Below are 121,896 nucleotides of genomic sequence, written 5' to 3'. Positions count from 1 at the left end.
TGCTTCCTCCCAGCTTCCCTCCTCCCTGGCAGAGCATGAGACTCACAAAGTCCTTGGCCAAACCAAAACATCATTTTTTTCAGCTCTGTTCCCAGCCCGAAAGTCAAAACACAGCACTGCAGCAGCTACCAAGAAAGAGAAAAATGACTGCTACTGCTGAACCCAGGACAATGCAAATAAAACCAGTGATGATAGGCCATTTTTTTATGACTGCATAGGTCAAATTCAGGTTCCTGAAAGCTGTGCTCTCACTAATAAGTACAACAGACTGTGCAAAAGAATGCATTAAGCCATGGATATTTTTTCCTACTATCATATTGATAGTGATATTGCTTAGCTTTTTTTTTTTTTTTCTGTTTTCTTTTTTCCTTTTTTTTTTTTTTTTTCACCTGCTAACAGCAAACTACATAAATTGATGGCTTCTGGTAGGCTGGAACTGCTGCACAACTCTGCTCCTGGAATGGACCTCCCCAGTCCCAGTGCTGAGTGTGAGTACTGTTTCTCGAACTCTCTCCAGCAATGGGTATCTGTAAGAATGTTAGTAAGGCAAAGCGCTATCACTCTTAGGCATACAACTGAAATATAAGAAAAGGTTACTGGCTGTCTTTGTGCCAACACAGCACAAACTACTGTAGTACTTCAAGATGTTTTTAAGGAAGCTGTATTTTTCTAGCTGATTTTGAAAGCAGAATGTTTGAAGGAGCTTAAGGCTCATTGGGGCAAACTTTTTATTGGCTACACTCCTAGCGTAACCCAGGAAAAACTCAACTGAAGAAAATAGGGCCATAATAGGAAGTACTTCAAGTTTTGTTTTTGCAATATCATATGTGCTAATATACAACACATACTTAAAAATAAATTTTACAGTAGCTTTAATTCTATTAAGAAGTATTAGAACATGAATTCTCCATGGTTTCTTTTTTTTTTTTTTTTTTTGAGTACTTTACTGTGGGGCAATCCATAAAGTTTATCAAACAGCAAAAGTGCTCAGGGAATTCTAACAAGCCCCACTGGATGGCTATACCAGTGTGCTGGGGAAGGAGTAAGAGCACTTGCATTTGAGGTAAACATTTATGACATCAGGAAATGTTAGTTGAAAATTTTGTCAAGTTATTTAAACTGCATGGCCTCATGAACTAAATGTAGTTGAAGAAATGAGAACTAAATAGAAGAATACAGTGTTCTGGGGAAAATACTGATAGGCATTTGGGTTTTTTAACACTGGATCAAGATACTCCCTTTTCGCTGTCACTGGTGAGTCCAGACCCTGGAATGCTATTGTCTCAGCAGTGGGCTTCAGAAAAATGCTAGTAATTCAAAAGGAAATGCAGGCAAAAGCAATACGTTTTATTTCAAAAGGAAAGTCCTCCTCTTGTAAATGCAATAGGAAGTCTGTATTAATAGTTCGGCTAAAACACAGTTAATGCTTTCCAGGTATCTGTGTGCATGTATATGTATCAGGGAGAGTGACTGATATTTTGCCTTGTTCGTAATTATTTCCCTTTACATTCTCCCAGACAGAGGATGGTTTCTGCCAACTATCAAGAAACTGATATTAAAGGTTCTTTCTTAGGATGGTGTCTCCTCATAGATTTAGCTATGGTCAGTCTCGTGTTCCTTGCAGTTCTTGCAGTTCCTGAGACAGTTGTTAGGCAAACGTTGCCCTCCACTGGGAGATGGATAGATGACTTTAGCAAAAAGCTCTTCAGTCCTCTGCTCTGCATGTCCTAAAGCAGTTCCTCCCTTATGAGGAATTTTGGGAAGCCTAGGGTTCTTGACACCCCTCTGGAGAGCAACCCTCCAGGTTGTCCCTAGGAGGTTTTGTCCTTGTTTGGTACAAAAGGGGCCATAAATCTGTTCTTAAAAACAAAGCAAGCTCGCAATCGCTGCATGCAACTTGTTGGCAAATCGCTATGCCACCAGGACAAATTTGCTTCAATCAGTGTGCAAAGCTCCATGGCAAATCTCCAGACTTACTGAAACTTTCCTTCTCATGTAATTCACAGCAATTCTTGAAATCTTCCCTACTTTTTCCTATGTTGCTATTTTTATTTTGAATGGTAAGGAGGAAAAGAGCATATGAACAGTACCAGGTGTAGACACCTTTAATGTAAAATTATACTCTGCTCTTTTAAGGGCACACAGAGCTGGATTCATGATATGCGCTGGCATGGATACATGATCTGCATTCACAAGCACTTTGTGAAATCGATTCCAAAGCAAACATTGCTATTTCATCTGGGAGAAAATGCCTTAGCTAACTGCCTATGTACAGACTGCATTTTTAGAATAATGATGGCATTGCCTTGCCTGGCGTGTTCACTTCCAAAAACTAAGATCAGTTCCTATGTTTCTTAAGCCCATTTTGGGAAGCAGCAGTTCTTGGGTCTTCAAGAATTCACACTAGCAGGGAACTTCTTTGCCTCATTAGAAAGACTAATTTGTCAAATCAGATAATAATGTTTTATTTTAGCTTTACAGTTTAATTTAATTCAGAGTAATTTTCAAGACACTTGGGTTGCCAGCTATGAGCAAGGGTGTTGTGAATGGCAGCTCCAGATGTGCTGGGGAGCTGGCTGCAGCACAAGCAGGGGTTTGAGGACACTTCCTCTGTTGTGCATGGAACAGCAACTGGAGTCCAGAGGCTGGTGGATAAGGCCTTCTCCAGAGAAAGACTTCAGTAGCAAAGTATGCAACTCCTTTACGATAGCTGGATACAAGGGCTCTCCAAATAGCATGGTAACACCTGAAACAAATGAAGGTGATTGCTTAATTGTTCACATGTTGACACAAATGCTCTCCTTTCCCTTTACAGCTCACCCTGAGTTGAGACTGGGTGTTTTGTAATTTAAATCGTAGGTATTTACTGACTATAACTGCACCACCCTTTGAGAACTGTACAGTGAACCCTGTTGTTTCAGACACTTACAACTATCAGTTTCTAAACCATTTAAAATAACTAGATTGAGACTTCAGTGTTTGTCATGGACAGTGGAGTTGCATTTAATGAGTATACCTGGCTTGAGTGGTTTCCAAATATGCCATTTAGCTTATATGCTACTGTATTCATCACTTACCATCACTTACCTAAATTGTAACTACTTTTGTACCTGTTACATTTACACACATGCACACATATGCACACACCGTATGAGTCATTCTCTGTTGTGTAAGCCAAGTGTTTCTTATCTTGTGTGTTTCTTCTTGTGTGTTTCTATCTGTTCCAAACTCACAGGAGTCTAAAGCACTTGCTAGTTAAAAGATACTTAGAAATTCTTGACTCTTAGTATCTATGTCTCTTTCTCCCCCTGTTTTCTTGGAGGGATATTTCTACATTACCTGTCATGTTGGCCCAGGAGTGCTCCAGTGACATAAATGATGTGGAAAGTCTGTTTCAAAGTAAATCTATTATAGCTTAGTTAATATTGGAGTTTTAGTAACAGGCAAGTTAACAAAAGAATGGTGGCCACGTAAAGCAAAAGAAATGATTTTATTTTATTTAATTTTATTTTTTTTCTTGAGTAAAAAGTTTCGAAACCAGAGCTGGCAGCTTAAGAGCAGGAGCTGCAAAGCCTGAGCTTGCAAAACTGGTGGTGTCCTTTATGGCCACACATACCCTGTCCAGAAGACTATGCTGTGAATACTTGTTTCCCTCTTGGGATGATGGGAGGAGGAAGACACACTCCACCTCAGCTTTTCCACGCATAGGAACACATGATGCAGGTGTGTGTCATTTTTCCAGTCCTAGTTTCTCACTTGATGGTGATGCCACCTTCCCACTGTGGGCTTTGCTGCATTTGCAAAGCATGAGAAGTGATTCCCAAGAATAGAGTATTTTTCTAATTAGAAGACATATATCCACATGGCTTTTCAACTAATTCCTATTCAGTCATGTGGTTCTTAAGAGCTTTTCTTGACTTACTACATGATAACTCCCATGTGAGCAAGCTCAGTCTGCAATGGTACAATACAGTATCACAATGACCCTTTTATATTGTCAAAACCAAACATAGGCATTGGCAATTATGTTGCTACTGATTTAACAAAGGAGCTAGACATAAAAAAGCACATAATTCAGCTTTATGAGGGGAGAGGGGAACAGAGCAGGCTCCATTTAGTACCTGGCCATTGTAATGCATCTAGATCCTGGTTGCACAGATTATATATGACATATTTGCTCTAATCAGCACAGGATTTTGGGGGAGTTTAGGTCTACATGCGCTCAAGGCATTTGGTTTTCTTCTATAAGCCGGATAACAATCTCCAATGGGGGGGCACTGAGTTTCAGCAAAAGAAAAGCAGGCCATCTGAGATGCAGGATCACTCAGACAGAGGGAGATGGAGTGCCAGCACTACAGAGCCCTGGGCAGGTGTCATCAATCAGAAAGTTTACACCAACATGGAGGAGGAGACATTCTCTCCTGAAGTTCTTCAGTACCTGTATTAGAAAGAATGTAGGAAGATCTGAGGAAAATGGTGAGTGGTGTGAGCATGGCAAGTTTGTGGCTTGATACTGGGTCCTGCCTAAGGTCAATATTTAATTAGGTGAATAGAGCATTTGTATATATGCAGCTTCTTCATCCCACATGCTAAATCTATTTGTAAAGAACTGGGAAAGGATATTTAAAGTACTTAGAGTTATTCAGTGACACAAGTCCCTACAATAACAAGTTGTTTGCATCTACAATTGCCACGTGGAGTTGAACCAAAGACTAAGCAAGGCTTTCCTCACCTGTAAAGGTCTGTGATTGTACTTCCTTCTTATTTTAACAGGATTTTATATAGTAGATGATGTGTGCACTGTGTATTTTAGAAAAAGCTATGCTTTAATAAATATTCAGCAGAGTGTGATTGCTTCAGCCGACCTGCAGCTGATTATTTTAAAACCATAACAGAAGCAGTTAAAAAAATACCCTAATCACCTGCAGGAAGAGCAAAACAAACAAAGACCCAGCAGGAAAAGCCTATGTCTAATTAAGCCCATGGAATGTCTAATTAAGCCCATGGAACTAAGACTAGCCAAAGAAGGCTGCGTGATGTAACAGAAATGGGAAGGCCCAATGCTAGGTTAGCCTCAGGAAAGTTACTGGAGTTTACAAGTTAATTTAGATCCAATATGCTCTTTGTTAACAACCTGTTCCAGGATTCTCAGGGGTAAGAAAAGTAGCCTCCTAATTACATATGGGACTAGATGCCATGCTGTTTCATTAACCCTGTGTTGAGTGGAGTCAGGATTTCAGCCTTTTAACAATATGCAGCTCCCAGAATTTTAGCCATTTTGATCTCACCACATCTTCTCTTTTCTCTTTCTATAGTATTGTGACTTTGAAACAACTTATGTGTCTCTAAAGTAATGGCTTGTGCAGCAGCCTCTGAAATAGGTGACTGTGTGGCCCCATACAAATCGAGAAACTCTGCAATTTGCCTGCTCTGTAACATTTCCTGGCTAAAGAAGGAACACCTCAAACAGCTTGGGAAGTTTGTCTGTATTGTTTTTGCCCATCTATGTGTTTCTTCAGAATTTACTTTTGCATCTCACTACATAGATCTACAATGGTACCCACCATGCTGCTAATGATGGCATTTCCCTTTAGGACTATGTGATTAACTTGTTGCATAAAATAGTGTTGCTAGGGCAGTCTGAGACATACTCATAGCTAGCAAAAGCCTTACCTTACTCTTCCTATGTGGTTTTAGTTCTTCTTTAAATCATGTTTCAATTTCCTTGTCTTTTCACTGCGATGTTGCCAAAGCTTAGAATAGGTATTTACACACTCATTTAGTCTGTTCTTGCAAAAAGTCTGCAATTAACTTTGATTCAGCATTTGTTAGTTTTATGCACGCTATTGTCTACACATCCCTAAAGCTACCCTAAAGTTTAAATGAGTTTAAATTTAAGAAGAATTTTACAGGGCATGTCCAGTTTGTACAAAATAGGAGCTTGGTATTAGCTAGCCTTTCTTACTAACAAACAGCTAGTTCGAATATGATTTGAAGTCATAAAGCAAAATTTATTCATTATATTCTGAATGGTAGTTGCCTACTCAAACAATGTGTGCTTATAGTCAGTAGTCTCTTATCTGGAAACATAGGTTGCTGTCTTGCTCATGAAGACTATAGAGCACCTCTTCAAGCTTCATGACCTAACTAGCAGTGTTGCCATATTTTTCTTAGAGTTTGTCTGCTGTTTTGTTGCTCTGTTAAACATGTGGGAAGCTCTTGTGCTTCTTCCTTTTCAGACTGCTCAAACATGCTGCAGTGCAACCTCCCTTGCTGGAACAGCAGCTCAGAGGTCCAGAAGACCTATGTATTCCTACACTGTTATTGCCATGTGGTCATACACAAGGAACAATATTGTTCCTGCATGGTGCTCAATGATTTCTGAAAGAAGAAGGAAGTCCTTTTTCCTGTGGTGTCTTTACTTCCACTATCTCTTGGACAATATAGTTGAACTGGAAGCCTTATTTGTATATCTACGTGCAGGGAGAGACACTTCCCTTCCTATAAGCAGGCAGAGCAGTCAATGTTCGAGAGCCATGCTGCTCAGGTGGTAAGCCAGGCACAGACCAAAACTGTCCTAAGTCACAGGAAGCCGAACGACAGGCTGAGGCTGGCACCCCAAAACTTTTTGGCTTTCTTTGTTTTCTCTCACATGGCTTGCAAAAGCCACTGTGTTAGCATGTTCCATTCAAAATCCAAAGTACCGAGTCACCGCTTTCTAAGTGGCGGCATCCCTTAGCATCTCCATTCTAGCCACAAGCATAAAATTGAGACCCCTGGTATATTGCAGTACTTGATCACATGACTCAGTAAGCTGCCAAATCAAGACATAATGTGTGTATGATCCATCAAATCATTGTCTCCCAGTGCCCGACATGCTACATAAACTGCTGATCACTTTATTACTAAAGCAAGGGCTTCAGCAAAAAATGGGAAGCCGTAACTGCATAGGGTCATAAAAAAAGACTTCAGGATGGACCAAAAACCATGTTTTTCTTGGAGCATCTTAGGTCTGTGGGTATTTGCTCATCAGATCTGAGAGTGGGAGTTGGGGCCTTTTGCCCTCTCTGATCTGGAGGAAAAATTTTACATGAGCCTGGATTTGGTGCTCAATAAAGCCTTGTACTGTGCTGTAGAACACACTATTTACTGGTTGTGTGTATTTTAAGCAAAAAAATACTGAGCTTATTTAACAAGCAAGAAGGGGTTAATACTTAATAGCACACATTCTTTGGGTAAAAAAATGTAGGGAGGAGAGTCCTGGTACCTGATTTGTTTATTTTTGCAGCTGAGGTTTTTTCCTCTTAGGATGCCAGCGTGTTGGAGCACTGCTCCATATACAGAAGGCTCATTTACGGTGGCAGGCAGGCAGCTGCTCAAAGCTCTATTTAGTTTATGTTGTGATGGATGACTTGAGTGGGAGATGTGAAGAGTGAATTAACAGCTTTAGTAAAAACACATTGTTTGTTTTCCCGTTGACTTTCCACTTCGCATTACCTTGCTGTCTTCCCTCCTTTGGGTTGCTGTTCTTGTCTGTCTTGCTCACTCCTTGTGTCTCCTGTTTTTCAGGACTGCTTTCCTGCCTTGGTTTTGTTGCTGGGTTTGTTTCTCTTTTTTTTTCTTTCCTTTTCTTCTCCCAGGCTAGTTTGCTGAAGAAATTATAAATCACTGCTTCTGCTGCTTGCGGTCTGGGTGGAGGCCTGCTTCCCAGCCAGGACGCTGTTCTCAGTGTGAAGACCTCAGGAATCCAGTAATGCCCTGTTGATGAATAATTCATATCTGGAGCGAAAGATGCCTGCAAACACCTTTTCCAGCTGTGTTTGTCCTAAAAGGTGGCTGAAGGAGGTTGCCAGTTGCTGCTTTTTGCTTTCCAGTAAGAACTGGTTTAGCTCACTGGTCTCAGAAATCGTTTAGGATGTCCTTACCGAGCTCCACTCCAGCTTACAGCCAGTCACCAAAATATGCCAGTGGAGTTGAGGCAAGGCAGACCTGTCTCTGTAGGAGATAGTTTTGGAGGGGAGTTGAGGTAATCAAGCTGTTAGGATTGTCTCCAGGAATTTGAGGGGCCGATGTGACGACTTTTTATTCTTTTTGTGGTGCCTTACCACTGCAACAGAAAAATGTCACTGTTCTGCAAAGAAATGTCCTGTTGGTTTTTGTATCTTCCTTTTTTTTCCTTGTGTACCTAGACATGCACTATCCAACTCAGTGCATAAGAAAGTGAATTATATTACCCCTAACTTGAGATTTATAGATCTAGAAGTTTTGAGTTCTTGTTTTGTCTTTGGTTTGTTTTGGGTTTTTTGTTCAAATGTTGAATGCCAGAGAAAGACAAGGCTAAATGGGACCATGAGAGATCCTGTAATTTCTTCCCCAGTGCAAGGCCAGACAGTCCATATTTATGAAAGTCCCACAGATGTTTTCCTGCTTATCCTCAGACATCTGCAATGATTAACAGTGTAGTCTGATACATTCTTGACTTCTACTGTCCCAAATATGAGACTTTTCTTAATTTTCTTAATTCTTGAGTTTTCTGTGATGAAATATATTCCCCATGACTTTCATTCATCACACATCTTGAGAATAGATTTCCTTTCCTTCCTGAAGCATCCTTTATTTAGTATTTTACCCACTTCCTGCACTCTCATCTACAGGCTAAGCAGTCCAAGTTATGCCCCCATTTTCATCCAGCTTTCATCCAGTTCCAGTAACTCCTCTTCTTTGCTGAAATGCAGCACCCTGAAATTAGGCATTAAGCTCCAAGTAGGCTGGAAGTGACACTTCTGACCTGAGCCCAATGGATTGTATGCTGATTATACATCCCAGTGTGACATTCACCTCTCCCAGGGGATGGCCTGCTGACTCAGGCTGATGGCGTTACTGTGTCCCTTTATCCAGCCCATGGTTTGTATTAGTAAAGCCATTTATTCCCATGGACAGATAGCACCTTGCACTTGTACTTATGGAGCAGCATCCTCTTCTTTACAGTCTGCCCTCCAGCTTTTTGGTTGACCCTCCTTATCTTCATGTCATTTATCAGTTAATAACCTCATTCTTCCACTGTCCTGACTCTTGGCTATGTGCTCCTAGTCATATAATCATATGTATAGCAATCCCTGGCAGAATCCTAGCTTACACTTACATTAAACTTTGAGAAGTAATCTCTTTTCCTACCAGTTTGTACCTGACGTATTACATTTTAATCTAGGAAAGACATGGTTGATTGGTGTAATTACAAGAAAATACTAAAAGCAGTACTACAGTACAACTGTGTGATTATACTCTTGTGTGTACCCACAAGACCTAGTACAATACCAGATTAGAATATTTTGGTATTATTTGCTCTTAGCAGTTTCATGCTGACTGCCACTCATGCAGCTCTTTTCAGTGCTTGCAAATAATTGTTTAATTATACGTGCCATTTTTTTTTTTTTTGGTAAATGAAGTATTCTGTCAGGCCTGCAAATTATCAGCTGCTGAGGTTTTTTGATCCTTTGTAAGAATAATCACCATTTTCACCCTTCTGGAGTTTTCTGGTATGTTATTAATCTTTCTTAGATTTCCATAGATAAACAATTGCTAGGGGACTCTGAGATTTTTCGAGTCTTCCTCAGGTTTCTGTGTATCTTTATCCTGAGTTAAAAGTGTTTAACTTGCCTAAGTGCTCTCTAAGCTGTTCTTTCCATGTTCTTGCCTCTTAGTATTATCTACAATTGCTATTTAATTGTGTTTTTTCTTTTGAATTTTAGTGTATAAAAAAGCTTTAAATACTTTGGTCTTCTCTCAACATATCTTTATTGGCTTAGTAGAAAAACATCTTTCTTTTAATTTCTCAGGCTACTTTTGTACTTAATGTGATGTGTGATGCTGCTTTATAGTGACTCCTTTGCATCCTTTAGAATAGGAAAATATTGCTTTTTCTTATTGAAAGTTGAATTAATAATGTATTTAGGAGTCAAGCCTTAAAATATCAAATATCAATATGCATGAGGAAAAGAAAAAGATAGTTTTAGCATCTTCCACATGATATGGGAAGGTAGCTAAATATGTGTAGGCCAACTTAATATCTGGGAAACTAATGTGTAGTGGCACACTATTTGCTTATTGTCCTTCATTCAGTGATTGTGGGTGACTGTGTCAAATGGTATTACTTAGAAAATCTGTATGATGAGCCAGTTTTGAAATGTAGTGGGGTTCAATTCCCCTAAGTCAGATTTAGGCTGAAGCAGAGGTGGACTTTGATATTGTTAGTTCGTTGGGTAGATGTCGACTTGCAGTACAGAATACTAGAAGATGAGAATAGCAGTGAATCACATCCTTTGCCACCAGGCATAAGAGTGTATCTGAGATTACAGCAAATGAAACATTGGTTAAATTTTATTCTTGCCTAGTGGGGCTTTGGTGTCAATTTAATAATGAAGCACTGAACTAAATAGAAGCTACCAGTAATATCTGTGGGGGAAAAGTAGTACAGCCACTGAATGTTCCCATTAGTGACATGACTACTCTTGTGTTTTATTGAATCATTTTTGCTTCAGTTAAGTGATGTGCCTCTACACGCACATGAAGTTAGGCTGGAAAGAGAGCAAATACATCATTAACAGACCTGAACTGAGATTACTTTTGGGAGTAGCTTGTGGAGTGACCAATTCTGATGATGGTGTCACCTTGCATATGCAAGATGAGTCAAAATAGTAGTTGAAATGTATGTATATTAGGAATGAACTGTTTTTCTTTGCTTTTTTTTATGATAAATCTCATGTGAGACAATAGTCAAATTAATTCAAAGTTAGTTCTACCATTTTCAAATTAACTGAAGTTAAGGCAAAAAGATATTTAGAGATGAAGTTTCGGGTCATGCTTTTTTTTTCAGTTTTTAAGAAGCAGAATAGATAGATGGTTTATATTTATAACAGATTACATGGCTGATTTGTGCTCAACTGGTGATCTGTTACAACCTCCAAGATCTGTTTGAAAAATAGTAGGTCTAATCCCAGCTGAGCACCCCCTGTTTTGAATTTGTGTAGCTGATGAATTCTACCTAAGTGCAGTACCTTTGCTCTGCTGAGAGAGACTTTGGGTGCATTTTCCAGCCTGGCAGAGGGTTGAGGTAGGGAAGAATGAAATCACTTAGACAAGATCACACAGGGAGTTTGGGGAAGAGCCAGGAATCATTTCTGACTGACCTCTGGAGGCCTCATCTGCAGCCTCTCCTCCCTGGTTTTAGTGGAAAACTGTTGAACTGAACACTGAAAACATGGCAGGCTGTAATATATTTTCAGTCTGACTTATTTTCCCTCACTGTCTTTATGGCTGTCACTAATGAGACCCAACAAGACGAATCTTTGCTAGCTGTCTATCAGAAATTCCTGCATGTTCACTCTACACATGGCGTTATTTATAACTTCATGCTAACACAAAAATTGTTAATGTTGCAACATGTAAATGATGTATGAATTAGTAGCTTTTGCAGGCAGAGAGACTACCAGCCTATTGGACAGCAGCAGCTTTGTTTTTCATCTTCTCCTCAGAATAAGAGCTGTTCCACTCTATTTTTCTTAATGAGAAAATCAGACAAGCATGTAGAGCCAGCCATTGGTATTCATCATGCTCCCCTCCAGCTACATACTGAAGAAAAGAGAATAAAGGTGGGAATGTCCTCCTTCCCCTCTACTCTGCCCTGGTGAGACCGCATCTGGAATATTGTGTTCAGTTCTGGGCCCCTCAGTTTAAGAAGGACAGGGACCTGCTGGAGAGAGTCCAGTGCAGGGCAACTAAGATGATTAAGGGAGTGGAGCATCTCCCTTATGAGGAAAGACTGAGGGAGCTGGGTCTCTATAGTTTGGAGAAGAGGAGACTGAGGGGTGACCTTATTAGTGTATATAAATATATAAAGGGGGAGTGTCACGAGGATGGAGCCAGGCTCTTCTCAGTGACAAACAATGATAGGACAAGGGGCAATGGGTACAAACTGGAACACAAGAGGTTCCACTTAAGCTTGAGAAGAAAATTCTTCTCAGTGAGGGTGACAGAACACTGGAACAGGCTGCCCAGGGGGGTTGTGGAGTCTCCTTCTCTGGAGACATTCAAACCCGCCTGGACACGTTCCTGTGTAACCTTATCTAGGTGTTCCTGCTCCGGCAGGGGGATTGGACTAGATGATCTTTTGAGGTCCCTTCCAATCTCTAACATACTGTGATACTGTGAAATAGTTAAATTGCCTCTTCTTTAACAGAGCTGATTAGGCATAGAATTTTCAGATTTAATTTCCTCAAATGATATTTCAGAAGGAGTTATCTGAAATTAAGCACTTCAGAAGAACTGGCTGTTTCACTGAGTACTCTAATAAGAGCAAAATCCTTTAGGTAATCTGAGCAGTTATCTAAATGTGAGTTGCTGAGTGATTTTAAAAATAGTGTTTAAAACAAAAGTTTTAAACAAGTAGAAGATGCTGGTAACAAGTAAGAAAGTTGGTGTGGTAACTGACAAGGTGGGCATAAAGCAATAATACAGTCTGCTGGGCAGGACGCATTAGCATTTACAATTTTATTGTCTTTGATGGTGTGGTTTGAAATGTTTGGTTTGACTCTGATGCTGGTGATTAGAAACATGCTGTTTGTTATAAAGAGAACCAAACGCATTCTATTGTAATCCATTTTGGTTTTTAAACTGCACCCATCATTGTGGTCACCAACGTCTTTAAACATTTAGATATTTTTCCAGCACAATGTTTTTCTAAATGTTTCCTAGCTGTATGTACAGTTACAAGTGGTTCAAGTTATACCTTCTGTCATATTGCTGCTGTCTTTTCCCAGAGTGCATAGATACTGGGTTTACAAGGTTTTATTTGGGTTTTGGTCTGGGAAAGAGTTTCTTTTGCAAGTAAGCCATTATTTTAAATGCTGCTTGGGTTGCATATGGCCTTTTGGGATTGGTGTGCTTCCTCGGCTCAGCTACAGGCAAAGGTCTGTGTTAGGATTAGAGGGCAAGAGAAAATGGCTCTGAAGGCACATTGCAGTTTCATTTCTTCTATGCTGAGATAAGGCTTAGCCTTGGCTCTTGTTACAAGTTCATGTTTCTTTTTGGGATGCTAAAAAATGTCCCTGGTGTATTATATGCAATTGGGCAAATGAGCAGATCTACCCCAGAATTAGAAGGATGAATCTTCACATTGTTCCATTCTTCTAGTAAAAAAGAATATATGTTTGTGCTGTATTTGTTCTCACTGACCATCACAATTCTTGCTAGACATTATTCTCTCCACCCTTTCTCAGCTGTAGCACTTCCATTACTGTGGCTGCCCTAGCTTATGGGTCAGGCAGTGGTTGTGTCCCGCTCACCTTCCTATGTTGCTTCTGTGCCTTTTGACTAGGGAGCTTCCACAATGCCCTTGAAACAAGCAAAAAGAAGGAGAAAAGAGACATCCATTTAACTGATTTATGTGCTACTTAATGACACTTGCATTGTTCCTGTATTCTGCAACTCATGTATAGTAATTAAATACCCCAGTGTGCTTATGTGATTTAATCTTGGAGTCTATGAGGAAAATTCTGTTGATTTTTAGCGGTCTCAAAATATAGCTCACTGAGTAACAAAAGCCTGATGTTCCCGTTCACAGTATGGCTGTAAAACTTGGATAAAAAAGAGACAGAACCTCCAACTGCAACATGCCCTTCTAATTATCTGTTTTTCAGAACCCATTTAATCCCCTCCTAGCTGAGCACTAGATGGTAATCTCAGCACTAGAAAATAATTTTAGCACTACAAAATTATTTTTTTTGCCTCCAATTAGAGGTCACATTTAGAAGACAAAAAAAACCCCAAACCAACCCCAAACAAAAAAACCAAACAAAAACCTGCAATCTGCTGGAGAGTGCAAATAACAATTTAGATTCCTATGTTCTTGACAATGCAGTCATACTCTCCTTTTGATAACTCAAGATATACTGCTAAAATAACCGTGGAGATAATGAGAGGCATGCTTTGGTGCCAATGCTTTTGTTTATTAACAAGGAAGGAGTTGCACTTTAGTCAGTTTCCAGTTTTCTAGTTTGTCCTTGTCCTTGGCAATTGAAGCAGATAAGTGAAGCAGATGAAGCCTTGACATCCCCTGTGCTGCTGTATCTCTGGGCTATGCATACCATACAGCCCTAGAGCTTCTTGATCCCTCTTCTTTCTGCTTCCTGCTTCCACAGTTTTCACATCTGCCACAGTCTGGAGGGTCTGGGTGATGTTTATTTTCTTCTCCTTTGTTCTCTTTCTCCATTTTCCCTTCTTTCCCCTCCTGAATACCAAGCTATGAACCTTCATTTTCTACCTCACCTTGACTTCACCTCCCTCTTCTCCATGTCCAGCAGTATCTCTGACTGTTCCTTCTTTCCTCACATTAGGGCCTGCTGTAGCCTTCTCTAAAAGGCAGCTGTGTGAACCTTTTCCTCCCTTACTCGCTCACCTCTGTTTTCTTACTGTCTGCCAAACAATTCGTTCAGTATGTCAGAAAGTTATTCCTGTGTTAGAAGGAAAGGACAACCATACATGGTAGATGAGACTAAGATGGAAGTAATTAGTGGCTGACAGTTTTTAGATCCATTGGGTGCTTAATAGAGAGGTAGTTGACAGTATTGGAGGTGTACTTGTTTAGACTCACTGAGCTGATTTTCTCCTTAGTGTTTTCTGAATTGTACTTTCTTGTTGGTTATGAGCATACCCTGATATTTTGACATGGAACCTATGCCATGTTCAAAAACAAAGACCGGATTGCTGACTGCAAGGCTGAAACTTGGCTGGTAGGAACGAATGTTCACGACCATTAGCAGACTGCTGAATTGCTGTTGATATAGCTTTAGAAGTGTAATTTTAATCCAAGTAAATTCTTCTGCACATTTTGACCTAGAACTAGAACCTTCCCTGGATTTTTCAATTTGATGTTTTCAAGAGAAGCAAAGAAAGATAAATTTTAAATGTTGGCTTGCTTGGCCAGTTCCTAAACTGTAGAGACAATATGCACCCGACTTTCAGAATATTAGTTAAAAAAGAAAGTAAAAGTAACGCTGCAAAAACTAAAACCTTGCAGTCGTCTTAAGCTAATCCTGTGTTCTCTATATAAAGACATATAAACTTCTGACCTCTCTAATATTTTTTTCCTTCAACCGCACACTCAAATTTCCAAACATGATCAAAACTTACAAAAGTTTATACTCATACTTGGCTCTAAAAGAGTCAAAGCTTAAAATAAATGTTAAAGGTTGATCCACTGGAAATCGGTAAAACCCCTACATGCATTTGCATTTTTATGTTGAAGGCATTAGTATGTGTCTTATTGATGGGTATGCCTTTCATCATGCTGATAACAAAAGAAGGCAGTACAATGATACCTTGCTATACTGTAATAATAAGCACTTCAAAACAGCTTAACAGGTTGTGATGGCTGTAAATGAGGAGAGTTGTCTAACAGAGCACCCTGTAGCAGACCTGGTCTCATGAAGAGACCAGGGTCTGACCCTAGGGGCTGCAGAATGTGGTTTGCAAGACTTCAGACCTCCTCCTTATTGGGGAATACAAGCACAGCAGTTCTGCTGGGCAGAGCAAGGTATGGCGCTCTCTTGGTCATGGAGAGAGGATGAAGTGTGGCCTGTTTCTCACTTTCTGCTACTTTACTCCTAAAGCAGAGAGGCTATCGAGGTAACCCTGCACACTATCCTAGGGAGAAAGGGCAGTGGAAGTTAGTGGTGAGGCTGCTCAGACAGGATGGGGCACAGGTTGGCACTGCAAATACTGTATTTCCTGAGGGTACTGGAGCTGGCTGTTTCACTAGTGCTGAGTGTCTTGCACATGTGTTGTTGCAATCACACTGCAGCACCATTATTCTGCCCTTTGGTAGCATGTTTGTGTGTATGTAAAGAGTAGAGAGAAAATTGTTTGGAAACATGTTAGTGTTAGGGACCTTCCCAGATTCAGATCTAAGCTGTTGCTATCAGACTCTGAAGCTAGAAGTGTGGAAACTAGCTAAATCTGCTAAAAATTCTGCTATCTTCACTAGAAGTCCAGTGAGACCACCTAATCTTGAGAGCCTGCCATCACCCTGTGATTATATCTTACATATTTGGCTGCTTCTACGTGGAAGAAATACCTCCTGTCAGATTTGACTTCGGTTCAGCTCCTGGCTCTCACAAGGGCTAAATTTACATTTGGGTTAGAACATGCATGCAATGGGACAGAACCCCTGCCCATCCTTAATGCTTTCACCTCTGCATGGAGTGAGGAGGACAGGGGTCTCTTTCCTCTTCCTCCTGTTTTTAATTCCCTGGCTGCTCACTCTGTTAGGAAGTGGATCACAGGCATTTGGTGGATCCTTGGCTTTCACTGTGTGACTTGCAGTTGGCTCTCATCCAGGGTGACTGCACAGCCTGGCCAAGCTGTTTAAAGGCTGATAACAAAGCACCTCCAGAAATCAGCCTTAGTCATGCCATAGTGTTATAGATGCAATTTTCCCATGTGTAAGCACCACGAAATATTTCTGCCAACAGCAACAAGGAGAAAGCCGATTCAAAAGCAGACTGCAAATCTTATGGCTTCGAGAGACCTCATGGCCAGCAAGAAGAAAGGGATAGCAATAAGGAGCAAAATACTAGTAAAAGAATAAAGCAAGCCATTTCCACCTTGGAGTACAGCTGGTGATTATAATGAGGACTGAAGTGGTGGTGGTGAGAAGATCAGTTGCACCTCCTGGTGGCAAATTAAAGAATAAATAAATAACAAAACGTCCAGCTCAGATGTTCATGCATTTACTGTGCTATAATGAGTCTGGTCAGAATGACCTATAATAAGACAGCAGGAAATTCCTGAAACCTGTATCTTGGAGGAAAGAAAAATAAATACAACAAAAGCAAAATATTCAAGTCTTAGAGCTCTGCACATAACTTCTGAATCAATGATAGAGCCACCAGAAGTGGGAAATTCCTTTTAAAAGCCACATTTCTAATTAAACCATCTGAATACTCATATTTTCAATGCATATATTGCAAACCAAACCAGGAAAATGCTTATAGAAATGTGCTACACAATGGGCAGTATATGTTGTCCACTGTTTCAGTCATGCTGAGGCATGTGCAAATATACCTGGAAATGTTTAAGGCCAAGTTGGATGGAACTTGAAGCAACCTGGTCTAGTGGAAGGTGTCCCTGCCTGTGACAAGGGGTGGAACTAAATGAGCTTTACAGTCTCTTCGAACCCAAACCATTCTAAGAAATAGAAGAGAGCAGGAAAACACTGGTTGAATTAAAAAATAATATGGCCTAGCAGTCATGACATCCAAATTCCATGGATGGTGTTTAGCTCTCTATTAGCTCCAGGCTTCCCATTTGTTTCTGGCTTCTGTGACTCAGTTTTACCAGGCACTTTTTGAAGCTACAAGATGCCATTGTATGAAGTATCACATATGGTAATAGGTACCTCTGGAGCAACTCTAGGGACTCGTTGGAGTGTGTAGTCATATTCCTCTCACTGTGGGTGGCTTGAATACTAACATGAAAGGACTTCCCTAATTTTGAAGTAATCAGCTCAAAATGAAATATGTGACTTGATTTTTTACAGACACTGCAGTCACTGTAAGAGCTGCACTGTTGAAACTCCCCTTGGTGACAGTTCTACTGAAAAATGTTCTAATAAAATACCCTCCTCCCACACTGTTTTGGTCTTCTTAAACTTTTATGGGTCTCCAAGAAGTCAGAATGGGCTGCTAACTGTAATTTGGAAGTGTGACTTGGAAAATGTTCAACCCTAATTGCATAAAGCTTGCGTAGAGTGTGAAGGAATAGGCATAAGTTTTTCAGTTGGATCATAGCTCATCAGTCAACTCGGTAGTGACCTTGCAAGCTCTGTAAGAAACTGTCTTACAGGATGCAAGCCTTTGTTAATGTAAATGAGACAAATGATTATGTAGATTTCTGTCTGGGTTTCACAGCTTGGGCTCACAAGTGTGATCAACTCTGAAATGTTAGTTGAATTATGCTGGTCCAGGGGTTTGATTCTTGGGATGTTTTAACCATGCTTGTAAACATGGTTACATTGGTAAGAGAAAAAGGGTTTTCCTGTTATAACTTTATTTTGGGCACTGCCCTAAGCTCCACCTTATATACAGCATGGTTTTATAAGCATATCTTTCAAGTAGAGACAAGGTCTTAAAGTCACTAACAAAGGAAAAGGGCGAGGTGGTTGACTCACATGGGCAAAATCTTACTTCTTATCTAATCCTGCCTGGAGAGTGTTGCTAAGGACTCCAGCAGTGGCACACACATGATGCTGGGCAGGGGCCTGGGAGAGTCTGTAAGTGCTTGGTAAAAGCCTGCTTAACTTGTGAACATCAAAGGGACAACTGAGTTCAAATTCCAGTTCAGTGCGAGGTCAGTTGGAATTTACTGAGAAGCAATAGGTCAACAAGTGTGCGATGTAGCTCAAAACTGGCTGGAGCATGCAGCTTGTTTTAAGCTTGATAACAAACCTTGGTTTCTGGAAGGTAAGTACAGCTTCTGCAAGCTTCTGGAAGCTGGGATACACAGGAGATATTCTCATAGGGAGGGAACATGCATGCTTTAGGGAAAAGAAAAAGGGTCATGAGCCTCCTCTGTGTGGAACATTCCAAGCTGTGTTCAAAGCCTTTGCGCCTGGTCCCTTGACCCCAGTGCAGCTGCCCTGACCACTGTCTGCTGTGCCCAGTCCTGGGGTCGTGCGCATACTGAGCACCACACACCCCAGCAGGCAGAGCTCGGCTTTCTTCAGCATAATGCAGGAAGGCTGTGCTAGTCCAACGCCATCCTAGTTAGCACTATCCATGACTTTTACATTGGAAACTCCAGATACAAAATATGAAGACTTGCAGTGAGGATTTGGAGTCTCTCTCGTCCTTTGCTTGATGCCGTGTGTACTCAGGACAACCCCTGCCCAGAAGCAGCACCAGTGCCGGAGTGACCTGTGTCAGAACGCTTTCAAAATCTTGGTCTGTGATCTTATGATGAATACACACCAGAAATATCCTTGAGGAAATTAATAATATTTTTCACCCATGATTTGTACTGTGTGCAGTGTAAAAATTGAACGAAAAAATTGTTGCATTCAACAGCTCCAGAAATGTCCACCATGAAATGGAGAGATGTTCTGCAGGAAAAAAAAAAGACTGTTTGCTTTTATTATGTATGAGCACAAGGGCACCTTCTCTAGTCTTCCCAGACAAACTTCGTGCAGTTTATAGCTTCCAAGTGCCTGATTTTATAACATTTATATTATTTTAGAGTAGATTTTGGGAATGCACCGTATTTAGAAAGTAGAAAACATATCTATATAGCTATATACTCTAGAACGTATATACAGAAATTCATCTGTTATGTTCTGGTAGTGGGAACTTGCATTTGTAATAGCACCCATGGCGGTCATAACAAATTAGGCAGTTTTGATTCAGCCAGGATATTGATACTAACATGCAGCCAGCATGTCCCACGTTCACTATCCTAAGAAGGACTGCTCTCTCTACACCATGCTCTTTACAGAGCATGGTGGTCTATGAAGCACCATGTGAGCACACATGGTGTACTCACCGTGCTGTTTGTAGAGCATTGTGAGTACAAGGTCATGTAGGGACAGTACAAGGGGGACTGGCTTTAAACTGGAAGAGGGAAGACTGAGATTAGACATTAGGCAGAAGTTGTTCCATGGTGAGGGTGTTAAGGCACTGGCACAGGTTGCCCAGAGAAGCTGTGACTGCCCCATCCCTGGCAGTGCTCAAGGCCAGGTTGTACAAGGCTTGAACCAGCCTGGTCTAGTGGAAGGTGTCCCTGCCTGTGGTAGGGGGTTGGAACTGGATGAGCTTTAAGGTCACTTCCAACCCAAACCAGTCTGGGATTCTATGTTTTGCATACTTCGTGCCATCCACTGCAAGCACAGTTACTGATAATGTGAATGTCAGTCTTAAATACAGCATATGATGAAACAAAATAACTCTTTGCAGACTAATTAGCAGGAGAATTGAATAGCAAGGCTTTTGCAGTAAAAATCAGTTTGTGTTTACAGCTGATAATCAGATTTGCCAAATTAAGAGTGATAATTACATGTATCTAGCATCCTGCTAATTTCCCAAATACTCTAAGTGAGCTTCTCTGAAACCTTACAAGCCAATCATGCTTATAAAACAGCAAGACTGGCTGATGCCCTATATAGTCTATTTAAGGTCATTATGATGCTCCAATGCTTTTGTTTTGTTGTTTTTGAACAAATTGCACAGGCTGAAAGGAAACCTAGGGGCTCATTTCTATAATTGGTGACTGTTCTCTTCAACAGCATCGCACTGACAGATGAGCAAGCTCTACAGGAGCTAAATCTTCTTAAATAATCAGTCAATTGGAAGTTACTAATTAAGATCTGAAGAGATCCTGTCAAAGAAAGATTGCTTTATGAGGTGGGCAGTCAGGATAAGTGGGACATAAAAAGGAAGGAGGGAACTCAGCATGTTGGGAAAGGTTTTCTCCTGGGAATTGAATGAGTCAACAAAGTCACAATCTTATGAAAAAGATGGAGTGCAATGCTGAATACCAAAATGCATGAGGAAGAATGTAGCCCTCTTGATATATACAGTAATCTTTTTGCTATTTTTAGCATGGAAAAACCTCAGCTGGACATCTCTGGCATTGCAGTTCAAGAGGATGTGGACCAGTTGGAAAGAGCCCAAAGAGGAACATTGAGCATAATTAGAGGCCTTGAATATGACCAAGGAGGTAAGAGCTAAGTGAGTTACATGGTTCAGCTTTTAGAAGAGAAAACTTAGGGCAATGCAGGGATAATCTTCAAGTATGCAGGGGATAGAAACAAGCTATAAAAAGGACAGAAATAGTCTTTCTGAAGAGCCCATGTTTTATTTGATAGGATGTTTTGGTCTTGCACTACAGGAAGAAAGATGTAGGTTAAACAGTGGGGAAAAGCTTTCTAACAGTGCAGAGAGTGAAATATAGGAGTTTCTGTCTTTGAAGGTCTTTAAAAACACGTTAGATATACATGTATCACAAATGAAATAGGTATAGGTCATCCTGCCTGGAGCAGGTGGGTAAACCAGATCATTGAGGTATTTTCTTTCCCTGTTTTTCCATGATTCCACATTGAGGGTACGCTCCCTTATGTATGTTTGGATCTGATCCAATAGTCTAATCTGAGAGTCAAATTCCAAGATAAGATTTTAAAATAAGGTTTGAAAAAAATCGGTGTGATTTGGATTCCTACCTCCTTTTTTTGCCTTTTAGGAAGCCTGTCCTGTAAAAGTATTCTTCATTCAGACAAAGCCAGATGATTTTCTGTATGTTTATATTTAAATCCTCTGGTTAAATCTGTGTTTCCCTGAAATGCTTCTGCCTGCTCCAACGTGCCCTTGTGCATTAAATTGCTATTTTACTGAATGAATCATGCTGAGAACATTCAACATACCAAGCTGGGTATAAAAAAAGCCCAGTCAGAATGTTAACTAATCAACAGCAGCTTTTGCATTTCTTCTTTACAAGCAAAAAGGATTATTTCCAGGTCTCTCCACTGGCTATGGGTAACCCAGATATCTGAGTGAACAATAAACTGACCCAGCTAGCAGACAGCACGATGGGAAGCAGAGGTTTGGCAAAGACTGGCTGATGTAGCATGAAAATGACAGAACATATCTTAAATGAATAAAGTAAACAACATTGTAAATTCTGTTGATTCTTTCTTATGAGCTGTGCATAGTGTCTCTTCTGTTTATTTCATCCATGCTCTCTGTTGCCTACACGTTTGGACCTCCCTGTTGGCTACTTCAACTGTTTCTCTGGTGGCCTTTTATGTCTCATCAGTACTTGTGCCCTATTGCTCCACTGGTTTCTTCAAAGAGTCTTTTCCATCTTTCCTCTTGTTTTACCTCAAGAACAAGGAGCAAGTTAAACTGGGGTTAGGAAGTCAAGAACTACACTTGAATGTGAGCCAAAAGTCTCCACAACTGAAATGTGCTTGTCCTCTGTGTAGCAGCCAAGGGAGCAGCGCATTAACTCAGGAGCCTGTTGTACTACTACTTAGTCTAAAGGACTGAATTTCACATTACTTGGAAGTGTACCTTCTGCACAAGAAAAGAAAGGGAGCAGAGTTTTCCCCCTTGCCCTTCTTCAAGAGAATTTAATTGCGGGTGTCTTGATTCACTGTGTAAAGGACATTTGGGGAATGCCTTGAGACCATGTAGCCCTGGAGGCAGGCGTGCTTTGCTAAGACCCACCGTGTAGAAGTCCATCTGCAAATGTTTGCCCAAACAGTCACTTTCAGAGCTCTCTAGAATTCCATAAAGCTGATTTGCTTGCTTTTATTCTGTGCTTTGCAGACATCCTATATAAAGGATAAATGCTTCCCTTTCCTCTTTTATCATTCTATACTCCTTGCTTGCAACAGCTTTTCATTTCCTTATCTGTTATTATTCCAGTTCGTGAAATCCCCTTTTTCCTGTTAGCGGTTGCCTTGTATATTCCTCCTGTGGGGTGTTCTGGTGACACACACCTCAAAGCTGAGAGATGTACCTATCAGCACCCGTGTGGTGTTCAGGTATCTCCTTTGGCTTTTGCATCCAGGGAGCATGGAGCATACCTCTCACTCTTTCAGGGCTTGGGACAAGGCATTCTTCCATCCCTTGCCTGCTGATTCCTTCACACATGTGTGCTTGTTTTCTGATCACTTAAGAATCTGCACTCTCAGGGTGGTATGTCAGTGCTGCTGCTATCTGTGACTAAGAGGCAGGCCCCGTCTGGTCACGGCAAGTCAAGCAGATAGAGCTAGCTGCCTGACCACAGCCACTCTGCCTAAACAGAGCCTAAACGGGCCTGTGAGCCCGTCTGACTGCCTGTCACTGACTGACTAGAACCTCACCAGCTGCTTGGGGCTATTGGGTGGTGCTGTGAACCCTCACTGTGGAGGACTGCCCAGGTCCTGCTTCCTGATGGTTCTTGCTCCAGCTTGTCCTACACCTATAGCACAGGATTCCTGGCTTCAGAGAGTACTTCTGCCCTCCGTCAGCCTGCTGTCCCTCCAGCCATAGCCTGTTCTGATCTTAATAGATCTGGGTTCTGTACAGGGATGGCACCCAACTACCTACAGTGTGGTTAAGTTCTCCTGATGTTCAGCAGGGAGACATCAGTTTAAAGAGTGAACTTCCTTGGCACTGTGACATGTCAGAAAAAACACTGGGGTGTGCTCCTCCTCTGCCAGCAATGCAGACACAAAGCCCCTCAGGAGCTGTGACTGTCTTCATTCTTGCAGCGCTCAGTATCGACATTAGCAGTATGACCTACGCTAAAGTTGGCATGAAAAATATTTGTCTGTCTTTTCAAATTAAGTGTCTCTGGCCTGTTTTCTGTTGCAGCAGTGACACATGACATTGGCACAGCCAGTTCTGCCACTTTCCTGTGGGACTGGAGCCTCTGCCAGCATCCCAAAAGCAGCCACCACACTGCTAGTGCTTCAACCTGCATGGCCTCCAGAGCACAGTGAAGGGACTGCCTGGCTCTGTGCAAGGTTGTCAGTGTTCCCCAGGACAGTCTCCTGGTAGTTAGAGGAAAGATGAGGACACCTTGGAAAAGTGACTGGGATGTCTCCTCAAGACAATGTCTCCAAGTTCTGAAGTCCAGGTTGCTGTTTGGCTCCAGGGCAGTACTGAATTGCCACACGTGGGTCCTGGAAATCCCTATCTCATCCTTTAGCCTCAGTTCTCACTAATGAAATATCTATTTAACCCACTATTAGATATTCCATTATCAGTATTATTTTATTTCTTTTAAAAAGTCTCTTTCTGCTTTGTAATTAAAATCCATTCAAAACAGCATTTTCAGTATGAAATATCCTGACTTTTCAGGACAAATGTTTTGACTTCTGTGGTAAAATTATTTCTTGAAAATTTGTGAAGGATTTTCCTTGTGCAAAACTTGCTGTTGAACATCCTTTCTGAACAGTTCTCCCTCTCTACTGCTGGACAAACAAACTGGACATGGTCAAGCTTTAAGTCTGGGTGGGTTCTAGTGTCTTGACTTCTGCAGATGTTTGCCTAAAGCTGTAAGTGATTCAAGAAAAGCATCTGTCTTTGTGAGGCACACTGTCTTCATCTGCTTATTGACTCACAGTCTTCCAGAATATAGCTGCTTTCTCATTTTTCTTTAGGTGCCTTCCAGCCCCACTGTGTTTTCCATTTCATCTCCTTCAACAGTGTGACTAAGGATATCTTGAGGGTTAGTCTGTGACATGGCCAGTTCATTTGAGTTGATTATTTCTGGGAATCATACAGCTGGCCTCATATTTTGAAGTTTCCCTTTACCCCATAATATTTTTCCCTTCAAATGGCTTAAGGAAATGCACACAAACTAAAATCTGCATGTGATTTTACTTGGAAGGCTTAGCAAATGACATTGATTGTTTCTAGTCTGTTTCTACAACAAGAATGTTATTCTGAATTCTGTATGTAACTTCACTTATGCAGAAGGGAAGATATAGGAAAATTAATATTTCAGCTAGAAAGCAATATGTTCTAAGCAGAACAACACATTCATGGATTTTTCTCTTGCTTCTATCCAGATCCTCCTTTAATGAAGGAATGGCCTTGCTGGTCACTGCTTCAGCTTGGGCTGTGCAGTTCAGGCAACTCTAACTTTGATCTTAGACTCCCATGGTTGCTCAACTTTACTCACATACTGATGTCAATAGGATTATATATGAGGTTAAATTAGATTAATAAGTGTTTGCTAAATTTAGCTTTGGATTATGCACACTACTGGAAAGTACATGAACAATATTGTTGTGGGTAGCTGGAGTCACAACTGAGTCACCCCACTAGATGAAATAGGAAGAGCATCTGTTAATAGAAGGTGCTCTAACTTTGAATAAGATAAAACATAAAAGTCTAGTTTTTCATCTCTTCAGCGTATCCAGGCCCACTTGTTTCTAATTAAACTTAATTTTATTCACACAGCTGCAGGTATCAATCACAGTTCTGTGGCACCTGGGTGTTAACGCTCATCATATGTGCTGGCCTCTACCTGACAGATCATAGGGGAGTCATGTGCCTGTTTGCTGACTCCCAGCTCTGCAGCCAGGGAAATTGAAGCTTTCCTTTCATCAGGAAGTAAGTGTACTTTGCTTATCCGTATCTATAAATCTAAGAATTTTAAGTAGTTGCTCCATGTGTTTCTTAGTTAATCAGGTTTGTGCTGCTCTGTGAATCTGAACCAAGACTTGCGACTGCTTTTTGTTTTCATCCACAAAGACACTCAGAGAGCTTGGCTATTCCTCTTACAAGTAACAGAGAAAAACTCTGCCTATTTAAAGTCAGCATTAAAGTCTTGTTGGCTTCAGTGAATCAAGAAAGTTTGTGTATTAAAGGATTTTCCAGGCTGTTCAGAGCCTTCAGAAGTGTTTTTAGTTATCACGTAAACAAGTTGGCTTTTAATGTAGGCTGTTGTAAGATGAGGGAGGAGGTTGAGCAATGTGTGAAATGTGGTTTATTTGTACTCTCAGAAAGGCCTCAAAATAGCAATCTGTGGCGTGGATGTGAAGTGTGAAGAGGTTATCTGGCTGACCTGGGATAACACAGGGTATCTGCAGCACGACTAAGAAACAGCCCACTGTTTTCCTGTGCAATGCTGCCCCTAGTGAAACCGCAGTGAACTCTTAAGTGATCTTTGTTAAAACACCATTTTTTTATGTACCTTTCTCTCCTTTTTTCTGAGTTCTTGCAGGCTACTGTCACCTTATTCAAGGGGTATTCACTGCCTCTTAACCAGTGATTTATTAAGGTGGCATTAACTAATCCAAGAGCTACAGAGAACTGCTCAAACTAGCAACTACTTTCTTTTTGAATGTAAGTTAATTGGAGTCATGCAAGACTATGGTAACAATGTGTGGGTCTATGGCTTAACCATGTAGATATTGTGCCTCTACTATCTTTTTCTAGGTTTGCTATGCCTTATTGCTTGAAGGACTGGTAGGAAGGTGAGTTCCCAAAATGAATTGAAATGGCAGGGATTGTTGTTGCACACAGATCTGAATGTGCCCTATAGGCAATATCATTTTGTACCTGAGAATGTAGACAGCAAGGCTTGTGGAAAGGAAACTGTAGGACAGAGAGAAAATGGATAATTTTCATCTGAGCAAACAAAATACATGTCTGGGATACAAACTCAAATTTCTTTCGTCTTTCATTGTGAACTTTTATTGTAATGTGGCCTGAGAAACTTGGCTGATGGCTTTGTCATGGACCGTATCGGTCATCTTGCCTTTCTATTGCTCTTTATTAGTCTTCCAAGTGGGTGCTGTAGCACCCTGAAATATGATCTCCACATGGTAGGACAGAAATTAATGGTAAAAATGAGTCTCCAAGTGATTTGCACCATTTTGTATTTTTTTTTTTCTCCATAGGAATTCATACACTCAGAAATGATGCATTTGATTTTAAATGCTTATTAATGCAAAAAAAACCCAGACTCTGAATCTCAGGTGTAAAAGGTATCCAAGTGAGTATATTCAACAAGAACTTTACCACCTTTTTCCTCAGTATGGTTTCAGAATAGCCTTAAATCGAAAGGGAGGCTCTGTAACTTGCCTACAGAAGTCTCACGAGGAGGCAGCCACAGCAGGGATGGAGGTGCGAGCCCTGGGATGGTCTGTAATATAGTTGACAGATTCTGGTTTCCCTCATTAACCTTTGAGCTCCAAATAGCCGGGTTGCAAGTCCCTCTGAGACATGACAACATTGTTTGATAACAGAAGACAGCACAAGGGAGGTTAAAACTGCGCTCTCAGTTGTCACCACCTCTTTTGCCAAAGGCATGTGATGATGGTCAAGGGGCAGGTATTGAAAACACTACGGGGTATTTTTCCCAAGGAAAAGCTAAGCATGAGAAGAAGAGGAATGTGTCTGAAGATCAGTTTTGTTTTGCACGTTAGTGGTGTGCTAGAGAGGACAGAAGTTGAAAATGAGACTGGCTCTCTAAATATCTGAGGAAATACAAGATTCACTATTTTCTGACCTATATTTTGGTAAGATGTGTTTTTGTGAGCAAAATGAGACCTTTTTATTGTTGTTAGTGAAAGCAGTGAAATGCACACCAAGTTGCTGTCATGATAAATCAGCAGAGTAGCAGTATCTCCATCACTAATCTCAGTTCTTCAATAGTGGTATATTTATAGCTTTCCCTCTACCTTCCCCTCTTCCCCTTCATATATGGGGATGTGGTTATCCCTTATCTCTGCATTACCAGTTTTCACCTGCTGCACTGAGGCAGCTGGATGGGGCGATTCAACTTATTTTGTTGCCTACTAGGATAACTGTCTCAAGTCAGGCAGTCCCCAGGCAGGATGGAGCAAACATGGCAGCTCCATGGTCTATGGCTCTTGGTCACTTATTTTGGATAATGGGTATGTCCAATACTCTGCTTATTTTGGCTAACTGTAGAGTTCCCTTGGGCCCTATGAAACATGGTGCAGTGTAGATTACTCTGTAGACTGCTCATTTTCATGCCAGCTGCTGGATCAGTGCCTGAAAGCAAATCAAGACTGGGCATCACAGTTGAAATTCAGCATTTGGGTATTTCGGAGATACTTTCTTCTGACTTTTATCAGCTTTGTTTGATAATTCTCATCCTTGTGACCTGAGTGAGGTGCGAACACAGATCTGGGTAGTTTATTTTCCAGGATTTTTCTTAAGTAATCAGCACTGAAGTGATACTCTTCAGAAAACATTAATGCTCTGTAGTGGCTGTTTTGGAGAGGACGTGTCAGGCAAAAATCTTGGGAACTTCTTTCATGTTACTACTCTTTCATCAAAGCTTCTCATTATCCTAGCACTCAGATTAACATACTGTCAACCTAATTTTCTTCTGGTGTTTTTAATGCTGATGCTTTTCATCCTGGAACTAATGCCAGTAGAACTCTTAATTTATGTTACATTTGACAGGGGAGCCCTGAGTTTTGGATGGAGATGTTCTTGCAGTTATGTCAAAGTCTGTAAAGGGTTTACAGCAATCACAAAAGCAGAGACATTTGACAAGCCAGACACCTCAGAAGATGCAGTGAAAACTTATTGAAGTTTAAGGGAGGGTTTCTGGTGACATATTTATCTCTTCATCTGCCCCAGTGTACATGGGAGTTTGGGGTCTGCAGAATGGTGCCCTGTGTCAGGAATGAATAGCATGAGGTCTTGACAATGTGTTTATCCTCCTCCACATGAAGGACTGAGAGCAGAAGTACCTTGTCACTTATCTTAGGTTTTTGTCCCTTACTTGTCACTGTGTCAATTTTCAGCACTGCTGGTCTGGCTCATATTTTAGATGGCCTCTTGACATTTGACATCTGCAAATACAATGATTTTGGTAGAGTTCCGCATACTTAGGATCTGAAACAGAAGAAGAACTTGGGGACTGAATGAAAGGTACTGAAATTTTTTTCTTAATCAAAAGTTCTTCTTATATTACATGAAAATGAGTAAAATTATATATTTAAGCTTTAGCTCTTGGAAAAACCTGCCCAAGAAACCTGTAATAAAGATTTCATCAGAATAAGTTGAACTTTTGTTCTCTTGATCTTTCTTTAAGCACTGAACTAATTTTTGGGGTTTTATTTCTCTGTGTGAGGAATGATAGTTGCTTTAGTTTAGAGTTAGGTGTGAGCATTGCCTTTCAAGTGTAACCAGATCTGCACCTCCGGAGTAGCACATACTTCTCCAAGTCACAGAACCATAGAATAGTTAGCGTTGGAAAGGACCTTAAGGCCATCAAGTTCCAACCCCCCTCCCATAGGCAGGAACACCTCCCACTAGACCATGCCACCCAAGGCCCTGTCCAACCTGGCCTTGAACACTGGCCAGCAATGGAGCATTCACAGCTTCCCTGGGCAATGCATTCCAGGGCGTCACCACCCTAACAGGAAATAATTTCTTCCTTATATCCAATCTAAACTTCCCCTGTTTAAGTTTTAACCCATTACCCCTTGTCCTATCACTACAGTCCCTAATGAAGAGTCCCTCCCCAGCATCCCTATAGGCCCCCTTCAGATACTGGAAGGCTGCTATGAGGTCTCCACGCAGCCTTCTCTTCTCCAGGCTGAACAGCCCCAACTTTCTCAGCCTCTCTTCATACAGGAGGTGCTCCAGTCCCTTGATCATCCTTATGGCCCTCCTCTGGACTTGTTCCAACAGTTCCATGTCCTTTTTATGTTGAGGACACCAGAACTGCACACAATACTCCAAGTGAGGTCTCATGAGAGCAGAGTAGAGGGGCAGGATCGCCTCCTTTGACCTGCTGGTCACACTCCTTTTGATGCAGCCCAGGATATGGTTGGTTTTCTGGGCTGTGAGCGCACACTGAAGCCGGCTCATGTTCATTTTCTCATCGACCAACACCCCCAAATCCTTCTCCACAGGGCTGCTCTGAATCTCTTCTCTCTCCAGCCTGTAGCTGTGCCTGGGATTGCTCCAACCCAGGTGTAGGACCTTGCACTTGGCATGGTTAAACTTCATGAGGTTGGCATCAGCCCAGCTCACAAGCATGTCAAGGTCCCTCTGGATGGCATCCCTTCCCTCCTATGCTTAGCCAAACAAATAGAGCTGAACAAAATCTTTCTAGGAAATAAGTAACATAGTGTCATAGAATAGTTAGGGTTGGAAAGGACCTCAAGATCATCTAGTTCCAACCCCCCTGCCATGGGCAGGGACACTTCACACTAAACCATCTCACCCAAGGCTCTGTCCAACCTGGCCTTGAACACTGCCAGCAATGGAGCATTTATCATTTCTCTGGGCAGCCTGTTCTAATGTCCCACCACGCCCACAGTAAAAAACTTCCTCCTTATATCTAACCTGAACTGCCCCTGTCTTAGTTTGAACCCATTATCTCTTGCCTTATCAGTACAGTCTCTAAGGAAGAGTCCCTCCCCAGCCTCCTTGTATGGCCTCTTCAGATACTGGAAGGCTGTTATGAGGTCTCCACACAGCTTCTCCAGGCTGAACTGAACATGATGAACTAATATACAGTTCACAGTTAGTTTGCAGAGTCATTGAAGTCTGGGAATGAGACAGAAAAGTGAGAAAAAACACAAGCCACAATGTCTTTCTGCCAGCTGTTGTGCTTCTTGCTTTCCAGGTTAGTTCAGTGCTTTGCAAGCTGCAGCCCTTAGCTTTTTCTGGGACTTTCTAGTCTAATGTAACATTTGGAGTTCCACATTCATGAGCTTCCTCATCTACACCCAAAATCTGAGGATAACATGGATTGTTTGTTCTTTTTTCGTCTGACTATTGATGAAAGGCTGTCTTCTATGCTTCTGTGCGTTGCTCTTCAGTTAAGGGAAAAAGAGTTTGCACTTGAGTCCAAGTAAGGTTTTTTGAATTTATTCTTTGGTTGAAAAAAAGAATTATTATAATTTGTGAACCTGTTAATGCCCCAACTGGTTGGGGTTTTGTTTGCTTGTTTATTTGTTTTATAAGAAAACAGTATGCAATTTATCAAGCAGAAAATTTCATTTAAAGAAAATGCAATAAGAAAGAAAATCCCTTCTGCTATGATGAAGACTGTCGCTTGATGCCAACATGATTTTCCAGTGATCATTGAATACAAAGAGTGAGGGAGCACTGAGCAGGAGACTGTCTCAACAAATGCTCATGAAATATCCCCTGCCCAGTCAAAAGCTCGCACTATCCACACACCCTTTGGGCAATTAATTGAAAGGATACTTGGCTCTCCCTGTAATCCTCATCAGTGCATGTGTCTGTAGCTGGGGCACTTGTGGGAAGGGTGCAGCAATGCTGACAGTGACTTGCTTTAAGTTTTATGTCCTCCTAGGGTGAGAAAAGACATGCCAGAACAATATATGTTAAGCATCTGCAGTGGTCAGTGTAATGAGAGAGCTGTTTATTATGAGAGGACTATTCCGTGACAAATACGGAAATATGCTGCAGCCTATTTGGTGCCCTCTAAAGGGCATATATGCATGAAAGCCAGCGCAGTGATGAGAAGCTGTACTGGTCATTTCACACTTCCTCACTCTCATGCCTACCTGCAGAAACTCCAGGCCTGTCCAAGATGCCAACACACCTGGTTTATATCTTGAACTGATACACTGGTGTCTTCCTTCAGCATATACACTGGGTGGAAATCACTAAGCTTATTTATAGTTGGATCACCCCCACCCCAATTGTTTTACCCTTACCAAGACTTCACCCTGGAGACTAGAAGCCTTTCATGAACCTAAGAAAGTAAAAGCTTTCCCTTGAAACTCATGGTGTTACCGGTAAGCTTACTTTGCTCCTGGCAAGAACCTTGGTGTAGGGAAAGTCTCAATTTTCGGCAGTGCTGAAGCCTAGTGCTTCTGTTACACTAAATGTAATCCTGGTATGTTAAAGGGCCAGCTTCTCTGCTTTGAGTCTGAGGGAATTATGATAAAGAACTCAGAGAGGTGACACTGGCCTGAGTAACTTGGAGAGAAACTGGGTTTCTGCTGCTCCCTTCAGTGTGGGAACACTGGCACTCATCCACCTTGGTGATGTCAGCTGTGCAGAGGCTTATCTGAGCTTTGCTCAGTGGAAAAAATTCTCTTCTTTGCTCCCACTTAATCAAATGTATGATGTGAGATGTTCAACAGCACTGTTGACTTGGGTTAAATCCAAGCGAAATAATGCCATCTATGGGTGATAAGGTTGTGCAGCTGCCGGGCTAGAGCTTTGGAAACACAAGTGCCAAGAGACTGACCCTATCTCCTCCCAGGACAGCGTCCCACCACTGCTGCCGAACCACACCGCACCATGCCTCTTGAGCTTGTGTCTGTTTTTAAACTGTTGAATAAGCCTCCTGACTCCAGTGAGATGCAGATGAAATGCATGCTCATACACGCTGATGCAGAATAGTCCCAATTTCCTTTGGAGCTCCCACTGGGGAAATGCTGGAGAACATGTGCACTACATAGGCTAAGGTAGAACAACACAGACCCACGTGTTCCTTTCGGCAGCGGCTCGGCTGCTTGCAAACTGCAGTAGGGAAGTTTATAAGGGCAGTGAATGCCCTCCAGTGGCAGAAAACAGGGAAAATGATTGGCTCCGTTTGTTTTCTACAGTTGTTACAGAACGGGTGTATGTAGTTCAATTTCAGTTGGTACATGTGTCCAGTTATGGTGTAGGGGTGCAGTATTAAGTGGGCATCCTTGTCTCTGGTCTTGCAGTTCACAACAGTGCACAGCAAAGAGCTAAACCTTTGTCAAAATCTTTGGCAGCAGTTACTTTTATATAAAGTAATGGACCTCATGATGCTCTGAGAAACTTGTGTCTGACTGTCCAGCTTCATCAGCTGCCTGTTGATACAGTTGTGTTTGCTGGAAGCTATAGCAGAGAGGGGACATCCAGCATGCTGCAACCACCAGGGAGAGATGGGGAGAAAGGCAAATGTGGGGCCTGAGTGTGTGAACCTCTTGCACAGTGAGGTTTTATGCAAGTGGTGGGTTTTTTCTCTGTTGTTCTTGGTTTTTAAACAATGCTGTCATAATATGGCCAAGCATATTTGTGGGTCAGAGAGATTAAGGTGATTATTGCTGATTTATAATGTGAAAACGTCCTTTAGAGGGCACCAAATAGGCTGCAGCGTATTTCCGTATTTGTCACGGAATAGTCCTCTCATAATAAAGAGGTGAGGTGGGATGGAAATGTGCTTGATCAACGCTGCTTTCCAAATTCAGAAAAGGTTTATATATAGTTAAGAAACTTTTATAACTTTCATAACCAAAACCCCAACAAGGGCTCAAATACCATCCCAGCGTGCCAGTTTGCTGAAGTGGCTTCTCCAGCTTGCAGAAACCTTCTGATGTCCCAGCACTGAGGAACTGCAGGGCAGGTGCAGCAGGGCCAAACAGCCACGTCTGTGTCAAAAAGTCTGTAAGTGTTTCCTTAAGACAAACAGTTATCTATGGGTTCATTAGAGAAGTGGACCTGCCAGCTGTTAGCTCCATTGTTCCCGCATCCTAGGATCACCATCTGATCATTCTGCTTGTTGCTGGGGGCTTTTTCCTGTTCCATGTTTTAGCTTGTTTTTCTAGTTAGGCATGGAGTGCCCTGCCTACTCTTAGTATAGGCCCGTAGCCTGGAAATTAAAAACTGGCATCAAAGACAGCGTCCTGCCCAACATATTTTCACCCTGAGTTGCCCCAGAGTTTAAATAACTGGAAATTACATTGCCATGAGCATCTTTAAAAATGAAATTAAGCACTACTTTTTTTTTCTTTTTTTTTTTTTTTTATATTTTTCTCTGTAATTTTTTGCCATATAAAGCACAGCCCTTAAAATACTCTGGAAATATTCACCTCAGGGTTGATGCTGATTTGTCTGTTCTCTCCAGTTGCCCTCTGCCATGCCCAAACTGGCCCTGTCTTTGATTTCTCTGTGGCAGGAAGACAGTGGTCTTGACCAAGACTTTTTCAGTTGTCTTTGCTAACATTACCTTGATATTTGCAACACTTAAAGTAAGTCTTCCTTCCAAACAGAAAGGTGCCCTGAGCTCTAAAGTGAGCTCTGAAGTGTATTTTTGGGTGATACAGAGGCTGCCCTCTTGGAAAAGAGATCCAGCTGTGCTGCACATGCTTTGTGAATATAGACACAGGTCAAAGAAGTAATTTGTAAGTTAAATGACTCTGGATGTTGTCTCTGGAAATACTGCTTTTCCAGAAAGAATTTTCTGGGTTCATCATCATTTGGTGATGACCCAGACAGAAACTGATGGAAGCATTAGCATGTGTCTTTTGTAAGCTGTGGCTGGTTTGTTATATAAGTTTAGGTACAAGTTATTTAGCATTTCTGTCATTTCTTCAGGTGTCTCCTACATATATATATAACCAACTGCTCAGAGGGTTGCTATTTAACAATTCTTTGCTCATGAGGGATACGCTTGAAGTTGCTATAGAAAAGGGACTAATAGTGCTCCTATTATTTATGTTAGCTCTCAAGTGTGCTAAGAGATCTGCTTTCCTTCCTGATCTCGGCAGATCATTGGGTTTACACTTCTTCAGATAGTTTCCTCAGTTCAGCAAGAAAATGTAAAAAGATATTTTGTATTTTATTATAGGAAATGCAATAATCTATGGGATTAAATACAAGAGTTACCACAGATATTCATTAAAAGCACCGATTATCCTTCTTTTGTTTTAAATAGCTCAGTAAAGTTGATAAAAGTACTAAGAGTTGTATAGCTCTAATCAGAGCCAAAAAAAATTTGTTTGGTGTTTTTTGTGTTTAAATCGTTTATTGTTACTTTGCCATTTTTCTTTGAGTTTGGCATTATGAACACTTACAACACACAAAAATGTAGATGAAGACAATATTATTAGTGATTCAAGAGCAAAAAAGATCCTCAGTTAAAGAAAAACATATTTTTCTGCTTTCCTCAGATTGGTTTCCAAAGGCATTTTTCACCTTGATCCAAATGAGGTTTTCTGCTGTTGAAGGCTATTACATTGGAAGCAAAAATGGTCTTCAAAGGATGTTCTGATGGAGCTGATTCCATGCTTATAGATTGCAGGTGAACATTAAGTTTTCAAACATGAGTTATAACAGCATGTTCATTCTGCACAACTCAAATAATACAAGTGTCCAAAAAGTAATTCCTGTTGACTTTCCTGTTGAAAACTCATGTTCTCAAACTCCATCAGTCAATATTGCCTTGTGTGCTTTTGTGTGTATTGGTAGGGTGTGGGGCTCAGAGGAAAATGAGAGCTTGTGTTGACACAGTGTTACTTGGAGGAAAACGTACATATTTACTGGGAGAGTCATGTTTAACCAGCCAAGTGGCGTTCAGCACCATTACTCAGTTGAAATCAAGCACCACAGTTAATGTGTTCAAACAAGGATTTGGATCTGCTGCTTGAAGTCTTAGAATCATAGAATGGTTACGGTTGAAGAGGACCTTAAGATCATCTAGTTCCAACCCCCCTGCCATGGGCAGGGACACCTCGCTCTAAACCATGTCACCCAAGTCCTTGTCCAACCTGGGCTGGAACACTGCCAGGGATGGAGCATTCACAGCCTCCTTGGGCAACCCATTCCAGTGCCTCACCAGCCTAACAGGAAAGAATTTCTTCCTTATATCCAATCTAAACTTACCCTGTTTCAGTTTTAACCCATTACCCCTTGTTCTATCACTACAGTCCCTAATGAAGAGTCCCTCCCCAGCATCCCTATAGCCCCCCTTCAGATACTGGAAGGCTGCTATGAGGTCTCCATGCAGCCTTCTCTTCTCCAGGCTGAACAGCCCCAACTTTCTCAGCCTCTCTTCATACAGGAGGTGCTCCAGTCCTCTGATCATCCTTGTGGCCCTTCTCTGGACTTGTTCCAACAGTTCCATGTCCTTTTTATGTTGAGGACACTAGAACTGCACACAGTACTCCAAGTGAGGTCTCACGAGAGCAGAGGGGCAGGATCGCCTCCTTTGACCTGCTGGTCACTCTCCTTTTGATGCAGCCTAGGATATGGTTGGTTTTCTGGGCTGTGAGCGCACACTGAAGCCAGCTCATGTTCATTTTCTCATCGTCTTGCTGTGCTGTCAGCCCTGATCTGCTGGGCTGGGTGAAATAGTAAAACCAGAAGTCTCTGCCTTGTTTGATCCTAACAGCCCTGTGCAGGGCCTGGCTTGGTGGAGGCATAGTGCAAAGCTTTCAGATGTTGGCACCCTTGGAGGTTGCTTTGTTTATCCTTAGTACTGCTGTCTCTGCTCCCTGCAGCCAGAGAGGGAGGATGTGAGCTCTGAGCATTGACTGGCACAAGGGCAAACTGCCCTTTGGCTTTAGCCCTCCTGAGGCCCTGTTCCTGGAGTTAAAGGGTCCTCTGTGGCATTGACCTCCTGGTGGGAGGGATGTCCTCTCACAGATGTGCCTATTACTCAAACAGCAACAGAGCAGCTACGGCTGCCCTGTCCTCAAATATGTCGTACACTTGTGTTCCCTGCAGTGGTGATCACTGGAATTAGTGAAGTCTAAGAAAGTTTTAATTAGCCCTTCTCTGCATATCAAGCCAGCTTCAGTCTGTGGTGGTACCCTGATACCAAAGGTTATTTTGACCCAGAAAGGAACTGGAGTTCACTCAAGCTCCTCCATGCTCAGATCAACAATATATTCACATTAATGGAGCAGTTGCAGCAGTGCTGGGTTTTCAACATGGTGTTTTTCATTCCTGGTTTGATATCTGTGCTTAGCACTGTGGTAGCCGTCTCTCACACACGTTTGTGGTTTATGACGTTTCCCTTGCTCTTAGCTGAGCAGAGTGGTGGCCCTTGCACAAGTCCTTGGGTCAGTGTCCTTAGGTCTTGCTCTTGTGGGCAGGGGCACTCGGGGGATAACAAGTGGCAAGAGGAGGCCTTGCTGTTTCACTTTTTTCTTGTCCTTTTATTTTTATTTTTTCCATTTTTCTGAATGTTGCCCTGTGAAGGAAAGGAACCTGTGAGCTCATGCCACTTGTATGCTCAACAACCCTTCTTGAGAGATCATTTTTCCCTCTCCACAAGGAGCAGTGAGGGATGTGCTTATGAGTGAGGATGGTTGTTCATGGCCGCCGAAAATCTGAGCTCATCCCATCTTTCTTTTCCTAAACAAGAGCCTAAAAATACTGCCAAAATCGCTAGCTACAAAGCATAGAATATGGCTCCTTGGTCACATAAAGCTGACTGGAGCTATGCCTCTGTCCAAAACACTGTCAGATTTATAGGCCATGTGGACTAAACAAAAATGCTTGGAAGGAAAAAAGGGTCTTCCAAGGGTTATTGATTCTTCACTTTATTCTGGACAAATAAACCTCTGAGTAAAAAATAGAATGGAAATGTGTTTACTCAGATGGGACATTTGATCTGACAAGGAGAGGCAGTTGTAGAGCCAAGCTTGCCCTATGTGCTGTTTAACTTCCAGGAGATCTGGACTGCAGATCAGACCCATTAGTCCATAACCCTGGCAAAACCTCCCGTACAAAGTAACAAATGTCAGAGAAGACTGTGGCAATGCTTACTAATCCTTAGCCTGCACTATGGTGATTTTTTCAAGTTGGATCCATGACTTGGAAACCTAATTTCTATCCTATGTAAGACAATGTACATATCACGTCTTCACCGTCTTCAGCAGCTCTGGGGTTTTATGTGCCCTGCAGTGGGGATTTGAGCTTTGCACGATTGAAAGTCATCAAGAGCAGAGCAATGCAGAGGCCCCCCCCTCTTTTAATGAGAGACTGTTAGTGCCTAACATGGGTTTCTTCTGCTTGGTGGGCAGGTAGCAGCAGGTGTGGATGGTGCTTGGAACATCTGCATGGGTGTCTGGTGCTGCACCTGAGCTGCTGGCGAGGTGTCCTCTGGTTTTGGTCCCTGGGGTCGTGCTGGTACTGCTCTGCTCAGCTCAGGTGAGTCAGGCGGGATGTGCTGCCACGGGTGCAAGCATGCTGGGAGCTGAACTGAGCCTTGGACCTCTGAAGTCGGAGTGGGATGGCTGTGTGCTGAGTCTCGGTAGGCTCACCTCCTGGATAGACAGAGTGAGGCGGCTTAACCAAAGCTCTGGAGTGAGGTGCTGAAAGTGTCTAGTGCGTCCCCTGGTGTGTGTGTCCTGCAACTTCATATACGCGAGTCTCTGCCACTCCGGGCGCTGGGCTGCAGCCCTCTGGCACTTCTAACTGCGCTGCATAAAGTCATGTTTCCAGCCACTGAACCAGGACTGCTGTGTTAGGCACCAGGCTGTTTGAATTTATACCTCACTTTGACAGCATAAATAATGTTAAAAGTGGATAGTCTGATGAGGGAAATGTACATCCATAATGTAGAAGATAATTCCTGGGGTACCTAGCATTAGGTTTCAAAGGGAATATTCATAGAAGACACCTTATATCAGCCTTCCAATACTTAAAGGGGGCCTACAAAAAATATGGAGAGGGCTTTTTTCAAGGGCATGTAGGGGTAGGACAAGGGGTAATGGCTTTAAGCTCACAGAGGGGGAGTTTATATTAGATACAGGAAAAAAATTCTTCCCTGTGAGGATGGTGAGGCACACTGACACTGGTGGTGAGTTTGCCCAGAGAAGCTGTGGCTGCCTCATCCCTGACAGTGTTCATGGCCAGGTTGGACAGGGATTGGAGCAACATGTTCTACTGGAAGATGTCCCTGCCCATGGCAGGGGGTGGAACTGGATGAGCTTTAGGGTCCCTTCCAACCCAAACCAGCCTGGGATTCTATGTACCCATGTAGTTATAGCATTACCTATGTGGTATATTTCTTAGTGGCTACATGCTTTTCATTCTTTAGTTATTTTTAAGTGTTTTTCCATGAGGTCATCAATAGCACTTGTTATTAATTTCTGCAGTAGGTACTAGAGGCTTGTCCTTGGTAGGCAGCTCCGGTTTCCCTGTGGATTGAGGGAGTGCTCCTGCTGCCCAAGAAGCTGCTGGGAGCCGCAGCCTCTCCCCAGGCCTTCCTGTTCAGTGAGTGATCATGTGAAGAGCTGTTGGTACTAATCTGCTTAAATACCACAGTGCCATGACCCTGTCTCTTCCTAACTTGGGCATCTACCATTTCTGGGCTCTCTTCACTGTCGCATTATGCCCTGCACTGGGGACCAGAGCTCTGCATGGTTGAAAGTCACAAAGAGCAGAGCAATGCAGAGGTGGATGCAGAGCTCCCCACATTTTAATGAGACACTGTTAGTACCTAACATGGGTTTCTTCTCCTTGGTGGGTAGCACTGCTGGCAAGCCAGGGGACCATGGAATTTCCCTCCCTGCTCCAAGAACTGCTTTGAACAGTAATGTAGAAAATGTCAGGGAGGATCACATTAGTATTAAATGGAAAACTTTCAGGGGGCTTTTCAGCTCTATTGGCACAGTAATGTGATAAATCATCTGCAAAGTGCTTTTCCAACACATGTGGCTGGGCTGTACAGAGTGTGATGCATCTGACACCAAACATCTGTCTGGGCTGCAGCAACGTGCTCTGTTTTTCTTATCATGTTGATTTACCTTACTCATGTGGTGGAGATTAAATTCCCCTGAGCCTCGGCATCCCCTTGGCTGCTGTGCTTCCCAGCTGTGTGCCCTCCATCCTGTACATCAGAGCAGGGATGGTGAGCAGGCTGAGGGCTGGGGGAAGGCAGGGCTGGTGCAAGGCTTTCAGCTATGCCAAGGTTTGAGGGTTAAACTTCACTTAGGCGAATTTAACACAGATTGGCTTGTATTAGGTTGCAGGTTGCATCCAGAAATGGAACAGGACTTAACTGTCTTCCTCTGGCGAGGGTAAGGCTGTAACTTCACCAGCCACACTTATTCTCACTGGCCCTTAATGGCCTATCTCCCACAAGATGTTGATCTCATTATGTTTCCACAAATTTCATCTGAATTCCCAGAAAAGTGACTGAACACCCAATACCCAAGGTCCTAGTTTAACCACAGGCATAATCCTGAACATTAGCTTTTGGCCTTCACTTAGTTCCCATACAAAGAAGATGGCTTTGTGCTGCAGCTTGTGTTTGTATTGCTGCTGCTATGAGGCTGTGAACACTGAGTCCAGGGAAAGAAAGTCAAATAACCAAGTGGAAATCTGCTAGACTGGTTAAATCCCACAGAGTGGGAAAGGAGCTTTTCCCGCAGCACATGTAGCCAGAAGCAGACTCTGAAGTACCCCAGAGGTTACACCTTTGCTGCAGCTTCTTACTCAAGAAGAATTAACCTGACTGGGAAAAAAAGTTGTAAGTAAATGCTTAGCTCTGGAGGTGAGTGAAGCACATTAGAAGAGACAATGTTTTGCCCTCTGACACTGATGGCTCCTTTAGCTTTGATAGTTACTCATTATGAGAAACCAATTAAATTATGCTTTTTCAATTAATAATTACGAAAATAATGGCGATGGATGAAAACTGAGAGTTAAACCAGCTCCTCCATCACAAGCAGCGTTTCAGAGCTATGCTACTGCAGAGCTTGCTGCAACAGCCTACTTCTCACCGGCTTCCTTTCAAGGGCATTATATGGAACACTTTCCTAATGACAATCCAGTTTGATTAAAGAAAAAACAGCAGGCCAAGATTTCAGAATCTGAGTATGACATACTCTGAGAATTTCTGTGTCTTCTCCATGTCTGTTGCTCTGTGTTCTTTGCTGCTTTTGATGCTTACAGAAATAACTTGAGATGCATGGCTTGATTACTGCCAACATGAATAGTTATTGATCTAAATGACTGTTTGGAGGGAAAAGATGATAAACCACACTCTGCTATCCACATGTTAGACCTCCTGCCTTATTTTGCTTGAGCAAATGACAAAAAGACATGTATCATGGCATGGCAACAAAGAAAATCCTCTGCCTGCTTTAAAGTTACTGGTCACAGACACGTATTAAAAAATGCCATTAAAAATACATGAAACATTTGACTTTAAATATGTTCTGCTAACTAAATCAGCTCATATCCTACCAAAGATCCCAAAAGCAGCTCCTAACCCTTTCACTGACCAGATGCCCTTGACAAAATGAGGAGCAGCCTTGTGGCCACTGAATTGCCATGGCTCTGCTGAAGATCCTTATAAGTAGCCAGAGAAAACAGTAACATGTTTTTGCTCCAGGTGTGTTTTCTGTTCCGCAGCACCATCCTGCAGGAGATGTTGAAGGAGACTGGGAGATAACCTCTCTTCTCCCTGTTCCTCCAGGAGGAGTGGTACCACCATCCTGCCCACACCTTGGTCCTCACAGCACTAGCACCAGGGCAGAAAGGGTGGCTGTAAAATGCCCTCACACACTTCTCTTAGATCTCATCCTGTGTTCAATAATGAGAATGGTTTTAGTTAGAAACATCCCATATAGCTGCTATGTCTGTGCTATAGTTAAAGTCTAATACTATGGCTATTTTCTACAGCTGATGTAGTTAGTTCCCTGGCTTTGATAATTTCCTTTCCTAGAATTTAATCAGATGTTGCATAGACAAATAGGTTTTGTATGGCAGTTGTGATTTATCTTCCTTTTTGTTTATATGTGGGGTGGACTTTTTGTTTGTATTTGTTTTTTTAAAGGGGATTTTGTGCTGTTTCTATGTTTCTGTCTGTTGTGTGCTACTGGACTGGCATAACAGGGTGGGGGGATTTTTGATGACAATTTAAAATGTGTGTATAAATATATTTATTATGTTAGCTTTTACTAAAAGTGATTTCAGATTTCCAGCATGAATCTTTCAAATACGAACTTGCCCTGAGGTGACAGTTAGCTTCATGAATGCGTAGATAGAATAAAAACTCATTTGCCTTAGGGAAAATTTGAGACAAGATTGCAAAGCACTTTCTCTGATTTGTTTCAGAGGAAAACACAGTGCAGAATAAATACATATTTTCAAGCCAAAATCAGCACACAGAAGTAATATATTTGCATTTGTGATAAAAGGCTGCATTTAATTTGCTGTGAAATTACAGAAGTGTGAATTTTAAGCAGCAGCATGTGCTCTTGTAAAAGTAACTTAGAAGCTGATGGTATTTTGGAGTAAGGAAGAATCAGTCACAAAGTGATCATTATTTTAATGACTATAACTACTTCTCCAACCTACAGTAAAAATGAATAAAGCAAATGAACCTGAAAGTACCAAAGGAGTGGGAGCTTAATTGCCAGATGTCTTTTTACATACCTGAAGAGCATTAAGGAGCAGCTAGTGCCTGCTGTACATACATGGTGTACATATATATACAAATAACATTTTAAATAACTGGACTTATATGTAGCAATGTATTTCAACTTGCAAAGCTGAGCAGCTAGTCCAGTTTTCTTCCCACAGCAAGTGCTTGGAAATCTCTCTGCACTCAGGTTTACTGTCCACCCAGCCAAAACAAGTTGGCACATGCTGCGGGTAGCTCAGCAGTGGCTAAAGCAGAGCTGTGCTGAAGTAAGCCATGGAGGTGTGAGCGTACTGATATGCCCCAAACACTACTTGCTTTCCTCAAGCTTCAAAAACTACCTGGAAACTTGATATGTAAAAATATATTTAAAAAATTGTACATGGAAACAGTGCCATGGGTTGGATCCAACTTCCATTGCTACAAAATGTAATGGAAGGAGAAGAAAGCTAAGATAAAAGAGAACAAGCATCTGCAAATAGCAAAATGGATACGTGCTTTTTTTGTTTCTCCACCCGTGCTGTGAGCCCACTAGATGCACTGTCTGACCACAGGCTAGATAGCTGATGTATCATGACCGGCACAAGGGTAACAAGACATTCTGGTTCCTGGACTACTGGCTAAGTGAAATCATGTCCATTAGAACCCTCTATAGATAGCCCCAAGCTTCTTCAGAATTGTCTTGCAAACACCTAAAACCAACTAATTTTTTTTGCTGCTGTAAAATGGTAGAGAATGTTGGGCCTGGTAACCATGCTGGGTGACCTGCACGTCAGTATTGCAGAAGCTAGACCTGTCTGAAAGCTTTGCAGTCACATTCTTCAGTGTGGATTTGGAGAGGAAGGGGAAATAAGCCCATATGGGGCTTCCTCCATTACTTAGCCTGACTAGGAATTAGTAAACTCAGTAAGAGATCTACTTTGCAGACAGTTACAGAAATATTCTCTTTTGTAGTATGACTATGGTAATATGCAAAGATGTTTAGGTTTAAAAGTTGTGATGTAGATTGTGGCTGGATCCTAGAAGTTGAGCACCAGGTTTGCAGCCAGAAACCTGTGTTTCGGTTGTGCACCAGGTTAGTATGTGTAGTCCGACCCTTCCCCAGTTACACTGTGCACAGTGCCCCACAGTGGTGTAGCAGAGGTTAGATTTGGTTTGTGCAGGACTCCACATTTCCACTCATGAACAGTTTTGACCACAATATGTACTTCCTTCTATACGCAGTACTTTATTGAATATACATTACCTTTAATTATATTTATATATAATCGTGAAGGATTTATATGCTGCACATTGCATGGAGGCAGGGTGATTCTGCTGTTGGAAACCTGGAGCCACAGCACTCCTACACCTGCCTGTCTTCCCTGTGTATGTGGTGTATGCCTGCTATGTGCAAAACTGCCTTTTAAATAATTATTATCTTATTTATACAACATTGGTATTTTTGGAAAACGTAGACAGTTCAAGAAGGTGAGGGTGTATAAAGCACACCTCTGAGGTATATCTCAGGCATAAAGTTATGAAATTCAGGGTTTTCCTTTGTGAGCTTTTAATAGAGAATACTTCACTCACAAATCCCAGCAGTGCAAAATTAGAGCCATTGAAAGTCTTGACTAACTATTATCATAGAATAGTTAAGGTTGGAAAGGTCAGGAAGATCATCTAGTTCCAACCACCTGACATGGGCAGGGATGCCTCACCCTAGACCATGTTGCCCAAGGCTCTGTTCAGCCTGGCATTGAACGCCGCCAGGGATGGGGCATTTACCACTTCTTTGGGCAGCCTGTGCCAGTACCTCACCACCCTCACAGTAAAGAACTTCTTCCTTATATCTAACCTGAACTTCCCCTGTTTTAAATTTGAACCCATCACTCTTTGTCCCATCACTACAGTCCCTAATGAAGAGTGCCTCACCAGCATTCTTATAGGCCTCCTTCAGATACTGGAAGGCTGCTATGAGGTCTCCATGCAGCCTTCTCTTCTCCAGGCTGAACAGCCCCAACTTTCTCAGCCTATCTTCATACAGGAGGTGCTCCAGTCCCCTGGCCATCCTCATGTTCCTCCTCGGGACTTGTTCCAACAGTCCCATGTCCTTTTTATTTTGAGGACACCAGAACTGCACACAATACTCCAGGTGAGGTTTCACGAGAGCAGAGTAAGTGGCAAGATTACCTCCTTTGTCCTGCTGGTCACGCTCCTTTTGATGCAGCCAAACACACTGGTGGTTTCTGGGCTGTGAATGCACACTGAAGCCAGCTCATGTCCAGTTTCTCATCAACCAACACCCCCAAGTCCTTCGCTGCAGGGCTGTGGTTGTTTGGTCAGTTGGGTTTGGTTTTGACTTTCTGTTTTGTTTTCCCAGGAGCTGTTAAAAGCTGTGGTTTTAGCTGTATTTTAACTGTATGTTAAGTATACAGAACAAACCTGAGTGGATGCAGGTCTAATCACACAATCACAGACTGTTTTGGGTTGGAAGGGATCTTAAAGCTCATCCAGTTCTAACCCCCTGCCATGGACAGGGACACCTTCCACTAGACCAGGTTTCTCCAAGTCCTGTCCAAACTGGCCTTAATGTAGTTCCTAATCCAGCTGTTATAAGTGGTGGGAAAATATGAGGCAGATGGATGGTAGGAAGCAGTCAGGTAATCGTATTTACAAACACTTGTATATAACAATAATGTCTTCATATATTTGTACAAGTTGTTATGTGTGAGATTAGATATGAGCCCAAAACAGAAATCAGTTCCATAGTAGTTTTTAATAAGCAGAAATATCAATAAATGTGAATAAAACAGTTTTTAGAAAAGTACAGATTAAAAGCAGTAAATAACTCTTCCCTATTAACCATCAATATAAAGCCCAAGATGTCTTGTTTTGAAGTTACAAACTGCAGTCTTCCTTCTATTGTATGGAAAATATCACAGTGAAGTACAGTAGTGCTAGTGTCTTACAGAATATATGTATTAACCTTTCCTTGTCTTTTCCCCATTTTATAGCAAAGGCAAAAGGTACTTTTCTCATGTTTCCAAAATTAGTTATTAAACAAATTGCCACTAGAAGCCAGTATTGTTATGCTATGTCTTAATGCCATAACTTTGATAAAAACATTTCGCTATTCACTATAAAGAGGAATGGATTTGAATGTCCCATGCTAGGTCACGATCAAAGCCTTAATTAATTTTGTTTGTTTATTCGGCTGGGATATCTGTTGCCTGTAAATGATGAGTAGAAGCTATGGAAGTGTTTGCAGGCTGACGTTAGGGTATCGTTTCTGTGAGGTTTTACAATCCTGTTGTTTTAGCCTACTAGGAATAAAGTAGTATTTATTTGACATTCAAGGAAGAGTTTAAAAATGGTTGAACAGAGCAGATTTGAGGGTGCAGGTGTGGTTATCTTGTCAGGCTCTCAGCACAGTGAGAGGCTGTCCTGTTAACTCCACAGCTATAGGGACAGTGACAAATAAACTCAGGGACATATTGTTTTGTATAAAAACAAGTGAGGTTTAATAATTTCCCTTTCAATTTGGCATCTGAATATTGGAAAAAAACACCCAACAAAAAACAAACCTACTACTTCAGCTGCAGTAATTCTTGCATAGTGTCATCTCTCTTCAAAATACAACCAAGAGGAAAACATCCTGCAGACGAAGTCTGTCAGAGGCATGCTCATGTTTTTGGTGTAACAAAAATGGGTCTGAGTTCAGTCACCACTTCTCTGTCAGGTACTGAGTCAATAACCACCCCTTGTGCTCTGTGGTTTATAGCTGCCAAGCAGTATCAGCATTCCTCCTCTTGAATTTACTCCAAAGTCTGTCTGCCCTGCAGATCTTAATTACGTCTGTGCACAGTGCCTGATGGGATTTCTGACCCTATCTGTGACCTCCACACTGAGATTTATTTGTATTCCTAATGCAGAGGAAAATTAATTTGACACATTTTCTGGTAGATCAATCATTTCTGAGCTTGTGGACTTTGAAATGTAGGAGCAATGATTTGTGGCTGTGATAGTCATCACATACACAGCAGGATATGTGGAATATGACATTTGTTGAATGAGATCTTGTATTAAAGCGGAGTTCTACCTCGAAAAGTGTGTATATGGAATTCACTCCACAGCAAAGGTTGTTAATTTTGATAATGAATTTAAGTTATGATTTATGCAGTAAAGAATGCCTCTCTGAAATAAAGGAAGGTGCTGTTGCTAACAAACCTTTAATAGATAACACTTTAAGCTCTCTTTTGATGCTGCCTTCCAAGCTTCCTAGGGAGGGCAGGTATATTTGTAGAGGCCACAGAAGGAATTGGGATACCCAGTCAGTCCAGTAAAGTGATAATCTTTCAAATAATTTTGTACAATGATTTTAAAAAGCAATTAAACTGGCAGACGTAGCAATGCATTTTATGGATTCAGAGACACAGATAAATCTTAAACTGTTATGAATGACAGGTTTCTTATGGAATTTAAAAATACACTTGTGATACTAGCTTCTGAAAAGAAAACACAGTTTTTATTGGTTTTGTTGGTTTTCTTTTTGTTTTTTTTTTTTTTTTTTTGTCATTATTGAGGTTAGACAATCTACGTTTTGCTCATTCTAGTTAGAAGAAAGCTCAGTCCTTCTTCAGTACCCTCTTCCTTAGGAGCCGGAGTCTTGACATGACCACATCCCAGTCTGCATAGGCACCTTCCAGGTGACGAGTCAATTCTGAACCCGATGGGTAGCTTTGGCGACCATGAAGCACACGCCAGTTATCAAATGTCAGTATGTCTCCTATAAAAGATGTTTAATATTTGGTGTGTTATAGTTGATTCCTTCAGACTGATAACATGGAGATAGACTTCTATAATCAGTTAGGTAGCAATAATTTAAAGCAGCTCAGCTGGAGATACACAGCAATGACACAGTAATTTTAATTTAGCTGGTCATTCTCAACTAGAGAGGGGAGGTCACTTTCAACCTCTGCTTCTTGTCTGGCATAACCGGGAGTGGTAGGGGAGTCCATGCTGAGAAAAGCAGGCCTTGAAGGGAAAGGCAACTGCATCAAATCCACAGGAAGGGAAAAAAAGGGTCAAAGCCAATGTGGTATTATTGATCAGTCTGGTATTATTCATACTATACACATCCTTCATTGCTGTCCTCCTCAGGAGACCTCTGCGAGAACAAAGTCAAGCCACTGAAAGTTAGGAACTCACATCATGAAGGCGAGCATGCCATTTTAATTTTTCTCCCTTGTGTTCCACTGTTACGATAAATCTCCAGTTAAATATCCTTATAGTATGTCTTCCTTTCTCCCCCTCACTTCTACCACCATTTTGGTGCATTAAATGATGGGGTAAATGGTACTAATGTAATGCGATGTACTTTTGTTTATTATTTATTATGTGATCTTATAAATTATTTTATTTCATGTTCGCAATAGAGGGAGATTTATTTCCTCATCAACATTTTAAAGACACTGTCATCATAGTACATGAAGCAGTCAGATACACTAATGCATTTGCTTTTATAGCATCTTTTGAAAGATGAGGGACTATTCATATCTTTATTTTATAGCTGGGGAATGAAAGAGATTAAGGCCAAAGTAGTTAAATAGATGCACAGATTTTAAAGAGTAAGGGGCAATTTCGCAGCATGTTTTACGTTCAAAACACAGCCCTGTACAACTAGAGCTGAAGTTTAGAGCACTAAGCACATCTGCAAATCTGCCTCCAAATGTCTTGCATGGGCCACCCAGAAGAAGCAGCACATCAGCAAAGGCCTTCGGTAATTCGTCCTGCATTAAGCTGGCGTTGGGTGTCTAAGCAAAGACAAAGACTGGCGCTGCTCAGCTTCCTTGAGCATTATGCACATTGTGCATAGTATCATTTTCCAAATACTCTGCAGTTCCTGCAGCCATTGGGAAGGTACCCCCATTGGAAGGTGCCCCACTAACAAAGTGTCATAACCACCACAATCACCTCCATATCATTTGGCTTAATGTCCATACTCTGCGTCAAGTGGAGCAGAGGAATAATTATGTGACTGTGTATCATTTAATGAACAGGCACTGAACTGGGGTGGCACAGCAGTCTTACACCTGGTATTTCCCATCTGTGGTACTACTGATATGACAAGTTGCAATTTCCTATGCATATGGGGTTTAGATGTAGTATAAAGATACATTGGACTCATCAATAGACAGACTGTCATGTCGTGTGTCCCCTCCCCCGGCCTTTTTTTTTTTCCTTTTCCTTTATAGTGTAGCAATGGCAAAAGAAATCTGTGAAATGAATGTAAAGACACAGTATGAAATACCATAGGTACTGGAAGGACTGAAGTCTCCTCTCAGTACCACTGCTAACAGTGTTCAAGTGTTTTGACTGCTAGGAAAAACATTTGCAAAAGCATTGCAAGGAGAAGCAACTTACTGACCTGGTTTCAGCTTGTGAGTAAACTTGAGCTCTGCACTGTTTAATAAATCATTGAATTCCTTTAGAGCTGCATAAAACGGCCTCACTTTTTCAGCTGGTACGTCAAACACTGTGTCTCTTGTTGCATTATTATAATTGATGCGAACTGCTTGGCCTCTGGAATCCACACTAGGAAACAGAGAAGGAAAGGAAAAGGCATATATTATGTTACTGAAACACTTTAAGATGGTTAAACAACATCTGCACTCTCCTGCTGGAATTTCTGTATGTTTCTATAGTGAAATTCAGATTATTATTGCACTGGATTTTATAATTAAGCCTAATTAAGGATAATCAGGAAAAAATATAGACATATAATTAAATGAAAATTGTATTTTCTATAATCTTTAATTGTAGAATCATAAGCTTTTTAAATTCAGAAGAGATTATAAACATTTGCATTTGATCTTTTTCTAGCATATAGTTCTTAATCTAGCTGCTTCAAAACCAAAACCACGTAAATCTCCACCCCCCCAAATAACTACAGACCAACTTAGACCAGTGTTTCCCCACAAGGTGGCAGGAGCAGACAAAACTCGCGGTACAAAAGGGATTTTATTTTTCCATGTTGAAACTGCTCACTCTATAATCCTTTGTTTACATTGCACAGCAAAATCACAGTAGTCCCTCCCAACATCTGTATAATCTACAGCAGTAGAGGACAGGATCTGATATGCCTGAGGATTTTGTTGCTTCAGCTTATTGCATGCATGAAATCCATCTACAACTTCAGTTTCACCTCCAGTGGCTGTTTGCTTTATACAGTGGAGAAACTGAACCTGGAAAAAATTAACATCTCATTATAAACAAGAATTAGCTTGCATATTTAACAGTTCATTAGTATCAGTTTCTTTATATCTGTGGTTCTGGCTTTTTGGTTGAGTTTGCTTTTTGGTGAAAGACTGAGTTCCCATTGCTGCAGTTTCACTGCACTCTGCCACCACTATCACAAAGGCAGAAAATTAAAGCAGCATGTTCATAAATCCATCCCATGTGGCCTGTCTTCTAATGCTTTCAACCTGTGAGTCAGCTGCAGAGCTCTGTTCTCACTTCTGTCCTTTGAGACCCTCTTTGTGGCAGTCGTGTAATTTTAAATGCAGCTTTATCTCAACAAGGAGGATTAGCTTTCTCTTGCAGAAACAAAACCTGCTGTGAATTATCTGCTCACAGCAGGGGAAAGGTGGCTGTCATAGAAGGCAACAGGCCCAGTACCTCTATGATAAAATAGGATTAAGACAGTTTCATTTCATTTTCCAGTGAAATTGCCAAGGTGTAAGACAGAGCAGAAAGCCTAAATTGGCTCTGGGTGGCACCAGTGTAAATCTGAGCTACAGACACAAGCAGTAAAACTCCCGGTGGTGTTAGAAAGTCCAGCTTACACGAAGTGCAGCCGTTCATCTTGGCCAAACCACACAAAACACATCTGTCCTACCAATGGTAGCAGCTTCACCTTTCCTTTCCATGATGGTGAACTATTTCTGAGATGATTAGGTGAAAAAAACCCCACAACTAAACAAACAAACAAAAAACCAACCAGAAAAACAATAAAAACACTACCCTTCCCCCGCCCCCCAAGAAACCCAATACAAACCAACCTAAACCAAACAAAATGGGAGGAGAAAAAGGAGAACAGGTTTCATCCCAGAATCGCCTCACCAGCTAGACCTGCAGACCTTGATGATGGTGATGAAGTGGGAAATTGAAATAACTGACAGTACAGAAGGAGGACTTGTTGGAAAGCACGTATCTAGTTAAATCATGTGATGAAGCAGCTTTCTGCCCTCCTGCCATGCTCCTTTTGGCCAACAAGCTTGGGGCATGGGGTCTCAGGGCTCCCACTGAAGAGAGCACATGGGAACAAGCTCTTTTCTTTTGTGGCTTCAGCTGGCCTTGCATCGGGCGAGCACAGTTTGGCAGTGCTAAGGAGGGCTGCAGTAATGTACCTCATGGAAAATAACTCTGGAAAAGTTCAAAGGGATAATTCAGTTTACATTCTAGAGAGCTGATATTTGTGCTAGATCTAATCATCAGTTGTTTGTTGTTTTGATTTGGTTTTAATCAGGATCTCTCGTGGAAAAATAGTTGCCAGATCAAAACCTAGGAAATCCTAAAACCATTTTTATGGGACAGTTCTGAAGCTAATCGTCATCCATTTAAAACCATGTATTCAAATGTTTGTAAGAAGTACATCTTAAAGAGCTCAGAATAATGTTCAAAATAATTCAATGTACTTTAATACTTTTATTTCTTACAAGCATGTTTGAATGAGAAAGGTTATGTTCTAATATTTCATAGCAGAGTGTGGGCTTTGGCACAGATAAGACAATGAGGTAATTCACATCTGCTCTCAATGAAGCCCTGTTCCATTCTTACTTCACATTAATGAACCAGTATCTGAATGATTTTAAAAGGTGATGTTAGCATGAAGTATTTGGTACTTGTGGATAAATCATATTGGCTTTTTGTTTAATTATGGAAACAACAGATATAAAGCATTCCCCAAGACTAGAAGGGAAAGATTTACAGATGCAGACTTTTCCAGGGTTATCTTTGTTCTTTTGTACCTGTTCCTACTCCTTTGCAGATTTACAATGAATGTGACAGGGACTAGGTGAAAGCATGTTGTCTGTGGTTGTTGTCCAGCTTTACAGAATACCCCTTTTTTTTTCTGCTATGAAATGGCAAATAAATGTCTAATGTCAATCAATTCACAGAAAAGAGGATATAAAATCTTAATCATATGTCTTCTAATACAGTCCCCTCCTGAGGTGAACAGAAGAGTCCTGAAATGTCACAACTTGACTATAGCATTTAGACAAATAATTCTTTAAATACAATGAAAGCAGTATCAAAGGCACATATAGGACACTAGTGTTTTCTCATATGGTGGTAATCTCAATATTCCATTAATTTAATTTAAAAATTGTGGGATACATAGTGTTTTTTTTATGCAGAACTTGCATCCTAATGTATACTGGATGGGGCTTTGAGCAGCCTGGTCTAGTGGAGGTTGTCCCTGCCCATGGCAGGAGGCTGGAATTGGATGAACTTTAAGGTCCCTTCCAACCCAAATCATTCTATCATTCTATGATATAGTGCATACCCATGTGTATATAAATTGTTACATGATTAATGTATTGTTATGTTTACATTGCTCTTTTAAGACAAAATTCAGAGTCACTGAATGCTAACCATATTTCACGCTACAGGAACATTTCCCTTTCCCTTTTGTGTTGTGAAGAAGTCAGTAGATTGACCTTACCCCAGGTGGATGCTGCAGAACAGGGTAATCAGTGTGAAAACATAGTTTCCCGGTTGTATAAGCTACATTGTTAGCATCTGCTTTGTCTTGCACTTGCCAAGTTGGTCTTTATAATGAAAGGAAAAAGAGATAACAGGTTAAAACAGCCAGCCTACATGCCAGACAGTACACATTGAAACTGTAAAATCACAATATAAAAGAGTCATTACGCCTTTGAACATGAAAATATTGTACAACTAGAAGGAAAATATTATTTAGCAGTGTTCCCCTCTTCCAGCAGAGAAGGCTTATTCCGGCAGTCCTAGGTTCAAGCTAGAAACCTAAGTGTGCCAAGGGACATCTGGCCCCAGTATAGTATCTAGAAGAATGATGGCTTTCCACTGGCAGTACTTTGCTGAATGCAGGAATCAGCTGAAGACTCTAACCAAGAGGTATCTCTCTGCTAAGTTAAATCATCATCTTATTACCAATGCTTCAGAAATAAGAGAGTGGAAGTTGGTCCATTTCCTTTAATCAATGTTCCATTTTTTCCCTGCCCTGTGGAGCAATTTGTCAATGAAATATGAAATTGTAAAAGGCTATGTAAAGTAAAAAAAATTATATTTTAAAATCTTTATATTTATGTATACATATATAGAGAGAGACAGACCGTCCTTTGCAGGGGGATCTTTCCTGTAGCTTCAAGACTTGATGCTAAAGGAAAAAGAACTTCACAGAAATTGTAGAATCCCCGACTGGTTTGAGTTGGAAAGGACCTTACAGCTTATGCAGTTCCAACCCGCTGCCATGGACAGGGACACCTTCCACTAGAGCAGGTTGCTCCAAGCCCCGTCCAACCTGGCCTTGAACACTGCCAGGGATGGGGCAGCCACAGCTTCTCTGGGCAACCTGTGCCAGCGCCTCACCACCCTCACAGGGAAGAACTTCTTCCCAATATATAACCCAGACTTCGCCTCTGTCAGTTTAAAGTCATTCCCCCTTATCCTGTCGCTACAGGCCCTTGTCAGAAGTATTGATGAAAAAGTGTTAATAAAAGACTTAATAGTTTCTTCTCTTTCTCCGACGCTCTTTCAAAGAACTACCCCCCTTTATTTTGTTTAGTTTCTGTCTTGAAATTTGTATTTTGTTTAGTTTCTGTATTTTATTTAGTTTCTGTCTTGAAATTTGACCAAATCGATTAAGACAGTTTACTGACAACTACAGGGGAAACAGAAAAAAAAGTCTTAGCTTTATGACAAAAACATGAATACGTAGCATTGCAGTGCAATCAAAATCTGTTTTGAATGACAACCCTGCAGGAGAATTTAAGACCAACAAAGACATGTTTTGCTTGTACAGAGTTCACATGATTGAAGACAGTCTTCAGCAGATGCATGTTATAGGTACAGATGTTTGTCTGGAAAAGTGTAAGTCACCATATGCAGCCCATGTCATCACAGGAGCATAGTGATTTAAAAGAAAATATGGAACTATAGACCAAATATATTATGTTTTGGATGGTGTGTGCCTAGCATAACTTCTGAACAATAGCTGAGATAAAAAACAGGCTAAAGAGCATTCAGACCAAAATGGTCTTATACAATACAGAAACACTTTTGTTCTTGGAGTTCTATTTAATATAGAAACAATGCAATATGCTAAAACCAAATTTTTTTAATTGCCAGGGGAAAAACCCATTGAATATTTGCAGATACGTTTTACTGACTGGGAAAAAGATTTTGTATTATTTGCCACAGCACATACTCATCAGTACATGACATCAGTACTCAGGCATGATAATTTCAACCACACTTCCACAGCCCCCTATTTTACAGCCAAAGCCCAGCCTGCTATATCATCCTTGTTATTAGTGTTCAAGGCAGGTAAGTTCACTATATCTTTAATTTAAAAGGCTCCAGTGTAACTTGATGGTTCTAAAACAAATTAACACATTTTAATTGTCCCATTTATATGCAATTTATGCAATTGCTAGAATGGTAGTACTTTATGATATCACTGTCAGGTTTTGCAAAAGCAATCAGTGCTTTCATGCTGTTACTCTTTGAGAGAGGAGCTGGTCCCTGGTAGCTTTCCTTACGCACAACGAGTTTTGGACAAAGCTCAAGTTACTGACTTGAAGTCAGAGATGCTAATAGGGAGCTCAGCACTGAATGTGAAAAAAATCAACCTTACTTTGTCAGACTCAGCTCTCCCTCAGTCATAGGCAGAGCACACAAGAAGTAATGGAAGTAAAGAAGGAAGAAAACGTGGTTAATGTCAGAGGACTCTTGGCCCTTCAAGAGAGTAAAGTGGGGCGGAATGGTTTATGGTTTAGTAATTAGGGTCAGATTCCAACAGCAGTTGCTCAGGCTGATTGACAGAGGAGAAAATTTGGCACCAGGTAGGTGTAGCAATTTTTTTGCAGTAAGTGGCAATGTGGGATCAGTCTCCCTGAGCAGAACACTGATCTGTTTGGTACATCCTTATCCTTGCAGCACCACTGCGCTAGAAACTTGAGTCACATGTGAATCATGTGGTCTTGCATGTTATTAAACCTCTAAGTCTCATTCATAAGAGACTTAGATTTCGGGACCCATGTTCTCCTCTTGTAGCTGAAGTGCTCTGAGAGGTGCAGATGTTTCAGCTATTTCATTGGGGGTGCTGCACCCCAAAAGAAGCCCTTCATGCCACCCCAAGCCCTGGAGAGATCTTCAGAACAAGGGAGGAGCACAGGGTCTAGGGCATGAGAAGTCAGAGCAATTAATTGTGGTACAGCTGGAGATCTTGTTAACTGAGTTGTGCCTTTGTAACATAAAGAAAAAGGTTAATTTAAAAGCATGGAACCCATTGTGGTGTTATATGGCTGAAACAGAGAATGTTTCCACTTTTTACAGTAATGACATTTTAGGTAGCATGTACCAAACAGGCATTTAGACAGGAAAAATGTCTTTTGTTTTCCCATGTGTCAGGGTTATATTCATTGCTGTTACATTTCAGCTTAAAATTCATGGTCCTGTTGAGGTGATGTTTTATTTGGCAAACTTGCCAGTTCCAAATGTATCCTTTTATTTATCCTTTTATTTTTTTTTTTTAATCCTTTTTGGTAGGCCTTGTATTTGGCTGCTAGTGGAACAGCAAGGGAATTACCTAAAGCTATTATTTATTACAGTTGTAAAAACCACCTCAGACTTGGATGTAAGAAATGCATTTCTGTTTTAGAGGTAAAGAGATGGACTGTAAAATGCTGCTCTAAGTCTGTTGTTAAGACTGAAACTTCAGTGGAGTTTTGCTGCTGTGAGAAATATGTAAAACCAAGACCAGGCACTATAATAACTAAAGCTGAAAATGAAACAGGTTAAATCAGGAAAAAAGAAAGAAGTCTTTTCTTCTTGCTAAGATTTTTAGGCTGGGTTCCAGCTATACATGGTGAAAAAAATAAGGAATTTGTTCCTTATAAAAGACTTACCATCTCCAAATATCCAAAAAATAAAGCAAAACCATTAAAGGCTTTTTCAAGACTTCATATAATGAATTACACATTTAACAGCACTGGGTTGTTAAGCTGTTTGAATACATTTCTCTAACTGATTTCTGATAGCATGTTACCACTTCATACACATTTGTGCTAAAACATTTGAAACTAGTTTTTTACTTATATTTTTTTAAAAATACTTTATGGGTAGTTTCTTGAACCACTACACATAACAACACAAAGTTTATGCACCGTCCTGCTTGTATTTTCCAGTATTTTAGGATTTCCTCCCTCTTTCTCTTCCCAGTGTCTAAAGAGTCATGCAAGCAGATGATACTAGCTTTTGCAAGATGTTTCCCATAGACTTCATCCAAGGCCAGGATAACTCAATGGCACTGGTAGGCAGTGTCCTTCTAAGGACTCAAGAAAGCTTTCGGTCAAGGCTCATCTATTGATGTAAGAAACTCATCTTGTACATCTCCTTGACAGGATAATAGTGCTGTGCAGTTCTGGCAGCTTGAATAGGTGTGCTTTTGTATAGTCTTAACAAAGGCATCCTTGCAGTGCATATTGGAGACAGCTAAAAGATGTCTGAACTGGAGATGTGAAAGCCAAGATATAAGGAATATCACACTTGCCCCAAATAAGCTCATAGGTCTGGCTCCAAACTCCACAGCAGGCTGCCTTTGTATGTACAGTTAATTTCTCTCCTTGCAAGTTAGCAAGGTATTCTGAAAAAGAAAGTGTCTTCAACAGTTCTGGTTCCTTTCCCAAAAGTCTTGGCTCTGCTGATATGTGCATTGTATCGTACACATCCTATCCGTTTTATAACTGCCCTTCCTTTAGCACTGGCTGAGGCACTCTTGTTTTCAGACCTGGACCTTGGCCTGTACATAGCTTGTTGACTTCACCCTGTGTCAGAGCTGGTTTTTGTTACTTGAAAACCAGACTAGTCTGCAAAACTGGTCTTTAGATGTCAGGCTCTCTTTGTTCTTATGCTCTTCAGATTTTAATTTAATATTGCAAAATCTACCTAATCATACACAGAAACAAAATTAGCAACTGTCAATTGACCTAGAGTAAATCTAACCATGGTCACTCAACTGGGGTGATGTAAACCAGACTTCAAGACTTTCCAAAACTACAGCTGTGTTTAAAAAGCAAAAAAGAAAAAAACCCTGAACTCAACTAACCTAAATATTCCTACTAAGTATATTTTCTTTTAAATGCAGAATTCATAGGCAATTGGAAAACTTCCACAACACTGAAGCCCTCTTTCTGCAGCCTAATAAATACATGAACTAGCAAATAGGTTTTTGGAAAAGTAAGGAGACTTGCAGCCTTTCATCATTCCTTTATTGTGAACCCTAATAGTTAAGGAAACATAAAATTAAGGTTTAATCAACACCAAAATTAAAGCTGATTTAAACAGTGAAAGGAGCTTTAACCATTACTTGCTCAAATGGTTTAGACCAAAGTCACATTTCAACCTTGACCTTGTGTGAAACATTAACAGGCAGGAGGCTCTTTGTAGGATATAAAGACCTTTAAATGTATATATGTATATATAGATATCAAAGACTCAGAACTCATCCTGACAAATTACTTCTATTGAAAACATCAATTAAGAGATTGAACATTCATTCAAGCTGACTTCAAACAAGGTGAAGTATTTATTAGTAATTCCTATTTTTAATTGTGCTAGGGAAGAGTCAGTGAGGGGCAAGAGTAACCTTTTTTCAATTGGAAAAAATCCCATTTTGAAGTCTCCCTAAGACAGCCTTGGGAGCTGAACTTAGATTAGGAAAGTGTATCCTAACAGTTTATGCACATTTATACAGTAAAGGACTTTTCAGTCTCTCTTAAACATAGGAGAGTTATCACAAGCTGGATGTTGCAGACAGCTTCTAACAGACACTTGGCAGTCATTTTAAACAATGAGGATGACAAAGGGCTGAGGCAGAGTACCAGGCAGAATGTAGGTTTTGTGTTAATCTTACAATGCTGCTGAGTTAAATAGCAAAACCTTTTGAATACCTTATTGAAAAGCATGTTACAGCGCTCAGTGGATGGGCAATAGGTGAGCGGGCTGCCACATTGAGAAAGTTAGTCTAGAAGATTTAAAGATCTTTTTCAGTTTTAGGATTGAGGAACTTCTAGATTGAGTTCCTCATCCCTGAAACCCAGGCAAACAACTAAAGGTTTTGTTGTAACCCAGGCACAAACCTGTGGTATGTGTTGAAGGGGCTGTATGGGGGTTTTGGTTGTTATTTAGGTTTTGGGTGGTTTTTCCCCTCTCTCCTGAGCTATTTTGGAGATACATAATATTTTCTTTTAGTAGTATGCTTCAACAAACAACCAACATTTTTTCATCTTATCTGGGGTTTGCTATATTTGTTCCTAATTCAAAATGCTTGTGCAGCTGTTTGGGTACAAACAGGACAAATGTTTCACCCTTCAGGTATTGAGGAAAGCTGTGAAACATCCTCAGATATGGTCAGGATTGGATGCCCCTAAGAATCATCTTGTATCTGTAATTAGGATCACATTAAAACAGAAATTGAAAGCAGCAGTGTTTTCATAATGATGCAAGTTTTAAATTGAGACCATAGTAGACTGCCAAAGGCAGAAGTGCATGGCATTAAGAATGCTTTTAGTGGTAGAAAATGTTGTGTAGCACTGGATGAGGTTTCTGAGTTGAGCAGGGGACTCTCCTCCTATGTATTTCAGTAGGATTAACCTGACTGAATCCCAGTTGACTTTTCCTTCTGGCACAGTAAGCAGAAAGAGGAAGCCACACCTTAATAAAAATACATTATCTTGACTAGCCTGGCACGTTTATAGATTACTCAAGCATCCTAGCTTGAAGAAGGGACCTTTTAGATCACCTTCCTCCCCTTCACCTCACAATTAACATTCTGAGTTAACGTAATTTTCCTGGTATCACAGTGCCGTTTTACCACCCTCATGGGAGTCACATATTGCAGCAGGGCCCATATATGCCTTCACACAGGAGTCTTAAGGGGAGAAAATCTTTCCTCCTAACTTGAGCGAATGTGGTCTTTCTGGCCAAGGGTGAAGGTTTTTCACCCACTTCTGTTTGTTTAACTGTTGGCTTTTGGGTTTCAGTCCCAAACACATAACACTGGTTTGTTTCCTTATTCTCTGAACTAGAGGTAAATCCAGTTTGTCATATTTTTTTTTTCTATTATAGGGGAGAAGGGACCTTTTTATAACTGAAATCCTGAATGTTCTGGGTTTGGCAGCTATTCAGGCATCAAGAAATCACAATTATGTTTAAATGTTCTATCCGGTTTGTTTAAGTGTTACTTGCTATTTTTATAACTTTTTTTTTTTTTTTTTTTTTGACAAAGCACACATCCAAGTAATAAGGTTACTGTAAAAAAAATCATCCCAACAGCTGGGGGTGAGAGACAGGGCAACATGTCAGCTAGTAACACTGCTCCTTCACTCAGCTACATGGAGGTCACTGACTCAGCTCAGCAAGACCTGAGCTACCATGGTCATTTTTTTACTCAGGTAATAGATTCTTGAGGTGAGGTTCAGTTTGTCACCTCTTAGCAGCAGTAGGGTGATTTACAAGTTCCTGCTTGCTCTCCTGCAGGCTGAGCAATTACTTCTGGATAAAAAGCAGTCTTAAAAAATGCCTGTTGGGACTGGCTGGAGCTTTCCAGAGCAGACTCAGTCGGAAGCAGGGAATGGGTACCCTGCCCACCTCCCCAGTGATGGGAGGCTCAATAACATCATCTGTGTCTTACCTATTTCCATGACTGGAAATCAGGCTAAGAAGAGGTTTCAGTACAGATAACTTCCTTTTTTTCAAAAGGGCACTGGATTAAGGGATTTTTGATTTTGTTCCATGGTATAGATAAGTACTGCTATCTTGTGGTAATCTTTTATTTGACATCATCTCTTTTTAGGCATTTTCCTTCTCTCAGCAGTTATAGTTGTTCTTTACATACTCTGCCTGTCACAGCAAAACAATCTTCTCATACAGACCCTTGACACCACATTTTCTAATATGCAGAGAAAAAAAAAAATCAGCTTTTCTTAACTTAATCCACAAACAGGTCCAGCAAGCTGAAGTGAAGGATGTTAGAGGTGGTTACATAGCCAGCAAAGCAGGGATATTAAAAAAACAAACTCACCCATAAAAAGTGAGACGCAGAAACCCAATCCTGTGGCCAAGTTTAATCAACTCTCCCTGCCTAGCAGCAGCTCCTGTTAGTATCACAATTCCTACTTTCTTTAAGGTGCACAGCCACCTGTAGGCACTTTCATCATTGTATATGATTTCTTCAAAAGGCATTTTGGGAAGTTGCAGGTCGGAGCCCCAGTACTGATGCTCTGAAAGGGAAGAAATAGAGAAGCAAGTGCTTAGCTGTTGTAGCATCACAGCTCAGGACATTGAAGTATGAAGTTAGTGGGGTTTGTATGTGTTTGTGAATATGCCCTCAATCCTGCAGTCAGCCACCTGAAACTAGGTCCCTAAGTTTGCATGGGTGACAAGAAAAGTTTTGATAAAGGGATAGATGCCACAACTCATTAAAGTTGTAAAGTACATATGCTTTTATTCAGCGCTGAGATGCATGGGGGATAGCTCCTCCAAAGGCATGCATGCCTCAGTGTTGTTTCTCTCTGCATTTATTCTCTAAAGTTATATATATTCATAAGGCTGCACAATACACCTATACATATTCATGTGCTATCCCCGCATGGTATTATAATGAGCTAGAAGGTCCTTTGTACCTGGCAGTGCCCCCCCCCGGTCATGGGCGAGGGTCTCAAGATGAAGTAAATGAGTCTTCCTCTTGTGAGCAGGGGTCTTCAAGATGAAGTAAATGAGTCTTCCTGGAGCCTGAACTTTTCACCTCTAGCCATCACGCCTGCTCTTTAGGAGTCTGGTCAAAGTCCAAACCACAAAGCTGGTCTTCACTGGAACTGAGTAACTGTTCCTCCCCATTATCAGTCTTTCTTCCCTTTATCAATAGCCTATTGTCCTGGTACTGCATGGCAAGCCTGACAGGTATTTGCAAACAATGCTTTCTGTTAAAGAGGCAAAATTCCTTTATCCCCTCTTGTACAACCCCCCTTGTACGACCCCTTGTACAACCCCCCTGTACATCAAGTGGAGATGTCAAGACTGGGATTTTTGCTCTTTCATATGATCTTGACTGCAAAGGTAAGAAGGAATGTGAGTCTGATGAAAAGTGGGTTGTCTTAGCCTGTGTTGGAGGCATTCTCAGTTCCAGTGTAAGCCATAGGAATAGCCTGAATGCTAACAGAGCTAGGCAGTCTCTTCATGTGTACCCCAAAATAGCTTTTCCTTTCCTGCCTCCTTTCTGTCCCAGGGCAGAAATCCCATGCATTTCACTTCATTCTTTCCTGTGTCAGGCAACATCCACATTTCTCCAGATGAGATAGATACTGACACGAAGAGATGAAGAACTTCTTAGAACTTGTCTCTTACTGCTCTTCATTTTCAGGACTCCAGATGGCTCATGGCAAACAATAAGGGGATGTGCCCACTGCAGCCAGGAGAACATCAAAGGCAATGTGTTCCCCAGCCCATGCCTTGCCAGCTCCTGTGGCAGAGGTGTTTGAACGCTGAACCAGGGAGAAGCAGCATCAAGCAGGAGAGCAGCTGTTCAGCTGACAGTGCTGCTGGAGCCCTCCTTTCAGCAGTCTGAAGAGAAGGCAGCGGCTGCTCTCTGCTTCTTGTGATCTACAACAGCAGATGGCAGCTGATGAGGAAAAGCCTGTGCGATTGATTATTCGTGAGATACTTTGTCTCTTGAACCATAAGAGCTGTACAAAACCCAGTGCCAAGTCCAAGCCATAACCACTAACCCAGCATATCCACTCTCTGCTGCTTTATACTCATGGCTGATTTAGGACAAGCGTGTTAAAGGCTTATTGTTAGAGTTGTGATTAAAGGCTAAACCTCAGCAATGTGTACTGTTAATAAATGTCACTACAGTAGAGTGTTGTTTTGAAGTTTCAAACTGTGTTGATGTCAGATGATATGATATGCAGAGGCTCTGGCATAAGTAGAATGTGGGTAAACCTGAGGTGCAGGGTGAGCCCAGGGATGGCCTCAGAGAGGGCTGGCCCTGAAAGAGACAGGACACCAAGACCACTGGTGGTCTTGGGGGAGATGGGGCGCTACACTACAGCGGCCTCGGGTGAACAGGCTCATTTGGGATCTGTGAGGACCCCCCACTGAGATTACTTGAGGTGAACCAATTAGCCTGTAGGGGTTACTTGAGGTCATAGGGGTTACTTGAGGTCAAGCTCACCTTCTGAGGACCCCACTGGAATCACTTGAGGTCAAACAATTAGCTTGTGGGGGTTACTTGGGGTTATAGGGGTTACTTGAGGTCAAAATCTCTGCAGACCCCACTGGGGTTACTTAAGGTCACAGGGTTTAGCTGAGGTCAGACTCACTTTGAGGACCCTACTGGTTACCTGAGGTTACCCTTTGCTTGTCGACCAGGATCGTGTTAGGTGTCATCACTGTACAGCCCTGCTGATACCAAGTATATTGAGCCAGCTCAGGCATCTTTATCTCCAAAGCAATGAGGAGCGTGGTTGGAAGATGTTCCACCACCCCCAGCCCAGTGCCACTCCTTCTCAATCACCTGTTTTCTGATGTCTTACCCCTGTGAATGTTTTATTTTTTTACATTGAAATGCTTTATGATTTACTATTTTAATTCTTTTTAACACAAGTATATAAGGTTTCCTCTCTGCATGAAGCTTTCCTCAACCACACAGCTATAACACGTGGGGTTTGTGACAAACTCTAGTTGACTTACTCAGATATTTTTTCCTCTCAGCTCTCAAAGCTCCATTGCTGAGCATGAGCAGCAGCCCCTCTGAGGAAAGCCACTCATTTTGTTGGCAAGTGTACCAGTGCCAAGAACTACAAAAGAATCTTGGTGTACTGATATTGTGAGGTATATAGGAATGATTCGTGTCAGGAATTTAGGAGTTCTTATCATCATTGTACTTTGGGAGGAATCGAAAATCCTTGAAAACATTGTATCATGTGTAGAATGTATAAGAATGATCAGATTATGATAGATGTTCCTGTCAATAAATGATGAAAGAGAAGAAGAAGCAAAGGAATAATCCTTCCTAATTAAACACTTTGTTACTTTAAGGGGTACTTTGTTTAACTACTTGCTTTGCTAATTACAGGGGTACTTTGGTTAACTGCTTGAATGCCTTAAGGGGGTTAGGTAATCAAGAGATACCTTCTGTTACAGGATGAGGTGAAACTCGTGTACTGAATAAGTAACTATATAAGAAATGGAATTTAGGGGGCTAAAATGGTGGTTAAGCTTGTGACAGACATCCCCTGTTAATGTATTGCCAAGGAATTCAATGACTTTTCAAGAAGTTCTTTCACCTAAACGTAAGACCCCAGCAACAGGAGGAGAACAATGAAAAGGAACCACGTCGATATTTGGGTGAAGGAGATGACAGGATTGGTTGAAACCCAAGACCGAGGAGTATAAGAGACTGTACCCCAGAAATCTCGGTGTGCGTCTTGGGTGAAGCAGAGACTCCCCGGCGCACCCAGCGCTGCTTGCTTATTGCCTCTCGATATTAATCAATTGTAATAAAAAATTAATTAAATCAGATCATGGCCAAGACAGAATTTTTATAACAATATGAAGAACAAAGGAATCAGATTTAAAATACTTTCGAGAGCTTTAAATTATGTGAACCCTTTTTTCTGCTGAAACTGATTTTTATCTCTTACCAAAAGGTTGTCGCATCTGAAATCCAAGGCCAGTGTATTTTAATGGCAGAAGACTGATGTGAACAGAGAAGAATGAAGGTCACGGCTCTCTACATGACTGAGATACAAATGGTTCTCTCCAAGACTGTGATTTCAGACAGGCAGAACTTACTCAGTGGATAATCTTGGATATTTCCCCTGCCACCTTTCCATAGCCACATCCTTCATCTTACCCACACAGCTCAAAAATGTGCATCAAACAAACAGGAAAGATCGTTAGATGAAAATAATGTGGTATTTTTGTATTATGGGCAGAGCTTCTGTGAAGCAGCTTTCAGTGCTTTCAGTTTCCCTTGTGGGATCTACGCCACTGATGTCCTCCCAGAGAGGAGCTGGAGGAACCCTCCGCAGCCATGAGTGGTTCACCTTCTCATAACTTTGGTAAACCTTAACCATTTGGGCTGAGGTTTTCCACGGCCTCATAGCTGCTGGAGACAACATCTCATATCTGCCAGAAATAATTTTGTGAGAGCTTCAACAGCAACAAAAAGGGATCAAAAGCCTTGACCAGTGGCAAATGAATAGTGTAGGCAAGTCACAGCTTCTACACTGGCTTAGTTATAGTGCTTTCTGATGCATAGCTGAGCATTAGGTCAAAACTCAGACTTTCCATTACTAGACACATAACTGTCCACAAACTATATCATGTTCCCATCATACCAATAGCACATAGGAGATTTAGAAAAAAAACCTACTGCTAAAGTTGTTTGTCCGTGTGGAGAAGCAGGACAAATGGGGATACTGCAGAAAGAAGCTCTTTCTTTGTTAACCATCTGCTTAAATACTCCAAATCAAATCAAGTATATTTTTAAGAACTTTCCTGCAAAATCCAATTAATTTTCTTCAATCAGAGGCAGTGCTGCAGCCACTCATAACTGCAGGCAAACTCACATATTAACAACAAAACCCTGTGGTTCTTTATGTTGGCCTCAATATTTACAGGCCAAAATAATTTAAAATATTTAAAATAATCAAGATTTTTTTCCTTCCCTCCTCCCCTCCCCCCCCCCCGACTAATCCTGCCAGCACCAATTTTGCTGGACAATACTGAAACAGATATCACCCAAGTTTTAACAGCTCTGATGCATGCAGCCAAGAACTCAAGGGGTCAGTAACGTAGACAGACAGCGGAAAGGCAGGAAATGAATCATGGAGCCTGAAGCACAGCTTCCCACAGGACACTTTCTGGAGCCTGCCAGTTGTTAATGCATTTCAATTTAGTCTGAGCTAGTGGCAGACAACTGGAAGCCAACAGTTGTGGCTCACACTGGGTACTTTACAACTAATAGTAATTTTCTTCCACAGCTCAAAATATTCCAGAAAAGAACAGCCTGAAATACCACATGGTGTCCCTGGACCACTGAACCCATCCTGCGCTTTTGTTTATTTGTTATATGTATGGGGATTTTAAAATAGTACAGGGAGTTTGAACTAGTACAGGGTTTAAAGCCAAGTGCAGTGGTTGCCAGTGCAGCTGAAAGAAAGCTGTTGCAAAGACTTGATAGTAATTTTATTGTTACAAACTGCATTTGTAAGAACTGTTAGTACACATTAAAACTGAAACAAGTACAGGTTTACTGGTGTAAATGGATCGTAGATCAAGATACAACTTTTATTAAGCTACATGGCTAGAAAGCATTGTTGGTAATTTGTTTTCTTGCCTGTAGCACATACACACACTGCATATACCAGTCGCTATTCAAGGAGCTGTTAATAATAAGTGGTACTAAGATTTCCCCAGAAATCAGTGTTTCTATTGTTAAGCTCTGGTTGAAATGCTTAGAACTATAGCAAAATACAATCTTTAAGGCCTTTTCATGGTGAAGGTTTCTTTATAATGAAATTATGAGAACAGCCAGTCAAAAGGATTGGCTGTGTCTTAGAACAAAAATCGAGCATGGGAATACACTTTTTGCTCATGTTTGAAAAAAATTCCAGCACAGGCTCCAATTCCTGTACTTTGTGTTTCTGAGACTACGTCAGAAATATTTTGGTGAATCCGTCCTCCTGCTAAGCTTGTTGAGGTACAAGTTCATGAGGGCACTTGGTAACAGACCTTCCTACAGCTTCATAGCTGACAGCATCCCCACCACTGTGCTGCCCAGGCAGGTGATTACCTACTGCAGGAGCATGCCCATGGATGCAGCCATCCAGGGAGAGAGACGAGAAGGAAAGCCGAGCTGAGCTGGTACATGCTCTCTGTTAGAGCCTCTATCCCAGGCTCCAGAGGAGAAAAGATGTGAACTGAAGCATGGGAGAAGCTGTCAGGGAGGAGAAAGATATATTATCTGGGAAAAAAACTCTGTGAAAACAGCTGGCAGAAAGAAGCTGGGTCTGGAGACTGAGTAAAAACTGTCAGTGGCTGCAGAGGACACTGGAGCCAAATAAGGGGAGCTGGAGGTTGAGGAAATTCACAGGAGAAAATCATTTTCTCATTAAACAGAGAGGATGGAAGCCCTTCTAACCCCCACCAGCACAGCACCCTGTCTCCTCCACTGATATTAGCTGGGCTGGCTGCAATACCACAAAGCGGCAGTGTGTGACTGCTGATCTCCAGCTGTCAACTGTCCTGGCTCAGCTGAACTCAGAAGCAAAATAACCCTGGTGATTGCTCTTTGGAGGCAACCTTATGTCTTACTTACTTCAGACTTTTTGTGGGGTATTAATGATGGCACGTGTTAACTTGCAGAATGAGGAAAAGAGGTGTTACATGCTTATTTGACCTGAAAAGCAGTGCTGGTGGCAGATACAAAAGACCATGTGTACAGATACAGCTGCCCTTCAAAAGTTTCTGTAATGCACAGAAGTAGATGTGTGGCAATTACTTTCTCTCCTCTATGAAAGACCTACTTCAGATTTATACTCCCCAAATAAAACACTACCTGCCTCCTTGCTCTCTTCTCACTAATTTCCACTTGCAATATCTCTTCAGCTTGCCAGTTTATCAGTTTGTCTGCACAAATAAACACAAACATGTTCAAATCAAAGACATTGCAGAGTAATGGATAAACAGAATGAAGACGCCATTTCTTACCTTTTTTTTTTCTTTGCATAAATTTTGCATTGATTCTAGTGTTTTGCAATCCAAGAAACATTAGGGTTTAAGTAAGTCAAGCATTCTGTTACATATTTAATCAGAGCTGCTACTCTTACAGTAAAAACACAGCCAGTTTCCCTTGCTTTTATCTGTTGTAGTCTGAAGATGCTTAAGTCTTAAGAGAGAGCACAAAGTGTGAAAATCTTTTATCTATTCCACAGAATAATTGTTTTATTTAAAGCACACGTAGCTTACTTGGTATTTGAGCTAACAGTCATTCAGGCTGCCCGATCATCAATCACATAGATTACATATTGGAAATGAGACCATAAGCATATGAAAAAAGGGGATGGCATCATGTATAAGACACCTATTTCTCTCTGTATCCCAATATCCCTTCAATGGACAGGACCAATAAAGACTATTACGTAAACTAAGCAGCTTCCAGAATGGGAGCTGGGGGGGATTTCACCTGGTGACTGAAGGACGTGCTGTACACGATGATGTACAGGGCCATGTTTTTGTGCCTCTCCCCCCACATATAGGTAGCAAGCACAAAATGCACCATCCATACAAAAATAGTGAACCCAGACACTAAATAGTTACAGCATTTTTCAACAGTTGCAAAGTCTGCAAATTTCCAGCCACCAGTATTCCTCCCTCCTTGGCTAAGGCTGGTGAGAGGCTGTCCAAGAAACACAGTGCACGTACCCAAATAGGAGGTATTCACATAGACAATCTTTTATACCGTACCTGGTGTTTCAAAGAAGCTGTAGTGCGATTGACAAGATGTTGAATTTCATAACGTGTTCACAAAATGAAAAAAGCACAATCCATAAGGAGAGATGTAATCTCACCTCATAAATTCCTTTTTGAGGCCACCCCGTGACCTGCTGCTCACTGCTCCAGTGTGTTTAACTCAATACCCATACTTTCACACACTTGAAATATGGGGAAAAAATAAAATATGAATATTCCCTTTTCCCCTATTAAAATTTATGAAATTAAAATAGCTTCAGGTATGCTGTGTGAGCTGCCAAGAATATCCTTTGAAAGACAAATTAAAGCTTCAGTGCTGGTGCAGGTAAATAACCATGTGAAAACTAGTGGAACTTTTTAAGTTTCAGCTTCTCCTTCCTAGTCTTTGCTGCTGTCTTGCTATTAAATATTTTCCTAACTTTCCTTATATAAAATAAGGAGTGGAGCAATATTAGTATTTCAAGGTACATACCAACAGATTTTTCCCCACATTGGGAAATAAACATACACATCTGGGACTTAAGTGCAGCTCCTGGAGCCCCAGACTTTCCTGATTAGAGGGACTGTCAAGTCCTCTTGTTCCAATTCCCAATTCCACCTTCCTATTGTTCTTGCTTGATGTTTCCCATAATAGAATTATAGAATCATAGAATAGTTAGGGTTGGAAAGGACCTTAAGATCAACAAGTTCCACCCCCCCTGCCATGGGCAGGGACACCTTGCTCTAAACCATATCACCCAAGGCCTCGTCCAACCTGGCCTTGAACACTGCCAGGGATGGAGCATTCACAACCTCCTTGGACAACCTGTTCCAGTGCCTCACCACCCTAACAGGAAAGAATTTCCTCCTTATATCCAATTTAAACTTCCCCTGTTTAAGTTTGAACCCGTTACCCCTTGTCCTATCACTACAGTCCCTAATGAAGAGTCCCTCCCCAGCATCCTTATATGCCCCCCTCAGATACTGGAAGGCTGCTATGAGGTCTCCACACAGCCTTCTCTTCTCCAGGCTGAACAGCCCCAACTTTCTCAGCCTCTCTTCATACAGGAGGTGCTCCAGTCCCCTGATCATTCTCATGGCCCTCTGGACTTGTTCCAACAGATCCATGTCCATTTTATGTTGAGGACAACAGAACTGCGCACAATACTCCAAGTGAGGTCTCACGAGAGCAGAATAAAGGGGCAGGATCACCTCCTTTGACCTGCTGGTTACACTCCTTTTGATGCAGCCCAGGATATGGTTGGCTTTCTGGGCTGCAAGCGCACACTGAAGCTGGCTCGTGTTCATTTTCTCATTGACTAGTACCCCCAATTCCTTCTCCACAGGGCTGCTCTGAATCTCTTCTCTGTCCAGCCTGTAGCTGTGCCTGGGATTGCTCTGACTCAGGTGTAGGACCTTGCACTTGGCATAGTTAAACTTCATGAGGTTGGCATCAGCCCACCTCGCAAGAGTGTTGAGGTCCCTCCAGCCAGTTCTTTATCCACCGAGTGGTCCATTCATCAAATTGATGTCTCTCCAATTTAGAGAAAAGGATGTCTTGTGGGACAGTGTCAAACGCTTTACACAAATCCAGGTAGATGACATCAACTGCTCTACCCCTGTCCATCAGTTCTGTAGCCCCATCATAGAAGGCCACCAAATTGGTCAGGCAGGATTTCCCCTTAGTGAAGCCATGCTGGCTGTCACCAAGCACCTTGTTGTTTTTCATGTGCCTTAGCATGCCTTCCAGGAGAATCTGCTCCAAGATTTTGCCAGGCACAGAGGTGAGACTGACTGGTCTGTAATTCCCCGGGTCATCCATTTTCCCCTTCTTGAAAATGGGGGTTATATTTCCCTTTTTCCAGTCATCGGGAACTTCACCTGACTGCCATGATTTTTCAAATATGATGGCCAGCGGCTTAGCAACTTCATTTGCCAGCTCCTTCAGGACCCGCGGATGGATTTCATCAGGACCCATGGACTTGTGCACGTTCAGATTTTTAAGATGGTCTCGAACCAATTCCTCTCCTACAGTGGGCCCAAGGTCTTCATTCTCACAGTCCCTGCGTCTGCCTTCCAAGACTTGGGTGGTGCGGTCAGAGCCTTTGCTAGAGAAGACCGAGGCAAAGAAGTCATTCAGAACCTCAGCCTTCTCCAAATCCTGTGTAGCTAGTTCACCCGAGAGCTTCCTGAGGGGGCCTACGTTCTCCCTAATCTGTTTTTTATTTGCTATGTACCTGTAGAATCCCTTCCTGTTATCCTTAATATCCCTAGCCAAGTTTAATTCTAACTGGGCCTTAGCTTTCCTAACCTGGTCCCTAGCTTCCCGGACAACATCCCTGTACTCTTCCCAGGCCGCCTGTCCTTGCTTCCACTTTCTATAAAACTCTTTTTTCATTTGAATTTTCCTCAGCAGCTCCTTATCCATCCAAGGAGGTCTCCTGGCCCTCCTGCTGCACTTCCTTCTAGTTGGGATGCAACACTCCTGAGCTTGTAGCAGGTGATCCTTGAAGACCAACCAAGAGTCTTGAGCCCCCCTGCCCTCTAGGGCTATATCCCATGGAACCTTACTAAGCAGGTTCCTGAAGAGGCCAAAGTCTGCTCTTTTGAAGTCTAGGGCAGTGAGCTTGCTGCACGCTCTTCTCACTGTCCTAAGGATCTCAAATTCAACCATCTCGTGGTCGCTGCATCCAAGGCTGCCCTGGAGTGCCACATTTCCAACGAGCCCTTCCCTGTTGGTGAGCACAAGGTCAAGCATGGCACCTCTCCTTGTCGGCTCCTCTATTACTTGCAGAAGGAAGTTGTCTTCCACACAATCGAGGAACCTCCTGGATTGCTTGTGCCAGGCCGTACCGTCATTCCAACAGATGTCAGGGTGCTTGAAGTCACCCATGAGAACGAGGGCCTGTGAGTGTGAGGCTTTTCCTATCTGCCTATAGAGTGCTTCATCTGCAGATTCCTCTTGATCAGGTGGTCTATAACATATCCCCACAGTAACGTCTCCCATCGCTGTGCTCCCTTTAAGCCTGACCCACAAGCTCTCTGTTAACTGCTCACCAGTCCCCAGACAGAGTTCCATACTCTCCAGCCTATCCCTAACATAAAGGGCAACTCCCCCTCCGTGCCTGCCAGGCCTGTCTTTTCTAAAGAGTCTGTAACCTTCCATTCCAACACTCCAGTCATAGGAGCCATCCCACCATGTTTCTGTGATGCCTATTATATCATACCCCCATAGATGAGCACACATCTCTAATTCCTCTTGTTTATTCCCCATGCTACGGGCATTTGTATAGAGGCATCTGAGCAGAGCTCCAAATGAAGCCGGCTCATTGGCTGGAGCAGCCGGAATATCTCTGCATTGCTCCGAGCATTTGGAGCATATGGGATGCTCTTTCTATAGAACTGTAGAATCACAGAATGGTTTGGGTTGGAAATGCAGAAATTCAAGGAAACTGAACTGTTCACTGATACTTTCCAAGCCGCTACTGAAACTGAGAAGGGGTTCAAACAAAGCAGCTTCTTAGACTCTGTTCAACATTTAGCTACTTGGTATTAACAAAAAAGGAAAACAACCACCCAACCCAAACACAACAAAATAACTCAGAAAACAAAGTCCGAAAGTGCTAATAAATGCAGCTAAATCATGCCTGGCAAGGCTAGAAACTCTGTCCTCAAAATTCCATCTCTCTCACAGGAATTCACTCCTAGTGACAAGTGCAGCCAGCGTCCTTAGTGGACTGTGTTTTTTCTAAAAGCACAGGCTGGTACACAAATGCTTACAAAGCCTACCTCATGTTTCAGCGAAGAAAGGCTCCAAGTTCACAGCCTTTCAGTGTCATCTTGATGCAGCCAAGAGCTTAGTCTCTGAGCTACTGCAGGAATAACCTTTCCTCCTTGACATTTGCCAAAGTACTCTACAATGACACTGTGGTAAATATGCCAAAAGCTGAAAATGCCTCATGTACAGCTCCAAGCATTACTAATCTTGGGAAATGCATGGAACACAGCAACTGCTGGTATCTCGGAGGGAAAAAAAAAAAAATCCAGTGAAGCTTGTAAAGTTATTGCTATTAAAAACATGCCCTCACTTCATGTCTTACAATCTTCCTTTTAATTGGAAACTCTTTACAGTTTGTCTGAGCTCAGATTTTTACTTATTCTGAACAGCATTAAGAAAATCTGTTTACATATGCACACATGTATTTCTATAGCAATGCATCTACCGTGCACATGGAAGACAAACGGCTCCTTCTCTCTCCTCCCTCTCTCCCCCCCACTCCCCTTGATTTGTGCAATGTTTCTAGACCACTAATCACGTACAGTGCTTTCCAATGGGCACTTTGCAGTCTTTCTTGATATATGGTGCCCAAAATTCATACTAGGTACAGAATCCTTAATCAGATGGAGCAGGAGGACTACTTCATCTCTTCTGCAGAATAGACTTCTCTTTGGACTCAGTTGAAAGCAATGTTTGCCTTGATCTCAAGCCAGTCTACCACATTCAGCCTGTGATAAGTACCAACCACACCCAACACGGGTGGTTATTTCTCTGCCTTGCACTTGAACTGCTGCTGAGCTGCAGTATCCTGCAGGAAACCCTGATGCAAAGACTGTGGATGCCGAAGACATATGAAGGAAACGGGCTGCAGAGAGTGGCTTGGCTCACATGCTTCTACTACAGTGCTACTGAGTGGCAGGCTAGATGAACTGATCACCTGACCCATTAAAGCATTTTGTATATTTTTACCATTTTGCCTCTTTTGCAACGTCATTTAGAATTGTAACCTGGTCCTTTAGCACATTTTCCGGTTGGCGTCATCTGCAAATTCAATGTGGCTATTTCTTTCCATCATAATTATAGATGAAACCAAGAAAGAGTACTGCGTAAATCACAGACCTTTGCAAAGCCTATCTCGCACTTGTCTTGATGGCAAACCATTACAGCTACTCTTGGCTTCTTTTTTTAAGCATGACACATTTCCTTACACATTTCATGGGAGTTTCATGTGCAACAGGGTCAAATGCTTTATGCCAAGGATATGAATGTGAACACTTAGTTTAATACTAAACATGCCAAGAAAAGTGATGAAAACCAATCAAAGAACAAGCTTGCATACTTAGAGCACAAGCCAAACCACTGTCTTTCCTGCACTGCATAAGCCTTTCACAATATTAGAAAGGCACAACCTCCATGTACAGAAAGAAAAGGAAAAGATAATTAGAACCAGGGAGGTCTTACAGCTTAATTCAAATATACGGGTGCCAGTTTTAATATTTATATTAGCTGCAATAGGTTTGAGGTCTAATTTCTAACACTTCAGTCTGACATACACATGAACTACTTTTAAACACCTTGTATTTGTATGAAAATCAGGGGAGGACTTCTGACTGGTCACAAAGACCATCTCAGAGAAGTAAATAAGTACAACTGTAGTAAGAGAGTGACAAGTATTAAGTCTATACTAAAATAAGCAGTAGTCATAAAGAAAGACTTCCTTCTCCTCAGTCCCAGAAAAAAATGTTATATGCTGTCTAACAATTACAATTATCAGGTCCATAACTCTTTGGAAAAGGGATATGAAAGCATGCATCATAAAACCCCCAAAATATTCTATCAATCATGTGAAGATATTTAAGTTCTTCCACTTCACAATATTTTTTTTAAAGTCTGTATGAAAGTCTTGGAAACTGTGCCCATGGGGCATGTCACTCTCCCAGATACTGAACAACAGGAACTTTATTCCCACTTTTATCCACAAAACCCCTTCAGCCTGAAAATCTATCAAGCAGCTGCACTGAACAGGGACTGTACTCTTTGCCACTATTTCCTGGTGGTAACTGATCCCACTCACGTTCTTCATTATTTCATCATGGCAGCATAGCACAGGTTTTCCCACTGTGTAACCACAGTTAACATAGTTTCCACTGTACTATAATAGAAATCTAAGAGCATACTCTTTGAAAGCTGAAAGCTGAAAGATAAGAATGAGCCATTAGTGCCTGCACAGCCTTAGGTCTCACTTGCACGGCACAGTTGCAGCTGCCAAATTATAAATCTTTCTGTTTACAAAGGTAAGTGAGCAATTGCTAAGGGATAAAACCAAAAGACTTGCAAAACTATTTTGTGGTTTTATTGATAATTTGCATTACAGGCACTAAACCCCCAGAAATATGTGCTTTTCAAAATGGGAAGAATTAAATACTTTTGAAAGAATTAATGAGTCACCACCTCTTTCAATTTCAGAATAATAATTTAGGGGGTGGGAGAGAAAAAGAATCCCATTTCTTGGGCATACCAAGCTAGTCATAAAAAGCCACCTGCACAAAATGAGGAGTCAGCCTTACCCCAGTTCCTGCAGATGCATTAACAAACCCTTGGAATTATTCAGCATTTACTGTGCAAGTTGGGACAGTGCTGGTCAAAACCTTCTAGATTGAAGTCAGGTAGGAAAGAAAGTCTACGCATCATAGATTCACCAACTCCACCTAAAATTACTTTGTCTACAATGTGTGTTTTAATGTTCGTTGAAGGCCAAGTGTATTTTTGCTGTATTGTGAATTCTGCATGTGGCAGCCTAAGTCATGGGGGTAGCTCTTACTAATTATTGCTACAGGATAAATTCAAATGACCAAACTCTTTTAGTAAAAAGCAAACTTTTAACTTTTCCTCTTAAAATTATCATCTAGTAGAGAGACTGAAAGCACCACTGATGCTGTTAACATCCTGATTCAAACAAATATACATCCAATATCATATTACTGCACTTAAAAGGACAAGCATCATCTGAAACCTTTATTTTTAGGTTAAAAACTTAACATAGCAGCCTTTGAGAATCTGAAGGGGGCCTACAAAGATGCCAGAGAAGGGCTTTTCATCAAGGACTGTAGTGACAGGGTAAGTGGGAATGGGTTCAAACTTAAACAGGGGAAGTTCAGATTAGATATTGAGAGAAACTCTTCCCTGTGAGGGTGATGAGGGTCTGGCACAGGTTGTCCAGAGAAGCTGTGTTCAAGGCCAGGTTGGACAGGGCTTGGAGCAACCTGGTCTAGTGGAAGGCGTCCCTGTCTGTGGCAGGGGGTTGAACTGGATGACCTTTAAGGTCCCTTCCAACCCAAACCATTCTAAGATTCTATGATTAAGTAGCACTAGGGACTGCCTCTGCTGCACTTTTCTTCTCCTCCACCCAAAAGAAAAATATCATTGCGATATTATTTTTCCCCTCTGCATCCTATAGTTGGGTTGCCAGTGTCTTGGAAAATGCAACTCTATGCAGTAAGAAGCTGAATGCTGGAAAGCACCTCATGTACTTGGTTTCTCTTACTGGGTGCATGTGTCTACCACACACAAAACCTGAGCTACAGAGAGACTGCACGGGTGATAAATCACTCCTGTGACATTCACTGGGGAGGGCACAAGTAAACAGGAGGGGAAAAAAGAGTATGTTTGAGACACCATAGCTGAAGAAGTAGAAGATTGCTCTTTTGCTGCTTTTTGGGAAGTATCTTGCAAGCTGGGCTGAAATGAGCCTTGGTATACACAAATAGCAGACTGCATACCACATGGATAGGATCTGGCAGTGTTTTTGAAAGGGGAACCTTAACATATTGCCATAGAGCTATTTATAGTCACCTCCATCATGCAGTAGAAATCTGACCTACTCTTTGGGTTTGACACCTCATTTTTTGAATCAGAAATTATGATGAAAGAAAACATCATAAAAACAACATGAAAAGCGAAAAATTGTGAAAAAAAAGAAAGAAATAAACCTCCACAGCTGTGATAGTGTCAGCAGTGAAGGTTAACTTCTAACTACAGCAGTCTGACGAGCTTGCTGTTATATTTGTTGAACCAGCATGCAGAGCTGGCATTCCATATAGTCCGTAATACTATACTGCTGGGATATGATTAGCTACTTAAAGGCATGTAATTTGCAGTGTGTAACTAACTCCACTGGACAGAAGGAAGCAAATTCTAAATGTACCCATATATGATGAGAAACATATCTTAAAGAGCCAGCAAACAAACCCACATGATTTCTAACCACAGCCTTTTCTGCAAATGAATCCTGAGAAAAGCTGTGAGAAGCTGACTATCACAATGAGCTAGGTCTTCTCTGAGGAAGAGCAGAATGACGCTACTAAAACAGAGCCAAAGTTAACACAGGCCTTTATTTAGTGTAACTTTTATAAACCCATTTCTTCAGATCTAGTGTGGAAAACAGAATTTACAAAAGCGTTGCCCAAAGAATAACATGGATCTTTGGTGTATGTTTTACCTGGAAGGTTCCACTGGAGAAGAGCAGTGGCAGAGGGAAAAATTGGCTTCCAAAACAAACATTGCATTTAGATGCTGAGGATAAGCACTGTGTAAATATGTGCATACGAAAGCAAATCACAGCCATTTAGACTTCATAATGGAGAATAAAAGTAGTATTATATCTAAAATACTGAAACCTCAGTTACTGATACCTTTGCTAATAATAAACATAACCACAGAGGTAGACTAATTTGCCTGGGGATTTATTAAAGCAACTTTTGATTTATATGGATCCCCTCAAAGGCTACAAAGTATCTCTATCTTCCACAGCATCTCCATTTTTCCAAATAAAAAAAAAAATCTTACTACCCAAGAAATTTAGTCTATTTTCCCCAAATGAGGTCTGCATCTTCCCCCTGTTCATTCTGGGATCATACCCAACCCTCTAAAATAGTGTAGTTTATCCTTGCCAAAGCTAAAGTAGACATGAACTTTCATATCACTGGGGAAAAAAGTTCCATTCTGAACTATGAGGAGTCTGTTACAGGATCCACTAAAATGAATGGAAATATTACTCATTGTTAGTTTTAAGCCAGATATAAAAGTCTGAATCTTAAGAACTGGCTTTTGTTTAGAACAGGTGCTAGGAGTTAAGGAATATTTAACCTGCAGAAATTGGGAAAGATAATTGACCCCTTCAGCTGTCCCTCAAGTGCCAAGCAAAGCTCAGATGCAGGAGATACCCAGGGCCATGTGTTTTCCCATTTCTTATCTTTCAGGAAAAAAACCCAAACCAACTGACCAACCAAACCTTCCTTTCTTTGTTAGAATAAAACACACCCAAAAACGGAGTATAAACCAATTGTGAATTTGCCTTTTAGCTTTGAGGAAACTGATACTTGGATCTGAGTTTCACCCCATCAGTCTGCCTCTAGTTTCTTTATTTCTAAAGTAATCTTGTTTCTACGGGTATCATCTTAACTCTGAATACAGATCCATAACTTTCTGCAGAAGCAGATCTCACAGGAACACTGTCAAGAGCAACAGTAGAAATCTCTCAAGTTTTCACATGTTTCATGCTCACAATCTGAAAGGCTGCCAAAGAAATGATTATTCACTCAAAAGGGTGAGGGATTTGTACTGGGTAAATGTTACACTGTCTGTTGCACTACACATTTCATGACCAAAATACAGTCAACCACAGCAACAGGTATGGGATACAGAGCAAACGTAACCTGAACTTCAGCACTAGGCACTGCTATGCTATAGTTACTTTTTAACAGAAGGCCATGGCAAGGGATTGTTTTATCATTATTTCAGTTGTAAGACCCTTGCAATCCTAAATGATCTTTCTGAAAACTAAACATCTAGATAATTAAGACGGCACACACACACTTCCATTGTCACACATGCCACTGCTGGTCTGCAAGGCTCATCTTTCTGGAAAGAAAAGGCTTTTAGGAAAGTAAACGCAACCCAACCAGTTGAATTCCTCTGCGGTTCAGGGGTTAGCAGAGGGAAAGGGTAACCACAAGTTCCTGCTGTGCATGTGCAGCCTGCTGCTGAGCACCAAGAGTGGTTGCAACCACTCCAATTGTGTAGACCTGGTCCTCACACAGGGACTACCACTGTCAGACCCCCAGACCCCTTGCATTTGAAACAAGCATGACAGATGTGGGTTTAATTCCTACCTGGTAAAAATAAAGTTTCTCGCATTTCTGCCCTGGCTTCTTCAGAGAAACATCGTTTTTTCAACCACTCAGCTTCATATTCACTTGCATGTTCATCAGGCCACGTAATAGCGACCTTCCATCATAAAATAAAAGATCATTTTAGAACAAAAACCACTTGGAAATTGCAGAACAACACTGCCAAAACCCCAACCCCCCTCCCCAAAACCCAATGAACCCTTAGAAACTGCAAAAATTGTCATATTTAGATCAATAATATCAGAGTTAAGCTTTCCCTGGAGCAGAATGACAAACAAGTACTGAAAACCCAACCTGAACATCATCCAAATTCTGACACCTTTTAGAAATGCTCATTTTCACATGAACTCATGACCTAATTTGCTGTTTTGTGTGGGCTGCTTTCACTGTGGAAGCTCCATTTAGTAGAAAGAGGAGAATCACAGAAGCTGGCACATGTCACTGGGGACAGCGCTTCACCACAGCTCAGGAGAGAGAAAAAATATCTTCCAAAACACTAACTGCTTGTTAAAATAGAAAAAGGACAAGATGAACGGGCAGAAAAGAAATGCCAGGAGAGAAATCCCCTAGGTTTGTAGTCTTCCCTCTTTCAAATAAATGTTTAAAAGGTGCTGGATTTTTGATTCTAGGAAAAAAAAAAAGAAAAAGCAACCACGTGGCTTTGCCTGCCATGAACTGAAAGAGCTCTGTGCGGCACACGCTGTGCAGCTGAATTCTCAAGGATGTTGAGTAGGTACCAATTCCCATTCCACATAATTCCCCTTGTACACATGATGGTGAAAAACCAGTATCAGTTTAGGATTAGAGCTGTGTTTCATCAGTTCCTGAGTATGAGTGGAAGCAGACTATCCCTTTACTATAATAATACATTTGTATATTCAAATAATGAACTTATGCAGCATAAATTTTGGCAACAATTAACCTGGGATAACAGAATTCCTTATTACAGACCCTAACACAGTGCCTGACCCCTGCAAACTCGTCCTGCAGTAATGCTGCTCCAGCTGCTACAAGGTTGACTGATGCATCTTTAACACGTTTAAAACGTCTTTAAGTATAACATGAAGGAAATGAGTTTGCATATCAAAGGAGCCATGTACTGCTTTTAATAAAACCTATAAAATCTAAATGGTACATTATTTTTTTATATGGCAGGAAAGGTTAAAATTCATAGGGAGGACAGTTCCTGTCCTCTTCTGCCCAACAGCCTCCTTTTTTTCACAAACAAATGTTAATGTAGGTAGGTAGATACAGATACAGACACTAGGCCAACTCTGAATGTTTGGTCCAACTTTGGTTTGAGCGCTTGCTCTATGGTGAAATCTTTTGTACATTGGGAATTAGCTAATAAACTCATAATTTTGTTATGGATTAAGATCATCACTTTGCCGTGTGTTTTTCTGATTTTTAAGCCATTTACTTACAGAACAAAGTGGGGGGAAAGGTGTAAGTGTAATAAAATGTGTGGGGAATGTTTGTATTTCCTTTTCAACATCTGATGATGAAGAAATATAGAACAGACCTTTAAAAAGCACAGTTACAGTCCAAAAACTAAAGCCTCAGTTTCTGCAGCCTCTGCATAGCATCTATAAAGAGAAGTTTTATATAAAGGTGGGAAGACCTGAGTTCCCCAAATTGCAATTATTCCTAAAAGCTTTGTGAATACACGGTAGGGTTTGCAGATAAGTAGACTGTGATCACAGTACAACCTGGGATTGGCTGTGATTCAACAAGCACTGCTGGGCAAGTCTCATGGGAGGGTGAGTGCGGGTTTGTCCAAATACCTTATTCCTATCTGCCAGAGCGACTTCCTTCACCACGATGTTCACGTCCAGGTCCTCGAAGAGCAGCTTGCGTGCCCTGGCTGAGTGCAGGAAACAGTGGGGACACTGGCAGTTGTCCCTCAGCCACACACAGGGGTACCGGCTCTCGCTCCCATCCTCCCACTCCACACGGACCAAGTGACCCGCATCCAAAGCTTCCACCTTCCGTATCCCTGGATTCATGCTGAGCGGCCCGGCAGCATGGGCCCCCTGAGCAGCGCGATGCCAAGCAGTCCCAGTGAACAGGGTCCTGCTCTTCTGTGCCGGCGGCAGGCAGCACGTCCTGCCCCTGGGGACTTTGGTCCTCAGCAGGATGTTAGCCACCGCCCTCCACATTCTGGGTTCTTGAATGAAACTGTCAGAGGAAGAATGCCTTGGAGCAGTTCCTAAAGCACCATGAGGAGCCGTTTGTTAGTGAAGGAGACAGTATAGCCAAAAAGACCATTTTAGGATGATTTTCCTCTCCCTTCCTGCTACCTAGACCTTTAGGAACATTCATTATCTGTTGCTTACACTTTCTGAGGCACAGGGGGTGTACTCAGACCCATCTATTCAAAAATCCCTTAGTTTAACAGGGCTTCAATTTGATTCATGATCTTGGTCATCTTTTATTTCTGAAGGACGTTCATTATGTGCTACACAAATACTGTCTTTCAGAAAGACACCTCAAGATGATTTCTACAAGCCAAAAGTGGTAGCTATTACCAGCCGTGATCAAAAGCTAATGCCTTAATATACACATACCTTAATTCCTGCTGTGGGTACTACAGAAAGAACACAGAATCCACCTCCTTGCAAGGAAAAGCTTTGTAATCATGACTTCAGCTAGAGTAAGAGAGTTCTGCAAGCGCTCCTTTCTTCTTGCACAGCCAGAGTGCTTTCTATACATACAGTCTTTTATTTAAAGCTAGCTGCATCCTGTATTGCAGACAGATGGTGCATCCATATCTTAAATTAGAAAAGAACTTCTAGTTAATTTTTTTTCTTATTCAGAAAAATACTTGGCCTCCCCCTGAATTACTTAATTCATTACATGTATCTTTTTCTGTTGTTCTTAGGCTCACAGGGCAAAATATTGATCCCTTGCTAGGACCAAGGTCTCCCCACTTGTCTTTGCACAGGGAAAACATCAGTGGCTTCAGTATTTTGACTCACTAAGACCTACTGGAGTTATCAGTATCCAATTTTTAACTTTACTACAAGTTAGAATGATGTTATACAGGACCCTGGGGTCTGCTTTTATTTTTATTCAATTTCATTAAGTATAGCAAAACTTTCTTTTTTTTTTTGTGTGAGGCAGTACTATTGGAACCCAGTAATTATCACCTTTCCCTTGCAATGCAGCCCAAGACAAGTGTTACAGACTTAAACACCTCCTATCCAAAAATGAGTTCATATCTAGACTGTCTTTCCTTTTATATATATATAAAAATGCATACACAGATACAAGTATGCATATAAGCATGCCCAGCTCCACCTTAATTCTAAAGCATTTTTCAAGTACTGCAATTTTCCTCCTATCTGTAAAAATATTTACACAGCAAGACCAGCTGCAGCATACTCCTGAGATTACATGAATAAAGGTTTATTATGTATGACTGCAAAGATGTATTATGTTTTAGGGTTTTTAACATGTGATAATAGGATACTTACTCTAATCTCTAATCTTTCTAAACCAAAAGACAACAGCTAGAACACAATGAAAGTTTCCAATGGACTGAAACTTTAGAATATCTGGTTTAAAGAAAAAAGAAGAGGATGGCAATTTTAACATATCCTAAACTTCTGCTACATCTGTTCTGGTTTCAGGATAGTTCTCTGTTCAAGGCAGTGGGTTACCTGATGAGTAATGCGTCAGACCCACAAACACACTTAAGCAACCAAAATATAGTTTAGATGAAATTAGAGCAGTTAAAATGCAAAAACCATTGCATAATTGCTTAGGCAACTCAGAGGCTGTTGACTATTGTCAGGTTATCTGAATCCCTTAAATGCTAATACTACCCATATCCAAGTTTATGCATACAGAACTGAGTATCCTTGCATGTACTCACCCAGTTCACTGATTGGTGCTCCTTTGATTATTAGAGGGGGATACATAATATCTATATCTAATAGAATATATATAATAGCTAATATAATATCTATAATAATATAATATATAATTATATATATAAAATATAATATCTAATACAATATCTATATCTAATAGCTCAGGTACCGGGTTTGTACACAATTTTCTCATCCTAAGTGGCTTGCCAAATAATTTCAATATTATTCACATGCTTAGTGCTTAACCTAAGCAAAGGCTCTTCTTTAGCTTCAGCATGGAGTTTATAACTACCTGGATATTGTATTTGAGCTTACTATAAATATTTTTATACAAAATGGCAAAAGAAAAAGGGACAGGAAATAATATTTAAGCGTTTACTTTCTGAATGTCTTCAATGAAAATTCGTCGCTAAGTTTAAACTCTTATGTGAAGCCTGCCAGATTCCAAGGGCTTCTAAGTTTTTCCTATTTTACCGTTCAATTGAGAAATCTGAATTTGCTTCAAAGAGCTTCCTCATAGCACTACTGGTAATAGACAACCACATTTTTTTACGGCAAAAAACTGAGGTGAGTTTACCATCTTCCTATCTCAGATGTTGTTTAAGTAATATTTGTTCACCTGGTAATGGGTAACTCAGTCATGCAGAAATGCATGTCAAGCAGAATCACTTCTAAATCCATGGCAGTAAGTTTTGTAAATGCTTTGGAATAAAAGGTCAAAAAACCCCACAGATGCAACCAATATTGCTAGATGCGATTTCTAGATAAAAGAAAAGAAAAACAAAACTTCTGGAAGCTTCTGAGGTGAGATACATGTAATTTTTGTTACAATGGAGAAAGCTGTAAGCTGAATGGGAATTTTCACCCTTGCTTGGATGTGAGAAGAAGCTTGTGCAGCAGGGCTCAACTTCAGACATGTACCAGTGGCCTATACCTGGACATCATACTCACAGTTCCCAACATCCCTAACTAATAGGCGCCCCTGGATCACAATTCAGCTGACCTCAGAAACTGTTTTAGGATGAGACAAAATGAACCCTTTCTTCTGTCCACTGACCACAGAATGATCCTCAGTGACTAGCTCCAACGTGGATGTTATGCCATTGGTTTTCATATTCTCTAATGCTTCTCATGGCATTAATTTTAAGATTAGGTGATGCTTTTGTTTACAGACTATCAGTGCTATGTACAATTCACTAAACACTGTACTGCTGCAAGAACTGTGGATGGTGGCAGTCCTAAACTTTACTGCCACAAGAAGAAAGTCTACACTGCTGTCAGTGGTACCCCTGTTTCACAGGATGGCAGGTTTTGGTGTAATCAGTCAAACTTATTGTTAATCACAAAGTACTCTTTTGAAACACTTCCTATTACCCAGAATCTCAAAGAGCCACTGTCTCCCACAGAGAGGGGAGGATCTCCTTCACAGGCTGCAGCAGGAGCTTTCAATAAGTTTAGGATAGGCAAAGATTCCTCTGGACACTGAAATGTTAATAAGACTCACTACATGTAACTTTTTAATATAAAATATTAATAAAAATCACTACATGTGGCTTTTTTAATATGCAAGTCTGCTTGGTCTACTGTTACTCTGCCCCAGGACATAGTTGTTTCATTTATGTCTAGTTATTGAAGTCAATGAACTTGTACCTGCATAGCACTGCTGTTAATTAGGAAAGAATCAGCTCCAGTATTATTCAGTTTGCTGATTATGCAAGAGGAAGCATCAAAATTATTACAGCAAAAATATTTCCCTCTTAAGCATTTACTATGCAAATACAATGAAGTGTTTGCTTTAAACTTCTGCTTCTGCCCTCTCTGTAAAGCAATGGTTCGGGTTAACCACCTACCAAGAGAAATCTTGTAACAAAAAAAAAGGCCGCTTATTTTTTTCCTTGAGTTAGTCCTATCATAGTGTCATTATTAAAATGAAAACCCAGATGAAAATGATTATCCACTACACAAATAGCTGCTACAGCATGCCCTCTAGATTGTTTTATTCTTAGATACACAAATCAGATGGATCTGCAAGTCTGGTTTTTGTCCCTTACATACTTCTCCCTTCAGTAGGATTTTTCTCAGTCTGCATCAGTGGGGTGGTAGAGAACACCCCAGGGACCGCCAGCCTCCAGCTCTCCAAACCAACACAGGGGAAGAGAGTAATGAACAGATCCTGCTGGAACAACAAAGGCAGCCCGGTGCTGGCATTCCTTCTTCCTGGAGCAGTGAATGAGCTGGATGAAATATTCCTCAAGCATCACTAGCAAGCCCCTGGCTGCCACACAAACAAGAAAACCCTGTCTGATAGCTCTGCCCATTGACAGCATGCTGTAGGGAAAGGAAAGATGTCCACGAGCCAGATGTATTTGTCTTGAAATTGTGTGTTATTGCTGACTTCTAATTAACTAATCTTTATGTTGAATATGCATAGGATATAAAGGTGAGCCTGCAAACGGCAGTGAAGAATTCAAAGTGATCCAGAAAATCCTGCAATTGCACACTTAAAAGCTAACTACTACCTTCTTACACAACATCAAAGAAAACATTGCTCCCCCTATACTAGAAAGTGTAGCTATAAATGGTGGAACTGGGAAAAATGATCATTTCCATTCCTGATCATGTGCACAACTATAACTACTGGGTTATACTGCTGTTTTCCAAAAACCTTTAGGTTAAGAGACAACACTAAATGCTAGAGAAATGCACTTTTTTTTGTCCCAAACCTCCTGGCATCCAAGACAGCTGAGCTGCTGGTAAAGAACACAGTTGTTTAGAGGTATGCCTTGTTATTTCTGTTTTGATTTTAACATAACAGTAGGATGCACATCTCAAATCAGTGGATACTAAATTACCACCAAGAGTTCCAGGAGGTTTCAGCCCTTTTCCCCTCAAAATTTCCAGGCAGACACTTATCTCTGTGCTGCTATTTTACCCTTGAATTTCAGTCTGTACTAAACTACAAGGAGACTCACTGGTTTGCCTGAAGTTAGCATGTTCATAATCATGGTCAAATTGGCAAGCAACTAATACTGCAAAGCAAGTTCTCTGCATTCTTGTCTCTAAACTACTGCCATCTGCATGAACCTGGAAGACACTGTCCGTAAGTCTGCTCTGTTATCAGACCTTGGATTTGCATAGTTTAAAACAAAAACTACCAATAGCTCCTGTGAGTCCCACTGGCCCTTGTGAATACCATCCCAGGCTCAGGATCATGGATTTTCTGTCCACATTGTCATTATTCACTCAGAATCAGCAGCGCGATGAGGGCAAGCCCAGATGCTGACTAGCAGTTTGGATTTAAGACAATTCCCGCTACCTGAAGGCTCCCCAAGCCCTCCAGTTACAAGGTAACGGGTTACAAGTTCTCCATTCTCTTTCCCAAAAATCTGTCTCCTCCAGTTCTCTCAAACCTCACGCCACCAGACAGCATCCAGACTCCCTTGTTTGCAGACACCAGAACTATGTTTACTAGCTTTACCCCGCACAGCTACTTCAAATTTAATTGTGGTTGATGGTACTTTCAGACAGCTGAGCTGCTCTGCATAACACATGTTCTCCTCACACATGGTTAAGAAGCTGCAGAAAAATGAAGGGTGTAATTTTGTGTCATAACCAAGTTTTAGCCTTAAAAGTAACTTGCTTGTCAGTGTAACCAACTCCATGTAACAGAATTACATGCTGCACTGGCACCATGGATGTATAAAAACCTGGATAACTGCAGGAAGAACCCGTACCAGCCTCTGTTTGAACTGAGATTTCTTATCTTTTGGTTTTTGGTTTTGGTTTTTTTTTTTTTTTTTTTTTTTTTGTAAGTGTTGTCTGAGTCAAAAAATCAATGCAAACGCTGGAAGAATAGACTAAATAGAGGGCACGTAGTGCCTTGGATTGAGAGGCTGAACGACACCCCCTTGCGTAGAGGTGTAGCAAAGCGCCCCTGCAGGAAAACATTGCCGGGTGTTATCTCGGATTACAACAGAAACACAGCAGCGAGTATGCACCCGAAAGGGAAAATCCAGCACGTTTACAGCGCTTCGAGGCAGCCCAGGACGAGACACTGCCAGGGAATTCCTGGCTGGGAGCAGGGCTGCGGCCCCGCTCTCCCTGTGCGAAATGAGCCTGATCCAGCGCGCAACGAGGAGACTCGTCCACATGCAGGCGGCTGCTACGCGGCCAAGCGCCCTGCGACGCGCTTCCCCTGGGGCAGCGGGAGGGACGCGATGCCTGCGGCCATGCCTGGCGCCGGGAACGACTTTACGGCCCGAGGCGCTGCCGGCGTCCGCCCTGCACCCCCCAGGTCCCACTCCCCAGCTCTGCCCCCCCTTACCTCGGGTAGGCCCGGCCCCGGCTCGGCCACGCCGCAGCGCCCTCCCGGGCAGCGCCGCCGCAGTGTTTTTTTTCCCAGGGAAGGCGGTTCGGGATCTCCTTCGGGATAAGGCGGGGGGTCTTTCCCATAGAAAGGGAAACAGGGCTCGGTTACTTCTTCGTTACCACCGCACCGACCTTGTGCTTAGCGGAAAGATGCATTTAAACGGCGTTTGGCTTTGATTTGGAGATGAATGGCTTTTCGCAGCTGTCATTCCCCATGGCTGCCTCTCCCCGGTGTGAAACACTTTCCAGCCACTCCAGCCTCCTCGTTTTTGGCGAGGAGAGGGATCAGGCTAAGAAGAACCTTTTTTGGACCACAGGGCTAAAGCAAGGACATAGGAAGAAATATCCCGCAGAGTGTCCTGGCTGCTTTCTCTGGGTGTGATGAGCCCCATGCCCTCACAACAGAAGGGAAAAAAATATAAATAAGAATAAAACCCAAGCCAAACCAGGGTCTTTATATGCCAGATACAGCTTACATTAAACATCACTGAATACTAAAGACAGCCTTTACAGGCAAGATATAGAGGGGATATGGCCAAATGGAGTCTATGTTGTGGCACAGAACATCCATATTGTTTCAGATGGAGCAGCCATCTGAGTTAATGGTGCAGATTTGGATCAGCACTATTGCGGCCAGCAGGACAGGGCAGTTCTCAGCACAGGAGAGGCCACATCTTGAGCCTTGTGTTCAGTTCTGGGCCCCTCACTACAAGACACTGAGGTGCTGGAGCGGGTCCAGAAAAGGGCAGTGGAGCTGGTGAAGGTCCTGGAGCAGAAGTGGGATGAGGAACAGATGAGGGAACTGTGGGGGGTTAGTGCGGAGAAGGCTTGGGATTACCTTATAACTCTCTGTAGCTACCTGAAAGGAGGATGGAGTGAGGTGGGGGTTGGTCTCTTCTGAATAACAAGGGATAGGAAAAGAGGAAATAAGCTGCACTGAGGGAGATTTACATTGGGTATTATGAAAACTTGCTTCACCAAAGCATTAGCATAGGCTGCCCAGGGAAGTGGTGGAGTCACCATCCCTGGAGATATTTAAAACCCATGTAGGGGTGACACTTAGGGATGTGGTTTAGTGGTAGACCTGGCAGTGTTAGGTTAAGAATTAGACTTGATGACCTTAAAGGTCTTCTCTAACCTAATCTCTGTGATTCAATGAGATGAATTTACTGTCAGAGAAATCTTATGAGCAATAAGCTTCAGGCAGAGAAGATTCCTGGGAATAAATCTAAAACAAGCATTAACATACCCTTGTTACTTAGTACTCGTTACCTGTTGGCTGGCAAATATGTTAGTGCTGCATGTTTCTCATGGTTGAAGGAAGAGAGGTTCTAGCAGACATGTGGTTTGTATAGTTGAAGGCAATGGTGGAATGTAGCACTTTATAGTTTTTGGCTGGAGCAGGCCATGTTGGTGTTCAAGTTTTCAGCTTCTACTGGACTGGACTCCCCACCTTCTTCAGTACACATGATCTGGTGGCATGACATGAAAAAGAAGATCTGAGTTAAAAAGAACAAGGAAAAACTTTGTCTTTCTCCTGATGGCAAGCTTTTTCCCAGCTATGCAAAAGGCGTCTGCTCCACTGGACACTCTGCGGCCATTCTGTTTTCTGTAAGAGCATCCAGAGAAATCCTGGTGCCTCAATATAACCAATAAAGGACAAACCTCCAGGATAAATGTTGCCTAAGCAGCACTTTTCACAGACAGTAAAGCCTTCACAAAGATAAAAAGTTGGCTAGTCGAATGGAAACAAATACATGCAGAAATACATGCAGAAGTGAAAACATTCAATGACTGTTCAGAGACTGTCTAAGCATTTTGGCAGTGAAAAGGTCTAAGACTGAGTCTGCGACTTATAGGAAATGAAATGTTTTTGTTGGTAGTTATCATTCAACATCTCCAATAAAATGTAATCTTCATGTGCCAAAGCAGAGCTGTAATGCATGGAGCTGGATGCTCTGCTTTCTTTTAAGGAAACAGTGGCAGGAATTAGTTGCTTTCAGATTAGATCCCAAATCCATTTTCTACCTTTCACATTCTTGCCTTGTTTTTTTTCCCATACGCTCTATAGAACAGACACATTCTTAGTTGTCATGGCTGTCTTCCTGTTTATTTTTTTATTTTGCTGTCTTCCTGTTAATTTCATAGAATCATAGAATAATTAGGGTTGGAAAGGACCTTAAGATCATCTAGTTCCAACCCCCCTGCCATGGGCAGGGACACCTCACACTAGATCATGTCACCCAAGGCTCTGTCCAACCTGGCCTGAACACTGCCAGCAATGGACCATTCACAACTTCCTTGGGCAATGCATTCCAGTGCCTCACCACCCTCACAGTAAAGAACTTCCTTCTTATATCCAATCTAAACTTCCCCTGTTTAAGTTTCAACCCATTACCCCTTGTCCTGTCACTACAGTACCTAATAAAGAGTCCCTCCCCAGCATCACTATAGGCCCCCTTCAGATACTGGAAGGCTGCTATGAGGTCTCCACGCAGCCTTCTCTTCTCGAGGCTGAACAGCCCCAACTTTCTCAGCCTCTGTTCATACGGGAGGTGCTCCAGTCCCCTGATCATCCTCGTGGCCCTCCTCTGGACTTGTGCCAACAGTTCCATGTCCATTTTATGTTGAGGACACCAGAATTGCACACAATACTCCAAGTGAGGTCTCACGAGAGCAGAGTAGAGGGGCAGGATCGCCTCCTTCGACCTGCTGGTCACGCTCCTTTTGATGCAGCCCAGGATATGGTTGGCTTTCTGGGCTGCAAGCGCACACTGACGCCAGCTCATGTTCATTTTCTCATTGACCAGCACCCCCAAGTCCTTCTCCGCAGGCCTGCTCTGAATCTCCTCTCTGCCCAACCTGTAGCTGTGCCTGGGATTGCTCCGACCCAGGTGTAGGACCTTGCACTTGGCATGGTTAAACTTCATGAGGTTGGCATCAGCCCACCTCACAAGCATGTCAAGGTCCCTCTGGATGGCATTCCTTCCCTCCAGTGTATCAACCGAACCACACAGCTTGGTGTCATCGGCAAATTTGCTGAGGGCGCACTCAATCCCATTGTCCATGTCACCAACAAAGATGTTGAACAAGACCAGTCCAAACACCAATCCCTGAGGGACACCACTCGTTACTGGTCTCCAGCTGGACATTGAGCCATTGACCACAACTCTTTGTGTGCGGCCATCCAGCCAGTTCTTTATCCACCGAGTGGTCCATTCATCAAATGGATGTCTCTCCAATTTAGAGACAAGGATGCCGTGTGCGACAGTATCGAACGCTTTACACAAGTCCAAGTAGATGACATGAACAGCTCTACCACTGTCCATAAGTTCTGTAGCCCCATCATAGAAGGCCAATAAGGCCTAAAGAAATCATTTGTTTGGTTTCTTTAAAGAACTAATATATATCATCCCCTCCATATAAATACATTATTCAAAATGAGGAGCTTGAACATTCTAAATTATATTCAAGGTTTGATAGGTTGGATGTCTGGCAGACAAATTAATTTCTTATATATTGTTTATGAAACATATAATGTTTACAAATTGCTTTATTTATTTATTCCAGCGTTTTAGTTACTCTCTGTTAAAGAAAAAGAAAAAAGGAATTTTTAAGGAGTACAAACCTTAGTCCTTGTGTCAATCACTAATCTGCAAGTAGTAGCTCATAGGAAAGGGCTGTTCTGAATGTAGATTGTTGCTTGAGCAGCCGCGGTTTTTAGTTTTCTGACTCTTATGCTGTTGGCTTTGCAACCTGTTACATAAAAGCTAGGTTTCTCAAGTGTTTTTGCTTTTTTGTTTTCTTTTAGAACCAGTGCATGTTAATATGTGCACACAATTATGCTATTAGTTGCATATTGGCTGAAAGAAAATATTTCTATTACATGCATTTATAATTCACTTATTTTCACTAATTAAAGGGAGAATCAAGAGAATCAATTTGTTTCAAGTACAGAGAAACAAATCACATTGTGTCTAAATATATTTAGGGGTTATTGATGAGTGAAATCTGTTATTAACATGAATTAAGTATATAAGCATGCTTACAATTCCCCATCAAACTATAAAAAAAAGAAACAGAAACAATTTTGTTTAGACCTTAGGAAAGGAAGCTGTACATATATAGGACAAGGACTAATGACCTTAAACTAGAAGAGGGTAAAATTAGATGAGACATTAGGAAGAAGTTCTTCCCTGTGAGAATGATGAGGCTCTAGCATAGGTTGCCCAGAGAAGCTGTGTCTGCCCCATTCCTGGCAGTGTTCAAGGCCAGGTTGGATGGGGCATGGAGCAACCTGGTCTAGTGTGAGGTGGCCCTGCCCATGGCAGGGGATTGAAATGATTTTTAAGGTCCTTTCCAACCCAAACCCAAACCATTCCATGACTCTATATACCAACAATGGAGATTTTTCCAAGCCAAAAGGGGAACATTTTGAAGTATTATAACAAGAATAAGGAGGGTGTGAAAACTGAAATGAGAGTGTGACAACTGAAATGGTCACAAATCTCATTTGGTAGCAGCAGCACTCTGAGGTGTTTGCAAGACTGGGTCTCTATTTTTACAAGGAGCATTACATAACGCACAAGTGGAAAAGTATCCTGTCCAAGTGGAAATAAAAACAAACTGCCTTCAAGATGATGTAACTCAGCTAAACATGAACCATTAGTGTTGTGCTTGTATTTTCAGCATATCTATAAAAGAAAGAATTTTAAGAGAGGTATGCCAGAAGAGCTATATAATGAAAATCTGGACCTTATTGATTTTACAGTATATTTACATGCCTTTTTGCTGCCACAACATCATTTTGCTGAGTTCTGTAGCACAAGATCAATTTGTTGGTATCCTTTGGGCTTTCCTCTGATGCTATCATTCATACGGGGAAGTATGAACCTGTGGGGGTTATGCATGGGGTTTCCATGTGAATACTGGTCTACACAGTAATAAAAGTCAAGGTTGGCAGCAATTAGTAGGTAAAAGGCATTGTAAAATTTAAAGTTGTAGGCTAAAGAAGCAGAACATTATCAGGAAGAACACTCTAATGTTTGTCCAGTAGATTTGTTATCCTGACATTACAATAAAAGGCTATGAAATAGAGAATATTCTCAGTGCAGTCAGACATACCAATGACAATGATGTTTTCCTGGCCCTTTGAGTGTCAGCTCTGCATGCCTGCTGAGGAGGCATAAGCAGCTACTTGGAGCAGGCTCAAGATGCCTCTGTGGCAGGACAGACTGAAATGTAGCTTAGAAATGTAGAAAAATTAATATTAAATTCAGTAAGACTGTGTAAGTAAATAAATACCATGCAGCCTGCATATGGTTTTGGAACCAGAAACAATGGAAAAGGATTAGGATAGGTGTTATAAATCAATATATAGGTAGCACAAGGGGATGCCTGACTTTCTGCTAAACCTTAATTGCCGCAGAAATAGAAATGTTGCAAATTAGTTTCTAAGGTAAAGGGGCACAGGGTGAGCTTCAGTTCATTCTTGATGTACATGGTTAGATTTATTTTCTGCACTAGTATTAGGAAAAATACCTGAGCGTGCTTTCCCCCTTGTTCATTAACTCTGTTTTTTTCTAGGGTTACTCTTCTGAAATTAGAGGATATGCAAGATACTAATGGAAATGAGAAACCTAACAGAATCCTGACTTGTGCTGACCCGTTTATGAACTAGCTTGTGTTTTATTGCGTTTCTGTTAGAATCCAGAGTTAATAAGTAGAAAGAAAGAAAAACTTCGTCAGAAAGCATCAAAACTTAGAAATAATTTGCAAGACATTTGACATAGGCACTCATATTATTCTGAATTTTCATGCAAATCTCAGTTAAATCACATGGAATTAGACACAAATTAATATCCATAAAAAAGGACAAAGCCCGCTGTTAAGAAAAGTTGACTGCTCTTGATTAACCAAAGAGCTGCCAACACAGAAAGTGTATGGGAAATAATTCTTTATCATTACCCAGGTAATGGCATAAGAAGATCTTAGTTAAATTTAAGTGAAAAAGCAGAGAACCTAAGGCCTACTGAATTAATTGTCTTGGACCTAGCACTAAGCTGAAAATCTTGGTCACATTATTTTTAAAAAGAGGTAATAAATAGAATAAAAAACATCTTGCAGTTTGGACAGCCTGTCCATAGTAAAGTCTCTGTTATTTGCACTAAGCCTAATTTATGTTGGTAACTCTTGTTGCAGTTGAAACGTTTGCAGTGTGGAGAAAGTATGGAAAATACAGTGCAAGTACATTGCTTTTTTGATCATCCTGCACTTTCTAATACCTAGCACTGGATAATGAATCTCTCCCTAAGCCAACCTTCTCCAAGGGCTTTCTTTCCCCCTCGCAAAGAAAGTTCAGACACAAACACTACTACATAGGCAGTTTCTAAGTACTTCAGACAGTTACATGCACAGCCTGAGCAAAGCTGTCATGTGAGAAAATATGATACACCTGGCATTGTGTTTTCTTATGAAAGAATGTTAGTGGCATGTTGGAGACCATCAGAAATACCTCCCCAAGGTAAGGCAGGTTTCAAGGACGAACAGCTACAAGCCATGAGTGACTCTGTCCAAGCCACGTCATTAAGAAGGTAATGATTATGGAGACCATATGTTTTCCTTGTTACAGAATTAGTCATTAAATTTTGCCTTTTCCAGTTGTAAACTGATCCTGTAGGCAGGATGACAACTTTATGAAGAAAATTAAATAAGCACAGCTATAGTCTTTTTATAAGTATATATTCTAATAAAAGCTTTATAAAAAAAGCTTTATAAAAAAAACTTTTTATTGGAGTATTTTGGGGGTATTTTTGCCAGTTTCACATACTTCAGGAATGAAATACGGACCCACAAGTTGTTCAATTTTTGCTAATGGCTTGCCAAAAAAAATTAAAGTAACAGAAAATAAATTCCCCAGTGGGCTGTAAGTAAAACCCGTTTTAAAAGACAGAAAAAAGCCAGATATTGAATGTACAGGTTTACTTCAGGAATAATGGCCATCAAATACATTTGACTCAACAGCACTTTAGTGTTAGCTGAAAAATTCTTTACCAGTTACAAAAGTGATACATGAGCAAGAAGCTGGTAAAGTAACATGAAGCGCACCTAAATAAACAGCTGCACCAGCAGCAACAGAAGCTCCCCATAAAATTCCCCCCCCCCCCCAAAATTCACATTTTCTAGATAAGATTGTAACTACAGTAATTATAACCAGAGAAGGCTGATGCTTTTTCTGTAGTTCACCAGGTTGTTTCTATTAAATAACTCAAGTGCATTTCTTTCTTCTGAGGTATACTTCTTGGCAACCTGCATGTGAGCACATGACAACTTACAAGAGCAACAACTTCAGATAATTCATACACTCAGCTTGAGGCACACAGGGTTTTTGGAAGGCTTACCATGTTTTTGAAAGATTCCCTTGACTTTTCTGTTTCTTGGTGTGGTTCTGGTTAGGTCAACCTGAGACACTTTGGAAGCTGCAATTTAGAATGCCACAGTTTACCACCACCATCATGAATTCCTAGCCATTGGCTTTTCACAAGGTCAGCACTGACTTTCCTTTCCCAAGCTTTTATTTGCTCTGTATTCATACTCAAAACCTCTTCCTCTCCATGTGTGTATCAGTAGATGTGAGAACATCCACAGCGGAGCACTGCCTTCAAAAGTAAGCTACCTGGAGAGGAGTGGAGATGTGTCTTAATGCCTTGCTTTGACCCTTGATGAATTAAATTGCAGGCTGAGTCGCAAAGAAAACTTAAGTATTAAATAAGCTTTCTGTGTCTCTTCCAGCTGCGTTACTTATTCTTTTCCTTTTTTTTCCAGAAAACACTGTCATCTCCTCTTCAGTATCATCAACCCTTTAATAAATTCAGACATGTTTTGAAAATCTCCAGAACACCACAAAAAAAAAAAAAAGAAAAAAAAGACCATGTCAGCTGAATCTTAGTTTTAACTTTGATGCAATATTTAAATACAACAGGAGGAGCTATTGGGTCAGAACAGCGGCTACATTCACCCTTTTAAAGCTCTCTGGTTAAAAAAAACCTGAGTTTTCGATGATAAGAAAGCCTTTACTGTTTGAAATAGGCTGTATAAAACTAGAGGTTCTTCACCTTTTTTAATTAAATAAGTTTTATCAGCTAAAAAAGCAAAAGCAGAAAACTACAAGATTGCAGAGAGGATTGCAATGTAGTTTTTAAAGAACAATTTTGAACTTCAAACTTTAAACTGCTGGATACCACTAAGCAGCCGGTTCTTGCAGATTTATAAAGGCCATTTAATTTATCAGCTCTGACTCAGCATCAGTACATTTAATGCATTCATTTGCTTTGGCCAGCCAAAATGGTGCAAATCCAATTCTGGTAGGTTTAAGTGTCCTGAAAGAGTTTTGTATTGGCTTCCAAATTCACACAAGATGGTCCTTTTTTACTGACCAGGTGAACTTACACAAAGACCATACTCAGATGTATGCATATTCTTTTAAGAGAGAACATTTAAAGCCTCTTATAGCCATTATAGAGCAGAATTACGGTTTTGTTTCAATTCCAAAGATAAACAATGTTTATATTTTGCTGAAACCTAAATCAACAGAGATATTTATCAAAATATGAATATTTTAAAAAATTATGTATGAAACATTAGTGTGGATTTTAAAGAACCGTGGTTTGTTTCATTAGATGATCAACTTAAATACAGCAGTATTGAGCAGAATGAATTACACTATATATCTCCATGGGTCATGTAATCTCCTGCTTTGGAAAGTAAGCCCTCTGCAAACATTCACTTTTTCAGTATGCTGTGTACATTGGGATAGTTTGAGCTTGACTGAAATTAGACTAGCCAAGCTGCCTAAAGTCGTGTTTCACACTAATACTGCTATTTTTCAGTTAGGGTTTGAATATTGCTCTCATGGCTAAAAACCCTAGCACCTCCTGACATTTTAGTTTCTTTACTGATGTTTACAATTCATGTTATAACCAATGTCTCTGAAAGCGAGCAGAGTCTAAAACTCTTTTTAAGAAGCATCTAGGCACAAATGGCATGACATCTTTGGCACCTACTTCTAAGCAAGCAAGACTCAGAGAGAAAGTTGAAACTGGATGCCAGTGAAACCCGCAGGTACTTCTAGAGCTTGGTCCATCCCAGAAATCCTGTATGGTCTGCTGTGATAGCAGACAGACAGGACTTGGTGACTCAGCTGGCCCCTTTTACTCCTGTTGTTACAGCTAACCCTTGCGAGAAAGAAAGAAAGAGCTAGAACCTGTTATACCTTCTAACTTGGCAAGAGACTTGAACATAATATTGAGTAATTAGAGACAGTCAATAAAATGTTTTATTTTCTTTTTTCCAGGTAGATCTTTACAGAGACTCGGGGTCTTAAGGTGCAAATTGACGCCTAAGGTATCCTGCTAGGAGCTACACCTCCCAGCCTCTGGTGAAAACAAGGGGCCTGGATGGTCCAGCAGTTCTGTAAGCACATACCTTCACCAGACACTTCGCAGTGCCTTCAGCACTCTGGTCCCAGATGACTTATGTTGACCCATTACACGGGGGACTAACTTACTAACTGTATGCTTTGCAGACCAAAGTATCACTGAACTCGAAGAGGGTTAACAAGACCAGATCTAAATCATGCATCATGCAGCTTTTCTTCCAGTGCCATGAGGTGGCTAAGTTTCTGAAAAAGGCTTACAAACTCAAATAAATCTGCCCTACACGTTCTTTTGTAACACTGCTTTTAATGAAACTTGCTTACCTCTAGAGTCTACACATTTTTATTTGTTCTTATTTAAAAGCAAGTTATTTCATTTGGCAGGATCTACACTCACAATCTTTTGCTGAAAAGACATATTACAACAGCATGGTTTAAATCAAGAGTGTCCCAAGCAGAACAATAAAAGAAAAAAATGTGGCCTTTAACATGGTTTTCAAATATTTATTAAACAACATATGAACTTTTTTTTCACCCAGTGATTCTGCCTGCAGTATCTGTAACCTAGTAGCCACATTACCCCAAATTGACAATTAAATAGCAATGAGTCTAAAAACCCAAACAGCCTTCCCCCTCCTACCCACTAGGCACTTTTGCTATTGTCTAGGAACAGAAATAATTTTATTAATAGCTTAGCTAGCAAAAGTACAAAGGCAGCAACAAGAAATGTCACTGTGCTGGTACAGAGAAAACCCTTTTGTCTGCTTTAGGAACATGCTCTAAGAAACCTGGCTCTCGTATTTGGGATCTGAAACTACAATCACTGCTAGGGCTCCTTCTTACTACAAAGACAGGCATCAGCATTCTTGGGATCTGACATCAGCCTTTTTGGCTGGCTTTTGGGGTTGTAATAGCTTAAAGTCACAGATAAGCAAGCCTGGAAGAGTACAAATCCTGTCAGAATAGTTTCCATCTTTCAGAACACAAACAGCAATCACAGCTTTAAGTTACCTAAGAGAACAACGTTTAACGTGTGCAGGGTACATACCATTACAACAGATTAAGAAAATTAATAGACAGCCAGAAGTTTCACCCCAAAGGAGAGTACAAAAACAATTTACGCATCATTAAGGTGAGTTTGGGAGCGGCAGGCGAGTACCTCGCCTTATCCATATTTGCAGCAGGTGAGCTGCAGTAGAACAGGCGATACATAAACCAGTGGCGGGGAATTGGAGACGAAAAAGCTCACTTTGCTTTGTAACCAAAGATGAACGACATACCACAAGGCGGTATTTTTAAATACGGGATATTAACTTAAACATACCTCTAACCTCCTGGCTTATAGAAACGCGAGATTTGTTTAGGGAGTCAAACATAATAAATAAGTTTTTTTTTTCCGGGCGCGGCGGTGCTCCCGCCAGGCAGAGCCCGGTGCGGGAGGCTGGAGGCCGGCTCGGTGTCCGGCTCAGGCGCGGAGATAGTCGTTCTTGAGGCGGCTGAGGCGTGCGCCGTGGCTGCGGACGGTGAGGGCCAGGAGGTCGTGCTTGTCCCGCAGCCCGCTGGAGATGTGTCGGGTCTCCCGGAGCAGGGCGCGGGCGTGCAGCAGCAGCCCCAGGAAGCTGTCGCCCAGGCGAGCCTCCTCCCGAGCCCCCTGCTCCTGGCCCTGACGGAACTTGCCCTCCAGCTCGCTTAGAGACCGGTCCGAGCTGGAGTAGGCGTCGCTGATCTGAGCGGATTCTCGGCGCAGGTAGGTGCTGTAGCTCTCCTCACCGTCCAGGTCGTAGGAGATGCTCTTGCCGATGCCCTCCAGCACCCGGCCCGCGTCCTCCACCTGCCGGCCCAGCACCGTCAGCTCCTCCCGCAGGCTCAGCCCGCCGCCCGCCGCCGCCGCTGTGCCGCACCGCCGCTGCTCGCTCACCCTGAACAGCAACTGGCACCGCTCGGGGTCGTCGTTCTCCTCGTAGTCCCCATCGGGGACGAAGTAGTGGTGCAGGGTCCCATTGGACATTTCGGGGTACAGCGGCCCTTCAAAGTACCCGCGGCAGAAACTGCACAGGCACCACAGGCACAGCAGGCGCAGCGCTGCCGGCATGCTGCGGCCGGCGCCGGGCAGCCTAGGGCAGTGCCCCGCCACGCTGTCCCCGACTGACACCCATGGGGGGATCCCCAGGCACAGGCTCTGCCGCCCCGCGGGTACGGGGGTTCCGCGGCAGCAGAACTGGGTTGGGTCGGGTCGCAGTGGCTGGCGGGCGGGCCGGCGGCAGCTCAGAAGCCCAGCGGCGCTCTAGGGCCGGGAGCGGGCGCACCGCCTTTAAAAGCCGGGCAGCCGGCGTGGAAAGGAAGCGGCCCCAGCGCCGGGCAGGGCCGGGCGGCTTCCACCCCCCGCCCGCCCCGGCCACCGGCTGCCGGTCTCAGTGGGCACCGCCCCCCGGCATCTCCCCCTAGGGGCTGTCCAGCGCCGGGGGCTGCCGGAAGACACGTACACCTTTATCCCCTAAATAAACAAAGCTCCCAGACCTGGAACGGCTCAGCTTCCCTCAGTTTCTTGTTAGAAACGACTAGTGTGCTCATCGCCTCATTTTCACCGCAGCTTCCCAGCAAACATACGGGGACGCGGCAAAGCTGCAAACACGCCTAGTCCCTCACCGGTCAAAAAGGTGAAAAGGAAAAAGGTGTGAGTTCACAGAAACACAGAACGCTTTGGGTTGGAAAGGACCTTAAGATCATTCAGTTCCAATCCCCCTGCCATGGGCAGGGACACCTCCCACTATACCAGGTTCAAGTATAAAGTGCAATGCAACACACCTTGATACAGAAATGAAATATAAAATCTGATCTTCTAATGTCAGATATGATTGATAAAATTCTAAACACAGTTTGTGCTACAGGGCTGACCATGTAAAATTTTAAGCTTTTCATGAAACATCATTCTGCATCAGTCTAGTAGCTGGATTATGTCAGAGTTGAGCCTTGCATGTAGCTCATATGAATCTATCTTTGCTATATTTTGAGTTGTTAAATCAAGGTGAGATAGCAAAAAGAAGGTCTGTAAAGTTACCGGCTCCTTTCACATTGTCATCTTTCCTCTTTCATGGATAAGATCACCAGTGAGCAGAGATTATACCAAATCCTGCAGTCATCCAAAGTTAAAACTCCCACTGCTGTTGGTGAGGGCTTTGCATGCATGTGTATTTATATTCCCTCCTTAATGTAAGTAACTATCATCCTGATACTTTCTTCATGTTGTAAATAATTAGGATGCTTATGGTTACCTTTCTTGGGAAACAGGCCAGACACTTCTGTTTTACCTCTGCTTTTTTTTTTTTTTCATGCTGGGCATTGCAGATAAGAGCTTCATGTGGCCTAGAGGACTTTGGCTCTACCATTTCTTACACTGCTGTAACTCTGAACATCTACATTTCAGTCTCAAGCCCCTTCCCTCAGGGCATCTTTGTTCTTTATAATCACAAGCCTATCCTGTCTTTGGGTGCATGTGTGAAGCTGTAGAGACTAGCTTCTCAAGCGCGCTGAGCTCCACAAGCTCCTCCTTTCCTTGCTTGCAGTTCCTTGAGAGGCTCGAGCGAGGCACCTTTCTCCATGTAACCAGCTCTGGTGGCTGGCTTCTGACTCTGTTGCCACGTGTCCCGCTATCAATGGGTAGGTCAGGAGGTGCCTGGGAGCACACTGATGGGTAACTACAGGGCCAGGCCCTTTAAGGTATGACACAGCAGCACTGAATGCAAGCTCTCACCCTCAGTGTGGCCTTTAACACTTCACAACAAACTGATAATCAGTGTTCCTGAGTATTGACTTTAGAGCCTACTGAAAAGCTTTATGTAAGCACTGAAGGTCAGAAAACTAACAAGAAAAAAAGAGCAAAAATTAGACCAGCCAGTCAGCCAACCAACAAAAAACCTAACCCAGAGATAGCAAGGGTAGCAGCTGAACCCTTCACTTAATGAATCACTTTAAAGTAGTCTCCCCAGAATCGGTTAAGTTCACGCATACGCACACCTCAGGATGAGCAATGTTTGCTGAGTTCAGACAACTTCTTGCACACTGCTGAGAAGCCAGGCCAGACTAGCTATCCAAACAGAAACACTCCACACATTCGGAAACGTTTTAAATTCGTAATTAAGTTCAGCAAACACTCATATAAACAGGTTGGATTAGGCTAAACTTTTGTGCTTCAGCTTTCTATAAAAGGTTTAAAGCTTATCCAACTGAGCCTGCTTGGCGTTTGTCCTCTGTCTGTGTTTGACAACAGGGGCTCTCTTTTATTCCCAGAATGCTCTTGTTTCATCTAATATTTTAGTTGGTTCACAATTATTTGCGAGCCATGGTACTTTATCTACAGAAGTTTCTACCCAGGCAGGCATTACTGCCAGTTGATGGTTTAGCTAACACTTGGGTTGTGGTGGACTCCACTTCTGAGGTCTCTTCATGGAAGTACCACACTGTAAATCCCTCAACTCTAGCTTTGTCAGAATGGTTATGTTTTCACCAGTGCCACAGTGGGTAAAAAAATCCAGGCTCAGTAAATACTTGTTCTCCCTCTCTTCATACATTAAGAGACTAAGAGGTGTCTGTTGCTCCCTGCTGCAGCCGCCGGCTCCCCTCCACTGCTGTTTTTAATCCAATGCGCATTATCCAAGTTTTATTTAAATTTTGCTTCAAAATAGTCTCTCCCCAAGTAACCCACTTGGAATGTCTGCTTCTGAAGGAAGTCTGCAATAAGGGATCTGCAGCCTTGGTGTCTCAATGAGTAAAGCTTTGGCAAAAGCTGGAACTGACTGAAAGATACACAACAGCCTGCTCCAAGAAAATACCTATTAATGGTTCAGGATTACGACACAACAGATTCCTAAGTTTTAACTGAAAAGCATCAAACAATGGAAAAGATGTTTCTTTACATTGACAGAACAATAACGTGCATGAGCAGTCATTATTCTTTCCAAAATCACATCTAAAAAGACAAAAGTCTTAAGACTGCAGTGAGATAATCTCACATGGATACACTTAAACTGCTTATAAAACTGCATGGCTTCAAGGGTCAGACATTTTCATCGCAGTTCATTGGAGGAGGAACATCACAACAATGGCTGAAATAACAATATAAGTCAGCCTAGAGTTCTCAAAAGTAATTTCTGTCATTATGTGGAAGGCACAAAGGGCAATCAAACTGAAAGAGGACAGAAGGAGATTTCTCCGGAATACCAGAAACATGGGGTGGAGACAACCAGGGAGGAGAGCAAGGTGTTTTCTGCTGAACATTCTGCTGGGAACCCATAGGGGTATATTTGTATGAGATCAGATATCTGGGGAGCTTTGGGGATGCATCCAAGAGATAGCTGCTTCTTGTGACATGCTCCCATGAAGGTTGTCATTGAAATCCTGCTATTGTCAAAATTTCAGGATGACAGTCTTTTACTCTCCGTGCCTGCCCAAGCATAAAACATGGAAAAAGTCCTGTAAATGAAAAGAAAGCAGCATTCTGATACTGTTGGTTTACAAATACTTGGCATGATACACTGTTCTGTGGTGAAGCCATTGTTTTTCCACTGAACAGCATTAGGTTTATAGTACTATAAGGAACTGCAGAATTTACTCTGCATAACCACTTATGCAACAGCACCAAAGTCAGCCTCCAGCCCAGAAACTGCCTATAAACAGATGGCAAATATGCAGCTCAGCACTGGATTTCAGGTGACGCTTGCTTCATCTTTCATTCCTGGCTCACATATGCTTGCTATTTCCGTAGCAGATCACAGTAAACTCTGCAACATCAGAATGTTTCAGATATATAAGGCCATTAATTTGGAGAACAGATATATGTTATATGGTCCTAAAGGCCCCACAGGCTTTAGGGTATAAATGTTGTTTTCTGACTACTGGCTTCTGTTTTCCAGCTGTGAACTGTTCTCTGGCTTTACATAAAGATACCTTGTTTAAACATGAGACTAACAAACACATGTGTGTAATTTCTAATGGGAGGGTGTAGCACTAAATGCTCAAAGGGCAGCAAGCAAGGTGGGCATAAAATGCCAGGGTTTAGGATTTTCTGGTAGGAAAATTAACATAAGAATCTACCAGAAATTCTGCAGAATAAAGAAGGACTTGTAGAATGAAACTTGTATAACACATTTCATATTCATTAAGTATAATTTTCAAATACAACAGAAGTTAGGGATGAATATGCTGAAGCATGAACTGTACCGAATGTTTCAGGACCAGCATGCTTATCTGTTGTTGCACTGAAATATTTAAGTTTTCACAAAATGTGTCTAATTCAGAATTCAAACTGCTGAACAAGAGGTTTCTCAAATACACATTTGTAGAGAAGCCACCTTCATTGCTACCTGAAGTTTAAGGCTGACAGAATCTGATAACCCTTTTCTTCTTCAGAGGTTTGAGCCTGAAACCATAGCTGGTTCTGGGTGTAGAATCCTCTGAGCCCTTTAGCACTGGCCATTCTTGGAAAAGCAATACAGAAAACTGAATTCAAAACCCACAAGTAGTTTTAGGAAGTAATGGGTATGAGGTTGAATGTGAATACAACTAATAGAAAGGGTATGTCAGGCTGGTTGTCTCAGAAGAATATGCAATTAGTATTAAATCTACTCCAACTTTAGCCAACACCAAAATGAGTTCAAAGTTGGCAGAAAAAACAGAAGTTTTACCAGAGCCTGTCTCTGTAGTAGGTTGTGGTTTACTCTATGTAAATATATTCTTTAAGCAGAAAATTGAGGATGTGCTCAGGTTATTTTTGAAAAGAGAAGTGATGCATCTGGATGCCTCCTAAGAAGGGAAGAGGCTAAAGGACAGATGAAGCAAGATGAGTATTTACTGTCCTTTTACTAGCGCAGTTTCTGCTGTTGGTGAAAACCTTGAACCCCAAAAGGGATATCATTAGTATTTCTTCAGCAAGCTTCCTGATGTGGAAATAATAACACTTCCTCAGTGGAAATAAAAACACTTAAAAAAGCATCATTGGCCAGCACATGGTGAAGTTCTCCCATTACCGTAAATGCAGTTGTTATAGAGACAGTGGATTGTGCTGTTAAAATGTTGATTTGATTTTCAGTCCTTTCTAAGTTATTTTTAATGCTCTCTGTGAATGTGAAAAGGATGCACATGAAAATATACTTTGCAGATGTTACAGATACATAGTTCAGTAATTAGTTGTGATAATGCATTCTCCTTCCCTGTAACCTGTTAGGATTAAAATAGGATTTATTTTAGGATTTAATACTGCCCCCCCTTTCCCCCTCTCTCTCTCATACAAAATAGAAGCAGCTTGAAATCTTGACATGTTCTGCTCAGCTGGGACTGGAAAAGAATTTACATAAAAGCCTTGGAAGAAATCTAAGAGAGTCTGGTGGTGAAATGCTGATGTCATTTCCAATGGGATTAATGCACTGATACAGTTGCTCAGGATTTGCAGCCCTGTGATTTTAGGTACTCATTTGAGACAGGATCTTAAAAACACCTACATTTTCTGAAAGCTGAATTTCACCAGGCCTGTTCTCTAGGTCAGTTCCCCAACAACTGAAGTAGATTTACACTGTATAATTTCCAGTTTTTCCACCTTTGTAAGGGTGGCATTTTCTGATTTACACACATAATCTTACGTATTAGGATTGGGGATGGATTCCTGAATAAAAGCTAGATCCTGACACTTTTTACACTGGTTAGTCATCAAATTTCCTCTTCTTAACAATGCTTTAAAATCCCTGCTCATGAATTTAAAGTGGGAGTCTACCTATTCAGGCTAAGCAACTGCACACAGCTTTATTAAACATGTCTCCACAATGGTTTATCCTTTCTATTCTCTGCCTCAGATAAATCTGAAGTATTTATAAAGTATCCTTTGTGCATATAAAGGTGAGAAAGAAGATGGAAAATGACAAAAAAAAAAAAAAATCCTAGGAGTTAACTGGTTTAATCTCCTCTCACCCATACCTTTCCTAATGTAGCAAATCAGGAATAAACGAAAACATGCTTCTGTAGTAAAGTTCATTTGTATTCCCAGGTCTGGTTTTTAGGAGTTGGAAGCATCCTTTTTGTATCCTAATACGTTCACTCAGATTTTTATTTAAGTGCTTTAACAGTGTTATTAAATTTAAAACTAGACTGACTTTGTATTTAAGCAGCAGAAGTCCAAACATATGGTTTCAATTGAAATATATCAAAATCTCTCTGTTAAAAAAAAAAATATCATTCCCTTTAACAAACATTCTTATAAAATTCTACTTGAAGAAGCAGGTGAAGGGGTACTATTTACCTTCAGCTCTGTATTTATTTTTGTGCAGTCATGGTTGACTGTTCCACAGGTTTTTAATGCCTTGGTGCACACAGAGCACTCATTCAGCAGTTCTAACACTGTGTTATTCTCCCATGCCTGAGGTTGGTGCAGAATATCGATTGCGAATTTATACCTCCTGCTACAATTTACGACTGTTATTGAGAATGGCACAGCTTAGGAACCAGCATTTGAGATGACTGGCTTGTGGCTCTGCAGGCCTTTAGAACCAAAGTGCATGGGGTGCTCTGCAGAGCTGCAGGAACACTACCTGCCTGTTTCCACATTTACAGTCAAGAAGCAAAGACATATGATCAGCTTTAATGAAAAGAAGCTGCACTGAATAAAGTTTGCAGGCTAATTTAAGCTTAGGAAATATTACAGCTCTTCCAGCTTGGTTGCCTTGGATGAGAAAGCCCCAACCTTGCTGCTGGTATTCAGAGCCTCTGAACATCATGTTTGTTCTCACAAATCTGTCCATTTTGGTACACGAATCCCACTGGATTTGATGCTCCCAGAGCCTGTGCCAGCTGTTCAACCTGATTTTCCCTACAGACTGTCTTGCTGGGGTGCTGGAAAGCCTGAGATAACAGTACTGCAATGAGTTGGCAGACCTGGAAGGGTTTCCTCCAGGATTAGACAGGGGATGTATGAGCATCAACTTGCTGAAGGGTCTCAGTGCCCAAACCCACAGAAGCACAAAGAAGAGCATCTTCCCTCTTGCAGCAGAATAAATGCTTCCATTTCATAGTGAGCAGTTCTGGGGGCATTTGGAACACTTTAATATTCAGATCCCTAAGGAGGTTCAATCAAACCAAAGCAAAGCTGTGTCAACTGTTTGAGATGAAAATTAAGAGGGCGCATTCAAGTCTGGAAGGCAGAGTAGGACAACCCTCCTCTATACAAGAGTAACCCACAGGCAGGACAACTCCCCGTGTGTTAAATGGCTGCAACGTACACCGCTTATATAGTGCCAGAAGCCTTCGGAGCAAAGGGAGCCTGTCTACAACTACAGGGATGCCTCTGCATCCTCTCCCAGTCTTCTCCCAAGGAAGACCCTATGCAATTAAGTTTCCAGTGTTAAATCTGTAGGTGGCACCAACAAGGACTGAACAAGAAAGGAATAGTGTGAGTGTGTGGCCTCTTTCACCCCATTTACCAAATAGCTTAAGGCAGACACATTCAGAGCTATAAATATTGCTGTGAAACAAAACAAAACAAAAAAATAATATAAAAATGCAGTGAATATTCCCAGTTCTGTCTCCCCTGTTGCACAGTGCGATATCCTAGCAATAAGCTCCAGATAAATGTTGGCCCCTGGCACTGTGCCACGCATTTGGTAGGAGGTGGAATTTCACCCTTGGTTTCAAACCTGTTAGGTCACTGCTTATTCTGTCATTTTACCATATATTTTGCAGGTTATGCTCCTGGAGTGGTATGGTACTGGACTTCAAAATCACTAATTTTTTATACATCTGCACATAAGATGATGGCAAGGGGTGGCATATCCTGTGTTTTGTTAACTTCCTATTGCACTGGAGTCATTTGAATGCAAATTTGACGAAGTAGTTTACCAGAGATGAAAATTCTTGGAATAGCAGCAAAGATTTCTTTGAGAATTGAACAATACAGGTTCTTTCATTTTCTACTTATCTTCACACTTGCCTCCCAAAGCACTTTGTGCAGATTGCGATTTTTAGGTGTGCTTGACCTTTGCTGCCCCAGGAAACTGCACTTTCAGAAGGGCTGTGGGGTTAGGCTGCCATCCAGGATTTGTCAACAATGCTGCAAGTAAGAGGCATTGCCATTGCAATTACTGACATGTTCTTATGTATTTATCTTCAAAGAACCGTGTTTTGCTCATCTTCTCCTACTACTGACACGTTTGAACTGATCCACCCTGCAAAGCATCAGGTCAAGCTCTATAATATTAATTTCTGACAAATGAAAACCAAACCCCCACCGCAGACAGAAGTGTGTAATCTTTTGATTAACTTGTAACACTGAAGAATTCGAACTAACAAGGAGGTCTCGTTGCAGAGATGGATGCACTAATCAAAGAACACTTAGACATCTATTAAAAATCACCTACCTTTCTTTCAAAGTAATCCAGCTGGGATCATGGATAAATGAGCTGAAAACTCAAGCTTGTTTTTTGGTGGTTTCCTGAAAATGTATGCATAGACTTTTCAGAAGGGTTAAATTGAGCAATGAGCATTATACTACAGTTTTTGGGAAGGCTTACATAGCTTATCATAGCTAGGACCACTAGTTCTGGGGCAGTTATTTAAATAACATTATTTGCACATTATAAAATCTTTTGCATGTCTTACTCCATTTATCAGTATTCTTTCCCCTCTTTTTTTTTTTTTTTTTTTAAAAAGGATCACTTGAGTCTAATTCACTGCCTAGAATGTGAGCACACCTCTGAGAATGGTATCTGCATGTTTGCTGCTGTTGCTTCTGCTGCAGCGACAAAAGAGATCAGGAAGACAAAGCAGCTCAGCGTAAATGGAGAAAATAACTACCTTAGTAACTAAGAGATAATGAGGGCTGCATTTTCCAAACAAGGTTTCTTTAACTCGTGGTGAAAGTGTTGGGAACTTCACCTGTGCCTTCAACAGGGCAAAGTCAAAGATGAACCTTGGAGATACTTTGCTCTATATTGTAACTGGCTTGCTCACACTTGGCTTACGTGCAAATTACTTGCAGACAGTAGCATTTTCTCTTTTCTCTTCTCTAATTTTTTTTTTTTTTTTTTTTTTTTTTTTGAGCTGCAAGTGGTCTGGAACCAGCACAATGAATAATACAGGAACCATCAGCTGTTTCTGGAAACATGAGTTTCCACAAATGATAGGCATTTCCAGATATGAGTTGCAATTCCTAAATTGTTCACTGTGTCAATTCCAGATGATTTACAAAAAAAGAATTTGCTATTGTTAATCAAATTAATACATTCTAACAGTTCTCATTGACCACCAGCTGTTTGGTATCATAATTGATACGTGATGGCTAGCCTGGGGACAAAGTTGTTGTATGAAAGAAAGCATCATGGCAAAGAATACTTCTGGTACAAAATTTCAGCAGTGTTATTTCTGCTGAGGTTCACGAAAGTGTTGGCATTTACAAATGGTTTTGGTTATCGCACCTTTTCAGACAATTAGCTGTAGGATTTGATTAGGAACAGCTGAGTAACTAAAACATTGCCTTGTCTAATGCAAACAAAACAATCCATTGCCACACATGATTAAAAAAATAAATCATATCCAGTTTAGAGAATTTCTGTTCTGTTGTTTTCCTACTTAAAATTCCATTTTAATCTTTTCATCAAATACGTAAACCGTTTTGAACTCTAACTAACTGGATACATAGTCACACTGTGAGGGACTAACATGGTAATACAATAGCAATCCCCTGCAGCCATCATAACTTCATTAAGTTGCTTCATCGGTTACCAAACATCTTTTTCTGTCCAACTGTGACAGTAGTAAATATAGTGGAAGTGGAATGTATTACCAGATAAAAATGTGTCTAATCCTCTCTGGAATGGCATGGAATATTCTCTTTCATCATATTGCCAATGTCTATTAGAAACAGAAGGGTTTGTAGGTGATGTAAGACTGTATGAAGAAAACCATATCCCACTTGTTGAAGCTAATACATAACAGGTAATAAACAGCATATATCAATGGCCAGGTTGGACAAAGCCTTGGGCGACATAGCCTAGTGTGCTGCATCCCTGCTTGTGGCAGGGAGGTTGGAGCTAGATGGTCTTAGAGTCTTTTCCAACCCCAACCATTCTATGATTCTATGATAATGTCTTGAATGTGGATATTATTTCTGACATAAGCAGAGGGGATTTTAAGTCTTCAAAGAAATGCCTCCAAAAGCATCAAAATTTTACCAGTCCTCAGTGGTTTGCAAATTTACACTTCTGGGCACTACCATGAGCATTAGCAACTGTAGGATCTGTGAGAGACAGTACAGGCACAGGCAGCATACCCTTCCAGTCATATCTCCCTTCACCTCTCGGAACAGGTGTTGACAGGAGGCTCCAGTGATGATGTCCAGGATTCTGGATCTTGAAGGTGACTCTTTGGAGAGAGCTGGTTGGTTGGATATTTGAAAGCAGGCAGCCTTAGCCACCAGATCCTTTGAGAGCAGCTGTTACATGTTTCTGTGATGCTGTAACAAATCCAAAAGAAATGTTCCTCAGTAGTTATCACCTGTAAATCAACCTTTGCAATGAAAACCATCAAAAGACAGCTGGATGTCTAAAAAAAAAAAGTGTGGCAGAGGCAAACCTGACAGGCAAGACAGGGGTGGAGATGTACCTTCTGATTTATTTATTTATTTTTTTTTTTCTGTAAAAGAATAAGCAATGTCTATCCAAAGTACTAGAAATATTAAAGGTTAAACCTTGGCTGTGTTGACTCCAAAGCAGAAGATTTAACTGATTTTGGAAAGGCCAGTATTGTACCTATGCAGATTGCCTTGTAAGAAGACCCTTTCAGTGACCTCTTTGTGGCTCCTGCACTGACACGGACAGGACTAAGGACACCTTTCCAGCCCCAAGGTGCTCTTCTAAAGCTGTCATACTACCTTCCATTTGTTCTTTATGTATTTTATGTGCCTAATTATAATTGTGCTGATCCTCACATGCCATGAAGTGATGGAACATGCTATGACGTAATTCCTGTAGATTCAAAAGAATAAAAAAATAGACTTGCTTCTCATAGGATTGTTTAGGCTGAAGAAGACCTTAAAGATCATCATGTTCAACCCTTAAACTGCCACTGCCCCAAGCCCACCACTAAACCATTCCCCTAAGTGTTACGTCTACATGTCTTAAATACCTCTAGGAATGGTGATTCCATCACTGCCCTGGGAAGCCTCTGCCAGCTTGACAACCAGTTTGGTGAAGACTTTTTTTCTAATCTTTAATATAAACCTTACCTGGCACAACTCGAGGCCATTTCCGTTTGTGCTTTTGGAAAAATTGAGGCTGAAGGCCACATTCCTGTCTGTATTTAACTGTGCTCATGTACGTAGTCCTAAAATTGTACCAAATTCAGCAGGGTTAGTTATATTCAGAAAGGGAAGCATGTGCTGAGTCCTCATGAGACAAAAGGTCTAAGGAAACAGTCATTTTCTGTATGATCATCCCCACCAGGGGGTCACACAGGTGAGCTGACAGGTTTCAAACACCATGGGAGGAGGGCTGGAAAAGGGGTTGACCACATCTCCCTTTTGGGAATCTCAGCCCTTTCTCCTTTTCCCACTAATTGCTTTATGCTTCTAAACTTCTATGAGTCAATTTAAGGGTAACCCACAAAATAATCATAGAAATTTTGTTTTACCACCATGTATTTTCAGTTTAAACTACATGTAATATGAGAAGCTGACCATATCAGAACAAAACATTAAAAAGTATGAGCCAGAAAAAACTTGAAAGCAATATTTTCTCACAATGACTATGAGTAGAGACAGAGGTGCTTGCAAATCAGTAAAAATCAAAGGGAATATATGATAGAATCATAGAATAGTTTGTGTTGGAAGGGACTTTCAAAGGTCAACTCATCCAATCCTCCTGCAGTGAGCAGGGACATCCTGAATGCATCGAGCATGGCCTTGAATGTCTCCAGGGATGGCAGGAAAGTGTATTTTTTTCATTGATTTAGTGGTATTAACTAAATATTTTCTTTAAGGAAAAAAAAAATCCATGTAAAAGATCAACAGTTCAAATTGCTGAACAACATCAGAGTCTGACAGCTATTTGATATAATCAAAACATTGCTTTTCTGTAATGTAATCTACCAAAATCCAAATATTCAGGGTTTCTGCTACTTGCATCCCTCAGACATAAAAAAGAAACTATCAAATCTTTCCTGGAAGCTTTGCTGGATTTTAAGGCATGCTTGGATACAAGCTTGGATGCTCCCACCTGTCATAGGTCTGAAATGCCAAGGCTTTGTTTAGCTGCTTACCTGATTTCTTCTTGCTGAACTTGGGCCAACCATAAAAACCTCACAAAGGCCTGTATAAACATGCAGAGTTAAAAGGAGGTGTAGGTAGAAATAGTAACATCTCTTTTCTCTCCCTCCACACTTCTCATCACTGCCACTGTGTCAGATCCCAGGCAGTGCTTGCCCAGAGGTAAGGAAAGAATGCAGCATCTCCTCAGGGGGAAAGGGGCAGCCTTGGCAGCCTGTGTCACTGGAGAGCATTTGAGCACTTGCTCTGGGTTTAAATCCAGGTTTTAAACAGTTTCTTTGATCAGACCAAGAGTGATTCCTACAACCTATTACACCCTGGAATCATCTTTCATTTGGCTCAGTACCCAGACCTGTTGTGGTATGCTTTTGGGGATATTTAGCATAGAAATTTGGTTTGCCCTTAGTGAGTGTGAGGCTAGTTACCTCCTTAAGAAAATATCCTGACATCCAAGGAAGCACTGAAAGTAGCAGTTCATAGACCTGGGGCTTTAAGATTAGCTTACAAGTAATCACTGATGCATTCTTTCTTTTTAGGCTCATCCCCTTGTAGAACACAGATAACAGTATGTGTTTTACCATACTGGATTTTGCAAGGATTAATTAGTGGGTCTTCTTATGTGTACACTTTGACTCCTGTGGACCATATTTAGCAATGTGATTGTGGCAGCGTAATTCCTTGTAACCACAGGGGAACTAGGACTTTTGCACCCATGGTGAATGGAGATATATGCTATGAATTACAGCTCTGAAAGACAGACAGCTGTTCCCTGCAGCACACCACTTAGCAGCATAGCAGTAGCTGTACAGCTGAAATATTTTCTTACCCTTTCCATGAAGTTTAAACCAGAAAAAAAAAAAGGGACTTAACTTCCTGCCTTGACATCACTATGTAATAATTGAACATGTGTGTCTCTCACTTTAATGTCAAAGTCAACTTTCCCCTGATGTTTGAATGCAATCCCTTTTATTTTGCTGAAATATCTGAGGACAGGCAAATAAATGTTCAGACAGCAGTTGCTACTAATCTGTTCCTTGCAATTAGTTTTTAGCCATACACACAGCTAGAAACACTCTACAGCAGAATCTCTTCTGTATATGTATGTGTGCGTATATACATTTTTCTACGCTTACAGTGCCAGGTAAGAGGCTGTCAACATGAGCGCCTTGTAGCTCAGTGGGTAGCTGTCCCAGACTTCTATTTCACCAGACTTTTGTATTTTAACCACATCTTTTTTTTTCCCCACCAGCAGACTCTCCTGCCCCTGTGCTGGCCTGGATGCTGCTCCCTATGAGACTCGGGGCTGGCAATGCTTCCTGGATGCTCCTGTGCTTGCCCTAAACCACCACTCCCACTGTGTGATCACTGGGCTGGCGCAGGAGGAAGCCTTCAGTGGTCCCATTGGCATTTGCAGCTCAAGCAGCTGTTCCTTGTCTCCTCCAGAAGGGCAGTGGGTCAGATCTGCTTGTGGTCAAGGCAGCTGACCTAAACCTCAAATTCCTTCACAGACCAGCCAAATTCTTAGCAGCCACATCCTGCTCTTAAACAGGACACAGAGCATGGAGAAGGGTTGGAAACCTTTCGAGTTACTTTGTGGCAGATGTGTTTCAGCAGGGTGGGAGCTCAGAGGGCCTTTAAAGGTACACAGCACAGAGAGGAGCAGATTTGTTCTTATTGATGCAAATTACAATTGGTTCATTGCTTTGTCCAAGAAATTGAGGCCTGTATGAATAATCTTAGACAGTGAGTTCCAGAGGTACTAAGAGTCCATTTTAAAAAGAATGTAAACAGAACTAAACCTCAGCAGTAGTATAAATCCTGTCACAGCAATAATCTGTGGCAAGGTGTGGAATGTTGCAAGGTCTGTAAAACTTAAATTATAAGCATAATATTCATTTTCCCAGATCTCCATCCATCTGCATAGAGGAGCCATCGGAGCACTGCACACAGAGCCGTGGGACCTCTCTAGGGGAAGGTCTAGGAAGGCAGAGAAACCCCCCCCAAGCAGCACCTGCTGTGCAGACCCCAGGTACTAGTTGCATGTCTCAGCACGCAGAGTAACAGGTCAGGTGGGAAACCTACCTGTCCCAGCAGCTGCCCGGAGCCCTTCTGCCTGCAGAACTGACCAAACTGTGCACAGAGAATGACCAGTGTTCAGCAGAAACTGGTCCAACACATGTTCACATAGGACAGTCTTCTGTACATAGCTGGTAGTTAGGAGGTGCTTAGTTCACAGTTTAAGGTGATAGAAACAGAGCATGTGCTTGCCAGAGTAGTCCCATAAGACCTCAGCCCAGCTGGACATATGTGTGCAGGAGAACAATAGCTTGGAGAGTCTCACCTGATCCAGATGATGTTGCAAGGACCGTTGCAGTGGAGGCTCCCCCCACCATCCATGGAACAACTGGCCATCCTGTTGGAGAGGTTTGTTTTCCCACACCAGTGTCATCTGTGAAAGAGATCCCAAAGAGTTGGGAGGTTTTTCGGGTTTTTGTTCCAGCTAATGTTCTTTCCACAAGTGCCTGTGCAACAGGCAGAAATCTAGGGCTGAGAGTTCAGATTGAGAACTGAGAGACTGAAGTTTCAGAACGGAGTGTTAGGCACTCAAATGCAGCCCAGAAAACACCATGTCTGTTCCATGGCAGGTGGGGTTCAGGGCTGCAGTCCTTCTCAGCACTGCTACAGGCCACAGAGAAATAAGCTTAACAGTTTTTCTTTCACCTTTCACCTTTGCATTTATCTAGGAAAAAACCTCACAGGGGCTTCCAGTCAAGAGTGGGATGAGAGTCACTATTTTTACCATCTAATATTTTCTCCTCTGCATCGCTAGGTCCTTTTCTCCCTGTACTACATTTAGCACACGAGAGTACACTCCTCAAAGTGGAAAACTACTTGCTTGTCTTTCTTAAGTGATTATTTTGTGATTCTCCTTAATAACAGTATCTGTTTCGGGATAGTTAGCATGTGCCTCTAGAAGAAGGACAGACCTGTTTGCTGGATTTCCTCATTATTTAGGTGCAGCTCATTTCCTCATTATACGCAGCTGTGTGCTGCACATCAACCATATGGCTCTTCTAAGATACAAGCTAGCAAAGATCAAGCTGCACTATTCTTGCTGTGTTTTTCTTGGACACTGGCTCTTCCTAAGCAGCACTGGGAAGCTGTCTTGGAATTGCTTATATATTCTGTAAATATGGTAAATTTCCCTAAGTGCTGCCTGAAATGAAGCATGCAGTGAATTTTAAAACAACGGACACAATGGAATAAATCCAGCGATTTCTGAGAACCTGAAGGGAGTCAGGAAAGAAATACATCAGTTTAAAGAAAAAAAACCCCACTGCTGTCGGAAGTTCATCTAGACATGCTCTTTTAATTTCATGATGAAGGTATAAATTCTAGTCCTCAGGAGAGTTATCAGAATGATAACCTTGGAGACCAAAAGCCATTAGTTGATGAGACAGATGTATGGGCTGCTTGCTGGGGAAGACTGTGGAGTTACTGTCATCTTTCCCAGCAGTCATAACCTACTGGGTTGCCATGTACAGGTCCGGCATTTAGATTTGTGTTATCCTGAGTACTGATAACAGCTGTTTGTGGCCAGATCAATGTGCAGATATTTACCTGACTTTACTCATGACACTGCAGAATGCAGTGAGTTCTGGTCCACAGAGGTTACACTGCTAGCAAATAGTTACCAAGCTGGCTGGTTCACAGCTAGATCCTGCAGCTGCGCCAGCTACCACAGCAATATTTATATTACTACATCTAGAGACACCTTTTCAAACTTAAAGCAAAGTTCTGTCCCAATATGGGGCAAGAAGTGTAAAGCTAGCCTAAAATTGGTGAAAGCATCCTCCCTGGAAGTACCCTGTGGGGATACCAAGGCCAAGGTTAAGCATGTTGTCTTCCATCTGTTACTATCTTTTTAATGACAGACACTATGGAAGAAAAAAAAATCTGAACAGTTTGAATCACAACAGCACTTGTGCAGCAGGAGGACTTCAGTTTACATGGGGATTTCCTTTATTCAGCTGTTATCAGTGAACCAGGAGCAATGATGAGGTGATAAAAACTCAAGGCAGCTTTTATGGAGAGCACGGAGGAACCAGGCAGACTGAAGAAACCAGCTTGCTAAATTTAAACTATTTATAGGTGGTTTCCAAGGAACCCAGAAGAAAATTAAATCCCCACATAACTCACTGATCATGCTACTGAAAACCTGAAATCCCCCCCAAAACCTTTTTCAGTCAAACCCCCAGCTCTTTTGGCTTTTACACTCTTTAAAACAAAATACCCAAGAGGAGCAAGGCAATTGTTAACAACTCTAGCAGGTAACAAATGAAAAAATTTCTCCCTGCTTCAAACCGGCTGAGACAGCTTCTAAAAAGAGCCATGTGTGCTTTTTCCAGTACAGAGAAGGCTGAACAGCACTATTCCTCTGATACTTTCCACTTGTAGATGTCTATCGAAAATCAGAAAAGAATCATTAAGCGTTATAAATGCAGGAGTTTAAGAGGTCTTCCCTTTAGTGTAATCCTGTGTGTTGGAATAAGGTGACTCATTTACAGATTTGCTGGATTTGGAAAGAATATTTCTGGGAAACCCATAAATATAACTCACTAGGATTTATTTCTAGCAGGAAAAAGGCATTTCCTCTTTACCTATCCTGCTTGTCTTTTCCACCAAGCTTCTGATATTGCAGTCGTCTACTAAATGGGTGTGCAATCCCCTCTCATCATGCGTATTGTGTTGGCATAACCATTGCCTTACCATCACCCAGCCCCAAAGAGAGCATGAAGTCCAAACCTGTTTAAGCCATGTGTGCACTGAAGTGCTGGGAATGCGAAATGTGAGAAAACAGATGTACCATTGAGCTGTTGCTTACAATTCTTTCTGTCTCCTTATGCCATTTCTTATTTATTTGTCACCATCAAGCTCTGCTTATGAGTAATACCCTGCAGAAATAAGCTCTGGACAAACAACAAAAGTGACCATCTCTTCCCAAAAGAATGTATACACTAAATACTAAACAATAAAAGAACATTTTTTTAACTAATATGCTTGGTTTAATTAATTAATTTATTTATTTTTAGAAGCTACCACTTTCTCTAGCTTGTTTAACAGTTTAGTCTAAAATGTATTTCCTCAAGCAAGTCTTTCTTACATTTCTTGTCTCTAACCACTGCTTTGAATTTCTGTCCTGTGGCTTCAAGCTCATGTGACCAGGAAATAAAGCTGTATAGCTCTGGCTGCATCATATACTTCAGTATAGGTTCACAAGCTTACTGCAAAAGTAGCATTTTCCTGCTCCAGCCTAGTCTCCTTCCTTTCTTGCAGTTACAGTCATACCTATATTTATCCTGCTCTGGGTAGCTGCTGGTAGTTTCACAGTTCCAGTGCTCCTGAGATAGGAAGTAGGGATAAACTGCAGGAATAAAGACTACACTATTTGCTGTACACTTTATATCAGGGAGAAAAATCTTCTAGGCAACACAATCCTGTTGCATTATAATAGTAATTATAATTACAAAAATGGCATTAAAGCAAGATATTCTGGTCAATAAAGCATGAGGTCTGGTAGCTTTGTATTTAAAGCATCAGCTGGGAAGGACAGAGCTTCAGTAAACATCCAGCACACACAAAAAGAAAAAAAAAAAAGGAAGAAAAAGAAAAAAGGAATGAAAAATATTAGGTTGAGTTCATATCATTCTTCCCATAGCAATAAGTAATGTTCATGTTCAGTTTTCCCACCACTTTTTTCTGACTCAGTTGTGGCAGCTTCAATCAGTCAGGGACTGCAAACCATTTCAGCTTTAAAGGTCAGCTGTTTCAGGGGCCTGAACTCAGTTTGCCCTGAATTTTGGTATGCATTGTTTGGTATGCTGGGGGTAGGGCGACTCTGCCCAACATCAGATATTTGGCTGAGAGAGCCTTCAAAGATATATATCCCCAAAGTCTTATTTTTTCTTAAGCTTGACAAATTATAGCAATTATGGTGTGTGCAGGCTCAGTGATCTTGTTCAGACCACCAAAGAGCATCCCCATCTCCTGCAGAGCTCTTGCTCTCTGGGCAGGGCAGCACCATTGCAACAGATAGCCACAAAAGGGCTTTGTAGATGTAAGTCTCAGAGCAAAAACCTAGCATTATATGGTGTAACTGGGGAGAAAGGAGTCAAAAACTAGTCTACTTCATCAATTCATGCCAGAATACGTCATCTTTATACAGCACAGCATAAAATGGCTGCAGGCAAACACCAGAAACTTTGCGTCTCAGTGCAATTTTTATGCTTTGACATGTGCAGACGTACTATAAAATACGTTTTTTCATCAGCAAGATGAACCCTGCTATTGCTACTTTGTACTCACTGCCTTATTTTGCAGGAAACTTTTGGTCTGTTTGCATCTGTTTATGGAAAGAGAACAAGCATTTCAAGGGAAAGAGAAGAAAGAGCACCAAACTGGGAAAATGCTTTCTCTGTCAGCGCTACAATATTAATAGTGCTTGTCGTTTCGTACTGCAATAAATAACGAGCCATTCCTTTCTTAAAAAAAGGCAGCGAGAACACACCCTCAGCTAAAACTATCCCAAGCAGAAAGGCCAAGTTTCCATAAGTGCAAGGCTACATTCATTATATGTCTAAACAGTGAACTGGGTTTGCAGCAAGCAACTCACCTCTTCTAGAGCTGCTACTTTAAAACTTCATTTTCAGCGCTCGGCAGAGGTGACCAGCAGAACAACCACTGTTTCTAAGCAGGCCACTTTTTGGTGCAGCTGAGAATGCTGAAGCATGGGGAGCAGGGCAGGTCCCACACACCCAGCTGTGGGGCAACCAAGGCATGAGCTCAAGTTCATCGTCCTCTTAAATATGACAATTCTGTCTCTGCACTAATTCATAGAAAGAAGTTACATTATTTCTTGCTAGCTCATAGCTGTCAAACACTACTGTTCAAGCTTCCCATGGCTTAAGTTTCTTTTAAAATCCATATACAGTTACAGAATGCCTGTCTAGCAAACTTGCTGATGAAGCCTAGCTCTTTCGTTTGGAAAGTCTGACATGAAGTAGCTCTGCAAGAAGTTAAAGAAGCAGTATCAAATGTGTTTGCAAAAATGTATTTTTTTAATATTTGTGTTTTCCTTCCAATGGAATAGAATTTCAGGAGCCTGTAAATGATCTCTTCCTTTACAGATTTGACCGGTCCTTCAGGAAGTCAGTTACCCGAGGGCTTAAGCCTAAGGAAGTGCTCTAAGTTATGCACAAATGTCTTTATATTATGAAATGAAGAGCAACATTGTTGCCATTATTTTTCGTGTTTGGTTGGTTTGGTTTGATTTTTTTTTGTGTGTATTGCACTAGCATATAAATGTCTTTTGCAAAATAAGAAAGTATTTTTTAACTTTGAATTTTTCTACTCAAATGTAAGAAAAATTACCATATGAGAATAATACCTGCTCGTGCAATCATGCCTGTGATGAAGATCATAACCTTTATTCTATTCTTCTTCACACAGGGCATAAGATTTGCTCTTGTTTGCCTCTGCCAGAAGGTAGTGATTACTCCCTTTTCAGACTGGAGCAATTAATCAGGGTAAGCAGTTTCTTCTGAAGTGAATTAAGTTTAATCACATGGTCCAAACTTAACTGCATTCATTGTATTTCTAACATGCAATGGCTAAGCTTTTTGCTTGATGAAAAAATCAGACAGATTTGTCTTGAAGATGGCAATGGCTTTTAATAAGCGAATTTTGTAGCAGTTCTTCAAGTTGCAAAAGCACTGCCTGTATCCAACTAGCCTTAGGCAGATGCGGTCCAGAACACTTTTCACATCAACAAAAAGCCCAACAGCAGTTGATTAGATTTTATCAAAATATTATGCTAACTACTATTAAAAACTGAAGTTACAATGGCATTTTTATCTTTGCATTCACTGCTGCAGTGAACTGATATTGAAAGAGAAATAAATCAGAGGTGGTATGACTAAGTCAAGATATGATATATCAATCATAATAAGATGGTAAGTCAAGACAAGATATATCACTATGAGGGTGGTGAGGTGCTGGCACAGGTTGCCCAGAGAAGCTGTGGCTGCCCCATCCCTGGCAGTGTTCAAGGCCAGGTTGGACGGGGCTTGGAGCAACCTGGTCTAGTGGAAGGTGTCCCTGGCCATGGCAGGGGGTGAGAACTGGATGAGCTTTAAGGTCCCTTCCAACCCAAACAAGTCTGGGATTCTATGCCGCTTCTCTAAACCTAGCAGATTCTGCAAACTGTTAACAGCAGTCCAAGACAGGAAAGAAGAGTGAGAAGGGGGCAAGGTACAATGTAACAGATGCGGTTTTTCTAGTCAGGCTTTTTTTGGCAGTGTTGTTTTTAAATTAGTCCTAGATTAGATTATAGTGAAATATTACCCCAGATTAGAGCCACATGCATCACTTTTCCCCCCTAGTTGCAAACAGATAGCATCTTCATTATTTTAAGAATGAAAATCTTGCATTCACGCAGCTCTTTGTGACAGTGCACTGCCACCAATACATACTGGTTTTGGTGCTGAAAGACTACTCTTTTTCCCAGACTACCAAAATATGCTGCATGGACAATCAGATGTTTACTTTCTTGATACTTATAACTCATAATTTACTGAGTGGCTGTCTCCCTCGCTCAATTTTCAAGAGGTTTGCAGATGGAGAACTTTGATAGCTGGCTCTGCCTCATCAGGGCAAATGGTGGAGACAGCACAAGATAGGAATCCTTTACTTCTCCTTAGCCAGACATCTTCCTGGCTCTGCCACTGGTTTGCTCTATACCTGTGTACAAAACACTTAATTTTTTGTACTAATTATATTTTCAGAGGTCATGGGTACTCCTTAGCATCTTATAGAACAAGTCTTTGCAGGAGCACAGCTCATCTCATACTCTTTGAATTCACTATCTAATATAAAAATTTAGGTTATAAGTGTCAAGGTATGAGGAGACACATGGATTGAAATACATCTTGAGCCAATACTACAGGGGTCTCACCCTATGTGGTCCAGTTTCTGGAACAGAGACATTCTCCAGTGTTGTCTTATCTCAAGGACATAGCTGATTCTTCTGGATGCAACTGGAATTCAGCATAGCCGCCATAGGGTAATTCAGGTGGAAATACAAGCGCAAATGTGAACACAGGGACAGAATCAGACAAAAATAAAAGACTGGGCCTGAAATGTTTGTTGGAGTGTCTCAGTTTCAGCAGTTTGTGTGGCTCCCCAGGAGAGTGGTTTCCCAGTGCTACAGCAATTAATTCCCAGCTGAGATGAAGACATTGCAAACATTACTCAGCAGCAGCAAAATTATAAGAATGACTACTCCAGTGAGCAGCTGGAAGAGCTGCTCTGCTGAGAAAAGAATTGGATTTGTTTTGATTTAGCTCAAGCTAAACTTTGAGGAAAGCATAATTTCCTGCAGGCTTGAAACCTGGCTTCTCAGGATGCTCCAGAAGGGCATTTCTAATCCCTGAGGCTGGCTCCTGGCTCCTTGGGAGGCCAAGGCATGTGGTCCTTTCCATGACCTGACTGCTTGCCTCCTCTTTTGCAGCTATCAAAGACTGACACCTTAATATGTGTTCTGAAGAACTTTACAGGAGATCAGATTTCATTACATCATAATTCATATTAGGAAACCCATCTAAGCCTACTAAAAGACCACCCTTCAAAGGCAGCCTGTTTTTTTGTCAGTTCCCAGAATTCAAGGGACATTCACATGCTGGCTCTGCTCCTGTTGCCCAGACCTCTCCCTGGGTACCCAAGGACTGAGCACAAATTACATGTCCATTTCAAAGGCCAAAATGGCACTTGAGGTTTAGCTAATGCTTCTGCTGGTCTTATTTGCAAGGCAAAATTCATCCTAAGAATCCAACAGTCATACAAAAAAATTGTTTCTTGAATATCATATTATACACATACATAATCGTAAAAGCCTTCGAATTAGAGGCAATGATATCTTAACACAGTGTTAAGATTTGAGCAAGAACTAAATCTACATGTATCTCAGCTGCATTAATTTTCAATTTCCAATATTTCTAACTTGTGGAGAACTAGGCCTTGTTTAGGGTTTTTGTGATATTCGTTAAATTACAGAATAGCTTGGGTTGGAAGGGACCCTGATCCAGTTTCAACCCTGTGCCACAGCCAGGGACACTTTCCACTAGACAAGGTTGCTCCAAACCCTATCCAACCTGGCCTTGAACACTGCCAGGGATGGAAAATTCCGCCTATGAAATTCTGATGGTTCCAATTGGACCATTTTGCTTGTTAATTTTCTTCATATGTAAGAAAAAAGAAGTAAAAATTGTAAGACAGCCCATCATCTTGCAAACAAGCAAAAATCTGAGCCAGATCAATTTACTCAACTACCAAGTGTTTTTACAACTCTGTGATGATTAGACTGCTACACTATATTTCATTCTTTGATTACAGCTGTTATAACCATCACCTAGAACACTAAAAATGAGCTATAGAAACTATAAAACAAAGATCTTGTGGCTGACAAATGTATCTTTTGGTGCCAATAATCATTTTTCCACAATCCCGAATGTGTTACAATAATGGTTGCTAGTTTTGTTCAATGCAACATATAGAAATCAGAAAACACTAGCTTATATACACATCTTTGAGCTTCCACAGCACAGTTCATGCAAATTTTCAGCCAGTAGTAACTTGCCAGAAAACAAAATCCTAACCAAGATTTAAATGATGAATTGGAATGAAAAGGATTGTCAAGGAGTTCTCAGGCTTTAGAAATAGACAGAATATGTAGCTCAAATATTACAGTGTTTGAAGGTAAACGTAACATTACAGATTTGAGCTGAGTGTTTATTGACCCATTTAGCTAGGCTGACACGTCTTTAATACTTTAAAGTAAATGAATGATTTTCTGATAAAAACCAGACAACCTCATCTTTTTTCTTGATTTATTCATTGCCTATAAGGATAAAACATGTCACTGATGTGCTTCAACCACCAAAAAGGCAGCCTACTCCTCCTCTCTTGTTAGATGATCCAGATCAGTTTGCTGTGACGACTTCATTTCAGTAAAAGGTGGAATGACTGCTAACTTATTAAATGTGTTAAGAGGACTTCTGTCAAAACGCTTTCCTTTTACTGTGCATTTCAGTGTACAACAAAAAGGGGAAAGGAGAAAACCACATTTCCATTGGCAGGCAAGCAGCTCAAATTCTAATGTATTCATCCTCCTTAAATTTTAAGCTAAATTAAAAGTTTCAATTGACCTGAAAACTGAAATTCAAACCAAATGAAATTACAGACAGATTATCAGTTTTCCTGATCTGTGACAAACCTCTTTCATGCACTAAACAGAGTTAGAAACCTGGAAAAGTTTTGATATTTGCGATGAAAAGATTAATTATTGCAGGCTCTAACCAAGCTTACAAGGATGGCAGATTTCAGCTACAAACAGAATTCTTGTTGATGACAAACCCCTAGGAAATATTAACAAAATATGATGCTTCCCTAAATCTGGGAGGCATAATCAATATGAGGAGGATAAAGAAAACTTTATAACTTGCACATAGAAATAGAAACAGGATGTAGTTTGGCAAAAACAGGTACTCTGGAATTGAAAGCAATAATCTATGCCTTGAGCTTGCAACGCATCAAATTAAATAGCAGAAAAAGAGAAAAAGTTTTGGGCATTAGTTGATCACAGGATAAGTAAACCACTCTAACTCAGCTGTGGAAGAATCTGAGTGAAGCCTATTTTGGGCAGAAATAAGTATTAGTGTGATTGTTAAAGTATTAGTTGGATTGTATCTTGAAGTGAGTTAACAAAAATTTCCTATTAAAGCAAGATTATTTTAAATTAAAAAAATAAGCATAAGAACAGAAAACTCTGCCTTATGACAGAGACTGGAAGACACTAGCTGCATTAAGCCTACTAAAATGAAGCCTGAGAAGCAATATACTGCTTTCCGTAAATATACGATGAGCTAAACATTAGGAACACATGAGAACTATTTAAGCTAGATGACAATATATACACACATACATACTGCAGATAGACATAAACTGGATGGAAGTGAGCCATGAAGAAGAAAAGTTCTTGAACATCCTCCCAGTAAAAAAGCACGGGCCAAGGATTGAAACCATTCAGAAACTAAGGTTGAGCGACTCATTAAAAGAATTATATGCCATGGTTATCCTTCGTTATATAGAGCTGGTTTCTGTGAGCTGATGGAGGGTGGACCAGGTTCTTACTGAGCTGACCCAGCTCATTTTGATGAGTGGAGGGAAAGCCCAGGAACTGACCAGCACAACGGAAGAATTCTGGGTGGCTAATGGTGGGTGATCATCAGACTAACAATTGTGTCCAGGGCACAAGGTGAAACCAGCGTGGCACAGGATGAATGGCAACGGTTAATACTGCTGAATACCCTAATACTGCTGTGGGGAAGAATGTCACACTGACTGGCACCTATGGGGGGACAAGAGGAGCCTGGAAGGGGAAGCGAGTCACAGTTAGCCAGAAAATCATCTGGAAAATTACATCCCTCATTTCTTATGTGCGCTTCTGATTTTCCACCTACGTGACTTGAAAGCCTCAACTTCATCTTGAAAATATATGCACATAAAAAAGCCCCAGATCCAAGTTTTCTCACACTGAGCACTTCAAGATATTCCATAAGTTGGGTTCTTCATACTTCAACTGAGTAAGACTTAATACTCAGTAAATACTCAGTAAACACTCAGTGTCTTTTATGAGAAACCCTCTCACAAATGCTTTATTTCCAGTTGAACAAATAGTTCATTCAAGGATGCATTAACAACCCAAACACTAAAGCTTTACAACACTTGAAATATTTTCCCAGTAAAACAGTCCCTGTACGCTTAAGTATATTTTTTCCTAGACTGATTTCGCAGGAAACTATACTGATCCTCATCATCCATTATCACAGCTGAAGTACCTATACCACAAACACAATATCTAATTTAACTGATGATAGTAATGGCCTGTTACTGTTACTGTTATGGTCATTATAGTGTGAGAAGTCACTGTTTTTCAGAAAAAAATGCATCTATTATTATTATTAAATTATCATTACTGCTTTCTATTATTATTATAATAATATAAAAATACTGGAGGAATCTGTTTCTCTGCCACCGTCTGAAAGACCATGTCATCCCTTGTATATACATACCTCCTTCCCTCTTCTACTTTCTTTCCTCCTATGTTCATTTGCCACCCACGACAGGCATTACTGTAGTTCTCTTCCAGACATTAGGTCAAAATTTACTACGTGTGCTATGACTGCTATAATACCTCTCAATTAAAAATGTAGCTTTAGTCTAGACATGTAAACAATTTCATATTTATATTTGTGGAGGCCAGATTAGCCAGAAACCGGCCAAAAAGAGCCTGTCAAAAGCCACAGTTTAAGCTGAAAGAAATTATTTTTCAGGTAGCATGTTGTTTTTAGAAAGCTGAATGTGTATCTGAGGAAGATTTTGTGTTTGAGGAGCAACAGGAGCCGACTCCAGGGCTAGGTAGAGTC

General features: G+C 41.4%; 2 protein-coding genes and 3 long non-coding RNA genes across 5 annotated transcripts; 3 read left to right on the top strand and 2 right to left on the bottom strand.

The window, feature by feature from the left end:
* The first annotated feature begins 5,341 nt into the window (after positions 1 to 5,341).
* LOC133213958 (uncharacterized) lies at positions 5,342 to 24,412 on the top strand. The gene is made up of 3 exons (XR_009725934.1): positions 5,342 to 5,381; positions 20,645 to 20,763; positions 23,403 to 24,412. It is a non-coding gene; the product is annotated as an uncharacterized LOC133213958 (long non-coding RNA).
* A 666-nt stretch (positions 24,413 to 25,078) lies between these two features.
* LOC133213960 (uncharacterized) lies at positions 25,079 to 54,779 on the top strand. The gene is made up of 2 exons (XR_009725936.1): positions 25,079 to 25,151; positions 54,562 to 54,779. It is a non-coding gene; the product is annotated as an uncharacterized LOC133213960 (long non-coding RNA).
* On the top strand, positions 34,420 to 37,417 carry LOC133213959 (uncharacterized). The gene is made up of 2 exons (XR_009725935.1): positions 34,420 to 34,572; positions 37,301 to 37,417. It is a non-coding gene; the product is annotated as an uncharacterized LOC133213959 (long non-coding RNA).
* Positions 44,392 to 78,616, bottom strand: BBOX1 (gamma-butyrobetaine hydroxylase 1). The gene is made up of 7 exons (XM_061356566.1): positions 78,168 to 78,616; positions 76,366 to 76,480; positions 58,982 to 59,180; positions 51,362 to 51,467; positions 48,682 to 48,878; positions 48,062 to 48,228; positions 44,392 to 46,420 (listed from the first exon to the last, which is right to left on the bottom strand). Exons 1-7 carry the CDS (start codon positions 78,540 to 78,542, stop codon positions 46,260 to 46,262), a joined length of 1,320 nt encoding a protein of 439 aa, XP_061212550.1. The 5' UTR covers positions 78,543 to 78,616; the 3' UTR covers positions 44,392 to 46,259.
* Positions 78,617 to 94,549: 15,933 nt separating this feature from the next.
* On the bottom strand, positions 94,550 to 96,509 carry FIBIN (fin bud initiation factor homolog). Its single transcript, XM_061356559.1, is given in 2 exon segments — positions 94,550 to 96,295; positions 96,297 to 96,509. Coding segments are annotated over 2 exon segments (969 nt in total). The 5' UTR covers positions 96,495 to 96,509; the 3' UTR covers positions 94,550 to 95,524.
* Positions 96,510 to 121,896: the final 25,387 nt, after the last annotated feature.

This window comes from Neopsephotus bourkii, unplaced genomic scaffold, assembly GCF_033783945.1.
Source record: "Neopsephotus bourkii isolate Nb327-2 ecotype Australia unplaced genomic scaffold, CSIRO-AGI_Nbou_v1 NB_860, whole genome shotgun sequence".
Classification (NCBI taxonomy): Eukaryota; Metazoa; Chordata; class Aves; order Psittaciformes; family Psittacidae; genus Neopsephotus; species Neopsephotus bourkii.
The sequence above is the reverse complement of the archived record's forward strand: the minus strand, read 5'-3'. Positions and strand labels throughout refer to the sequence as shown.

What these genes read in the sequence shown, in the direction of transcription:
- BBOX1 (XM_061356566.1), bottom strand. Translation starts at nt 78,542, where the DNA reads ATGTGGAGGGCGGTGGCTAACATCCTGCTGAGGACCAAAGTCCCCAGG. An exon ending in CTGCGTCTCACTTTTTATGG is followed by an intron (nt 51,468 to 58,981) that starts GTGAGTTTGTTT and finishes TTCATTATAAAG; the next exon opens with ACCAACTTGGCAAGTGCAAG. An exon ending in TTCTGCAGCATCCACCTGGG is followed by an intron (nt 48,879 to 51,361) that starts GTAAGGTCAATC and finishes AATTTTTTCCAG; the next exon opens with GTTCAGTTTCTCCACTGTAT.